Raw genomic sequence first — 144,179 nt, forward strand, 5'->3', positions numbered from 1 at the left:
TGAAAGCTGAATAAATAAAGCTTTTCATTGATGTATGGTTTGCAGTGATGTGATAATACTTTGTTACAGTACTTAAGTATTTTTTCGGGAGTGTCTGTACTTTATTTGAGTATTTATATTTTCATATTTCAGCCAACTTTCACTTTTACTCCACTACATTTCAAGGCATTCTAATTTGTAGATGTTAAAAATGCTTCTGTATGCTTTTTATATTTATATAATTTAATATAGTTAACTTAATCTACATCACACAAAGAGTGCCATTTTTTCCAGATATTAGAATGATAACAAATGTAATAATCATTTTATACAGGTTTAATAAAGCTAGAAATGAGTGACTTATATTTTAGACACAATATTGCCTGTTTTTGCCCAATTTTGCCAACGAAAATAGTTCCAAACAAAGATCACAACACTGTTTTGCGTCTCTGAGCAAACAATAGATGATGTTTACTTATTGAATGAATCAGCTTTCTAACGAATCAGCTGAATAAATGAGTCAGTGATTCACTCATTAACACAGTCAAATGCTATGTTCCTGAATGAATCAGCCGATTGAATGAATCGGTTGAATCTCAGTGACTCACTCACTTACTGTCACCTACTGGCGGTTTTAATTTCACATTGACAATTTTATCATGTTTTAAATCATTTAAAATATCAGTATTCAGCGTTTTATGTTTAAAACCCAACATTATTTATGCATCTGTAAGTGCAGGTTAAATGCATCCATGTCCCCTCTGAGATGCATTAAACTGTAAATTCATCTAAATGCCATTTCAGATACAGATTCCAGAAATATTTTCTTATGTTGTAATGAAAGAGATTAACTGCTATCAGACGAAGTGCTTCTTATTCTTACCCAAAGATACAAAATGGAAGAGTTAAAACTGAAAACAATCTTGCTACTCAAGCTGTGTATGAACATATACATATGTCACGGTGCACACAGCAAGGATGAACGAGGAGGATACAGGAACACGCAGACGAGGAGTAAACGCAAATAACAGTCTTTAATAAATCCAAACAAGGCAGGACAAGACAAGGCAAGGCTGACATCGACAGGAACACCAGGGAGTAACGAGTAGACCAGACCAAATCAAACTGAATAGACAGGACTATAAATACACAGGATCATTATAGATAACGAGACAAACACAGCTGGACAATAATTAACTAATAATCACACTAGACAAGGACAGGAAACAAACCAAATAAACAAACTAAATATATTTTCAGTTGCTCCTTTTCCATTTTGCATTTACTTGTACTTTTACTTTCAATACTTAAGTACGTTTAATATTTAAAAAATACTTTTCATACTTATCACATACTTCAAGATTTTTACTAAAGTAACATTCTAAACGGTAACTTCAACTTCTACCAAAGTCATTTTCTGGTAAGATATCTATACTTTTACTTGAGTATGGCTTGGCTTTCTGGTACTTTATGCACCACTTATGGTTCGTTAGGATAGGATACAACTATTTGAAAATTTGAAAATCTGGAATCTGAGGGTGCAAAACATCTAAATATTGAGAAAATCGCCTTTAAAGTTGTCCAAATGAAGTTCTTAGCAATGCATATTAGTAATCAAAAATTAAGCTTTGATACATTTACAGTAGGAAATTTACAAAACATCTTCATAGAACATGATCTTTACTTAATATCCTAATGATTTTTGGCATAAAAGAGAAATGTATAATTTTGACCCATAATGTATTGTTGGCTATTGCTACAAATATACCTGTGCTACTGATGACTGCTTTTGTGCTCCAGGGTTGCATTTGTATTTTTCATAACAGGCCGTATTTGCCACAGATCAAATGTCTGAGTGCAACTCGCTCACACTGTGATGAATTTTTGATCAGTGGGCATAACCTGTGAGAGGCCTTTAAATTGGCCAAGGCACATGAAATATGAAGTTGGCAGCATTGGAAATGTCTAAAAAGTGTTGAAAACAGGAAATATTCCACTGGGCTTCTTTTATTTTCCTCCCGGTTGAAAGACACTCATTGATGCTTTAGGAAATTGCTCCTCTGAGGAACGAGAAACTTTATTATTAGAGTATTTCAAGGGGACGCCTGTAAAGTCAACAGCCGTTGCCGTCGTACATGATGGTTTTTGTAATAATCCTGCTTTTATTAGTGGGAGTAGCGAGGGCCGGGCGCTCTGTAGTCATAATTGCACAATTCATGTTCGCACAAAAGCCGAACTGTACTCAGTGATACTGTACTGTCTGTTTCTGACTGCCTGGAAAAGTGGCTGTGGTTCTGTAATGTGTGTGTGTGTGTGTGTGTGTGTGTGTGTGTGTGTGTGTGTGTGTGTGTGTGTGTGTGTGTGTGTGTCTGTGTGTGTTTCTGTGTGTTCAGTCAGCAGAGCAGCATATGTGCTTATATGAGTTGGGGGGTCTTTATGACCTGCTGGTGTTTAAACAACTTATTCACAGTTGATCTGGAGTTTGTGTTTGGATTTTTCCACAGTTGAGAAAATAAAAACTCTCATAGAAAGTATATTGTGATTTAGCCAAGTATCCACAGATCAGAGTTTAGGGTTAGGGTTGGGCTGGTACATTAACATTCATATTGACCTGTTATTTTCTCTAATTTTAAGTATATTTAATACAACTGATATTTTATTTATTATTTTAATGTGTATATTTTTAATATAGTTTTAATATGTTATATGATAAATTAATGTATTATGATATTAATATTATACAATTCAGATTTAATCTTATATTTCTTAATATTTTATTTATTAATATTGCTTGTTTACTCCATTGTAAGGGCCATACATTTATTGCAGTTTATCATAATAAAATAGTGAGATGATATAATATAAATGACTATATTCTTATGTATTTATTGTCTTGGATCAGCCTATAAGATTTTAGGCTTGAATTGGTGCTTAAACAACATTTGAATAACTTAATATTTAATTTAATTTAATTTAATTTAATTTAATTTAATTTAATTTAATTTAATTTAATTTAATTTAATTTAATTTCTACAATTAACATTTTATTTAATTTTATTGCATATTGTTATAATAAAATAATATAATGTAATATACCGTAATTCTAATAAAATCTATTTTATTTTATATTTGCTAATAATTTATTTCTTAATATTGCTCGCTTACTGCTTTTTGGGGCCATCGGTATAAATCGTTTATTAAGTGTGATTAATGTTTGCTTTCTTGGATCAATCCATCTGGTTAAGGTTAAACTTGAGTTCTTGAACAGCATTTGTAATAACTTGTTGTTTCCACCTAATTTTAGTTTTTGGTTATGGTTGGAGTTGGTTTATTTTGGGTTTGACTTCTAATAGCCATAAATAATAACTTCTTAGTATTGCTTTGATAGGAAGAAGAACCAAAAAATGTTGATCCAGGAACATGTCTGGCAAAATCACATCATGCAGGCACTCAAAATGCACACAAAGCCAAACAGATTCTAATCCAACTAGTTAACCAGTGAGGTTTATTGCAAATAGCCTGGCTGTATTGAAGATGGAGGTCCACTCCACCATATGAATATCAATTACTCTTTTAATTCCAGCAGGTCAGCGGAGATTCCTTTGACTTGCCGAGGTGGACGTTTAAAGGCACACAAATCTAAAGCTAAAAAGCACATGTGGGAGGATTAATAAATGAAAATGAATCTTTAAGAAGAACACCATACGATGAAATTAAAATAAATGTTTGCTTCTCTTCTCAGATGAAATGAAAGGGCCGCTCCGAAACCATCGCCTCTCTAAATGACGTTTGCCAGCAGCGGAGGCCAGAAATGACTCTCAGGCCAATAGGTATTTAGCAGACAGACGAATACTGGCTGAACTTTTCTGAAATGAATAATTTGCCCTTTAGGACGACATGCATGCCTGTGGACTCCAGCGGACCCTGAATGCACAGCAGAACAGAGTGGTATTGATATGAAAGGGCAATGGTGGGCATTGACGATCTTGGTGGGGTTATCAAAGGCCAGGGCCACACCAACAAAAAAAATGCTTTTTCAAGAAGCGGCATGCATGTTTTTGAACAACTGGTGCTGTATGAAAGACTGGCATCTGCTGGGATCCTTTAAATACATTTGTTGCATTGTGTTTGCTCTGAGCACATGATATCAGTTGCCTTAAAAGCCACAAGTGTGTCTGGGGCAACAGATATGAGGCGGGTAATTGATTAAATCGCATTAAGGCGGACGCGTTATGAGAGTGCACCGTGATTTTGATTAAATTAGCGGATTCTGAACAGTGGGTGGGGTGGCAATTGTTTAAGTGCGTGTTGCCAGCTGATCTAAACCAGGGTGATTGTGCAAAAACAGTGTTTGCAATATCTCAGACCAGTAAAATACTGTACAATATATGATCCTCATGTACTGTAAAACACCAAAGCTGAAGAAAAGCTATTTATAAAGCCCCTTTTTAAATTTGCACCTCCCTTTCTGCAAATCGAGAGTGCTTGTTTCATCATCTCTAAAAATGTTCTTGGAAAATGTCAGTTGCTTGGGCTTTTGCACCTACACAATATATGCATTTCTCAGATCTAACTTTAGAGGCGAGAGTAATTTGTTCCTATCAGTCCTGTTACTAAGCAATGTGCAATGAAGTCAGACCTCTGTATTTTTCATAGTGGGGACCAGAGGCAAATGTCAGCATAATTTGGATGTCTAACCAGGCCAGCATTTGATCAGGAAAAAAAGAAGAAGAAAAAAACGTACTGTATGCTGCAAGATTAATTCACCCTAAAATAAAACTTCTGACTTACTTTCTGATCTGAACACGAAAGCAGAACTGTTCAATACACTAGTCGCTCATTTCCATGCAATTATAATGAATGGTGCATGGAGCTTTCAAGCTTAAAAAAAAACCAAAAGTATCATAAAAGCTTTTTGGCTTGTGCACTATAATCCAAGTCTTCTCAAGCCATGTATGATGAATAAGCCATGTATAATCAATCCGGATCATTGCATCAATGAGCCGAACTTTAGAAGCAGATCATTTTGATTCATGAATAAACCATTCAGACCAGTTTTGTGAACTGGATCAACTGATTCACTGAAAAGATCCAACTCCAAAGAACAATGGATCCATCCTAAGTTGCATACTTCCCTACAGTATAATAGGAGATAAACATATACTGTATGTAAAAAACACTTTAGAATACCGTTCCTTCGTTAATGAATAACAACACAGGAACAAGTGACTAATGCACTATAAACACTGTAGTAACTACCATTACTGTTACAGATCTGCCAGGTTCTGCTACCCAATCACAGCGCTCACCCTCACCAGAATACTGATCACGCACACCTGCCACTCATTCCCTTCTCATTACCCACGCAGCATAAAGACACACACCGCCCAACACCAGTCGTCCAGTCTCGTTTGTACGAAGAGGACTAACTCACTACGCTCAGTCATAGTGCAGTACCTACCTAAGAAACTTACCTGTTGATTACTTACCTGTTCTGCTCGCTCCTAGGCAATCTCCAGACCCAGCTCCAGTGACATTTGTTCCGAGATCGTTTCCGGATAAGCCCTAAGTCTGCGGTGTGTGTCTGTCACAGCTTCCTCATCCCTCTCTTCTCCTGCAAGAAGGAAAACCTAGATCATCAGCCTGTTCGTTCAGCGACCCCAGATTCTGTCATTCACTTACCTGATACCATTACCACTGTTGATCATTAAACCTACCTTCACTTGTGATTCTGTCGTCCTGCCCTCTCATTATAACAGAAGACTGGACCCTTACATCAACGATCAACAACATGAGCAATCCAGACGCATTCCAGGACCTGGTTGACATCTTAAAGCAAACACTCACTCCAGCAGCGGTCTCTCCCAGCCCAGGTACTTCCGCAATCTCTTCTTCGCTGCCCACGAACCACTCGACAGTCCGACCAGCGCCCTACGCTGGTTCGGCGGAAGATTGCAATGGTTTCCTGCTACAATGCAACCTGGCGTTTGAGATGCAGCCCCACTTGTTTTCCACTGAGAAGGCCAAGATCGCGTTCATTATCCAGCATCTCCAGGGTAAAGCGCTGCAGTGGGCTAGCACCATATGGACACAAGGAGGCAGTGTTACCCAATCCTCCCAAGCCTTCGTCCAACACTTCAGAGATGTGTTCGGTAAACCTGCTTATGATTCCTCTGTCTGCGATCAACTTTATCAGTTACGCCAAGGCAAGAACGATATCCAAGATTACTCCCTACAGTTCAGAACCCTAGCCGCGGCCAGCGGATGGAACGAGCGAGCCCTGTTAACCGCCTACCGGCAAGGTTTGGCACCTCACCTCCGTCTACAACTTGCCGCCTTTGATGATGCCCTGGGGTTGGAGGGCTTAATTCAACACTCCATCCGATGTGCCACACGCATGAAGACGTGTCTGTCTGAAGTCAACCCGGGTCATAGCTCCTATCTCCCTGTCATACCGAACCCACCAGAATCCATCCCTGAGCCGATGAATGTTGATAATTCTCGTCTCTCCTCCCAAGAAAGGACACGCCGATATGCCCAAGGACTCTGCCTGTACTGTGGAGAGAAGGGGCACCTCCGAGTCACCTGCCCAGTAAGACCAACTCGCCTTTTGGTGAGTGCCTTGAATTCCGAGATCCCTAATCTCAAGCCTTTAACCACTGAGGCACTTCTTATGGGTCCCACGTTCTCCGTTCCAGTCGTTGCCCTCCTCGACTCAGGTTCGGCGGGGAACTTCATTTCGGGCAGTCTCTGCAGACAACTCGGCCTCACAACCTCCATCACCCCAAGGAACTACCAGATCCAATCGGTGACGGGCAAGGCGGTAAGCCGTAAGTTAGTTAACAGATGGTCTACTCCCGTATGCCTTAAATTAGGTTTACTCCATGTAGAAGATATAAGATTATTGGTGCTCGAAGATGCTACTACGGACATCATCTTAGGGCGACCCTGGCTAGTTCAGCACAATCCCATCATTTCATGGAGAACGGGCGAGATCATTAAGTGGGGTGAGTCATGTTTTCCCGAGTGTTTTCCACACCTACCTAGACCAACAAGACCAGCCGCAGAGATCCTGAAGCTACTTACCACCTCCGTAGAGAGTCCCCCAGAGAAACTATCCACCGAAATTCCTCCTGGTTATGATGAATTCAAGGATGTCTTCTGTCCCCAGAAAGCCGCACAGTTACCACCTCACCGACCCTGGGATTGCGCCATTGACCTCCTGCCGGGTGAACCAGTGCCTCGTGGTAAAATATATCCTCTATCCATCCCAGAGCAGAAGGCCATGGAGGAGTACATCGGGGAAGCCTTGAAGCAGGGATACATTCGCCCTTCCACCTCTCCTGCCTCCTCCAGTTTCTTCTTTGTCGCAAAGAAGGATGGAGGACTCAGACCTTGTATTGATTACCGAGCCTTGAACCGTATCACTGTCAAGTTCAGATATCCGCTTCCCCTCGTCCCAGCTGCTCTGGAACATCTGCGAGGTGCCACCGTGTTCACTAAGTTAGACCTCCGCAGCGCCTACAATCTTGTCAGAATACGTGAGGGGGACGAATGGAAGACCGCCTTCGTCACGCCCACAGGCCACTATGAATATCTTGTTATGCCCTATGGGCTCGTCAACGCCCCCTCCGTATTCCAAGATTTCATGCACGAGGTGCTCCGGGAGTTTCTCCATAAGTTTGTACTAGTGTACATTGATGATATTCTGATTTACTCCCGGAGTATGGCCGAACATCGTTGCCACGTTGCGGAGGTCCTACAACGCCTGAGGGAATTCAACCTGTTCCTTAAGGCGGAGAAGTGTCTGTTCCATCGACCCTCAGTGCAATTCCTCGGCTATAACATCAGCCACGGTGGTATTCAGATGGACGAGGGGAAGGTTACGGCAATCCGGGAATGGCCCACTCCTGACACGGTAAAGAGACTTCAACGCTTTCTAGGCTTCGCCAATTTCTATCGCCGGTTTATCCACAATTACAGTTCCATAGCCAGTCCCCTAACCAACCTGTTGAAGGGAAAGCCCAAATCCCTCTCCTGGACAGTAGCCGCTACCAAAGCCTTCCAAGAGTTGAAGGATGCTTTCACCCGAGCTCCCATCCTCGTACATCCAGACCCCGAGAAACAGTTTGTGGTTGAAGTCGATGCCTCCACGTCAGGAGTGGGCGCCATATTGTCCCAGAGACAGGGGACACCACCACGACTCCATCCATGTGCCTTCTTTTCCCGTAAACTCAGCCCGGCGGAGAGGAACTATGATGTTGGCAACCGAGAACTTCTAGCCATCAAGCTCGCTTTGGAGGAGTGGAGACATTGGTTGGAGGGAGCCCAACATCCGTTCCTAGTCCTCACCGATCATAAAAACCTCCAATATCTCAGAGAAGCCAAAAGATTAAACCCCCGGCAAGCCAGATGGGCTCTGTTTTTCACCCGTTTCAACTTTTCCATTTCCTATAGACCCGGTTCCAAGAATACAGCGGCAGACGCTCTTTCCCGACAATTCGAATCCCATGAAGAATACGATGAAGTTCCAGAATCAGTCCTCCCAGAATCCCTTTTTGTCTGTCCCATCCAGTGGACCTCGCCTAGCTTTACCTCCTCCAATGTCTCCTCCAACATTCCGCCGGGCTGCCCACCAGGTATACAATTTATTCCCAGAAACCAACGCTCACAGATCATTCAGTCAGTTCACTCCTCCCTTGGCACTGGTCACCCAGGGACCAACAACACCCTCTCGCTGCTACGAGAGCGCTTCTGGTGGCCCAACATGGCCAAGGATGTGAGTAGATTCGTCCAAGGATGTAAGGAATGTGCCATGTCCAAATCTCCCCGACATCTGCCAGCCGGTAAGCTACTTCCTCTGCCCGTTCCCAACCGACCGTGGTCACACCTAGGAGTTGACTTTGTCACGGACTTACCACCATCGGACGGGAACACCTGTATCCTGGTGATTGTAGACCGGTTCTCTAAGGCTTGTCGCTTACTCCCACTTAAGGCCCTTCCGACAGCCATGGAAACGGCAGAACTAATGTTTAATCATGTGTTCAGATATTTTGGAATCCCGGAAGATATAGTCTCAGACAGAGGTCCACAGTTCGTGTCCCGTGTATGGAGGACTTTCTTCAAGCTCCTGGGTGTGACCATCAGTCTGTCTTCCGGTTACCATCCACAGACGAACGGGCAGACAGAGAGGAAGATCCAGGAAGTAGCCCGGTTCCTCCGAACCTTCTGCCATGGCCACCAGAACTCCTGGAACCAGTTCATCGGTTGGGCTGAGTATGCCCAGAATTCCCTGCGCCAGCCTACTACAGGTATAACCCCATTTCAGTGCATACTTGGTTTCCAACCTCCCATGTTTCCCTGGTCAGGTGAACCTTCAGACTTACCTGCCGTGGATCACTGGTTCCGGGAGAGCGAGAGGGTCTGGGACAACGCTCATCACCACCTCCAGCGCGCAGTGAGTAGACGTAAGTTGACAGCCGACCTCCGCCGCTCCAAGGCTCCCGTGTATCATCCAGGGCAGAAGGTCTGGCTGTCAACTAGGGACATCAGGTTGCGTCTACCCTGCAAGAAACTCAGTCCCAGATTTGTTGGTCCCTTCCCCATAATCAGACAAATCAATCCAGTCACTTACCAGCTCCAGCTCCCCTCACAATATAGAATTCACCCCGTCTTCCACGTATCACTGCTAAAACCGTTTCACCCTCCTGTTTCTCCCCCTGCAGAACCTGGTCCCGAGGAAGAACCCCCTCTCCCGCTGGTATTGGAGGATGGAACGGTCTATCAGATCAAGGAGATCTTGAACTCCCGACGCCGAGGCGGCAGGTTAGAGTACCTCATAGACTGGGAAGGATATGGTCCTGAGGAGAGGTCCTGGATCCCCAGGGATGATGTGCTGGACCCAGTGCTACTCGAAGAGTTCCACTCTAACCACCCAGATCGCCCTGCCCCTAGGGGAAGAGGCAGACCGCCACGGCGTCGGGGTTTTCGGCCCTCGGGAGCGGGCCGTGGAGAGGGGGGTAATGTTACAGATCTGCCAGGTTCTGCTACCCAATCACAGCGCTCACCCTCACCAGAATACTGATCACGCACACCTGCCACTCATTCCCTTCTCATTACCCACGCAGCATAAAGACACACACCGCCCAACACCAGTCGTCCAGTCTCGTTTGTACGAAGAGGACTAACTCACTACGCTCAGTCATAGTGCAGTACCTACCTAAGAAACTTACCTGTTGATTACTTACCTGTTCTGCTCGCTCCTAGGCAATCTCCAGACCCAGCTCCAGTGACATCTGTTCCGAGATCGTTTCCGGATAAGCCCTAAGTCTTCGGTGTGTGTCTGTCACAGCTTCCTCATCCCTCTCTTCTCCTGCAAGAAGGAAAACCTAGATCATCAGCCTGTTCGTTCAGCGACCCCAGATTCTGTCATTCACTTACCTGATACCATTACCACTGTTGATCATTAAACCTACCTTCACTTGTGATTCTGTCGTCCTGCCCTCTCATTATAACAATTACCTAAAAAGAAACTCTGATTAATGATTTAGTAAGTAGTAGCGTTCAGTTGACAGTTCACTATTAGCTAATCAAAAACTACAATTTTTTTATATATATCCTGGAGACCTACTAAGAACTATTGTATACAGGTTCATAATTCATGTGAATTGTGCATAATGTGTAATTAATTCTAAAATGAAATCATGATAACTCAAGAATTACCAAATCCTTCTAAAGGAACCACTAATTACTTGGATCAGTATTCTGAAGTGAAAAGCATCATAACTCTCTAATATTGACTGATGTCCTTGTAAGCTTTTGAGATATATGTAAGGTTTTGGATAGCAATGACTCGTGTGTTACTTCATCCTTATGAAGAAATTATTAATTATTTGATCAGTATTCTGAAGTGAAAAGCATCATAACTCTCTAATATTGACTGATGTACTTTTGAGATATATGTAAGGTTTTGGATAGCAATGACTCGTGTGTTACTTCATCCTTATGAAGAAATTATTAATTATTTGATCAGTATTCTAAAGTGAAGGTCACGGTAATTAAATAGTAATGATTTAAGGGCCCCACTTTATATTCAATTTATATTTAAATTTGCAGAACAAAGACATTCATACAAGTTTGGAACTACTTGGGGGTGAGTGAATGATGACAGAATTGTCATTTTTGGGTGAACTATCCCTTTAAGTATAGAGAATAGCAAATGCAAGAATAACAAATGAATTTGAAATAGGCTATTGTATGGCTTCAGAAGACTTAGAATTAAGTGACAGACCACTTTTACATTGCCCCAGTCTTCATTCATGTTCATTTATATTGAAACGACTGACTATAGGATATTGTTCAGAAATGTTTCCTTTTATGATTTACTGAAGAAATATTGTCACACAGGTGACTGAATTTGCATTTTCATTTCCAGGTTCACAGGTGAGATTTCATCTCGTATGACATCAATGGTCCCCTCTATCTCAGAACACGGCGAGACTTCTGGAAAAGAACATTTCCTCTTTGAAGTTCTAATAGAACTTATGTGTTTAGCTGAATTCTAATGGATTGTGTTATCATCAGAGTGCTCTGTGATGTGAGGCAACTGTTCGTGTGTGTATGTGCGCGTTCATTAAAGTGAGCAGACAGGCTAGGGAGGAACAGAGAGCCGGTATAGTCCCTTGAGTCTAGCCAACATGCCTCCCTCAGCACTTTTCACTGTGCTGCACAATGGAGCAGCCAGAGGGGATTCAACCCAGTAAGTCTCGAACACTGTCCAAATGTGCTCACAACTTTCCTAGTTACGTCCCACTAGACGCATTTGCATACCGTGATGCACAAATGTGAATGTTGCCCTTGGTTGTTGTCAAAAACACGAATTGTGTGATACGTCTCATCATTTTCCGTGATGAGCTAATAATCCATCCCAAGCGACTCCAAAGAATGAGAAATGGCACGGATTTATGTTTTTATCTGAAAATGACTGACTGCACCCCTGTACAATATTTAACAGCGTCCCTGCATATTCAAATCTAATTAAACATTATCAGATGGAATTAACACGCTCTCATCAATTTGTAATTGTGCAAATGAATTCTAAACACATTCTTCCCCTTTGAGCCTCTTAATTCTAGGCTTTCTTCTCTGAATCGTCCCGGAGCGGCCACCCAGCTGCGCATTTGTATGTTTATTTAAAAATTTCTGCAGCGAAAGTGGCTTTAAAGTGAAAATGTCCTCTCTTTTTTTTAAAAAAAAGCACCCGATGGATGTGCCACTCACGAGAAATCGTGTAGCGCCGGCATGTAATTTCCTGCTAGAGCCACAGAGAAGTGTGTAACTCATCTCCTTCTGACATCTTTTAATGCCTTTCTCAGATGTTAATGAGTTTTGGTACTTTCTGCCAATATTGAAAAATACCACCCATGTCTCAAATATGTCAGGCCCCCTTCCTGCGTACCCGCATGCAAAAATCACTACACTTTAACTGGTTATGTAATGCCAAGTGACAGCTCGTCATTTTAGGAGACCTGGGTTCCTGTCAGACAGCCAATGTAGCGATAAAAACTCTCAGACGAGCGTGAAGATGCAACTTCAAACTTCACCATTTCATTTCACTGCTCATAACTTCTCACACGGTTCATTGGCGATGCTATAACTGTTAATTACATATTCTAAACGTGCTGTAGATTGAACGTTTCTTTTGTGTTTTATTAATTGCGAGCTCTGATGGAGTGTGAGTCTGGTGTTTCGGTGCATAAATGAGTGATGAACTAATCCAAAATGACACTTCAAAATGCTGCTGCAAAAACAGAGAGTAAATTGGACACCTGTGAAATGCTACAGAGCCATTCATCAAGATGTCTCACACGGGTTAATGAGAAAGGGCAGGAAGGAACAAAATAAATAAATAAACCTTTTATTTATCTCCTTGTTACGTCTCTTCAAAGATTCACCCAGGGTGTCTCCTGCATCAGATGACCTATTCACAGGTGCTGCATGTCAGGATGACAGGAGAGAGAGGTTAGATCTGTTACACAGAACCATTACTAATCCGGTTGGGGTTCAACATTTCCTTTCAGACTTTCATAACATGCCTACAACCTTTGGGGCACCAGGTGTGACTTGACTAAGTTTGTGCACTGACATGAATTGTGGTGTTTTATAACATAATGTCATTTTAATGCATTTTGTACACAGAAAAGCAAAAGCCAATTGGAATTCGTCAACAGAAGTGTAAAGTCAGCACTATATGTGGCCCTGGACCACAAAACCAGTCTTAAGTGTCAATTTTTTTAAATTGAGATGTATGCATCATCTGAAAGCTGAATAAATAATCTTTCCATTGATGTATGGTTTGTTATGATAGGACAATATTTGTCTGAGATACAACTATTTGAAAATCTGGAATCTGAGGGTGCAAAATAATCTAAATATTGAGAAAATCTCCTTTAAAGTTGTTCAAATGAAGTTCTTAGCAATGCATATTACTAATCAAAAATTAAGTTTTTGATATATTTATAGTAAGAAATGTACATAATATCTTCATGGAACATGATCTTTACTTAATATCCTAATGATTTTTGGCATAATTTTGACCCAAACAATGTATTGTTGGCTATTGCTACAAATATACCCCTGCAGCGACTTAAGACTGGTTTTGTGGTCCAGGGTTTATTTGCAAGAAAACAGATGACTTTCAAAAATTATGTTTTTTATTATGTTATGTTTTTATTGTGTACTTTTTAGTTATTTTTTAGCCTAATCAAAATAATCCAAATGCAGATTAATTGAAAAGCACAATGAAAAAACAAGATTTTTGAAAATGTCAAAATTATCTGTTTTTGCAAATGAACTCTTCATACGTTCTCCACAGAATGTACATTTTGTAACCGAAATGCGTTTACAGTACATAAAATGAAGTGCTGAGTTTACATTTTTGTTGATGAAATACAAATGGCTTTGTAGCGTTTCGTGTCATACACTGTAATTATAATTTTTTTTTCTCATTCAAAAGTTTGGGCTCAGCAAGACCTTTTAAGAAATTAATACTGTTATTCAGCAAGACTGCATTAAATTGATCAAAAGTGACAGTTAAGAAATTAATAATATTACAAAAGAAAATGCTCTTGTTTTGAACTGTTTATTCATTAAATTATTGTTAATTTAACACATTAAACACATTAAAATATTGTGGTTTCCGCAAAAATATTCAACATTGATTTTTTTACTTAAGCGCCAAATCAGCATATTCAAATTATTTCTAAAGGATCATATGAAGACTGAAAATTCAGCTTTGCCATCACAGCAATAAATTACACTATATATTATATTAAAATAGAAAACATTTTATTTATTTATTTATTTTTGTTTATTGTCAAATATTATTACAGTCTTTACTGTATTGTTGATCATATAAATGCAACCTTGGAGAGTATAATAGACTTCTTTCAAAAGCATTTAAAAAAATCTCAAACTTTTAAACGCTACTATATGTTTTAGCATTTTTCTTTTTTTTAGATAGAACAGTTTTAAGAAGAGGAGGAACAAGATCAGGACAGGACCATGAGACGGGCCGCTGTTGCGTAATTTGTCAAAGCGCTGTGCACAAGAATATGATCAACCCACAAAATTAGTTAGGGTTACACTTGATAACAAGAAACAAATGTGACCCTGGAGCACAAAAGCAGTCATAAGAAGCACAGGTATATTTGTAGCAATATCCAGCAATATATTGTATGGGTCAAAATGATAAATTTCTATTTTATGCCAAAAATCATTACGATATTAAGTAAAGATCATCTTCCATGAAGATATTTTGTTAATCTACCGTAAATATATCAAAACTTAATTTTGGTCCCACTTTATATTATGGCCCTAATACCTGTGTACTTACATAGTAACTAGATGTGTATGTAGTATGTAACCACAGTGTAAATACACATTGGTACATAGTATCTACAGCTGTAATATTTCTGTAAGTCACAACACTCAGAATGCTATGTGTAAGTACAAATGTGTAACAGGACATTGGTAACAACACTTTTTTTCACTTCACTAAATACTCGTGTAACAGGAATTATATAACTACATTTTGTAACAACAATATGTATAAGAGATTGGAACAATTTGATCCAGGGGGTGGAAACGGGTAGGTTTAGGGATATGTAAAGTGGCAGGAGTTGGATCTGGAGTTGGTGCACCACAGTAATACCAGTGTACTTACATTGTAACTCCTCAGGAACTGTCCACTTAATATAAAGTGTAACATTCTGGACACCAACCACAATTTATATGTAAAGCCTAACTTACTGGCCACTGCTGTGTAACATCAGAGTAATTACATGCTAAATCCATAGGAATTGTTTGCTTAATATAAAATGTAACACTTTCTTTACCAAAAAGTGCTGTTAGTCCTGTTACACATTTGTTCTTGCACATACCATTCAGTGCGTTGTTACATATGTGTAGTTACACAAACATTAGCGCTGTAGATATGTACCTATGTGTATTTACACTGTGGTTACATACTACATACACATCTAGTTACTATGTAAGCACACAGGTATTAAGGCCACTTAATATAAATTGGGACCTGAATTTTTTATTAATACTATGCATTGCTAAGAACTTCAATTGGACAACTTTAAATGTGATTTTCTCAATATTTTGTATTTATTTTTATTTTTTTGCACCCTCAGATTAATGATGTTCAAATAGTTGTATCTCAGCCAAATATTGTCCTATCATAACAAACCATACATCAATGGAAAGCTTATTTATTCAGATGTATAAATCTCAATTAAAAAAGAAAATTGACCCTTATGACTGGATTGGTTGTCACGAATGTCACCTCCTTGTAAATCTAAACTAGCACAGGTCGCCCTTTAACTATTGTTTTAAAATCCATCTCAGTAAATGTTTTGTTCTTTAGTAGTCTACTCACTGTCTTAGATGTTATTGCTGTCTGATCGACTATAGGTGATGTGTGTTCTGGATATTAAAATGCTTTGTCCTATCCCAGCTTAATATGCAGCGACAAGTATAAGCAATAAAGAGTAAACACTGAGGCGCTATCAAAATGTTGATGTGTTTGTTTTAGCATCCTGATGAGATTGGCGCGGGTTTGAGCTAAAACAATTGCGGGAGTGTCTGTTCGGGAGTGTCTGTTCGGAGATTGCGGGAGTGTCTGTTCGACCAACCAATGGCAGATGGTGGGAAATGAACCCGTCACTATTTTTGCAGTTCACTTTGCTAATGCCTGTGCCAAAAAAATGAGTCATTTCACCTTTAAGAGCTAAGATTGAGTAGTTTGTCCTTATTTGATCCAAGGACCTCATTAAAGGGTTTCGTAGCTCGGACATGATTAGATGCTGTTGGCTGGCGACTGTAGATGCTTTGCAATCCATCAAGTTATTTTTTCTGCACTCCTAACATCGCAGCAGCTCAGAGGAGGAGAAAAGAAGATGGCATATCGGATGGCATCTTGGGATATTAGCCCTTAGCTTCAGCTTTCAGTAAAAAGGCTTTTTTACGGGTGTTTTTAAGGTGTTAACTCAAATTTTTTCTTTTCTGTCACCCATGGAGTTTTGGTTCCTTGGGGACACTTCATTTCCAGCGATATCGTCGACTTGATTGCACAGATACTATTTAAACTGAACTGAGCTGGATGATTCAATTCAATGCAAGTTTATTTGTATAGCGCTTTTCACGATACAAATTGTTGCAAAGCAGCTTTACAGAAAATGTTAAGTTTCTACATTATATTTAGGAGTAAGTTATTAGTGGTGACAATGACATAAATGTACAGTAAAAATCATGCAGTTTGTTACAAATTGCATGTAATCAAACTGCATGAATACTATAAACAAACTGCATGAATACTATAAACTGCAATGATTATATGTTGCGATTAAACATGATAACATCGCTGAATTCAATGATGAACTGCCTTTAACTGAAAATTGAGTGTTTACTATTGTTAAAAGCGCTATATAAATAAAGACTTGACTTGAGAACAAGCTGTTATTGTGAAACAGAATCTGTCCTCTCCCTTCTGTTGTCATTGTCGATTATCATTTGTTGAAGGTGTTTGAGGTTATTTGAACTCTCTCTTGTTCTGCTATCGCGCTTGATTTTAAATTACCCTTCTGAACGGCCGTATCTCAGCATGGGGTGTGGAGATTTGTCTTTCTTGGAAAGCCCTCACAGCGTTCTCCGTCCCGAGATTACGGACGAAGTTGTGCCAGTGCACTTTGTGCATGAATCTTCAAAAGTTGGGCAGGGTTCCACACGAACTGAAAGATCTGAGCTGGTTTTCGGCGCAGGATGAAAAGTTGCCAGAACTTCTAAGGCGGTTCCTTTCATATCTGAACTTATTCAAGCATTCAATGAATTCATCCCCGCTTTGGCAGCAAGTTTAGTGCCAGACAGAAGGAATTATTACCACAGCTGTCCAAAGCATCCGTATCCTGTGAAACCTCCCGGCTTTCAGATGATGCATTAGTGATAGCGAAATTCTCTTTGCAACTCGCTCTGTCTTAGATGCTTTGCATGCGAAATGAGTGGCTTGGTGATTTCAGCGTTGGCCACAGTTGTGTGAATAAGCAAGGCTTAATTAGGCCTCTACATGCTGTGCCAGATACTTGCTGTTTACCTAAACCCGACGACTAAAACAAGTTCTCATCAGCATTCATTCCCTTTGAAAGTGTCTCTCTGCATCAGTAAGATGCCAAAAATCTGCAGCAACCCTTCAGCGACGGTACCATACTGTATTAAAGCCACGATAGGATTCAGCTTCCTTCTATCCTGCAGTGGTGTGTGGTGCTTGATCTTCTTGTGTTTCCTCATTTCCATTTAATTCTGCAGCACTGAGCAACTATATATATATATTGAAGCTGGCTTGTGTGTTATTTTCTCATTGTTTTCATTTAATTGCTCTAGATTATCTTATAGCAAGGCTTGCAATAGCTCTGCTATCATCTTCCCGCTGTGCACTAGTGCAAGTCAATTCCAGGCCTGTCATCCAGAACTGAGCATGTTGGCTCTCTCCCTGAACTGTAGCTGAACCTGGCAGCGTTTCACTTTGGGCTGCAGGTAAATAGAGTTAGACGACAGACACGGCTAGCCTATCCACATCACTCCTGGGAGTCAGGCTGCTATGGAAATGCTCTAGTCGCTCTTGATTTATTTGGCTGTTGGGATCAAGTTAAGACTTGAAGTAAAAAAATACACTTTTAAGGTAATGTGCATCCACGATAAATGATGGTGATGCATTTATGATGAATGCAGACATATGGGACTTTTGGTAGATTGCAATAGATGATAAATCAATTATTTACATTTTTTTAATGCTATGGCTGAAAAACCCATATGAGGTTGATAATATAAATGTACAATGTTTTTATTTATTTATTTATTAAATTTTTATAAGCCTATAAGCCTTTTATAAGCCTGTAATAAACCTCGATTTTTTTAAAGCCCTATTCTACATTTTATTATTATTATTAAAATTTTAATTCATAACTCACAGACTACTACAAACCTACTTGACATCTCTTGGTATAAAAAACATATATGTGTCAAAAGTAACTGATATTAAGCTACTTTACCTCACATTAGAGTGCACCTCATTACAAAAAAACTATGTTTTTACATTTATATGGTACTAATTCTATTAGATGTCAGGAATAATATGTTTTTAAAGTCTAAAGACTAAATGGGACTTATGATATTTGAAAATGTTTTTGCTAAAATATATTGATTAGTGGATGTATTGAACACAGCACTTGATTAGATACATTGATTAAATAATGCTGATGTATATTAAATGAAATCTAAATTAAGTTTTAATTTTTCTATTGCCATAGAGTCTATTTTTATTTTTTGTTTTAATGCTACATTTGCCTATAGTTTTATAGCCAAGGCAAAACTTGCATTATTTTTGATCTGATGTATATTGTAATATTATATTTTTGGATAATTGTTTTTTTTTTTTTTAATCCTAATCCTAAATCTATCTACAAAGATTCTATTTTTCTGTAAATGTTTTTACTGTAGAATTTTTAGAACAAAGTGTAACTCAAGGTTCTTCATTGATTCATAGATCTTAGTATTGATTTTGCATATGCATATTTATAAGCATTCATCAAAAGAATGAGTAACCTTGTTAGTGCAGTCATACAGTATTTTCACTATCATGACTGTGCATGTTTTCGACACTGTGTTTTGGGCTTAAATTAGAGCACACGAGCAGTAGTAATATATCTATACTTGTAGCTTTGGGGATTGGACCTCTGGACCCCATCCTAATGAGTGTACACCTTACCTCTTTGTCCTGGCCTAGTTTCCACATTTGTCTGCTTTGTGTGCTATATTCCAAGCTGTGCTTGTTCCACATGACTAATACAACCTTGCTGAAGCAGGAACTGTGAATAGAGACAAAGTCGACTCTCACTCAAAAAGTGATTCTGCATTTCAGTGGAGTGCTGCAAGGTGTTTCACTCAAAAGGCAGCATCTGCTCAAGGTTCAGCATGTATCAATAAGACTCACCCTCTTCCATGTCTTCATCTGAATTGAGAATAACCCCTGATAAACCTTCCATCAAGGGCAGGATCTTAACAAATAAAACCAGGCAAGGTTTATAAATGATGCAAGCAACAAGGTTGTTTTTTCTATAGTATGTCATGTTAAATGCTATTTATTTAATCATTTAATAAAAAGAGTGCAGCACTATAGCAATCAGAGGATATTTTTCCCATATTCCTTTTTTTTCTGGATTTTATGTGTGTTTTCTGTTTTGTTAGAATTTTCCTGGATTCTGTTTTCAGAATCAGAATCAGAAAGAGCTTTATTGCCAAGTATGTTTGCACATACAAGGAATTAGTTTTAGTGTCACAAGCTTCCAGTACACAGAGAAAACACACAAAGACAATAAAAAATAGGATGAGTGTAAAAATACACACACATGTAAATAAAAATAGAAAAAAAATAATTAGAAAAATAAAATAAATTGTATGTACAGTTGTGCTATAGATGAGGGAATAGAGTGTGAATGGTTAAATTAAATTTTAGAGATTATAAATTTGTAATTTATACAAATTTATAATTTATAATACCCCCCCAATTCCATGTTTAACACTTTTTAAACAATTTAACTTATTGCAATTGTTATAATAGCAGGGCCTTTTAAAAAAATTTATATTTAGGATATACTGTGTTGTCTTCTAATATTTCTGGATTTATGATTCGGTGGCAATCAAACGAAGACATAAAACATTAACAATTTGTCATTTTAAGAACATGCAGACTTCATATTTCAATAGCAGTTTGTTTGTGCTTTAATATTCACAGGCATTATTCCATGTTGCAATTTGATAAAAAGTACAGCCCTACTTTTGATTTCCAAAATTGTCAAAATTCAGTGATTATGTCCTGCTCTTCAACATCGTGGCAATCATAGGGCTCTACTACTGGTACACTATCTCCATAAATACTCAGTATTCCCAGCCAATAATCGATTGAAACATGTCACAGTGCAGAAATGCAAATCGAAACCTTCTTATTGAGTCAAATTAACCTTTAAAATGCCATGGCAGTTGTATGTTTCACCATGCAGCTTGGCATGATGGAGATTGTTTTTGTTATGATGTGAAAGGTTTTGTAGATTCGTCTCTATGTGGTCTCCTGGGTCCCACTGTGGACTGGTGTCCATTATCCATTTGATTCGCCTCCCAGAGTAAATCCTCATCCAAACAGATTCTAAATGATATCTATGCTTCCTCCGTTCCCAGCGCCCGCACTTAAGGCTTTTATTCGTGAATCTGAGGGGCCTCTGGGGCAAGAGGCTTTTATTTAAGTAGCCTGTGCCACTCAGAAATATAATGAAGATTTCCATTATGATTACACTAGAGGAACACTGCCCATAACTGAGTGTCACAACTGCAGTTATACATGTTTAGTTTGAGAGGTATGAAAGGCTCCTTGACTATTCCATAAGCACCACCAGTACTGTTTAAAATGAAGGATAGTTGCTTATTCTAAAGAAATATGAAGAAAAGAGATGCCACAAAAAGGTTTAGATACACTTTGAAATACCCTTTTCTTTTAATTTAGGTTAATCCTTTGGCAAGATGCTTATGTCTAAATAGTACTGTATATATTACGTGATTGAGTGTTTTAAGCTGAGGATGCAGACAGAGAGATTCATTCAAGTGTTAAAATGCAGAGACGGCCGTAATCCATTGAATCTACTGAAATCAGAATATACAGGATTATCTGGTCGTTGTTTTGCTTCCTGCTGCTTCAACTCTACTGTTTTAATCATAACCCCAGGCACACATATCCATCCATCCATCCATCCATCAGGCATTTTAGTGCATGCAAATTTCAATGCATAACTTTATATTTCTTAATAAACCACTTATTTTACATACATTTCAACTGATAGCAAAAATGAAAAGAAATTATTTAAATAAAATTATTTATTATTATTATTATATATGTCACCATTTTAAGTATGTTTCAGTTCATAACTTTTTCATAAACTTTTTTCTGGGGTTTTTCTTCATTAACCCTTTATTTCACATATAAAACCGTGTATTTTAACTGATAACAGAAAAGAAACAAACATGTTATGTATTACCATTATGTGATGCTGATACAATATTTTACTTATAAATTATTGATTTTTCTTTTATGCCAAAAATCATTAGGATATTAAGCAAAGATTGTGCTCCATGAAGATATTTTGTCAATTTCCTACCGTAAATATATTAAAACTTAATTTTTGATTAGTAATATGCATTGCTAAGAACTTCATTTGAACAACTTTAAAGGTGATTTTCTCAATATTTTGATTTTTTTTGTACCCTATATATATATAATTTGTTTTTAGTTTTTGTTTTTCACATTAACTGTGCAACAGCCTTTATGACTGGTAACAGCCTGGGTGCTCTGTGTCATACACTTTAATACTGTAAAGTGTTAGAAAAAGTCATTACAATAATGTAGGTGTCTACAGCACAGAAGTCCATTAGAGAATGACAAACGCTTCACTCCGTCTGATTATGATGATGTTCCGGTGTTCCGGCCCCGTTCCCGTACAGGACAGGGGTGTTTGGGGCGGAGACCTGTGTTTGTACTGCTTTTGTGAGCCACCGACCCGCCTCATCGCTTTAGTGATACCCATCAGGAGGCAGTATATCTCCGGCGCAGTGTGTGTGGCGAGTCGGAGCTGCGCAGAACACCTTTGTCTCTCTCGCAGAGCTTCGCTTTAACAGGGCGCGGGGTTCAAGTTGTTGAGACGGAGGGGACCCGCTTTGAAGAAGTGGATCTGGACGGGTTTAATACACCCTCCCTCTCTAGAACTACTACAAAGGGAGTGAACGGAGAGAGTTCCGCTGCGTAAACCGACACCGACCATCGCGCCGCTCGCTCTCCTAGGCGTCAAGAAAGAAAGCATGCGGGAAAACACAAGGAGCCGAGTCTTTCTTTGGAAAATGTGGGATTTGTTGGCCTCGTTTTGAAATGGTGCTCTTGTAAGACCAAGCGCTGTGTGCGTTTGCATGCGTTTTTGGACGCGCTGACCGCCGCGAGCGTTACGCACTGACTAGCCAGAGGTAAGTTTGACGCCTCCAATACAAATGCATCTGGATTATTGCGGTGTGTTGTGTTATTGCTGTGTTTTGTTCTGTTATAAATTGACGTCACAACTTAACATATTTTGTGTGTTTTTTAAAAAAAAAGAAATGCGTTTATTGTAAAAGCGTTGGGGGTGGAAAGGATATTTGATACCGTAATTAAGTCAGTCAGTCTTTCAGTCGGCGGAGCTCCAACTGTTGCCGTATTGTTTAGATAAGTTTAAAATCCGAACAAAAGAGGATTGGCATTAATATCGATGGCAGTTTGTGTCACTTTGGCGAATGTAACTCGCACACACATCGCGACGCGCAAACAAATAAAACACTAAAATCTTCAAGCGCCAGATTGAGTGAGTGAAGAACGCGGACGCTTTATTGTGTATGTAATGCGATTTATATATTTGAAGCACAACATCAGCACTTTTTTTCTTAGTGCAATTGCATCGTTCCTGCCACGTTCACAGGACAATAAAACGATTATCTCTGAGGGAATATTGACTGAAAATAAATGTCTTTATAGTGACACAGGCACTATGTGATGCGCTATTGAAATTATACGTGAGAGTGATGTTGAAAATCAGACGATCATGCTGGAGATTGACCAGCAGCAGATGTTTTTGTGCTGAGACCAGCGCGTTTTCCTCATTTTCTTGTGACTGTTCGTCTATAATAAAATAAGTGCGCGCTGTATACTGGAGATTACAGTAATTACAGCATGGAGTGGACACTGGTGTTTATAGGCTGGGCGCTCAGAGAAATGGTCAAAGGGACTGTCAACCTAAGAATAAAAAAATACTGTATTTTCTTCGCACCTTCATGATCCAAGCACTTAAGGTTTACTTTCCACTGTGGAACACAAACGAGACATTTTAGAGAATGCCCTGATTACTGGTTTCCATGTAGTTACAATAAATAGTGATTTCCATGCAATAAATAGTGACAAATCCAAAGTATGATCTAAAGTTGCCTAAAAATGGTACGATATCTTAAGTTTTAGCAGTTCTGTGAATAGAGATAGAAATTTAAGTTGTCATTCAGTGATCTTCCACTCTATTGATCTGATAACAGCAAGTTAAGTGGAGAATCAGACATAGATTAGCTTTCTTGTACTTGTACTTGAGCACCAGGATGGATGTAAGAACTTTTTTAAACTTAAAATGTGGCCTGTTGGTCAGATAAAGCTTCTGGTTTGTTCAGAGGACTTTGAAAGGACAATTTCTGTGATACTTTTTGGATGCCTGACCCTTTCATTTACCATTCATTGTTATTGCATGGACCAATCATTTGTAGAGGTTTGGACTGATGGTGAGTAAATGACTGCTCGGGTGAATTTTTTGAGTTCTGAAGCACCAGGGGCCCCCTTCCTCTCAAAGATGATTTAATTTCAATTTCATTTTTGATTTTGGCCAGTGGTTATGAAAACATAATGCTCCTTTAATGCAGTGCGCTGTTGCCCTTTCTACATAACATCCAAATCAGTCAAATCATGTAACATCGTATACAGTCTCCATGCCGTTTTTGCTCGATACTAAACAAAAACACGTTAAAAGCGCACCGAGCTGTGGTTTCTTGGGGGCTTAGGGCCCCCAGAAGTCTGCACTAAATATACACTCTAAAAAAAATGGTGCTATATAGCACTATAAGTGGTTCGTTGGCTCGTAATCATAGGGGAACCACTTTTGGTGCTGTATAGCACCAAATATTGGTGCTTCAGTGGTTCTTCACCGGTTCTTTGGCATGACTAAGGGGCTATATAGCACCACTACCATATACAGAACCTGTTAAGCCCCTTTAAAGGTTCTTTACGAGCCAAAGAACCACTGTTGGTGCTGTTTAGCACCGTTTTTGTTGAAGAAATTCAATGCAATATAGCACCTCTTATGGTTCTACATATACACCATTTGACAAAGGTGCTGTATAGATATGATGCTATATAGCACCAAAAGTGGTTCCCCTATGATTACGACCCAAGAAACACTTTTAGGGCTATATAGCACCTTCTTTTCCAAATCCTGTCTTAATGAAAACCCTAAAATGACAAAAAATCATATATACAGGTTGAAAACAGTGTATGTGAATGGGATTTTAAAGCTTGTGTATGTGAAATAGTAAGTGCAGTATGTATCATCATATCCAAGAACAATCGATTGTCCATTATAATGTAGAGATTCATGCAGTGTCTGTAAGCATAGAGGAGACTGGAAGCCTCTAACAAAGCTCTTTATTATTGGGACGTGGGGCTGTCATACGCTCTCGTCATTGTCTGTTAATGAACAGTGGAGGGAGAAGAGAGCGGTAACTGTATAATTGTGCTCCATTCATGTTTGTTTCCAGCCTGTCCTGGACAGTGTTCCCGTATTAAATGCACTTGGCAGGGAATAGCTTGCTGGGGGCCCATACACTGTCACCCCTTCAGCCCAGATGTTCCTCAAACCTATTGAGAGTCAAATTGGGCTCCTGGAGGGAAGGTCTTCTCATTGTTGTCCCACAATGGACTCGCATCCTTCTTCAGTCAATAGTACCTAAAACTCAATCACACACACACACACACACACACACAGATTCCCATACAAGGTTTAGTATATCACCATGAGGGATTCATAAAGCTGTTGATAGTCTGATCATCCAGTGTTTAAGCTGAAATGTTGAAAACAAACTCTTGAAATCAGGATTCTTTAAAGAGAGATCACTGAACGTAAAAATGTTCTTTGTGGGGTAACAAATTAACTTGTTTGATTCAGTTCAAAGAAACTGGATAAAAACGCTGGTTACTCAAATGTAAGAATTTAAAGGCTCAAATCAGGTAGAAAAATGTCTTTTCAGCTTCATATGTTCAATTTTATAGTGTTTTATTCCAAAATAAGTGCTGTCCTTGAGCTTAAAAATCTGTTTGACTAGATCCAAGCTGCAATTTGACCTTTTATGCAACTGTAAATATACATTCATGATAAAAAAGTCAGGTATAAACCATCCGTATTAATTGGATCATTGAAACCACGCTCATAATTCCCAATTCATGCACTATAAAATGCACTATAATGTCAACAACATGTGCACAGAGCAATCAGAAATACCTGTACGGAATTCGAAAGCTGTCACTATCAACCTCTGCAGGAGCTCATATCACATGAATGAATTATTGGATTACATCCCTGACATCACGAAGCAAATGTTCTGGCCTTGGGTCTTGCTATGATCGTGTGGTTTTGTGGATACTGTCGTGCAATTAGCGCATGCATCTGACCAACGTGATGCATCCCTGAACTGCTTTTACGCCAAATTAATAGAAATCAATTGGTGAGCGCAATGCCTCGCCTTGCGTAACACCTTCCGTCCTCTGGCTTATTGTAAAGTTGTTCCCTATTCAAGCCTGTACAAGAGTTGTTTGTCCCTCTTTCTCTGCTGTGTGTATTGACAGTGACCCCTTCGACTAGAACCCTCATTATTCTCTATCAGCGTGCGCTCCTATATGCCATTTCCTCTCTGTCTCTAGTTAGACTCTCTGTTTCCACCTGTATTAGTAATGAGCGCAATGGTACTCCAAGAGTGTGTAAAAGTGGAGGGAGGTCATGCAGTCAAGGCAAGTCCGTGATCTGGAGTGGACGCAAGCGGACGGCTCGTCTGCTGAGACGGGTGAGTAAAAACAGCAGGGGCCAGGGATGGACATGGGTGATGTTTAGAAAAGGGGATGGGGAAGAGTGTTTTAAGAGCAGCGCTGCAAATAGAGAAGAGATTGCATGTGTGTGTGGATGGAAGGGCAGCTTGTGTGCATTTGCGTTAAGGGTAGTGCTTTTTTCTACCATCCCCCAGTGTGTTTACACATATTGGAATGATGTGATGCCGCTTGAGAGTGTGTGTGCGTGTGTGTGTGTGTGTGTGTGTGTGTGTGTGTGTGTGTGTGTGAGTGTGTGTGTGTGTGCAATAATGAAATGCCTTTAACTGAAAATATATATCTTTTTTTTAATCTTTTCATTTACATTTTTGACACACTATTTTTATTTTATGATATTGTGCAGTTGCTTTGACACAATTTACATTGTTAAAAGCGCTATATAAATAAAGGTGGCTTGACTTGACTTGTGTCTGCGTGTGTGTGTGTGTGTGCGTGTGTGTATGTGTATGTGTGTGCGTGTGTGTGTGCATTTGTCTGTGTGTGCGCAGCTGTGAAGAAACCCGTCCACACAGACCCGTAAAAATGATACAGACTTGAAAAATCAAGTTTCGAAAGACATTTAAAGGGATAGTTCAGCCAAAAATTTAAATTCTATTTAATATCATTAATATCTATTAAAATATCAAATTAATACTTTAGTACTTTACATATTTTATTTTTATATTTTCAGTTTTCTTTTCAATTTTTGTTTTAGTCATTTTTAGTCATTTTTATAATTTAAGTATTTCTATATCTTTAATTTCTTTTCTTTTTTATTACACTTTTCGTTTTCTACTTTTTAGTATTTCAACTTATTTTATTTTATTTTAGTTGCCAAGGCAAAATTTCAAATTTTCTTTTTATTTCAGCTTTATTTCAATTGCCGCAAACAACTTTTAATAGTTTTAGTTTTAGTTATCAAAACTGCTGCAGACCAGAAAATAAGTGTTTTGTATCCATACAATGAAAGATATTTGAAAGACCGTTGTCTGTACAATGAAAGTCAATGGGGTGCAAAACAACACTGGACAGACAACACTTTCAGTTATCTTGTTAAGTCTTCATACAGGTTTGGACTGATATTTGAATGAGTAAATAATGACAGAATTTTTTTTTTTTGTCAACTGTCCCTTTAAAATTCATTCAGTGTAGCTCATTAGACCATGAATGCCGTTTTCAGTAGCGTTCCCTCACCTCGTTTTGCTACCTCCGCCCCGGGGCTCGTTTTCCCGGTGCTGAGGTGGATCCATCAGGCCAGTTTTGCATGTCTTTTACGAGCTGCATATGGAGACCTCGCAGAGGGGAAAGGTGGAGAGCGTAGGCCCTCTCGTTTGCTAGCAAATGACCAGTATCGACCATCTGCTATTTTAGTGTCCTTCCCCACAGGCTCTGCCAGTGATTTTTTCAAGCTGTGCATTTGTTGTATATGTATGAGTGCAACTATATGCATTTGCGTTTGCATGACTTTTCTTCTAGTCCACTCTAAAATTAGGATCAGACTTTTGTTTTTCGCCATTCAAAGCTTGGCAGCCACAGGTAGGAGCTGGATTGCATCAATGAGTTCCTTTTGTGCGAGCCATTTCCAAATGTCCTTTTGGAAATTGTGTTTACAGAAATGTTATTTAGAAGCATCACATGTCTGTGCTTTTGCTTTGAGCAAGTGCAGCTTTTCTTCTCCCTCGCTCTCTTCTGCTCACGCGTTCCTAACAGATGTTTGCCCTAATGCATCTCGGGCTCAGGTTGTTTACTGAGCTCACATCTGGTTTGGGTGCCTCATGTCCCCCTTTGCCTGGAATTAATGGGTGTTTTTTCTCCCCAAAAGCCAAATGTATTTGCTTAAGTGTATTGTTGCACACAATGGAGTTGGAACGGTGAAATCTCAGGCCTATTTGAGGGAGTGTTTGGCGCTGAATTCAGCTCAGGCTGTAATGTGAACGTTGCCATGTTTAAAGCCCATCTGCACTGATAAGCGGTTGAGGAGTGTTCAAGCTTTAGGGTTTGTATTATGAGTGATTCTAGGATTTGAACAAACCTGTAAGCCTAAGAATTAAACGCAAGTGTCTAATTTGTTCCACAACATTTGTGCGGATATTAGGGCTGCATGATTAATCAATATAAAACCAACCAAAATCGTGATACGGCTTAGTGCGACTATCAAAGCGGAGGCTGTGATTATAAAATATATGTGCTGAGTCTTACACAAGCAGCTCATTATCCGCCGGTGTTTGCAGCATCTCAGAGTGGCTCGATATGCAGTAAATGCTGCTCCACACAAACTCCATCTCTGAGTTTGAGTCGCTTAAACATTGTTTTTGGTCCCATTTTAAATCACAGTCGCAATTCTAATCTTAAAAATTGCATTTTGATTTTTCCTCCATATTGTGTAGCTCTAATAGACATGAATGATGTGCCTTGTTGAGATGTGCATTACTTTGTAAAGGGATAGTTTCTCAAAAAAATGATTATTTACTCACCCTAATGTCATTCAGTGACATATGTGACCCTGGAGCACAAAAGCAGTCATAAGTTATATTTGTAGCAATATCCAACAATACATTGTATGGGTCAAACACCCTAGCAACCTATCAGAACGTCTTAGCAATTGCAACCTTCATCCACACACACAAACAATGCATGTTGCATCGCAGATAATGTTTTGGGCAAGGGACACTTGCTTTCGTGAATTAGTGGCGTAATAACTCATTTTGGCATTGCTTTGCCTTTTAACGTAATTCCTTCCCGTGTGACTTAAAGATTGAACCGTTTAGCAGCAGGAAACACCAGAGGAACAAACACTCAAGCGCTCCAGCTTTCACACACACAATAAAAGTGGCTGTGTGTTGCCGTCGGGGCAGAAACACAGCCAGAGAAACGGCTCCACAGCTGGGCTCAGCCCTCTTCCCTTAACCATCCCCTCTTCCCTTGGGAGAAACGTCCACAAAAAACCTCAGCGCACAGGCCCAGACCACCCCAACACCGCTGCCTCCTGGTGCAAGGCAGGTTTCTGTGCCAATTTCTACAGCTTGATCCCCAAAGCAGATCCCCCCAGATGTGCAAGACCCACAGGACGGAGAAACAATTGCTCTTATAATACAGACATTTCTATAAACTATGAAAAGATAGAGATAGCTACAGAGTTTAATTATCTTGGTTTAAAACGGGAAAAATATAAAAAAATATAACTTGGTAAACTTCAGACAAATTAGACAATGTCTTCCTTCTGATGTAGCTAAGACTTTCATGCATGCTGCAATCCTTTTTACCTGGTTATCAAACCTCTAAAATCTTTATATAGACAGACTTTAACATCCAACTAACATCACCACTGTTGAGTTTTCATCATTTTAGACTTTATTTCAAATTTGTGTATGGTATATCAAATTTTAAATGGTTTGGCCCCTTACATTTACGTGTCCCTTTTCAAATAAATTGTAATAAATAAATAATAGCGAGGCTGTTGAAGCATTAGACCGTGGTGTGCAAACGCTTAGCCCCTCACCCTCCCTCATCTTCTGCTGAATGACCTTTAACCCTGGTTTGCTACACGCTGCACACCTCCTGCTGCTCTGTCGCTCAGAAGAGAGAGACTAGTGCAGATAGAGAGGGCAGAGAGCTGACAGAAAATGGCAACAAAGAGAGAGATCAAATGCAAATGCTACTGGGGGAGGATAGTTATGCATCTGCAAAATTCATATTTCAGCCGCACTCCCTCAGAAACCACTTCGATCATCATATTCAAGTTGTCTGTGCAGTGGAGGACTCTTAAAGCAGTAGTTCAGCCAGAAATGAACAAAATCTGTCATTATTTATTCACCCTGTCAAATCTGTATGACTTTATTCTTCCATGGAACGGGGTACTTTTATGGTGCTTTCTGTCATTTTGGATTTTGACAGCCCTAGTCCTTATTCACAGTCACTGTATGGAAAAGAGTGGCCTGGATATTCCTCATAAAGTCATATGTTGTGTTTGGAATGACATGAGGGTGTGTAAATAATGACAGAATTATCTTTTCTTTTTTTGCGTGAACTGTTCCTTTATTATGAGTCCATTCTGTCTTTCTTTATTTTTTGTTTTATTTTATTTTAATCTTATTTTAATATTTTATTATTTGTCTAATATTATTTTATTATTCTAACTTTTCTCCGTCTTTTTTATATTCATGCTTTGGCAATATACTATGTAAAGTACTTTCAATTTTATTTTATTTTTTTATGTTTATTGTGTCATCCTAAATGTTCTCTATGATGCTTTAGAAATATAGTATGTAAAGTACTTTTTTTAATGTTTTATTTTATTATTATAATTTGGCTCCCTCTTTTTCATGTTGATGTTTGGCAATATGTAAAATATTTAAAATGTTATTGTATTTTTTAATTTATATTTATTTTTTGGTGGACTATTCATATAATGTTCACTTAGTCTTTCTTTATTTATTTTTGTTTATTTAAATGTAATTTATGAATATTTTATTAAATATTTCTAATGTTTTACTTTATTCAAATTTTCTCCCTCTTTTTCAAATTGATGCTTTGACAATATAGTATGTAAAATATTTTAAATTTTATTGTATTTTTTATCAGAATTTATATTTTTAGGTGAACTATTCATATAATGTTCACTTAGTCTTTCTTTATTTCTTTTTGTTTATTTAAATTTAATACATTTTTTGAATGTTTCATTTAGTATTTTCTCTATTTTATTTTAATGTTTTATTTTATTAAAATTTTTCTCCCTCTTTTTCAAATTGATGCTTTGGCAATATAGTATGTAAAGTACTTTAAATGGAAATTGAGAAAGAGAGTGAATTTCTTTCCAGAAGAGGCAAGAAAGAGTGGAAGATAGAGGAGCAAAGCATGGGAGCACCCATAAACGCCGGACCTGAGAAACAGAGATAACGGCGAACCAGCAGACAGCAAATACAGCATCAATCTCCTCAGCCTCTCCTTCTCTTTCTGCTCCTCTCTCCATCTCTTTTCCCTCCAGTGAGTCTTTTTTCTCCTGGATCCTCATGCCGAGTGCTTCTGTGTGTTTGTAATAGACCCTATCCACGTGCTGCCTTCTCTCTTTTCCTTTGCCTTGCTCTCTCTCTCACACCTCTCCAGCACACATGGAACAGTTTATCTAGGAGCTTATTTTTTGCGCCTATTAAGCAAAGTTCCTTCTCACCAAAAAAAAAAAAACCGGCAGCCGTAGAGAGAAAAACTCTTTTTATTATGATTGTATAGCAGCACTGTGAAACAGACGGGGAGCTCGAGGGAGGCAAAGAGAGACAGAGAAAACCCCCTGGTAAGCTGTGGCTCTACCACGTATGAGAAAATCAATAAAGCATCGCTTTAAAAGAGGTTGACGGATAATGGAGAAAGACGGGTGGGAGAAACAGACCTGGTCCCACGGATACCTTTCTGCCCTTTCTCTTTTCCCTCTATCCCACAAATACACCAGCCACGTTGTGAACGAGCAACAAAACTGCATCGCTGCCATTGCTACATCACAAATGCATGTTTGCGGAGCAGGTTCTCTTGTTAATCATAATGGGAGCAATATAGCTGCAGTGTCACAACACTATGAGCGGTGTCAAGAACATCTGTAATTCCTGGAGAGACCTATCCGTTCCCATTCATCTCAATAGCAGTTGCTCACCTGGTATCCGACCGGAAACTTGGCAGGATGTCTAAATGATGCTGTGAGAATTGGAATGAATGAATACATGTAGATTTTTTTTTTTTTTACTTTTAAGGAACCTTATTGGCCAGAATGTAAATCCTTCATCTGAATCTACGATTATTACGATTTCCACTTTTTGTAATTTTTCCTACTCCTGACCATTTGACCAATTCACTTGAAATTTGGCCTACAAACTGACCTGGTCAAAGCTATATAAAAACAATGACAGCACTACCTAAAATACTTTTCGATGTTGTAAATAAAACATTATTAATAAGATATTGAAGTACGTTTTACAAAAAAATACTATTTCAGTTATTCTACTTCAAAATGTCATGTTTCATTCAATATGCTGCTTGCCATTTCATTTTAATTATTCATTTTACAAAATACACAAAATTGGTTATTTATATACAGTATATATATATATATATATATATATATATATAGTATGTATACATACAGTGGCAACAAATTACTAATTCATTCCCATGACTTATTTAATAAATATTGTTTATAGACAATTTTTTTTTATTGTACATTATAATGGTGTGATGCTGAAATTTACTGGCTTTTAACAAAAGATTGATTTTAGTTTCTTTGTAATTTGGTTTTAATTTAATCAACCCTCAGATGCCGTATAGATTGCTTTAATTATAATGGATGCAGTCTAGTTTTGTTGCATTGCTTAGCTTGCTTGACTGCGTCATTTATTATAATGCAGTCTAGTTTTCCCCACTCACTTGAATATAATATGATCTAGTTTGGTTGCGTTGCATCATGCCACACGCTTAAAGAGTGCAGCGCGACATTACCTCTCTGTCTCTCTCTCTCTCTGTCTGTCTGCCTATCCAGCTTTCTGATGCCGTTATTGAATGTGTGCCGATTAAATTCACACGATCCACACACCCCCTCCTCTCCCTCCGGGAGCTTTTATTTAATTAATAACGCAGGCTTACCATTAAAACACTTGCTGTGTATGTAGGTGTTTGTCTGACAGAGTGAGTCTCATGGCTGTTGTGCTTGTATTGTTGTGCTAGTGGGGTTCCCCTCCCAGCATTAACAAAGCAGTATTGTGTGTGTGGTTATTATGGTGGGCTAAGCTGTGCTCAGGGCTGTCATGGTTAATCTGGAGCGCTGCACTCCATTAGTCTGAACCTGGAGATTCAGGTATGGTTTACGCACCGGTGCTGGATTGTATATCACATATCTGATGTGCATTGATTGAATAGATCATGTGTCCTGGAGTATTGATGGAAGGGAACTGCCACTGTTTCTGTAGAAATGCTGCTATTTTTAGGGATGCACAATATATCGGTTAACCTATTGATGTTGGTCGATATCTGTGTAGCGAGTGAGAGATACTGTTGCATGCGAATCTTGCCGAATCTGTGAAAATGTTAATAATTTTAAAAAAATAAGAGAGATCATGCCAAATGCATGTTATTTTTTATGTAGTAATGTCCTAAGTAAGATATTTTACATAAAAGATGTTTACATATAGTCCACAAGACAAAACAAAATAGCTGAAATTATTAAAATAACCCCATTGAAAAGTGATTCTTAATACTGTGTGTGGTTACCTGGATGATCTACGACTGTGTTTTTGTTTTGTGATGGTTGTTCATGAGTCCCTTGTTTGTTCTGAACAGTTCAACTGAACTGTTCTTCAGAAAAATCCTCCAGGTCCTGCAGATTCTTCAGTTTTCCAGCATCTTTTGCATATTTGAACCCTTTCCAGCAGTGACTGATTGATTTTGAGATCCATCTTTTCACGCTGAGGATGATTGAGGGACTCAAACACAACAATTAAAAAAGGTTCAAACATTCACTGATGCTCCAGAAGGAAACACGATGCATTAAGAGCCTTGGGGGGTGAAAACTTTTGAACAGGATGAAGATATCAAAATCTTTCTTATTTTGGTGAATTATCTTTTTTTTTTTTATCATTTAGTACTTCCCTTTGGAAGCAACAGAAGACACTTGCATGTTTCCCAGAAGACAAATTAAGAACAATTTACCTTAATCTTCAAGTTTTCACCCCTCAGCATCAGTGAATAAGCTTCTGGTCAGAAGTTTCTTATGCTCATCAAGGCTGCATTAATTTGATCAAAAATACAGTAATATTGTGGGATATTAAAATATCTTAATAATAGGCTAAATATATATACAGTATATATTTGTTTTGCAGAAACCGTGATACATTTCTTTAAAATAGAATTTTATTGTAACATTATAAATGTATTTCCTGTCATTTCTGATCAGTTTAATGTGTCTTTGCTGAAGTGAAGTATCCAGTTCTTTCAAACATAACTATTACATTGGGTTATTTGTGTTATGTTGTTTTAAATGGTTAATGTTTCTAATAATGGCTGGCTGATTGTTATCTCATTAATAAAATGTGCATTGATTTAAATATGTAAAATTTTATTTGTTATATGAAAATAAACAGATTGTGGACAGCTTTGTACACTATAAAACATGATTTTTCATTCATGATCATTGGAGTATGTTGTCTAAGAAAATACAATTTCTATTCTACTTAAAAATTTAATTAATTGATGTTACTTGACATAACACATTGAATTTTTTAAATGACTTTTTTTTTTTAGTGTAGGAAATTGGTATCCTGGGACAAATTTGAAGTTTACAGCTAAATATACAGTATATACAGTATTCTATATACAGTTGAACCTTGAACATCCATGGAACCTTTCAAATGCAGAAAAGGTTGAAAATAGTTGAAAAAGGTTCTTTAGATGTTTAAAATGGTTCTATTAGGAACTGTTTACTGAAAGGTTCTTTTGGTTCTTCTATGGCATCGCTGTGAAAACACCCTTTTGGAACCTTTATTTTTAAGAGTGTTCAGGTAGAATATTTGATGACAACTAGTCAGAATTGACCATTTCCAGAGTTCTGGAATAATAATAATACACATTTTTCATCATCAGTTTGAGAATGACTCATTTGGATTGGTATCAGAGTGTTGTTTGACTCAGAGCTTGTGTGTGAGTTTCTGGTTTCCCGTATTTCCCGTATTAATCTAGGATGCTACACAGGTGGCCTGATCCTCTCAGAAGGAGACCTGAAGGGCTCTCCACCTCTCTGCTGCTTTTTCCATTTCTCTTGTTATTCACTACAAGGCACTGACCCCAGGCCAGCCCGGTGGTGTACTCTTCCCCATCTTTCCTTTCTCTCTCATCTCTCTTTGTGTCTTCATGCCTGTCTGAAATTTTATTTTCATTTCGCCTCTTAACGGAAAACATATTCTCATTTGAAAGGTCTGACTCACCTGCAACCGAATCACTTCGGACCCTGAACATATCAATTTAAAGAGACGTGAGCGAGCTGCACTGAAAGATTTCACAGTCATTGATTGGCTCTGGGTCCGAGGTGGATTTTAATAGGGCTTTTAAACTTAGCAACATTTACCAGCAGTTTATTAGCTGGCCGTTGACCGAAAGTAGTTCTAAATGAATTTAGACCGAGGCCGGAGAGGGTTTGAGAGCGTCTGTATGGGATCCGCTGATTAAAACAGGAACGGGGTTTCTGCTTCCTCTTTCTCAGCTCTTTACCTATTAGAGATCCATTACCACAGAGAAGGCAGGACCAGCGGCCCTATAGAACAGAGAGATAGAGTTTCAATCCTTATCTACTGAGAGTCTCTTGAAAAGAATGAGAGAGTGAGACACAGCTTTAGCTGTAGGTTATTTTGGTTTAGTGGTCAGTCTGATGACTTTGAGCAGCTCAACTTGAAATGACTTGCTGGAAATCTGGTGTACTTTTGGTTGTAATGATACCAAAATTTCGGTACTAGAGAAAGTACACTTTGCATGGACATTGTGTTCTTGTGGACTTCATGCACACATTAGCCAAGTCAAGTCACCTTTATTTATATAGCGCTTTTAACAATACAGAGTGTGTCAAAGCAGCTTTACAGTGTTAAATAGGAAAATAGTGTGTCGATAATGCAAAAGCACAATAATAAACACTTATCAAATGTACTGTTCTGGACAGAGCCATTAGTGATTTTTGAGCTGTGATGTAAAATCTGTAATTGCAAATGATAATAAAATAATACTGGACAAAAGTATAATAGAATATATTTTATTTATTCATTGTATGCAAAAAAGTAATTTCACTTCATTAAATAATTATGTATTTTACATTAAGTTCCAACATTACATCATACAACATTAAATGGCCCAAATATATTGCTAATATAGATGTTAAAATATATTTGCATTAATATATTTTCAATAAGTTTTAGCTATTTGATTTATAATTCCACATATGTTTTTTAAATGCATGGTTTATCTTATTCAGCTTCAGTTTGTATTATTGGCCAAAACAAATTTCCCTTGAAAGGGACAATAAAGTATCATCATCGTTTGTACATATTATATTTTATTTACAATTTTGAGTTATTTAATTATGGAAATACATTTCTCAAATTGAAGGTGTACTTACATATTTTGTAATGGGCAAAATATAGGCCTATTACTAAATGTACTTAAAGAGGCAACAAAAATGTTTTTTTAAAATATTTACTGGGCAATAGTTTTAATATTTTGTGCAATATATTGTTTTTGTTGCCCCCTTGAATAACATTTTGTAATATATTGGGGCCTTTCGAGGTTTGAACAAAATAAAATGCATGCTGTTTACAGTAAATACTTCATACTGTATATATTTAAAAACAATATTCCCCAGCTCCAACTGTATAGAGCTGCTATGGGTCATTTTATGTACTGTATGTTATATGTGCTGCAGTATGTACTATATATGCATATATATGTGCTATATATATATATATATTAACACACAAATATATGTGATATGGGTCGAGTGATTTCCCAGAGTGTGCATGCAAGTGAATATTTGAAATCGTTATGTGGTAAAAAGTGATGTTTTGTTTTATTTTAGTATCGACTTTGTACTGAAGAACCGTTACAGTACTTTTGACATCTTTAATCACAGCAGTAAAATGTGCAGTTGGCAGTAAGACCGCAGTATATGAGTTACTCTCTCTCTCTCTGTCTCTCTCTCTCTGTTTCTGTTAGCTTTTGACAGATGTGCCTCTAATCCATCCAAGCTCCCAACCACCACCACGGCCCTGAGTAACCTCTATTTTTCTGTGTCTCTCTCTCTCTGTCTTTCTTTCGTTCTGTTCTCTATGCAGTGTTCTCTGACACATCAGCCCTGCTGAGTTATAGCAGGGCCAACGTGTCCTACTAAACAAACTTCGACACACACACAGAGGAACATAGTCACGCACACACATGCTTGCATGTGCATATTGTCCCATTAAAATCCCCGTCCCAGTCTGTTCACACTTCGTCCTGCCTTTTTGTATTAGTAAGGGTGTTATTAATAAATATGACCTCATCTGTGTCCACAGAGAACTTCCTCTCCCTTTGTGGACTTAATTTGCTTTCGTTGCACTGTTTACAACCTTCTCTCTCTCTCTTTCACTCTCTTTCAATGCAATACATCTTTCTGAGTCTCTTGTATATCTTGCCTTCCCCTCACCCTCTGTCTCTCACCTTTTCTCTGTCTTGTTCTGTTTTCTCTGCTGTTTTTTTCAGTGTGTCATCCATCTGCCCTCCCTCTGTTTTTTCTTTACTCTAGTAGTCTGTCTGTCTTTCATGTCTGCTCCTTGTCACTCTCTGGCTCTCACATCCTCAGCTGTACTCTTATATTCTCTGTGTGTGTGTGTGTGTGTGTGTGTGTGTGTGTGTGTGTGTGTGTGTGTGTGTGTGTGTGTGTGTGTGTGTGTTTATGTGTGTTTATGTGTGTATATATATATATATATATATATTTGAATAGTTTGAATAAGTAACTATTTGAATAGTTTTAGTATTATAATTTTATTTATATAATTATTTAGTAATATATTTAGTTATATATTTATATAGATTAATTTTGTGAGATTCACTCACCATCATTGTCAGCCTATAAATCTTTTATCCACATGAATGATTCGCTCTGCTTGTTTAGTTATGTTTTTGGGTTTTTGACAATTCCAGCTGCGTATCTGCATGAACGTTTCAGATCGAGATGCATCCTAATTAACCTTAAGATAGCATGTACCTCATTTATTTTAACGATAAACAACTGGCAGCTGGTTTACTGTAAATTAACATTCACTGAATGCATTAACTAATTTATGCTGACAGACTGCCATCAAACTATTTACCTGATGTTTAAATAGAAACATTGATTCATTGTAGAGCACCAGCCATATGTGAGAATCACTGCAATTAGAACCAGCATGCGAGGCTTATCCCAAAGGCTTGATGTCATCACGTCGTAATTAGAGCCAATGATGTTTCTTTTATGATGTGATGTTTTATACAGTGTGAAAAGGTGTATTAGGATGCATTAGAGACTGCAGTAATCAGCTGGATACCATAGTATTTCCTCATTATAAGGTGTAGCAGCTCTGCTGTTTTCCTTTGGGATGGAGTCTGGGGTAAACATATGAGCTCACCTCAACCTTACCTCACCTCTGTGCGTGCATGTGCTCAAAGGTGAGCCATCGTAATCTTAACAGTCAATAAAGCATGTCAGAATGCACTTATTTGAAATTGATATGTGCATTTTTCTAGTATTAATATCTCATGAATAAATCTCAGCTAAAATATTCTGGCTTCTCCAGTCTCGTGGAACACAGCTGCGATATCAGTAACCTTTGGAAAACTGACCCACACGTTCTCCTTTCTCGCCCCGAATGGACTCACAAACACTTGCTGTTGAAAACTGAAGCATCATTAAGAGATTGTTATTTATTCTACTGTCAAAAACAGAAAAAAAGATGAGCGAGCAGATTGTTTTATAGCAGAGCTGAACTAATGCAGAAAGCAAGACCAGCTGATTTTTAAACAATTGAAAAGAAACCAAATGATCAAATGTTGTTTTCCATGCACCATACAAAGTCACCATCTGTCGCTTTCCTTCTCTTTGCGTTATGCAGCACAATATAATTACGGTTATTGTGAGAAAGGTCTTTTAGAATAATGTGGTAATTTTGAGTGGCAAAGTTTATCCCCGTGAATTGTCCACTTACGAGACAACTAGTTTTATATTGTGATAATACAATATTTGCTTCATCCTCAGCAGAACGAGATGCACTTAATTCTATACCCAGTAGACATAAAAAAGCAAGAAAGTTTGTTTGGTGGGGGCAGGTTTGAATCCAGGGCTTGAGAGCATCGGTTTATATCAGTGGGCGTCTCCTAACATGGGATTTGTTTGGTTTGTAATTTTTATGAGAAAATTTTCAGATAAATCTGACACAGCCCTGGGGTTTGTTGTGAAAAGGCTTGAAATGAAGCCAGAGCATTACTTTGTGATCCTCCCACTTATATAAACACAACACACACACTAAGCAAAGGCACCCAAAATCTCTCTACCCACTCTCATATACCACACAGATCCTACTTTATAAAGTAGCAGCATCAATTATAAAGACACTAAACACTTATTGGTGTATACAGTTTGATTAAAACACACTCCATAAAATATTTCAGTGCTGTCAAATGATTAATCGCGATCCAAAATAAAAAATAAAAGTTTTTGTTTACATAATATATGAGTGTATTTATTATGTATATATGTATTATATGTATTTGCATTTATATATTTATATTCACATAATGTATATTATATATAAATATATGTAAAATATAAACATAACTTATTTTTCTTAAATATATACATGCATATGTGTATTTATATATACACACACACACACACACACATATTATGTAAACAATTTTAACTTTTATTTTGGATGCGTTTGGATTAATTGTTTAACAGCACTAAAATATTTTAAAATATATATTTTATGTATTAACCTAATTGTTTTTAGAGATATATATATAAAAAAAATATTTCTAAGCATATATTGCTAATAAAATAAAAATATTTTCTATATTATTATATTTTATGTAATGGTATTATAATTTTAATTTAAATTTTTCATTTTATATTTTGTTAAATACATTTTAAATCTAAATATATTTACATTGTCCAAAATATTTTCTATAAAGAAATATATTAAAATAAATATTATATTTAAAATATTATATATGTATGTATTAGTGCTGTCAAACAATTAATCGCGATTAATCGCATCCAAAAAAAACAAAAAATATTTGTTTACATAATATAGTATGTGTACTGTGTATATTTATTATGTGTATATATAAATACACACACATGCATAAATATATTTAAGAAAATATGTTGTTTATATTTTAAATATATTTATATAGAATATATAGATGCATAAATTAATAAATATGCAAATATTTAAAAAAAATATACTTAATGTATGTGTGTGTGTGTGTGTGTGTGTGTGTGTGTGTTTATATACACATAATAAATAAACACAGTACACATACATATATTATGTAAACAAAAACTTATATTTTGGATGTGATTAATTGTTTGACAGCACTAATATGTATATATATATATATATACATATATATATATATACACACACACACACACACATATAATTATTATTTAATTGAATTTAATTTATTTATTTTTTTACATTGTTTTCAGCACACGCGTAAAACATATTTTGGACATATATATTTTTATATTTTTATTTTTCTCCACATGGGATACTGTTTAGGCTGTTTAAAGCTTGAATAAAACACATTTGCACCAAACACTATGTGCTTCAGTGAACTTATTAGACAGTTCACTATCTCGGGACAGAAAAGTTGCACAAGTTCTTCCAAGGTCATGGAGCTCTTAAAAGGTGCCGCATGAGTGAAACTATTTTAGCACAGAAGATTCTCTAGACTGTTTCTCAACCGTCTCAGAAAGGCTGTCCTCCCACGCACTGTCTAGTCATAGAGTGTGTGTGTGTGTGTGTGCGCGTGTGTGTGTGTGTGTGTGTGTGTGTGTGTGTGTTTGAGCGTCTCCACGCTGGCCTTGTTGGCAGGTTGCTAATTTCTTGCCAGGCCCAGCAGCAGGTGGAGGGTATTACATGGTTATTTCCCCACACATGGGCATAGTTTAAGAAATAACAAAAGCAACCTACGGCATTTTCTCAGACAAGCTTTTATCGGCTCAAACACACCACAGCAAAAGCCCACTCTAATGAATGCGACTCTAGCTGTGTGACTCTGCCACTAAATATTCATATTTGTCACAACCACTGCTTCTTTCCTTCTTTTTCTTCCTTTCTTCCTATTTTTAGTGGACAGAGGGTGAGGGTCAGCGTGACAGCAGGCTAATTTAAAGCGAAGGTCGGCCATCATGACCCATGAATAATTGTCTTCAGAGGGTCAAAGGTCAATGGAAAAGTGCAGTTGCTCAACAAAGAGGGCACACACTTCTGCCTCACTGACCCACACTGCTCCTCTTATGTGTGGACAGACTTTAATGACCTGACGAATGACCTTGCAAATGGACACTGGTAGAAACGAAGGACACAATACGACACTTTGATCAATGCTGGTGCTTACATGCATGCTAATGTCTTGATGCTGTTTATATGATAAGCTAGTTTCACTAAATTCCACAAATGGTACTATCAAATGGTTGGGCAATAGGGCAAAAAATTACACAATTATACAGAGTATAACCAGCAGTGAAATGTAGGTCAGGTCCGCTCCAAGAACAGTGCAATTATAAAGTATACAAATATTAAGAAAAAGAAAAGTAGAAAAAATAAAATAATAAAATAAAAGATAAAAAATATAAATATAAATGTGCAGGTCAGTATGTTGTTGACTTAGTAATAAAGAGGAATGTGCAAAAAGAATGTGCAAAAAAGTTGTACAAGGTATTTAAATAGCAGCAATATGAGGTAGAGAAAATTATGAATAGCTTATTGATATGGTGATATTTACATGGAGTCAAGTGATGTTATGACACAGAGTTAGAGTTTAGGAGCCTGATGGCCTGGGGGAAGAAGCTCCTCCTAAGTCTCTCAGTTTTTGCCATCAGGCTACGGAAGCGCTTACCAGATGGAAGCAAAGTGAATAGACGGTTACCAGGGTGATTAGAGTCCTTGATGATTTTAACAGCTCTATTTTTGCAGCGTTTGAGGTAGATGTCCTGCAGAGAGGGGAGAGCAGACCCTGAGATGCGCTCAGCTAAGCGCACAACTCTCTGTAGAGCTTTGCAGTCCTGATTGGAGCTGTTTCCATACCACACTGAGATGCACTGAGTCAATACACTTTCTATGGTCCCTGAATAGAAAGTTTTCAGGATTGCTGGTGAGACCCTGAATTTCCTCAGCTGTCGCAGATGGTACAGTCTTTGCCTGGCTTTCTTAACCTGTGTTTGGATGTGTGTAGTCCAAGTCAGGTTCTCAGAGATGTTTACACTGAGGTACTTGAAGCTACTCACCCTCTCCACAGGGGTCCCACTGATCATAAGAGGAGTGTGGGGCTGCTGCTGTCTCTTCCTAAAGTCCATGATCAGCTCTTTAGTTTTGCTCACGTTCAGAGAGAGACAGTTGTCCTGGCACCATGATGTGAGTCTCTACACCTCGTCCAAGTATGCGGTCTCATCGTTGTTGGAAATGAGGCCCAGAACCACAGTATCATCAGCGAATTTGATAATAGATGTGGAGCTGTGAGAGGACAGAGCAGGGGACTCAGGACACAGCCCTGTGGGGCTCCTACGTTCAGAGTGATGGAGTTTGAGGTGAACTGGCCAACTTTCAGCACTTGAGGTCTGCCGGTGAGGAAGTCTTGAATCCAGTCACAGAGTGAGGAGTTTAGGCCGAGGTCTGTGAGTTTAGAAGCCAGCTTGATAGGGACTATAGTGTTGAAAGCTGAGCTATAGTCAATGAATAGCAGCCTTACATAATTCCCATTGTTGCTGTCCATGTGTGTGAGGGAAGAGTGGAGGACGTGAGAGATGGCATCGTCCGTAGATCTGTTTGGGCGATAGGCAAACTGAAGAGGGTCCAAAGTGCGAACGGCCGTTCGTAAAGCGTAGAGATCGAGGTTTCCCTGGTAACGCTGTACATAAAGCAGAGCTCCGCTCACAAACGCTACTTTATCAGACATTACATGCAAGATGAAATGAAAATGACAAAATAAAGTGATATAAAAACACCCGCACCGGGTTTTGATTTTGAAACGTACAGTGCTCAACCAAGCGTTCTCCCCACCCGCCAACCACTTGAATTTCCGTAGCCGGGATGTATTTTAATGATACTCTAATGGGCCGCTTTGTGATATCACAAACACCGGAAAACAGCGCTGTAGTCCAAATGAGCCGTTCGTTGTAGTTCTTGAAATGGGATTTTTTTTTTTAAACTAAATATCTACCTTTGGGGTGGACTTTGAGATTTATAACTTTGCAGATATTTTTATGCCCAAACATACACACTACATACTGACTTAAATTCAAAAAGTGAAAAAGCATAATAGGACCCCTTTAAGAGCAGCATTTTTCCTGCATGACTTAGTAACCACAAACAACCTGGATTTTATGTTTCTAAATGAAACATGGCTAGAAGACAGCTGCAATGGAACAGTCCTCAATGAAACAGCCCCTCCTAACTAATAGGACCCCTTTACTTAATCTTTGTACTTTTAGCATCATATCCCTCTCAGTTTTGGCCGTATGTTGCTATACAATGCATACTTCGCACAGCATTTGCGAGATTCTGTCTTCTGTTTCGCACAGGATTTTGGGCAAGTGCACCATTCAGAGACTTTTTCAACATGGAACGATTTGAGACATGCTAATTAGGACTATGCAAATTGGGACACAAAACAAGACTTTTACACCTAGATGAGTGTTCCAGTGAAGCCGAAGCCAGAACCACAGTTGCACGAATGACGTCCAATACCAAACGAATGCAGTAAACGCTAAGCCAATACTCTCGCAATTAGCACTGCTAGCACCAGCGTCTTCACCAAACCCAAGCCAAAAGCGTCCTCAGATAAGCATCACAGAGCATGTGACTCAGCAGTGTCTCCTTTCCGCTCTGCATGGCTGTGATTAGTGTACGCAACGAACGTCAGCTAATGAATCATCTGTATTATGCCGCTGTCACGCTTGATTTCAGAGTTTAATAAAGGGATGTTTTAATTTAGCTCTCTGTGCGTTTCTCCATAGGTGAGAAGGTGGTCAGATTGGTGTGAATTTATTCATGGCCAAGGCTTTTACACCAGCACTGTTTCAGAAACTCATTTACTGTGGCCCATGGTCGATTTGCTATTAACCGAGAGGTTTTAAACAGCGTGCTGGACTGCACATGTCTAATTCATGAGGGTGTTGAAAGGCTTTCTGAGTGACAGAATTTGCTGAAAATTGTTACGAGAAGTTAGCTGAGTTTAATCAACTGAGTGTTTTATCAAGGGAAAACTGGGTCATGAATAAAGTAAATATGTTTAGAGTTTTTAGTGGTAAAGTAACTTTATATCCAGCTGGCAGCTTTAGATGTTTGTGTGTTCTGAGAATCTTAAAACTCAGGAGTACAACATTAATGCAATAGTTTCAATAAGTTAAAGTTAGCTTTTAGTAATTAATAAACTTTGTATCAAGGTAGCATTAAGATAACATTTAGATGGCTGTAGAATGTAAATGCTTTTGTGTTTGAGAACCTTAAAACTCAGCAGTTCAATGTCAGATTAGATTCAATAAATTAAGATTAGTTTTAGTAGTTATCATTAACTTTGTATCAAGCTAGAATTTAGAAAGCTTCGGTATGTAAATGTTTTGTTTTTTGAGATGCTTGAAACTTGTAAAAGGAATACAACCTTTGGTGCAATAGTTAGATTAGTTTCAGTAAGTTTAGGTTAGTTTTTAATAGTTTATCTTTGTATCAAGCTAGTGTTAAGATAGCATTTAGATGTAAATGTTTGTGTGTTCTGAAAAGTTTGAAACTCACGAGTTTCAGTTTTAGTGCGCAGGTGTTTTTGAAATCCCACATTCTCCAGCAGAAATACACCACCGGATCCGTTTGAAGTGTTTATATCTTGAGCGCGCGCGCGCTTGTGTGTGTGTGTGTGTGTGTTGTAGCTCTTTCTACACAGGATAAGGTGAGGAAGCAATGGAAATTAAGTTTTTCTGATGGCCTGTTTATTTTGGAAAATCAACATTGAGCACGGTAGCAAATTGTGTCGGCAGACATTTAGTTCACTTGTGTGTCTGTGGATTTTCCATACACTTAACCACCATTCGTTTGACATTTCATTGCCTCTAAGACGTGTGCATTCGTTCCCGATGTGTCCTAGATTTTTCCAAACAGATCGTAAAGCCATTGGGATATATTTTTTTGACTGGTGCAGAAGGTTCAACTCCAAGCAGAGGGACTCTCCTTGAGGGGTTAAATGTTTTAACAGCCATGCTTCTGCAGAAACACACACACACAATAGGTCTCCCAGATGGGTCGTGCTTCTAATTATGGCCCAAATTGAGTTTGCAGGTCATTTGATTAAAGTAATCTGATATGAGATATTCGCAGAACTTAATTTTATGTGCGTGGGTGTGCAACTTTTAACGTACTCAAATGGACAGCGTCCCCTTTTTTCTTAGTGATTCAATGTGACTGTGCTTTATTATAGCATATGTAACTATATCTTTTAATCGATCGCAGGAGGAAAGGGTGAAGTCTTCAGAAACCTAATCTGTTTAAACATCCCCTCCTGTCTTCTTCGTTACTCCGTCTCTAATACGTCTCATCTTTTTGTGCTGTATTCTCATTACAGTATGGATTATTTCATGTGTTGTATGCATCTGTGTGACAGCTGACTGTCTATTCCATGAGAGAGTTGTTCAGACACACTGGCTTCATCTCTTCATCCCCTTTCATGGAGCTGTGTCTCTATCTCAGATAGAGAGAGAGAGAGAGAGAGAGAGATCACACTCTAGAGAAGGACATTAACCTGATTGAAAGCGCCCACCCCTCACCCCCTCGAGCGAGCGTGACCTTCAGTCACTTGTCTGTGTGTGTATCTTATGCTCCCATAGGAGCTTGAGTGAAAAAGGCTCCTCTGGTACTTCCAGTGAGAAACAGAAGAAAGACTCGAGATAAGGGAGAGCCAGAGAAAAGATGGCTGTGCATTTTGAGGCCAGCAGATGAGAGCAAGGGAGTGATCGTGAGAAGCAGGGGATGAACGGTATGATGATATACTCTATACTGTGTGATGCACCGTTGAGATTGTGCTATTCCTTTCCTTCCTTTTGCTATTCTGCAAACTGTTTCACAGGCACTTTGGACAGTGTTGTTGATTATAAAAAGAGTGGTTTAGATTTTGGTGCGTCTAGTCTTTTGTGCATTTGGAAGGCGCTTTTATCCAAAGTGCAATGCATTTAAGGTAATCATTTTTTTCAGTGGCTCGTGCATTTCCTGGGAATCGAACCCATGATCTTGCTGTTACTTGCGGCATGGCCTGTTGTTGTAGCTACAGGAATGCTACTTGCATCCAAATATTGTGTTTTGGTGCAAAGCCAACTTAATGCATTAATTTATTGTATAAACATTTATTGTATATTGGCTTTTACAATCATTTAACTCATGTTATATAATATATATAATATATGATTTTTGATGTTTTGATGTCAGACCTAATAATCTTTTATTTTCCAAAAAAGTCAATTAAATTAAATTAAATCCAAAAAAAAAAAAAAAAAAAAAAAATTTATATATATATATATATATATATATATATATATATATATACACAGTTATTAAATATTGAGGACCTTTAATCTATTAAAAGTAACTCATTTACCAAAAAATATGCATTATTCTTTGGTTATGTAATTTATGCATCATATTTATGCATTATCTTTGTTTTGAAATGAATAATCTTACATTTTAGTTTCCAATAAAGAAATAAAAAATAATCAATGAAATCCTATATAATATTAAATATATAGAGATCTTTAATGTATAAAATAAGTAACTCAGTTGTCACATTTGTAACATTTTTGGTTGAATTCTGTTAAAAATAATATCAATATATTTTTATTATATGTTGTTTTTTTAAATATTGATTATATATATATTGTAATATACACCCTCCAAAAGTTTGGAAACACCCCTGGCAAAGTGTGGGTTTGGACGATATCAGCATAAATCCTTATAATTTTTTGGTGCAAATACATTCAAGTAACTTGACATTATCATTGAAGACCAGCAATAAAACATAATAATGGCAATATATAGATGTCAAAGTCAGACATGCCCCTTTGCCAGCTGTGATGCCTGGTTACTGGTTTAAACTTGGCCCAGGTTTTTTGGGTCAGCACACCTTTATAGTTTCAACAATTGATTGCCAATTCAACGTCAATGTTTGAATAAACTGACAGCTCGGACGCCCAGATTATGCAGAGCTGTGATAGCTGCTAATGGGGGATATTTTGATGAATCGAAAATTTAAGTTTTTTCTATGTATAAACTGTTTATGTAATAAAATATGTTTTCATAGTTTGTGTTGTCGCTTGTCAGTGCAAAATTATTGCAAATCAAAAAGGATTCATGCCAATATTGTCCAAAACCCCACTTTTTTAGGGTATTTATTATAAATGCACTATAATTAGAGTTCATACATTTTTTTTTTTTTTTTAAAGAGACAGTTCACCCAGAAATGAAAATTCTGTGATCATTCAGTTCCAAACTGCATGACTTTCTTTCATCTGTGGCACACAAAAGAAGATATTTTGAGAAGGTTTTTTTGTCTGTACAATGGAAGTCAGTGTCACCAAAACTGTTTGGTTAGCAGCAGCCTTCAAAATATCTTGCTTTGTGTTCCACAGAAGAAAAAGTCATTCAGGTTTGGGACAACATAAGGCTGAGTAAAGGATTTTTTAATTGAACGATCCCTCTAATATTGATAAACAGTTTCTAATATTTGTGTGTGCTGTGCTTTTTAAACTTAGCAACATTATACTCCATTGGAATCTATTGTCTCCTGCTCACTTCACGTCTAGTTGCTGCCTGAAGAGTGTTTCAATTCAGTCATTTTTGAGATTGTTCTTTTCTTATATAGTTGCATGCTGCGTTAAATGGAGGAAGTACTGTACATTTGTAGTATTTGTGAGAGCTTTTGTTCTCTTGCTTCCATGTTTTTGAAATATAATCAGCATCATGTTGGAATTATGTTTTAAAAGACCCTTTGAAATACGCCATGGACATTGTTAAGACCGACAGCTGAATTTGATTGAACCTGTGGATTTTTGTCGAACAAACTGCATTAGGTAGTTTTCTGAAATGGCAATCATGAAAAAGGACTTTTATAGCTAGAAATCTAGCTAGATATTCCTTGAGTAAAATAAGATCTGAGAAGAAAGATGTGAATATAAGCATTTCAGAATAGAGCAGGGAGGGGGTCGCAAATGAGACGAAAATTACAGGCATTTGAGAAACTAGTCACAGAGAAGAAGTGATTTATTCCACAGATAGCTTCCTCTCTTCTGACCGCAGCATGGTGGTGAATCAAATAGGTCTGTGGGGCGAGGAACAAAACAGATAGATAGAGAGACGGAGGGATGATTTGGGTGAGATTGGGGTGTGCGGGGGAAATCAGAGACAAATTATTGTTGTGAGGCAATTGCTGCGATAGAATAAGCATTCAGTTAAATTGAAGACCTCAGACTTTTGCAAATTGCCTGAGATAAGTGTCGCGAAAACAAGGCGAGTCGTTTGTATTCCCACCGTCTCCCGAATTCACACACAAAAGAGGGGCTCGCACTCAATCAACAGAAAGAGTAAAAATAACCCCTCCTTTAACCCGTCTGTTTCTGCTTATCTCACCTTATCTCTCAAGCGCTCATTTGCGTACAGGAAGTGAATGGATTGAATCTGGCCATTGGTTGATTATCATAAATAGCTTTGTGCCGTCTAAATCCCCCTCTCTCGTGCTGGGAAGGAGGAGACCAGGGGAAGGAAGATGATAAAAGCAGGATGCTTTTAGGGAGGAGAGAAGAAGGGAAGCTGGACGATAAAGAGGGAAGTCTGAGGTGAAGTGGCTGGGGAGGGATTTGAAAAGAAGCGAAAATGCATATGTGACCTGTGCTGGCAAAATGAGTCAGATTTTCAAAAATTAGTTATTTTTGTTTTCACATTGTCCATTAAAAGCCCTTCAAAATGATGCATGATTTGTTGGAATCAAGTCAATAAGAGTCAGCCGTTTTCAACGCAAAATCACAGAGCAACGTTGCATCTTTGGTTACACATTACTTTGATAGTCCACTTTAGACATTTTACTAACTATAAGTAACTTTGTATGTCAGCTAATTCTCATTAATTTGCAACTACATGTCTACTAACTCTCCGAGTAGACTGTTAGGGTAGGTTAAGGTTTGTAGAGTAAGTTGACATATACTTGCAAAGTTTCTGATACTCAGTATGTTGTGAACCCATTAAAATAAAGTGTTAGAAGATATTAAGCACACAGTCTACTAATACTCTAATAACTGCTAGTTGACATGGAGTTGCAAAGTTACTTACTGTTAGTAGAATGTCTAAATAAGAACAGATGCAAAAAAACAGAACAGTAGAACAAATAGACCTATATGAAACAAATAATGCATTACGTTTTTCATTTTACATAAAAAAAAGAAAAACAAATAATCAAATGTAAAAAAAAAATCCCTTTAGTCTATTCATTACAATTAAATTGCTTATTAAAACTACAAAAGCAGTTCAATCAGTATGATCTAATGTACTGTTACTGTACTGTTTTTCCTCAACAGCTCCCCAAACATTCACATTCAGACATAACAGATCGTGTTTTTTGTGTGAATACTTAAATACTGTAAATCTGTGTATTGTCACGTGTTGGTTTCTTTTTAGTTCTGTTTTGCCCTTATTTGGTTTTTCCTGTCATTAGTTTAATCACTGTTCATTCAGTTCACCTGTGTTATATTAATTATCTTGTTTCCTCGTTTGGTTGGTCCCAATAAAAGTCCTGAGTTCTCCCCTAGTCTTTGTCTCAGCTTAATGTTGTCTAATGGTGTTAAAGCTTATTAAAAGAGTCCTGTTTAATTACGCCTTCGTCGAGCGCTCTTTGTCTACAACCACAGAACCGTAACATGTATGTGTATCAGGATTGTGCGCTGCCAGAAGCGTCTTTATGTGCGTGAGAAGCGAGCAGAGAAAAGTTACTCCTCTTAGAAAACATACAAATAAAGATCCTTTCAGATGTTTAACCCTTTCCCTGCCAGCATTTTGAAAAAATTTAACAGTCACCGCCAGTGTTTTTCCTGATTTTCACTAAAATTTCATGGCCCCCAGAATGTTTTGTTGTATGAATATCTGAACATGCTGTTGTGACGTGTCAGAGAGATTTGGATCCATTTGCAGCTATATTGAGAATAGTCAGGCAGTACAGGGTCAAACACCAGCGGGCAGAACAGCAGAGGCTAAACAGAGACAGAGTCGAGAATCAGGCGGGAGATCAGGGCAGGCGGCAAACAAACACAGTCCAGTGGAAACAATCCGGGTCGGGGCAGGCAGCAAAACAATCAGAGTAACAAGAGAACAGTCCAAGATCAAACCAAGAAAACAAACATGGGTAGACCGCTCAGAAATGACGGCCGGGGCAAATCAAGACTTCACAAAGAGTCTGAGTGAGTGTGTGGCTTATATTACTTTTACTTTACTTTACTTTTGTCATTTAGCAGACGCTTTTGTCCAAAGCGACTTACAAATAAGAAAAAGTAACTAAAACTAAAAAGTTACAACTCTATAAATACTATCTACCCACATATTTAAGAAAATAAAGAAATTAAATCAAATTAACACATGCATATAACAACAACATTTCAATAATAAACATATCAATGAAAAAATTAAATAAAAAGCTACTACTATCCCTTGCCGGTGTCCCTGCCCGGTGGAGTCGCACGGTAGAGTCGATGGTCTTTACACTCTTTACTTTTTTACTTTTGTCATTTAGCAGACGCTTTTGTCCAAAGCGACTTACAAATAAGAAAAAGTAACTAAAACTAAAAAGTTACAACTCTATAAATACTATCTACCCACATATTTAAGAAAATAAAGAAATTAAATCAAATTAACACATGCATATAACAACAACATTTCAATAATAAACATATCAATGAAAAAATTAAATAAAAAGCTACTACTATCCCTTGCCGGTGTCCCTGCCCGGTGGAGTCGCACGGTAGACTAATAATATATAATAATATCAAGACTGACTAATATTCGGGTGACGGTTCCGTCTGGTGGAGTGGAGGAGGTGGTACAGGAGCCTCCTCTGTAACACATGCAATGCATCAACATAAAATCAGACCCTTTACTTTCAAGCTAAAAAAATCTGTTTTAAACTAGCCTCGAGAATTGTTTTTTATCAACACTTGAATGTAGGTAGGTTTCATAAAAAAGCAACATTTTGAGCAGAATCACATTTTTTATCAAATACAACATCTGGATCATATTCAGTAATATTATCAAAGCAAAGAGCAGTAGATGGCTTCCATCAGTCCTCCCAAAGCTTGCACAGGCCTTGAACACTTTCTGGATCCACATTTCACTCTGTAACATGAAGTTTTCATTTATATGCGGTTAGTGTTGATGATCCCATTATTTTTCATGTGCATATGCTTACATATGGGATTGCTCATTTATGCGTCTTCCTGGTCTGTGTTTTTGATCGGCACTATCTAGACTCATTCAGGAGATGCGTAACAGCGCCCCCTAGCGTATAATAGCGAGAACATGGAAACCCAGAAAATTCTGTGTGAAAGAGTTAATTACTATTTGGAGCATTGGGATTACTAGAACAAATTTTTTGAGAAAACCTCAAATTCGACTAAAATCTGCATTTTTCACTCTTTTTGTCTGTAGCGCAAAATTAGCCCGTGCACATTCTGACTCATTTTCCCATCAGGGGACACATATCATGACAGTAAAGACATTTTAGAGTTTCAAAGCCTCAAACGCTACAGATATCCGGATACGAGTGCAGAGACGGATGGATTAGTGTGTTTCAGAATAGATGCCAAGGCGCCTTCTCAGCGCAATAAAAGAAAAACAAAACCAGCGATATGAAAAACCAAATTCGTCTCAACATGACATGCGAGTACATCACAGATACTTGCGAATCAGCATAAATACAACCCAGCGTTCCTACAGACGCACACTGGATGTTGATTAAACCCGATCTGTCCTCCTTCCGTCACTGAGATCCTTCCTGTTTACATCCCAGCAGATCTCCCATTGATCTGGCATCTTATCGTCTGCTAAAACGCTCTTCCTCTTGCTCTCTGTTTCTCTCTCTCGCTCAGTATTGAACAGAGGGATGTGTGTCATGTGGAATGAACAGTGCTAGGAAGGTTACTTTGGAAATGGTTACAGATTACAAGTTACACTATTTAAAATGTAGTAGTGTAACTGATTTAATTACTTTATTAAAGTAGTGTAACTGTATATACATAAACCCAAATAGGAAATAAAACAGTTATCAAATAAGCATGTGTCCTAAACTCCTGAAACATTGGTGTCTCATATTTTAAAGCAGTCAATGTAATTTTGGAAAGAAATCAATTAAATCCTTATGTGTGTGAAAATATTCAGATGTAACCCCCTTTGTAATCTTTAACATTTTCATAAGTACCTGTAATTTAACTACACCGTTTTTTTTTCTCAGTGACTGTAACAGATTACAGTTACATTTATTCTGTAATTAAATTTCGTAATTGCGTTACATGTAGCTAGTTACTCCCCAACACTGGGAATGAAGGTGTCAGTTTAGTATCAGACAGACAATTGCAGAGCACTGCATGACTTTCCATTAACTCTGCTAAAAGGAAACACCAGAGAGGAGTGCAGAGGTGCGTCGTGGACTTCTCTCTCGGCTTTCACTTATTCTAGCTGAAAGACGTAGACGTCAATGAGAGAGGACACAAATAGCCTCTCCACCTCTGCACACCTCTGGCCCCAGGAGCTCCGGCTGTCAGGAACTGCAGAATGGGTGGAGGCCTGCAGGACAATTAACCTCTGAGGGAGAGCAGTGGGCATCCTGCACTTACAGACTATTAGCATACAGAAGTGATCAAGCTGAGTAAAACACAGCTGTAGCAATGGACCCACACACACACACACACACAAACACACACACACAGATGTACAGATACACTCTAGACCAGCTTATTGATTTGCATCTATCTATCCACCATTTAAAAAATTGTTAAAATTGGCCAAAATACCGTAGTAAATCAGTATGACTTCTCTTCACGCTCACTAGTTGCGTTGTCATGTTTGCGGGTCGCGTTGTGACTAATGTGGTGGTGTGGATTTGTGCATATTTAAATATGTATAGAAATATTACAGCCCTGCACAATAACAGGAACTAATGCAAGTGTGTCCCTGTAAGATATTGTACACAAAATACTGAATTTTCCTTCCAGGCTCCCAGCCAGCTCTCCAAACATGCTACAGTTCTATGCTGAAATTATTATGCGCTCCAGCAGTCATTGCTGAAATCATAAAAGTAGAACATCACCATAACCGTTATTGCATAATGTTAAAGCCAATCCTGTCGCGTAGCTATTTCCTTTGCTGATCGCCGGTGTCTTTAAGAGAAATGCAGCAGCTTCTAAAGACCCCTGAGGGACAGTATGCACACAATGTGGTTACCCTTGCATTGTCTTAATTGCTGTTGTTCTGTTGTATCCAACCTATGGATGCACGCACACACACACACACACACACACACACACGTGAAAGCAGCTGGGTAATAAGGTTGTCGCAGTTGTTGTTAATGAAGCTGATTGAATTGGGAGCACATGCAGCATTAAGGACAGGTCAGAGAGGGTATCCCAGTATCCTCTTCTCCGGAGGGCATGGAGCAAAGCACAGGAGGCATGGAAACACGTGAGTGTTTGCCAATGTCTGTCTCTCCCTCACATACACCCCAAACACACACTCACTCAACAGTTTGTGCTTAAACCTCATCATTAGAGAAACTGACAGAGCAAGGTCAGAGAGAGATGGAGCGTATTCAAAGAGAGGTTTATAGAGAGATGATGAAAGAGAGAGAGAGATGGTGTTAAAGAGAGGAGAAAAGAGATGGTTTATAGTATATGGGTGTTTCTTCCATTATAGGCACTTTTGTCATGGTAGACTTTTTTTTAAAACACACTCCTTTAAGCAAACTCTATTTAATTTGTCTACTAAGAATGGCTTACAGTGTATATACTGTACAGACATAAGGATTATGTCAAGTCATGTACAGATTACATTTGTGTTTATTAGTATTCTGCACTGAAAATAATAGTTATGTACATTTTGCTTTATTAGGGGAATAATGCTGCCACAGCTATAATGTTACTGTCGTAATTTGTGTTTTAAAAAAACATGTATATAAATCATTTTCACACAGTAATATTGAAATCATTTTTCATAGACTACAATTGTAAATTCATATTTTTATGAGGTGTTTTTATAATTTAAGATTTAAGCACATCAGGGAAAAACACCCATGAATGAAAACAAAAAAGGTGAGATTTAGATAATTGTAGAAACAAATTGTGATAAAGTAAGAGAACACATGATGCTGAAGGGCATCTTAACACTCCTTCTTTCCGTTCTTCTCTTGGGTTGATAATTAAGCGGTTTAAACTGTAATTGAGCTGTAATTTTTCCAGATTCAAAGATGGCCTTGATCAAGGAGCTCTTGCTCTGTGGGCCGAGGGCCGTTGGGATCCCGGTGACAGGAAGGGATGGGAAGGGAACAGGAAGTGGGATGCGCCCGCAGCTGGTCAAACTCCATTTGATGATTAAGATTTCATCTATGGTCATTCACTAATGAAACATCACGTGGCTTGTTGATGTCCGAGAACAGACACACACGCTCAATCACTCAACACACACAGGAGCTGTCAGCCTCCCACTCGTTCACACACTCCCACTTCTAACATCATCAGTCACACTTACAGCACACATGCAGTCCGACCCAAACAACATTCACACTTTCTTCTACGAAAAAGCACACATAATGCATGAATGCCAGGCTGCAGGCGCCGTCTCGAAGGCATAAACAAAGAACAAACGGCATTGAACCTTCAGCCCAACACTTTCATCAGCACAAGACTGCAGTCTCTCTGAAGTCTTGAGACTCTTTCTGAAAGTCTGAGAGGGGAGTTCACTAAAGCGTCGCACCAGTTTTGCATTTTAGTGCAAAATGTCTTATTAATTTCACATATGCAGTACAATTTAACCAGGTGAAATGCAGTTGCTCTGCCGTGTTATTTAAATGAAGTCATTGTCATTCTTTTCAGTGCAAACACACCTCTCTTCTATGTAAATTATAGGCTTATTATAGATTGTGCCTAATTCACAAAACTCTTTGCCTGGCGCAATTAACATTGTGCTGTTATCACCTGCAGAAAGCAGACTGTGAATGGAAGTTCATTTAATAGAGGAGTTTGTTTCAAGGTGTTGTGCCACTCAGAATTGAATTTAGTGCCATTTGAGTTTGATATATGAATGTGTGTGTATGGGTATATACATACATCTACATTGCGTATGTAGTCAGTTGATTAGTTGAAAGTTAATTAGCTGATCACTTTGTATACTATACTCTCAAACGAAGGCTGTGTAAACCTACACTTACAACTGCAGTATATAATGTACAGGCTATTAATGGTCCCTGTTTGTTTAAAGCAGAAAAAAAAAAAGAGTTTTAACTAGAAAATCAGAAAAGTCATGTATACAGTCAGATAACAAAGCACTTACATTTTAGTCTTAAGATGTCAACTATATTTGAAGTGTTTTTATTGTATATCTATCAACCTTCGAGCCTTTTTATTTATTTATTTTAAAACATTCAGAAAAGTGTTTTTCAGGCAACATTTTAACTGTCTTTACTTGAGTGGGTTAACTATAAACTAGTCCTGCTTACGTATGCTTCACCTGATATTTTCTCTACATCATTGCCTGTAGTTTTGGAAAATAATACAAGGGAAAATGTATAGAGTAAACATCTCTCAGTGCCGCTGAGATGCTTCATGCCAGACTGAATGCGTCAAGCATAAACAAGTCTTAAGGGGCAGGACAGAGGCCTTGAGAGGCTTGCTGGCTCCTCTTGCCACCTACTGCCCTGCTTCTGTGGCTATAAGAGATCCGGTCTGTGACTCTGGGGGATGAAAGCATGCTGCCGTGTTTTGACTGGTGCCATCTGATCTTATACTGAAATAAATAGATCATATGCTGAAGGCAGATTTCCGTTCTGTTATGCTGTGTACTTTTAGAGACGGTCTGGGTGCTTTTCTGAGGATCTGTTGATAGTGTTGAGCAGCTGGTGTTGAGTGGTCAGTTTCTGGAAGAGTTGGTGTAAAGATAATGGCAGGATGTTGGGAAATCACCGGCCAGTGACATGCAAAGGCCTTTGTTTAACTTGCATTAAAGGAGAGTCGATGGGGGAACGAGGGATGGAAGGAAGCTCTTGACACTGGAAAGATGTGTTTATGTTGAGGGGTGGAGTTGTTTCGTTCACAGCCCACCTTCATCTCACGGTTGTGCTGTTGCCTTGACCTCTGCTGTCTCTCGGGGGTCAGGAGGTCAGAGTTCAAAGGGTCTTATTTTAGTTTAGATGATGAATATGGGGATTGGCTGTTAGTTCTGGAGAAGAGCTTATTATTGACAGGAAGACAAGAGCAGATTGGAAGGAGATGGGAAACGCTTTAGACACTCAACCTTTGGCCTTTTTCCGGGCAGGAATGAAAAACGGCGGAAAAAAAGCAGTTTGTTTTCTTTAAGGAGGAGTTCATTTCTAAACATACTCTTTGAGCATGCATTCATCTTCACATGGTTCACTTCCTTTGAACGACGGACACTATTTATTGCTTGATTAGTTTTACTTTGTTCTGTAATTTAAATTTCTTGTACTTTCATTATAATATTTTAAATAATAAATTTTTGGTAACACTTTACCATAAGGTGTCATTAAATGCATTAACTAACAAACAATGAATAATGCATTGATTACACTACTTATTAATCTTTGTTAATGTTAGTTAATGAAAATACATTTGTTCATTGTTTACTCATGTTAGTTCACAGTGCATTAACTAATGTTATTTTGTGATTTTTATAATGCATTAGTAAATGCTGAAATGAACATTAACTAAGATTAATAAATGCTGTAGAAGTAATGTTTTACATTTATGAAATGGTCCGCCAACAGCAATGCTCCTTCGCACATGACAAGTGAGATTTACTCTCTGTTCTTGGGGGTTGAAATGGTAGTTTTCCGGAGATTTAGCACAAGGTCTGCTTTGCTCCGCTGCTGTTGGAGCTCTACCCATAATCCCTCTGCAGGTCAAACATGATCATATGAGCCTTTAGTGTAACAGTCAGATATCTGTTAGTGAGCAGCAACACAGGGCTTATTATGTGGCAAAGGAATAATATTTATTACTATTAATTTTTACTATTTATTCTAAAATAAATATATCTAATTCAATAATTTAAAAAATGGCTACTAATTATGTGTGTGTGTATAGATATGCATCTCTTATGCTCATCAAGGCTGTATTTATTTGATCAAAAATACAGAAAAAACACTAATATTGTGAAATATTATTGCAATTTCTAATATTGGCTTCTTATTTCAATATAATTTAAAATATCATTTATTTCTGTGATCAAAGCTGCATTTTCAGCATCATTACTCCAGTCTTCAGTGTCACATGATCCTTCAGAAATCATAATAATATACTGATTTATTATGAGTGTGGAAACTGTTGTGTGTATATATATATATTATTATTTTTAATTTTAACGTGATACTTTTTCTTAGATTCTTTGATGAATAAAAAGTTAAAAAGAACATAATTTATTCAAAATATAAGTCTTTACTATTACTTTTTATCCATTTAACACATCCTTGTGGAATAAAAGTGTTAATTTCTTTAAAAAAAAAAAAAAAATTACTGACCTCAAACTTTTGAATAGTAGTGTATATTGTAACACTTTTTTTTTTTTTGGAATAAACACTGTTATTTTTTTAAGTTTTATTCATTAAAAAATCCTGAAATAAAAACATCACGGGTCCCAAAAAATAAATAAATAAAAATTAAGCAGCAAAAACTGTTTCCAACATTGATTATAAATCAGTATATAATTATGATTTCTGAAGGATCACGTGACTCTGAAAGCAGTAATGATGCTGAAAATACAGCGCTGCATCACAGAAATAAATTATATATTAAAATAGAAAACTGTTATTTTAAATTGCAATAATATTTCACAATTTTCTCTGTATTTTTGGATCAAATAAATACAGCCTTGATTAGCATAAGAGACTCCATTAAAAACCTTACAGATCCCAAACTTTTGAACGGGAGTAAAAAAGAGCATATATTTAGCTTGGAAGTGCCGTGCAAGAAAAAGTGCGGAGAACACAACCACCTGTTTTTATAAAGTCGAGCAGACAGCACCTGTCACAACAGTCTGACGCGCTCCAGTCCCTCCCCACAGCACAGATATAAGCAACGGTGCATCGATCCAATAAAACCTGCCATGCAAGTGGAGATGTGAGTCAGCGAATTGCTATATTGCAAGCCCTCTATTATGGACAACTCATTTGGAGCAAATCACCACCATCTCTGACTTCTCTTATCTGTCTCTCTCTCTCTCTGGCTCTCTCTTTCATGCTAATGAAAAAAGAAAAACAGAAATCAATGGTTGTGAGATTGGTCCGCATCTCAATCCAGCTCCTCCACGCTTGCTTATCATTGAGAACTTTTAAATTCACACAACCTTTTCAGACTGAATGATAAAACACGGGCAGGCAGAAAGAGGACTTTACATTGTTATCTGTGCCGCTAAACACTATTTGACATTTGACGCACATTTAAAAGTCAATGGGTTTGCTCTCAAATCAGCAAATATTATCAAGGCCCTAATTTCCCTTTTTAATGGAGAGAAACAGGTGCGAGTTGATGATTAGAGCAAATGTGTGAAAACTGCATTTACTGAACAGACTGGACCGTTCAGGCCTTTTTTTCCCCCTCCGCTCTTTCCCTTAAAACCTTGCATCATAATGCATTCACGAGAACGCAGACTCCAATTATAATTACAAACGCATCTCTCATTTGTCCATGCCTGTCAAAAACAGGCCTTCCTCCGCATATGACATGTTCTTCGTAAACGTTGTCGAGTTGTGTCGATGCTGTCAAGCTCTGACAAGCATCCGCAATTTGACTTTTGGTCTGCCAACACTATAAAACATTTTCCAGTTTACGAAACCTTTTGAAGCTCAAATACTAAAAAAGGCTATTTTCTTGAAACCACGTTTATAAAAACTCCTGCCAGACCAACAAAATTACCCTAAATGTTGTCCCAACTAGTCAAACACAGTTGTCTGAACAAAGAATTTTATATTTTTGAAATGTTAAGGCTTTGTGAGTTCCCAGCATGCATTGCAGCATGAATAAATGATGCAGTTACTGATATAGGATATATATACTGATATATACTGATATATTTTTGTTGTTGTTTTGTCATTATTGTTAGTTATTTGTTGTACTGTGATGTAAAGAGCTCATCTTTTTAACATTTGTTGAGGTTTGTGTCTAGTTTTGAGTGCTAGAGTTTATTCAACGGCTTTCCTGGATATCTTAGTCTTAAGTTGTTTTACAAACAAAGACAATGTTGTTTGCGTTATTAGACTAAGTTATCCATTAAGGTTTGTACGGAAGAGGATTAGGCCCAAGCAATATAAAAAATAAGAGATTAAAGTCATTGTAATACAAGATTAAACTCGTTCAATTTTAATAAAAATGTCTCAATAAAATGTTGAGACCAAAGTCATTAAATTTTGAGAAACGAGTCCTTAGATTTCAAAAAACAATTCGAGATAAAATGTTGAGGATAAACTCATTAAATTAAGAGGAAAAAGTCTAAATACATTTTTTTTTAATAGAATTTTTCTATTAGCAAAATAAGACAATCAGCATTGCATGAACAAATAAATGTACATTGGCTAAACAAAGAACTAAAAACTATTGTTGAAAGAACTCAAACGTCTTGCATCAAGTTGCTTTATTTTTTTTATGTTTTCGCAGCTATTTATGTTTTTACAGCGAAGATGCATTTATCATTGTACCTTCTGAAAGAGTGTGATTAAATTGTCCTGTGTTTTGTCACTCCATAAACAGTTACGGCTGTATTGGGATAGCGAGAGGAAGGCTTTCGGGACGTCTCCTAATCACTTTTGTTTATGTTTTTTGTTTTCCCTGACAGGAGCTGTTGTGTGCATCTGGAGCCTCGTTGTCCAATCAGAACCCTCGCTTCTCGTCCAATCAGAATCTGCGCTATAAAAGGAGTGTGAGCAGGGAAATGGGGTGTGCGAAAGTTTTTCTCGTGATGTTCGTGATCGGCTTTGAAAAGGGGATTTGCGTCAACTGGAACCCCGTCCCACGAAAGACCGTGAAATATAATGGTGAGTATCTAGTGACCAAACAAAACTCCCTTTTTTCTCACAGTTTTTATGGTACTCCTCCTTTCTTTATCTGTCCGTCTCTTTCTTCTTTTCTTTAGTCAACCCCTCCCTTCATTCTCCATGCAGATTTCAGATAATAGGTGTGATTTCTGCTTTGAATTTACTGAGATATCACATTACTGCGTGGTTTTATAGGTCTGTATGGTAAAGAGCTTTCATCCATATTAATTTGCACTCGCTCCATTTGTGTCCGTTCTTCCTTTCTCACGATGTTTTCGCTCTTTACTTCTCTTTTTCTCTTATGCTTTCTCTGAGGGGAATTCACTAAAGAACAAGTTGTGCAACAGTGCTGTTACTCTTCATCAGTATTTGTGTCTTTCCCAAGAAGCATCCATAAAAATGCATTTACTTGAGAAGCAAAATTGCTTAATATTATAAGACTTGTTTACAGATAACATCATTTGAATTTTGTGTACTTTCCTTTCCTCACTGGAAAAATATTTTTTAGCATGCATGTAACAACATTATTGAGGTTTATACTTAAAATAGGAGAAAAGCAATTTGACAGTTGGGTAAGAAAACTTTTGGACTTGCAGTAAAACACTCTGGTCTAAGATACTGATTCTTGTGGTGTATTTGCACTATAGTCAGGTTAATGATGCAAACACATTCTCAAAATTAACATTGATTGCAATTTGTACTCCAGTTGCAGGCCAGTTCAGAATAAAAGGTTGTTAAGAATGCAGCAGACTACCGTGATCTGGCATACTCTGCTGAGATTGTAAAACATCACTTCACTACTGTAGTCCAGACATCTGAATCGGCTCTTTAAGATGCAGAAAGTGCTCTAGTCTACACCACATGTCTGCATGCATGCCCTGTTATAACACTCTTCTCCATCATTTGATGAATTACTTCTGTAAAGATCAATAGAAAATGTACACATATATATATATATTTTTAATTTAGTTCAATTTATTGTACCAGGTAAATAGCAATAACTATTTACTATTTATTGACTATTTAAATAAGCATAATTCACACTGGGGTCTGTAAGATTTTGTAATGTTTTTGAAGTGTCTTGCATTAATTTGATAAAAAATACAATAAAAACAGTAATTTTATGAATTTATTTAAATTAACGATTTTCTATTTAAATATATTTTAAATTGTAATTTATTCTTGTCATTTTTTTAGGACATTTTAATGAATAAAAGTTCATTAAACAACGTTTCTAAAACTGTTAAGAACTAAAAATCTGTTGTAGCATTATACATGTCTTTACTGTCACTTTTGATCAATTTAATGTGTCCTTGTTGAATAAACATATCAATTTCTTTCAGATAAAAAATCTTACTGACCCTAAACTTTTGAACAGTAGTTTACATTTAAAGGAGATGCATAACATGAATTGCATGGCTTAGTTTTTTTCAACTGCTTACACACATTTTCTGACTCTTTTTTCAAAACTTTACACATAAATCCAAGAATTGCACACAAAATGCAAAATGTCTCACATCTCTTGCAAAACGAAGCAATGCACTCAAAATATCACAAACACATCTCAAAAGTAAACATTTGCCATAATATTAATTCCTGTTAGATTTTTGTGTCTTACATAAAGAATTGTGTGTTGTGTTTTGCAAAAAGTGTTTTATAAAATTGAAAACTGAGTCAAAGGCTGAGAGGTTTTGCAGATTTGGTGTGTGCTTCTGCTGTTTGAGTGTCAGCTTTCAGAAATTGTGTGACAAGGAAAGATTTTGTCTGTAAGCAGTTGAAAAAAAACTGTAAAATAAAGCTTAACGACTAGATTACTGGTGGTTAATGATAAGCTGCATGCAAAAGTGGCACAACTGTTTAGTAAATTTACCCCTAAGTCTTTTCCTGTTTTAATCCAAATCACAGCTGATAATCAAACAAACAACTACAGTAAACATCAAGCAGTAGGCATGATTTTATATGTACACACATGAACTGATAGCATCTCCTTTTAAGCCCTCAGTAGGGAGCACAGCGGCTGGGAACACAGCCTTAAATGGACAGGAAATGGCTTTAGAGAGAGAGAGAGAGAGAGAGAGAGAAAGACGTCAAAGAAAGTCCAGAAAGAACAGAAAAGTACACAGTGTGTGTTTAACTGTTTCAGGTCATGTGTGACTATGGTTGAACCCTAAACCATGAAAGCAGTAGGCCTGAGCGGCACACATGCACTTTTCAGGGAGGATGAAAGACTGAAAAGCAGGTAAAGCATCAGAGTGCAGTTTAAAGTTTAAGTGTGTGAGCGTGCAGACTGCTTAGACTGGCAGTCTGAGGGATTTAGAGTGTGTGTGTGTGTGTGTGTGTGTGTGTGTGTGTGGTTGGAGGAGGAGAGCTGGATCGCAGCAGAGATAATATTTACCCACTGCTTTCCACACCCACAGCCCCTAAAGACCCCTCCTCCACAATTATCTCCATCTTAAAGACACCGGGGATTCACAAGTAAACACGTGTCTTTCTTGCAACTAAATGTCTTTCATTCCCATTTCTCCCCCTCTGTTCATTATCAAAGTGCTGTGACTTATATTGGCAGACGTTATACTGTTGTCTTCACCCTGAAAATCAGCTCTGAGTTCAAAGGGGAGTCACAGGCCCCACCCGTAGCTTTCCACAGCAGAGCAATCGAGAAAGAGAACCAGAGCAGGTCAAACTGAACATTAAAGACTTGAGGAAACTCCTGCAGACTTAGTAGATGTATGCTATGAGTGCACAAACTAAAACTATTCAAAATCACTTTCAGTAATCGAAATATGGGGGGAGGAAAATAAAATGTAAATATAAGATGATAAACTTAACTTAAAAAACTTAAATTATAATTAACTGAACATACAACATGAACGAGCTAAATGTGAAATAAAAATAGTAACATTACTATAACAAAAACTAAATATAAATAAATGTAAGCTTAATAGAATTATTAAGCATGGGAAAAAATACCAAAACTTTTAACTAAAACTAAAATGAAGAATAAAAATATAAAGTGCAGATCAAACAGAAAATTAAAGCTGAATTTGATCAGAGGCCAAATGAAAGTTCAGCTGACTTAGAGGGTTTGTGCATTTATATGTGAATAAGTCCAATGCGCTGAGGATGGCAAAGCTACAGAGAGAGAGAGAAAGGGACTGCCTGCCTAGCACATCTCTCTACCCTCCAATTACTATAATGACGGCCTCCGCTGAAAAGGACAGGCCCACTGCGTGTGTATGTGTGCGTGTTTATATCAGTCTATCTGTGCCCGACTCCTCCTCTCACACAGATATACAGGACGGCTGTGATTTATCCTCTCTAACAGACTCTTACGTCTCATTGTCTGTAAAAGTGTGTTTCTTTTTTCATTCAATAAATCTGTCTCCTGTACCCTTTGTGGACCTGTTCGCTCCAGAAGGAGGCTGTTTGTTAAAGGGGACAGAATAAAGAAAGTCTTTCTATTTTTTGTGTGCTCTCCACTTTCACGAAAAGGTCAAACTCGGTACAAGCTGTGAGTTCAATTCTCGACTGCAGTCTCCCCCCCGGTCTGTCAAACGCCGGCATATTTCCAACAACCTTTCACACATCTCTCCCTTTTACTATCATCCTGTCTCTTCCGTTCTCTCTTTCATTCTCTTTCAATCTTGCACCCCCCCCCCCCCCCCCCCCCCCCCACACACACACACACACACACACACACACACACACACACATTTCCGCCTCGCTCTTTTACTCCTATACGGCTTCTGTCACTTTCTCAGCACCCACACCTTCTCACTCTCTCTTCATTCCCTCATTCGCTCTTGTTGGGCCCCGAGGACAGTTTCATTGCTCTGACGTTGCTGTTTCATAGCTCGGGAGACTTCAAGTCAACGTGAAATCAAAATTGACCATATTGACTTTCCTAGTGCATGTTTTTGGTCTTATTGCATGCATCTCTTTCATTAAAATGATCATAATCTAGCTCCACCTATGAAGTGACGTTCCTTTTTCATTTATAATCTGATGGCAGTGCATACATTCTGTGTTGTTTCCTCTGAAATACGTCACATGAACGCTTGTGAATGTCTGATGTTGATTTAATGTGTGAGATTTTATTAAATTAAGTTTTTTTAAAACTGTTTGAGATCTCTTCTGAAATTTTCCACGGTAGCTGTTTTGAAATAGCAACTGATTTCTTAGCTAGTCTGTTATTTTAGTATTATTTATATACTATCATATATATTATATAGCATATTTTTACCTTTACCAAAACTAACCATGGTTTTATTGTAGTAAAAGTGTGGTGACCATGGTTTTATGGCATTTTGTTTGTTTTGTAATGGTTTTATTATAAATACTATATGGTTTAACTATAGTACCCATGTTTTTGTGTTTTATTTGTAGTAAAGCCATGGTAAATGTTCACAAGTGCATGACTCATTAATAATTTGAATTAGCTTTTATTTATATATTTTCAATTTTAATTTTAGTTTTAATAAATGTGTATTTTTACACTTTTTTTTTATTTTTATTAGCTTTAATTTTTATTTCAGTTTTCGCTTTGGTAAACAGATTTAAGGCAACTTTCTTTAAGTTTTCATCTAATATTTATGTGATTTAAAAGCTTTTTTTTTTATTGATGGCTGTCAAACCCTCAGAGTGAGATATTACACATAATGTAGAACATGTTAGATATTATACATGCCAGATAACTGAGAGGTTTTACAGTACATAGTACTAAAATATCATTCCTGCTAGGTGTAACAAATAATGATATATGAAGCTTTTTCTCAGTAATAATAACTGCTAAATAACCATACAGAAACTAAAACTTGTCTTAAAAGACAACATGAAACATGATGTATTTCTGAGTGAAATAGGATGTTTAACAAGAAACAAAAGTAGGATGAGATGTGATTTTATTCATTACCAATGCATTGGACTGTAAAAAAAATTGTCTCCATATAGTTGAGTTTGTAGTAAACTGTGAAAATGCATCAAAGGGGCTTTGATTGTCTTCAGCCGTAAAGGAAAGTCATTTCAGAGGTACAAATTATAACATTTTGATCAAAGATTCCGAAAACAAACCTTTTTGTCTTTAGAATAACTTAAAAGCTATTTAACATAACATATAACAAACTGGCAAACGTCTAAACCGTCTTGGACCAGCAACAAACCAGGTAGAAGCTCGTCTTAATGTTGGGTTACAGTGGTTTCTGAAACATGTAGCTGGTGCCATTAACTAATGACCTGCTATTTTACAAAACCCAGCAACTAGCACAAGATTTTATAGAGAATACTCAGAAGAAAACAGACTTATGTGGCGCTGTGAGTCATTTCTCTTAGCTGTTTAGCTAACTCCCACCATTTTGCTAAATTCAACCACATGTCCTCCTCTCAAAGGCCCTCTAACACATGTTGGCAAGCCAGATGTCAGCAATCATGAACACGCACAATGAGTCACATGCAGAGAGCGTTCCTGATTGGCCGGTTTGGGGCTAGGCGTGGGCCGCTCCCCTGACTCTTTCCTGCTGTTCACACAGTCAGCGAGACAGGTAGGGCACGTATTCCAGTGACATCTGTCAGGAGCTTGAGATGTCTGTCAGAGATGTCTGTGTGGTATTCCACAGCACCTTTAAGCACCTCTGTTTGCTAACTAGAGAAAGAGTTGAGTGTGATTTTCCTCTGCAACAACATGATTATTTTGATAATCGATTAATCTAACGATTATGTGAATGATTAATCAGCTAATCAGAAGCACTTTTATATTATGTTGTGTTTATTATTGTCTTTGTTTGGTTTTCTTGAATGCATTGTACCTTTTTTAATTCATATGGATTAGAAACAAAATAAAGGTGATAAGACGTTTTATTTTTGGTTAAACTATTTTATTCACAACATAATCTCTCATAAGATACCTTATAGGGTTATGATAATCAAAACAGTCCCTAGCTAGACCAAGCTTTGATCTTTGAAAACCAAACTATCACTATAATGAAATAATACAATTTTTATTTTCCCCACTAATAAAAATATTTTATCGTTATCTAGCTCCACACTGGAGAGCTGCTCTATGACAGAAAATCAAGTTGTGATTCTAACTGAAAGCGTCACTGACTCTGGTTTTTCATGTTTAATACTGTAAAGATGTAAATCTATTGCATAAAGTACTATATAACTAAACATGACGTGACTGGACTTCACTAGAGTACTGAACTGCAGAGCTGGTGCAAATATACACATCGCTGTAATCAGATGCTTTCTTAACTGCTGCTTTCTCACCGCTGTCAGTTTTTGTCGTGTTTATTTCATTATTGAGAGGAAAGCAGGCAGCATATATTTACATATTCATCCAAACGCTGCTCAGCAGCTTCAGGTTGTGTCTTATTCTCATGAATTGCATCCAGGAGAGCTGAATTACAGACTTGTGCTACAGCGCCACACTGGTCAAACCGCATTATTGCAGGCACTTACATTCGCTCATATGAGATCAAACGACTAATCGACAACAAAAATATTTTTTTATTGTCGACAATTGTTTCAGCCCCACTGTGGAGAGAGAAATCTACCGTGAACAGTGTTGGCCAAAATGATTAGAACATTAGTATTTCCAGCAGCTAAAAAATGGTTTTAAGTCAGTTATTTCTATGTTTTGCTGTAGTGTGTCAGTAGGACATATCAGTTTACATTTCCAATCATTAATTTAGCCATTAATTGTAATAATCCAGTGAGATGTTAGAGATCTGATCTGATCATCATCAGTCTGTCTGGAGTGACATGAAGAAACAGAACAAACTGAGACTAAATCCAGAAGAACTGTGTCTCCAAGACGCTTCAAGAAACCTCCTGCAAAGCTACAGTACTGTTAAAAGATTTAGGCTCTTGTGTAAAAATGCTGTAAAATGAAGATGCTGTCAAAAATAGATTTTCTTTATAAATTAACTTCTATTAACTAAACTAAATTACATTTGCTGTGAGCATGCTTTGTGTTTAAAGCAGCTTTTGTCCTCGGTGCACTCGAGCAGAGTTTCTCAGGAGCTTTGCAGGAGGTTTCTTGAAGCTTGGAGACACAGTTCTTCTGGATTTAGTCTCAGTTTGTTCTGTTTCTTCATGTCATTCCAGACAGACTGATGATGATCAGATCACATCTCTGTGTGGAGCAGAGACAGGGTGTTTTTAATATGTAGCTCTGTCTAATAAAAGATGTTGTACTTCGCTTGCTATGTGAATGCCTGGATGTGGGTTTTTTGTTTTTCAGTGGAATCCACTTTTTGTTTTTGATATAGAATTTTCCATTTTTTATCTGGTGAAAATACTAATGTTGGCCACCATGTATATTCCCATACTGTGTCGTTTTCTCCACACCACACCTCTTTGCATTCCTGTCGCCGTTCCCTCGCTCGCTCTGTGCACTTTGTGGCATTTGAGAGTGTTTGGGCCTATTGTTGTGGTGCTCTGTTCGTTCTGACCGTTTCCTGAAGCTGAGCCGTGTTCTCCTCTCTTCTCTTCCCTTCAGCTAATCTACTGCAATTACAGCACTTCCCCTCGTCCCCCGCTCTCCAGCGCACCGCTTGTGTTCGTGTGTCAGCGTAAACACGCCACCTGCGTCTTTCTTAATGTGTTTCTTTCCCTCTCTTCTCTTTTAATTGTGCCGTTATGTGTCAGCCTCAGACGGTGGCTCCTCTCGTCTTTGTCCTAGCAAACGTGGGTGTGTTTTTATAGCCAGTATATGCGCTTTTCTCTTCCTAATTAGCGTGTGTGTGTCCATTTTTTGTGTTTCTAAGTCATTCTTTGGTATCCATGTCAAAGCTTCAAAGGCCTTAAAATAGGTCTTTAATAGCAGAGTGTGTGTTTGGAGCGCTGCGGTTATGAGCTATAAGCAGGGCAGGACTGTATTTATAGCAAAGCTGCTTTGTAAGGAGCCATGGAGGAACATCAGAAGAAAACAGCAGCCTTCAACTCGACTCGTTTCAGTTCTGCGGCTCGTTTCCCTCCACCGGAGATCACTGGCCTCTCGTTCGGCCCAGCTGAGAACTCATGAAGGACAAAGACACACACACAGAGAGTTCACCTCTGTTCCCTTTATGTTGCTCACATCTGGATTCCATTCAAAGTGACATCTATTTTTAGCTCGTTCCTTTTTTAGGCCCTACACTCCATCTCTCCCCATTAGATACACTCCTGTTGGTTTTGGACGACTTGTTCTTTGTGCATTCCTTGTTTTTGATCATCTTCTGTTTGCTTTTTTAATTAAATTCTGCTAGCCATCCAAAACCAAGTGGGAAAGTTTTGCAAGGTTAGCTTTGGCAGTCAGCCCCTGCTGGTAGATGCTGAAACTGCACCATCTGGCATCTTTCTCCACTGACAGCCATTCAAATGGATCCATGTATCTACTTTATTTTATTTATTTATTTATTTATTTATTTTAACCAGCATATGAAATGCAATAGCAGATGTTTTACCAGTGCGAAATTCGTTTTTGGAAGTATCACATTTTCAATGGAATGAACAATATTTACTACATAATTATTATATGAATATAAGACTTGTATAATTTTAACATTGTTTAATGCAATATTATAAATGTACATTATATTGCTGTGATGCCTACATATATTTTCCATGTGATGCACAATATTAATATTTATAAATTAGACTTAAGTCTTTGTATAAATTTCAAAACATTAATAAACTAATTACACTGTTAAATGTAATATTGTAAATATACATTATTATGTTGTGATGCCTACTTATATTTTCCATGGGATGCGCAATATTTATTGTATATTTGTTATGAATGTAAAACATTTAATATATATCAAAACACTAATCATAAACATTGTTAAATGTAATATTATAAATATATTCTATACATTTATACAGTTTGCATGGAATGCATAATATTTATTGAATAATTAGTATTGATTTGAGGCTTAATTCTGTTTAATTCTTTAAATAAAACTAAAATTCTATAACTGTTAAAATATAGATTGTCTTGCTTTTGTCAATTTCAATTTGAGTAAATTTAGTGTCAACACATGTAATATTGTTACAATGTTGCGATGCCTAAATTCACATGTAGCATTCAGAAGGATTGATTTTATTTTCAGTTTATTTAAGATACAGTAGTCAGCATTTGAAGTGGATCAAAACCTTTCATCAAAGTTGTCCTAAAAACCTAAAACCAAACATGCATTCTTGTCTTAGGACAACTTTGATGAGCTTTTCTCATCCACTTCGAATGTGTGCATTTTTAAGCTGCCATTTATCATTTTCAACCAAAACGTGAAAACAATTATCAGCTTATCAGAATTTTGACGTTGATTTATCCCTAACTTTTCTCCTGTCAGCTATTGTTCATGTCACAGCTCAGCACAGTTACTAGTGAAGGGTTTGGGACTAGATATTTTCTTTTCCCTGTACAAAACAGACAAAGAACCCCCTCAGTGGACAGTTTGCTCAGCATTGCCTCTGTCTGGTCAGGATCCGTAAGTGCGTCCTGCCCACGGCATCTCCTCAGAATAATAATTAGAAATGGCACTCTGTGCTCGGCTCAGCACAAAGCTCACTGAACTCAAAGCACTGTGACTGTCTGAGAGGCACTGAGTCATTATGCAGGTATTTAGAAGTGTGAGCATGTGTGTGAGCATCTCCCTGGCTGTTTGCAGCCCAGCAGATGTTCTCTGTCCTCTCTGGGGGAAGTCTGTTTCCCCTCTCCTCTTAGATCTTCCAGCCCTCTTATACGTTAACAAGCTGCCGCTCTCCAGCTAATAACCACACGCTCTCCTGACTTCCATCACCAGCACTCGCCGTGTCTCTCCAAGATGCCTTTTCTCCTCTCTTCTCCTGGAGCACTTGAATTAGCCAGTGCACTTGCTCCTGAAGCACTTGCTCATCATAACCTTCTCTCCTCTCTGCACTCATCTCCCATGGTAGCGTTAAATCAGATCAGGCATGGTGTTCTCGTGTGTTCAGGGATGCATGGATTCTGGTGTCCCCTCCTGGCTTCTTCACTGGCTTAAACCAAGATTGAAGATGTCGCCCTTTGTTTTAAGTCTGCGACAGATAACCCAAGATCACAGCCAACTTTTATATATATATATGTGTGTGTGTGTGTGTGTGTAGTGTTATGTTAATATATGTAGAAGTATATATTTTATGAAAAAAATGTGTGTATAATATAATTTTATTTGTAGATGGATGGTTATTTTTTGGTTTGTTTATATATAATTAAAACATACATGATTCTAAAATATGAACACAATATCTATGAATGTTAAAATACATTTACGTATAAATGTAATTTATATAACATTAACAAAGAACAATTTTTTTTATCTAGGTTTATGTTAAATCATAAATATATAATGATTTCATTCATGTCACTGACAATTATCTGATGCAAATTTAGCCAACTTCAAATGTTAAAACCTCCTTACTAAAAGCCAGCACTAACGAGCATAGACCGTCATGGATCACTCATATTTGCCTAAATTAATCTTTTTAACACATTGCCAACCGATTTAAGCAAAGGTTATGAGTATCCATGGAAATTCATGCTTGCCTAAGTTGGCATTTTCAGCAGAAGCGTCGGAGAAGATGATAAATGTGAGAGATTTCTTTTAAAGCCCAAGAGTCATATTGGATCAGTGACATTTGGATCACATTTAATACCGGCACAAAACCACACTTTTACTCTCTCTTTTCAGACGTGCAGGACAGTATGGCGAGGTTTCGTGCCGTTGGGGTGTGGAACTACACCATGTTGACCCTGGCGGAGCATGAGAGGGTTTTGTACGTTGGCGCCAGAGAGCACATCTTTGCCCTGGATCCCAACGACATCAGCAGACAGCTCCGACCACAGGTATGCCTTATATCTCAATCAGAAAACCCCTAATGCACCCAATAAATACTCATGCACAAGCCATCAAGCAAAAAGGGCATTAGCATTTTATCATTCAAAAATATCTGCATTTAAAAATGACTCACTCTTTCAATGCCACGGCCATTTGTAGTAAATTGCCAGTTGCGGCAGTCAATAGCGAATGCAGGTTTTACATGCAGAGTGCCATTTGCTCGTAAAAGTCACGTCTCTTTCTCTCTCAGATTGAGTGGTCTGCTCCGGTGGAAAAGAAAAGAGAGTGTGCAGCGAAGGGGAAGAATAACCAGGTAGCGGCTGATGTTGCATCCTTTATGTTTTAACAGCTTTACTTTGTCTGAAATGCATTCACTCGCCCTCCCTCTCACCTCTTTTCTCTTTGTGTCTTTCTCTCTGTCATCGCCGTCTTTGCAGACTGAGTGCTTCAACTACATTCGATTCCTGCAGAGCTACAACCACACACACCTGTACACATGCGGCACATACGCCTTCCAGCCCAAGTGCACCTATATCGTGAGTGTGTGCTTTTATCTTGGACCCAGAAATCCATCTGAGCCACGTGATCGAGCGATATGATGGAGGAACTACATTAGCTGAGGATTTTTTAAATAGTTTTCATGCTTTTATGATGAAAAACAGTAGATTGAAATATTCTTGAAATTTTTGAAAGAGTTTAAATTTGAGTATATCTTAAAAACTAATTTATTCCTATGATGGCAAATCTGAATTTTTTTAGCAGAGATTAATTACAGTTTTCAGTGTCACATTCAGTGCTTAGTTATTAGTAATCAATGTTGAGAACACTTTTTACAGCTTAATATTTTTGTAAAAACAGTGATGTTTTTTTCAAGATTCCTTGATGAATAGAAAGAACATCGAATGGAAATCATTTGTAACATTATGTATTAATAATAATCAGAAATGTTTGTTGAGCAGTAAATCAGTATATTATTATGATTTCTGAAGATCATGTGACACTGAAGACTGGAGTAATGATGATGAAAATACAGCTTTGTATCGCAGGAATAAATTTAATTTTAAAATATATTCAGATAGAAAACAGCTCTTTTAAATTGTAATAATATTTCTCAATGTTACTGTTTTGACTTACTTTTTTTTTCAAAATAAATACAGCCTCGGTGAGCATAAGAGACTTCTTTAAAAAACATTATTCCAATCTTTTGACCGGTAATGTGTGTGTGTGTATGTGTGTGTGTGTGTGTGTGTGTGTGTGTGTGTGTGTGTGTGTGTGTGACTCAGCGAGTGGCTTCCAGTGTGTCAAAGTGAAATATATCAAATGTAAATGAGGTTGTGTTATCACAATGTTGAGTGTGTATTGTCGTTGTGTGTGCGCACTTATTTGTTTGTGGGCAGGAGGACAAGAAGGCTCAGCTGCTGCTTACACTCTATTGGCAAACATGGCCGGTGGTGCAGTGTGTTCATCAGGTCGTGTGTGTGTGTGTGTTTGCGCTCGATCCATATCTGGCCATTTCTGTCTTTGATAGAATGCAGATCATTTCACTCTGGATAGCGCCGCCCTGGAGGACGGCAAGGGAAAGTGCCCTTACGACCCCGCCAAGGGTCACACAGGCCTCATTGTGGGTGAGTCACACATGCAAAATGCTGCATTATTATTCTTGTGTCTTGTGTGTGGGTGTCCTTTTGTGTTCGGTGCGGCCGGTGGATGCGTTTATGCTTCCTCTCTTCCTACACTCGGGAGAGCATGGAGTCCCTCTTTAATATCTCATAACCGTGAGGCTGTAGACAGAAGTGCGTGCGTGTGCTCCTGTTCCCGCTCTAAGCGTTCTTCTCCTTTCCTAGACAAAGAGTTGTACTCCGCCACCCTCAATAACTTTCTGGGCACAGAGCCCGTAATCCTGAGGAACCTGGGACAGCAGCATTACAGCATGAAGAGTGAATACCTGCCGGCGTGGCTCAACGGTAAGCCTCATAACACACGTACACAAAATATATATGTGACCCTGCAGCACAAAAGCAGTCATGAGTAACACAGGTATATTTGTAGCAATAGCCAACAATACATTGTATGGATCAAAATTATACATTTTTCTTTTATGACAAATATTTAGGATATTAAGTAAAGATCATGTTCCATGAAGATATTTTGTAAATTTGCTACCGTAAATATATCAAAACTTCATTTTTGTTTAGTAATATGCATTGCTAAGAACTTCATTTGAACAACTTTAAAGGAGATTTTCTCAATATTTAGATTTTTTTGCACCCTCAGATTCCAGATTTTCAAATAGTTGTATCTCAGACAAATATTGTCCGATCATAACAAACCATACATCAATGGAAAGATTATTTATTTAGCTTTCAGATTTCAAAACATTGACCCTTATGACTGGTTTTGTTGTCCAGGGTCACAAATATCATGCCTCTGCTGAACAGACAAGCTTATGTTGTTCTGGTAAACACGGATGATCAGTTTGACCAGCACCAGAACAGTCAATAAACCATGTTGCTTCTTCGGACATGGAGTTTTTTGGATTCAATTGTCGGCAACTTAAAGTGCCCCTATTATGGATTTTTGAAAATGATCTTTCATGCAGTGTGTAACACAGCTGTAAATGAATGAAAACATCCTGCAAAGTTTTAAATCTGAAAGTGCACCGTGTATAAAGTTATTGTCTCTCAAAAAAAAAAGAGTCGACTCTGAATCATTGAAACGAGTCGTTTTTAAAACGAATCCCAAGCCGTTTCATGTTGACGTCAACATGACACATTAGCATATTACCTGCCCACTTGACCTGGGAAAACTTTGCGTTGGTCTGAATGAAAATGCTAATTCATTCTTTGCCACTAGGTGTCGCTTTTGGAACGTTAAAAGCTCACAAACACTGCTTTAAATTAAATTGACCAATCACCGCAGATTAGCCTCACACAAAGGAGGGGTTTGGAAAAATTAATCGTTGAGCGAATCGTTTGGGAGTCGTTGAGCAAATAAGATAAAAATAAATGCATATTATAAGAAAATGAAAGTGTTTTTTGACCTTGCATGCATGTCAACTTGATGCTGGGGACCCCCTAAAACCAAAATATGAACCTTTCATAACTTTTCATAATAGGGGCACTTTAATACGATCCTACATTACTCTCGTAATCCTCATATTAGACACATAGATATTATACATAGATATAACATTTCTTGGATTTTATTTGCAGTTAAATGGCTGGTTTTAACAATTAATAATGAACAGTGTTTCAAAAATAATAACATATATATATATCATTTAACAATTGTTACATTTTTATAAAAAAAATGATGTTGCTTCTTTGAACATGGATTACTGAATTGTTTGGATTCAGCTGAAATTGAACATAATCCTACATTGCTCTCATAATATACATCATATTATACATATAAATATTAGACATGGTTTTGCCTTTCATTCTTAGTAAATGTCTGATTTTAACAATTAACATTTTTACAGCATTTAACACATTTAAAATACAGTATATATAAAAATATAAAAATATATTATTTAAAAAGTAACATTTTGCAGCATTTGTTAGCAGAAAATTTTTTATTACTATTATGGATTGTGTGTGTGTGTGTGTGTGTGTGTGTGTGTGTACACATTATTTAACAATTAACAAAAATATATAAAAAATATAATAATAATATAACAAATTAATAGCATTTATTAACTGAGAATAGACCTTGTTGCTTCTTCGGATATGGATTTGATACAATCCTGTATTGTTACATTCTCCAAAACTCATCTCAGAGTCGTTGTCATAGCAACAGGTCCATAAGCTCAGACCTGGTTTGTTTAATGGAAACTGGATTATATTTCGTCTGTTTAAGTCTGTCCCAGCCTCATTCCTGTCGGTCTTTGTGTTCTCATCAGCTCAGGAGAGGCTGTCTGTCGTGCCATTAGAGAAAAGTACCTGGTGTTCTTACATAATCAGGAATCATTTATGATTTTCGTTGTTTCCTGGATGCATTTCCGGCTTTTAAAAAAAGAGCTTTTATGCCATTAAGTGAATCTGTGTGCATTAGTAACTGGCATAGATAAAAAAACACATGAAACCTGTTGAAATGCAAGGGAATGGAAAATGTAAATATAATGTAATATGTAATGAATTAATTAAATATAATATTTACTCAGTTAAATTATCCAGCTCGTTCTCCTTGTAGTTGCCTCCGCAGTGTGTTGTTGCTCTTTAAAGTCAAGAAATTCCTGGTAAATGTTAAAAAATAATTGTTGCTTGGCAGAACAATTTGAAGAATTGCATTTTCAAGTAACATGTCTTTAATATAATATAATATAATGGTAACACTTGTCACAAATTCTCACTATTAACTAGTTGCTTATTATAATGCATATTACTAGCATATTGGTTGTTTATTAGTACTTATAAACCACGTATTAATACCTTATTCTGCATATTAATTCATAAACACCAAAGCAAAACTAACAACTACCTCACTAACTATTAAAAAAGAGAAAATTGGGAGTTTATTGAAGCAAAAGGTGTAGTTAATTGTGAGAATTGGACCCTAAACTAAAGTGTGACCAATATAATATAATATAACCCTATATACTAGCTACTCATCAAAAGTTTGGGGTCAGTAAGGAATATTTTAAAGAAATGACTAGCTACTCTTATTTAGGAAGAACACATTAAAATTGGTCAAAAGTGACAGCAAAGACGTTAGCATTGTTACAAAAGGTTTCTTTTTTAAATAAACAAAACAGCATCATGTTTCACACAAAAATATAAGCAGCTCAACTGTTTCAGCATAATAATAAATGCTTCTTGAGCATTAAATCAGTATATTAGAGTGATTTCTGAAGGATCATGTGACACTGAAGACTGCAGTAATGATGCTGATGAAGATTGAGCTTTGCATCATAACCATGTGTTTGAAGAACTGAATCAGCCAGAGAGGAATGATCACAATTAAAAGATCTGGTCTACAGCGTATTATCTCAGATGTATTATCTCAGGAGCTCTTCTAGCAGGGTTCATCCAATCGGCTCAATAAACAATGTCCCAAGGTGGAAACTTAAGATCTTTTATCTGTTCATCGAGTAACCACCAGCCACTTATCTGTGAAGCGCTGTGTCTAACACGTCCTTCCATATCTTTCCCTGCTGTCTGGTGCAGAGCCAAACTTTGTGGGTTCGGCGCTGGTCCGGGAGAGCCGCAGCAGTAAAGATGGAGACGACGATAAGATCTACTTCTTCTTTAGCGAGAGAGCAGTGGAGCTGGACTGCGACAGCGATCTGACTGTGGCGCGGGTGGCACGTGTGTGTAAGGTGAGAATAAAGCACACACACCTCAACTCTACGACCAGAAGTCTGAATATGGAAAAATATTCATGCTTTAAAATATACTTTTATACTTTTTAAAATGTGTTTGCTATTGCAGGACAATGTAAAATTAGTAAAAGGGACTTTGTCTCATTAATTGAGAGACTATATTATTATATTGTTATAAAATTATTTATATAAATATTTTGTAATAAAATATACATTTTTAAATATATTTTTATATTTTAAAAAAATGCATTTGTTATACGACTATATAAAATTACTAGTGAAGGCAAGTTTTATGATATCATGTTAACTGAAAGTTTACATGACTATTATTATAAAATATATTTTTATAATGCAATATATGTTATTTATTGTCACTTGTTTTTGCCACGGAATAATACAATAAAAAAGGGAACTCCATTTTTTTCCCCCACAGCTCTGCATTTAAAAATCACAATTTGGACTGTTTTTCAGACAGTTTGGATGATTCTGAATTGCGAGATGTTGACTGAGAAAAAAAAGTCAGAATTATGAGTTAAAATGACCAATTAGATTTTTTTATTTTTTCATCCTGTGGCAGAAACATACGGAAGCGTATTGCATTCACTTGAGGAAAAAAAAATCTACTCTGTTTTTCTGAATTAACGACTTAATTATCTCAGAATTACGAGATAATTTTTAAAGAAAAAAAAAGTTTTTGCTCTGTTTTTCTGAATTAATGACTTAATTATCTCGTCATTCTGAGATAATTAAGTCATTAATTCAGAAAAACAGAGCAAAACTTTTTTTTTCTTTAAAAATTATCTCGTAATTCTGAGATAATTAAGTCATTAATTCAGAAAAACAGAGCAAAACTTTTTTTTTCTTTAAAAATTATCTCGTAATTCTGAGATAATTAAGTCATTAATTCAGAAAAACAGAGCAAAACTTTTTTTTTCTTTAAAAATTATCTCGTAATTCTGAGATAATTAAGTCGTTAATTCAGAAAAACAGAGTAGATTTTTTTTTCCTCAAGTGAATGCAATACGCTTCCGTAGAAACAAGCTTCCATAATGACTAAATGTAAAAAAAAAAAAAAAAAAAAAAGTTTTATTATGTCATATTAATTGAGAGACTACATGAATATTCTTATAAAATATATATTTTTAATCAAATTATAAATTTTCTATATTTTTATATTGTTAAAAATAAGTGCGCTCACTCAGGGATTTGTTTAGTAATATTTTACCTTAAAAAGAGATTTTAGATTTTTTTATCATATGTTAATTTAAAAAACCTTGTATAATTTTATCTGCTTATCTTTTTGTATTTATCTGGTTTTATTTTGTGTTTGTAACTCTTGCCATGAAGATAGCCTTATGCTGACATAACAATAAAAATAAATAACTACTATATTTTTAAAGATGCATTTGTCATACCACATGACTGTTGAGAATTCCTGTTAAAGGCAAAAAAAAAATTCATGTTTACTGAAAGATTAGATGAATATTATTAACAAAAGTTGTTATCAATCAAATATATTATTAAATGTATTTGTTTTTCTACTCTTAGAAAAGTATAGGGATTGAGAAATCTGTTTCGCGTGTGATGAGATGAGCACATAACCTCTGAACTCATATTCTTTTCAGGGAGACCTGGGAGGCACACGGACCCTGCAGAAGAAGTGGACCACCTTCCAGAAAGCTCGGCTGATGTGTTCTTTCCCCGAGCGCCACATCACCTTCAATAACCTGCGTGCCGTCTTCACCTTGCCCGGGGCGGACTGGAGGAGCACCAGCTTCTACGGCATCTTCCACTCGCAGTGGTGAGCGAACCCTCCTGTCATACAGACGCTATACCGCCAAAAGTATTGGCACCCTCTTCTAATGAACAGGTTTGATTACTTTAGTCATTTCTATGAGTACAAATCTTAATGTATAAGCATATTTTAGGGAATTGTGTGCTTCTAATTTTATAGCAACAGTTTGGACAGGACCCTTTTCTATTCTAACATGACAGTGTCTCTGTGTATAAGACAAAGTCCTAAACCTAGCTGAAGACTTTGACATACTTTTAATTTTTTTTTTTTCATTTAAATGCTGATTTTTTTTTTTTTATCAAATAACCCAGAAAAAAAAAACGCATTACCGTTTCTACAAATAATAAGCAGCACAACTGTTTCCAACATGTATGATGAGAAGAAAAATGTATTGAGCTGCAAATCAGCAAATCAGAATAATTTCTGAAGGATCATGTGACACTGAAGAGTAATGATGCTGAAAATACAGCTTTGCTATTTCTTGAATAAATGATGTCTATAACTATATATTAAAAGAGAAAATAGTTATTTTAAACTGTAATCATATCTTACAATATGACTGTTTTTGCTGTATTTTTTATCAAATAAATGAAGCCTTGGTGAACAAGAGAAAAAAATCTTGTGATTGCTGTCAGGATGCTTTGTAGAATTTAAATGAATTGAAAATGAAAGGCAGAAATTTATGTTGCTTTTTTTTTTTACTGAATATATATATATATATATATATATATATATATATATATATACATAAAACTTTGCTTTTCTAGTTTATATATCTGATCACATTAACTTTTATGGACCAAGGTAGAAGAACGCTTAATTTCCTGTAATGCTTTCTTATTAGTCCAAGTCAAGCGGGGTGTATTTTAAATTGGCATGTCATTGCTCTTTTGTTGATTTTGATTGCCTCGATTGTCCACAAGTCGCTTTGGATAAAAGTGTTTGCAAAATGACGAAATGTAAATGTAAAGGTTCAGAAAGAAAGTCCTGATCCCAGCTGAACACCTCTGGTGTGACTTTATATGCAGACCTTGAGCCAGAAACTCATCACCAAACACCAACGACTTGTGCAGACACTATAAGGACAAACGTGTTGGGACACCCCCTTCTTTAGAACAGAATAAGGCACTTCCATAAAATAAAATCATGTTTTTAAAATTGTATTTCCATCTCTGTTGCAACAGTTTTGGACGTGTCTAAAATGACTGTACCCTTGTGACCCTGCAGCACAAAAGCAGTCATGAGTAACACAGGTATATCTGTAGCAATAGCCAACAATACATTGTATGGATCAAAATTATACATTTTTCTTTTATGCCAAAAATCATTAGGATATTAAGTAAAGATCATGTTCCATGAAGATATTTTGTAAATTTCCTTCCGTAAATATATCAAAACTTAATTTTCAATTAGTAATATGCATTGCTAAGAACTTCATTTGAACATCTTTAAAGGTGTTTTATTCCAGATTTTCAAATAGTTGTATCTCAGCCAAATGTTGTCCTATCATAACAAACCATATCCAAAATCAAAATCAATTGAAAGCTTATTTATTCAGTTTTCAAATGATGTATAAATCTAAATTTAAAAAAAAATTGACCCTTATGACTGGTTTTGTGATCCAGGATCACAAATGTACAAGTCGTTGGTGTTTGGTGATGAGTTTTTGGCTCAAGGTCTGCATATAAAGTCACACCAGAGGAGTTCAGCTGGGATCAGGACTTTCTTTCTGCAGACCAGTCAAGTTCTTCCACACTGACTCAATCAATCATGTCTTTTTGAACCGTGTCTTATACACAGAGACACTGTCATGTTAGAATAGAAAAGGCTCCTGTCCAAACTGTTGCTATAAAATTAGAAGCACACAATTCCCTAGAATATCATTATATGCTTAAACATTAAGATTTGTACTCATAGAAATTACTAAAGTAGTCAAACATGTTCATTAGAAGGGGGTGCGAATACTTTTGGCAATATAGTGTATTTCTCTGTAGTTGTGAAAGTCGCTCTGTCCTCTGCTTGTGTAAAAGTGTCACGGTGCCAAACATCCAGCCGTGTTCCTCGAGTGTAGAAAATGCTGCGCTGTCATTATGTTGACAGTAAGGCTATTACAGTAATAAAGCAGCCAATGTAGCGCAGTCGTTTAATTCAGACTGACTCTTTCTCTTCATCCTTTGCTCTCTCTCTCAGGGGGGATGTGGACGTGTCTGCTGTGTGTCAGTACCAGATCGGAGAGGTGAAAAACGTGTTCGACGGGCCGTATAAGGAATACAGGGAGTCGTCTCAGCGCTGGGGCCGATACACTGGCCCAGTTCCCAGCCCTCGACCCGGAGCGGTGAGCTCAGCAGACACCGGCCGTGACTAAGCAGTCGCCTAAAAATAGATTTCTGTGCATACAGTCATTTTTCAGCCAGTGAATCAGAACTTAATAAGTGTCCTGTTGGATTACAATGGTTAAAAAAGATTTTGAGTGAGAGTATGTCCAAAAAAAAGATCAGAAAAGGCGATTTGGAAAACCAGGTAATATAAATATAATATAAATATTTGAGATGAAGCAGAGGAGTATAGTGATGTTTAGCAGGGCCATTCAGAACTTAACTCAACAATACAAAACTACCACATTTTCTGTAAAGCTGCTTTGCAATGATTTGCATCGTGAAAAGCGCTATACAAATAAACTTGAATTTAAAAAAACTAAATACATTTAGTAATTTAGCAGATGCTTTTATCCAAAGCGACTTACAAATGAGGACAATAGAAGCAATCAAAACCAACAAAAGAGCAATGATATGCAAGTCTCAGTTAGCTTAACACACTACACAAGGACTTTTTATAACAGATCAAAAGAAAACAAGTAGATAGAATAAAAAAAGAATAAGGAATGCTAGTGTTAGAGGGTCTTTTTTAAATGAAAAGAAAACAAGTAGATAGGATAGAAATAGAATAGAGAGTGCTAGAAGGGTCAAGTGTTGTGTTTTATTATTATTAAAAAAGAAAACAAATAGATAAAAAAGAGTTAGAATGGAAGAGATGCTTCTTGAAGATGGATAAGACTCAGCTGCTATTTGTTCTTTGTTTGTTTTATTTTTATTTTATTCAGCAGGAACACATCAAATCAATCAAAAGAGAAAGTAAAGACTTTGACAGACCTTTACAAATATATATATATATATATATACAGTATGTTTTAGTATGATTTCTGAAGGATCATGTGGCACTGAAGACTGGAGTAATGATGCTGAAAATACAGCTTTGATATTACTTGAATAAATGGTATCTACATTGTAAAAAAAAAAAAAAAAGTTGAGCTAACTTAAAAGTTTAAGGCAACCAGCTTCAGCAGATTTTTGAGTTTTCTCAACTTATTTTTTATTTTTTTGTTGTTAAAAAATCTGCTGAAGCTGGTTGCCTTAAACTTTTAAGTTTGCCCAATTTTTTTTTTTTACAGTGTATAACTATACTGTATATTACAATAGAAACTGTTATTTTAAATTGTAATCACATCTTACAATATGACTGTTTTTGCTGTATTCTTGATCAAATAAATGAAACCTTGGTGAGCAAGAGAAAAAAAAATCTTGAGATTGCTGTCAGGATGCTTTGTAGAATTTAAATGAATTGAAAATGAAAGGCTTCGCTTTTCTAGTTTATATATCCGATTACATTAACTTTTATGGACCAAGTTAGAAGAACGCTTAATTTCCCGTAAATACCTTCTTCTTATTTCAATTCAAGTGGGGTGTATTTTAAATTGTATGAATGCTCATCATATATGACATACTAAATTAAGTTAAGTTAAAATCCCTTATCAAGTTAAAAGACATTCCTTTCTTGTTCTTTCCACAGTGCATCACAAACTTTGACAGGGACAACGGCTACAACAGTTCTCTGCAGCTGCCTGATGCCACGCTAAACTTTGCCAAGAAGCATCCGCTGATGGAGGACCGGGCAGAAGCTCGCCCCCTGCTGCTTACTAAAGGGATCAACTTCACCCGGCTAGCTGTGGACAGAGTGAGCTCGCTGGACCAGAGACCCTACAACATGCTCTTCATAGGCACAGGTATGCTGAAACACATAAATGGATTCATGTATGAAAAATGACAGCAGTATTTCTTTGTCTAGAGGGTTATTTGACAGTTTTCTGCATCGTCTTCATTGTTCCTTTGTCTTTTCTTGCACAAGTGTGAATAGAGCAGCCAAAGAAACCATTTTATTAGCCATAATATTGTATCTAAGTGGGAAAGTCACCTCCGCCAGTTAATTCCTGTCATGCGGGAAGGTCAGTCCTTCAAATAAAAATTGAAAAGATGTATTTGGCCGTGGCAATCTCACATAAACACACTCACACTCAAGGCTCAACCATGTGTGTGTGTCTCTTTAAAGCATCCAATGACTCCAGTTTTGCACCAAATGCACACAAAAGACAAATACAGTACAACTAGCCTTAACCTAGTTAGTTAACATAAGATTTTCAGAAAAGTAAGCTGTGTAACATTTTAAACAATTTTGCCTTTTTAAAATAATTATTACTCAGTTGTAATGAAACATTAAATTAAACATCATATTCATTAAGAGACTACATGAATGTTATTATAAAATATATTTTTATTATAAAATACACTGACCAAAATTATAAACTCCGAAAACCAGTCAGTATCTGGTGTAACCACCATTTTCCTCACGCAGTGCAACACATCTCCTTTGCATAGAGTTGATCAGGTTGGCCACTCCTCTTCAATGGCTGTGTGAAGTTGCTGGATATTGGCAGGAGCTGGAACACGCTGTCGTATACGCCGATCCAGAGCATCCCAAACATGCTCAATGGGTGACGTGTCCGGTGAGTGTGCTGGCCATGCAGGAACTGGGATGTTTCCGGGGATGGGATGTTTCCAACTGGGATGTTTCCAACATGGGGCCGTGCATTATCATGCTGCAACATGAGGTGATGGTCGTGGATGAATGGCACAACAATGGGCCTCAGGATCTCGTCACGGTATCTCTGTGCATTCAACATGCCATCAATAAAATGCACCTGTGTTCGTTGTCCATAACATACGCCTGCCCATACCATAACCCCACCGCCACCATGGGCCACTCGATCCACAACGTGTCTGCCATCTGCCCTGTACAGTGAAAACCGTGATTCATCCGTGAAGAGAACACCTCTCCAAAGTGCCAGACGCCATCGAATGTGAGCATTTGCCCACTCAAATCGGTTACGTCGACGAACTGCAGTCAGGTCGAGACCCCGATGAGGATGACGAGCATGCAGATGAGCTTCCCTGAGACGGTTTCTGACAGTTTGTGCAGAAATTCTTTGGTTATGCAAACCGATTGTTGCAGCAGCTGTCCGGGTGGCTGGTCTCAGACGATCTTGGAGGTGAAGATGCTGGATGTGGAGGTCCTGGACTGGTGTGGTTACACGTGGTCTGCGGTTATGAGGCCGGTTGGATGTACTGCCAAATTCTCTGGAACGCCTTTGGAGACGGCTTATGGTAGAGAAATGAACATTCAATTAACGGGCAACAGCTCTGGTGGACATTCCTGCAGTCAGCATGCCAATTGCACGCTCCCTCAAAACTTGCAACATCTGTGGCTTTGTGCTGTGTGATAAAACTGCACATTTTATAGTGGCCTTTTATTGTGGCCAGCCTAAGGCACACCTGTGCACTAATCATGCTGTCTAATCATCATCTTATGCCACACCTGTGAGGTGGATGGATTATCTCGGCAAAGGAGAAGTGCTCACTAACACAGATTTAGACAGATTTGTGAACAATATTTGAGAGAAATAGGCCTTTTGTGTACATAGAAAAAGTCTTAGATCTTTGAGTTCAGCTCATGAAAAATGGGGGCAAAAACAAAAGTGTTGTGTTTATAATTTTGGTCAGTGTATATGCTTTAAAATATATTTTTATACATAAAAAAAATATTTTTCATGTCTTAAGACTATTTAAAATTACTAGGGATGGCAACAAGGGTTTAATGACATGAATTTAGACACTGCATGAATATAATATACAACGTGTGTGTGTGTGTGTGTGTGTGTGTGTGTGTGTGTGTGTGTGTGTGTGTGTGGCGGAGAGAATCAGAGTCTTGGATTGAGGATTAAGAGTGAACATAGATAGTCTGACATGAGCAAAAGTAGCAGGGTGGATTTGTAAAGCACACCCTGTAGCTCTGCCGCTCTCCTCCGTTATCCCTTTTCCGCACTCTCCCTTTTTTCTCCTGACGGAGAGAGGGGTCAGTGGCACATTATCTGTGACAAGCACTGTGTGAGAGGACGGGATAAAGTACACACACACATACAGAGTTATGATAGGTCACGGCACCAGCTGGGGTGTATTCAATTTTCCTGCTGTAATCGGCGTAACCTTGTTCCTAAAATCCAATGACGGAGAAATATGCCATGTGTTGATGATGCATTAATGGCCTATTTGTCTCTCCTCTCTCGCCTTTTCTCCTCTCCTTCCCCATTCCGTTATTTCTCTCCCTATGAATATAATCTATCCCTATCTTTCCTCACTGTTTGTCGTTCAGCGGATGGATGGCTCCAGCGTGTGGTGATTCTGGGTTCAGAAGCTCATGTGATAGAAGAGATCCAGCTGTTTGATCGGCAGCAACCGGTGGACAGCCTCACCATCTCACACAGCAAAGTAATTTCTCATCTCTTTGAGCGCAGATCTCCCGCCTGACTTGCATGAACCGCTTTTGATCAAACTGAGTCGAAAAACAGGATGCACTGATAACTGAAAATAATTGACTTGCTTGTATTGTTTTACTTATTCATTCCCAGTGTTGGGGAGTAAGTAGTTACATGTAACGCAATTACATAATTTAATTACAAAACAAGGTTACACTTTATTTTAAGGTGTCCTTGTTACAGAGTAGTTATGCATTTAAGTACTGAGTAATATTAACTACATGTACTTACTATGTGGTTAGGGTTTGGCTTAGAGTTACTTGCATGTAATTATGCATGATTTATTGTTATTATAATAGTAAGTACATGTAACATGTGTAACAAGGACAGCTTAAAATAAAGTGTTACCCAAAATAAATGTAACTGTAATATGTTTTTTCTCAGTAGTTACTGAGAAAAAAATGTGTAATTAAATTACAGGCATTTATGAAAATGTTAATGAGTGCAAAGAGGGTTACATCTGAATATTTTCACACACATACAGATTTAATTGAGTTCTTTCCAAAATTACATTGACTGCTCTAAAATATGAGACACTAGTGTTTCAGGAGTTTAGGACACATGCTTATTTGATAACTGTTTTATTTCCTATTTGGGTTTATGTATATGCTTTATTTTTTAAGATTGACTGCTTTTTTCCAATGCATTGTTAGATGCCAGTGTTTCCTGTCATAGTTATGCAAAGATTGTATTTCAAAAACAGTTTCATAGCTAATAAACTATATCTTATTATTTTAAATCTGTATTTAACCTCAGAATGATCTCAAAGTGAAGAGAGCTGCTAAAAATTTGATTTTTATAATCTCGACTCAAATGATGAAGGATTCTGAAAGTCTGACAGAAATCAGTGTTGAGTTCTACTGTAAGGTTAACCCTGCTTGGATTAAATGTTTGAAAATGAATAATAGTTGAAAACATTCATTAGAAATTTTAAAAAGTAATGTCAAAGAAATCAAATGTAATCAGTTACATAATTGAAATGGTTACACTACTTATTACATTTTAAATAGTGTAATCTGTAACCTTTTACATTTCCACAGTAACCTTCCCAACACTGTTCAAATCTTCCCATTCGTTCTCCATAGAAGTATTTGTACATTGGCTCCCGCTCTGAGGTTCTTCAGCTGCCCTTGGCAAACTGCAGCCGCTACCATTCACAGCCAGACTGCCTTCTGTCCCGAGATCCATACTGCGCCTGGGACAGCGAGGGACGCGCCTGTGTCCGCATCGACCTCCACCGCGGGTACGTTCATCTATCTTTCAGTTGCTTCTGCATCCGCTAACATCCTTTCAGTGTTGGGGAGGAACTAGTTATATGTAAAATTTAAATACAAAATAAGGTAACACTTTGTCCTTGTTACACGTTACATGTACCGAATATAAGACGACCCCCCTTTTCAAGTAATTGAAATAGTTACACTACTTATTACATTTTAAATCGGGTAACTTGTAATCTGTAAGCAATTACATTTCCAAAGTAACCTTCCCAACACTGCATCCTTTCACCATCTTCTGTCCGCTGCTTTGCTCACGTCTGTTGTGCTCTGCTCTTTATTTTCCTTCTGTCTCTCTGCTGCTCGCTCCTCATCATTTTGCAAAGGCTTTCCCTTTCCACCCACTCTGTTCTCCTCCACAGGACCCTCTTTGTACTTTTAAGCTGCATCGCTATAGCAGTGTATCTAACAGCCTTCTGACACATCGTCAATATTTGTGCTCCCCCCCACAGCTCCACATCCACACTCTCACAGGACCTCATGCTGGAGAGGTTCAGCCGAGGAAAAGCCAAGTTTGACAAGCCTTTCTCCATCCCCAGTCCAGGTACGTCAGACTCACGCTGCCCCCTGCAGGCCGGTGCCCCTGTAGTGAGCTCTTTTCCATCAGAGGTCCCATACTCTTCACTGAGTCATCGAGATTACTGACAAACAGCAATAGTGTCCGATATATAGTGCTTAACACATTTATTAGACCACCTGTCATAAGAGAAAACACTAATATTTTAGGAATCTGTCTTGTCTAAAAATTTAAAATTGTATTGTCATTTATTTGTGTTTTAATACACAAATTTGAGCTGGCACATTTAACGTCTCTCAGATGTCAGATATTAATCAAGCGTAACATTCTACAATTAAATCTTATTTTTCTATTACAGTTTTTTTCAGCTGCTTACACACTTACTCATTACTTGTCACACAGTTTGTGAAAGCTGACGCTCAAACAGCAGAAGCACACACCAAATCTGCAAAACCAGACACTAATTCTCAGCCTTTGACTCAGTTTTCAATTTCATAAAACACTTTTTGCAACACACAATTCTCTATGTAACACAAAAATCTAACAGGAGTTAATATTATGGCAAAGGTGTTTGCAAATGTTTGCTTTTGAGATGTGTTTAGGATATTTTGAATGCAGGGCTTCATTTTGCAAGAGATGTGAGATATTTTGTATTTTGTGTGCAATTCTTGGATTTGTGTGTCAAATTTTGAAGAACAAAAAAGAGGCAAGTTTTGAAAATGTGTGCATGTAAGCAGTTGAAAAAAACTGTAAGGACTGCAGGTAAATAACTGTAATTTGGCATCTTAATAAAAAAATAATAAAGTGCTTTATTTTTTTCTGCCTTTCATGTAAAACAACAATAATGATAGTTTGGCATTGGAAATACTACTGTGGATACTGGTGGTCTAATACATTTAAGCACTGTATGAACCAACATATTTATATTGATATTAATGAAAATGAATTACATTTTAAAATGTACAATTTTACATTGTTGTTGTTTTGTTTGTTTTTTTTTGTAATGACAATGAAGGTGAGACATATATAACGTATATATAATTGTATTATTATTATTATTATTATTATTATTATTATTATTATTTAAAACTCATTTAATTTTAAAATTACCTTTAAGTTTTTTTTTTTATTAAAAAATATAACACAAAAAATAATACCAGACAAATATTAACAATGCAGAAAAAAGAACAAAGAAAAGAATCTAAAAAGAATATAATTTTGTTTCAATTTAATCATTGTTAATAGCTGAAGAGAAACAGTACATTTTTAGCAGAAACCATTACTAAAAATGCAAAATGTACAAAAATAAGGCCCTATTATTATATTTATTTAATTGTATTTATTTTTATTATTATTTAAAAAATTAAATATTATATATTAATGTTGTTGTTGTTTTTCTCCCCAGAACATTCTAATTTTTAGCAGAAACTGTTATTATAACAAAATGCAAAATGTAAAAAAATGAATAATAATAATAAGACTATATTATTAAATTTATTTAATTTTTTTTTTTTTTTTTATTATTAGTTAAAAAATAAAAAAAAACATATATTAATGTTGTTATTGTTTTTCTCCCCAGAACATTCTAATTTTAAGCAGAAACTGTTATTATAACAAAATGCAAAATGTAAAAAAAAAAGACTATATTATTACATTTATTTAATTGTATTTATTTGTGTTATTATTTAAAAAATAAAATATCATATATTAATGTTGTTTTTGTTTTTCTCCCCAGAACATTCTCAAATTTATCAGAAACTATTACTAAAACAAAATGCAAAATGTAAAAAAAAAAGACTATATTACTACATTTATTTAATTGTATTTATTTTTATTATTATTTAAAAAATAAAATATCTTATATTAATGTTGTTGTTGTTTTCCCCCAGATCATTCTAGGTTGCGAAATGTGACTGTGGTTGTTGGGTCGGATCTGGTTTTGCCCTGCCATCTGGTTTCCAACTTGGCCCAGCCTTTCTGGGAGCTCAACGAACGTGAGCTCGTCCTGGTGGACAGTGAGGCCCCGGGGCCCCGATTCGACCGAGCCCTCCGCGCTCTCGTCATTCCCCAAGCTGGGCCCCTTCAAGCGGGCCGCTACATCTGCTACTCTGAGGAGCAAGGCGTGAAGTTCCAGACGGAAAGGTACCAGGTGGCGGTGGTAGCCAGCGCACCTGTCTTCATGGAGGCCCGCGCTCCGGATGGAAGCATGGGTTTGTTCTGGGTCCTGGTGATCACTTTGGGAGCCGCTTGTCTGTTGCTGCTCATTGCATCTTTGTATCTTCGTAGAAGATTGAAGTTGGCGCTGGGAAAAGGTGCGGAAATGAAGCCGCTGGAGAGCACTTTGGTGTACCCCATTACTTTACCCAAAGAGCCTCCGAGTCGCCCGTCATTCGTGCCGAGCAAGATGGCAAACGACGAAGATCGCTTTTGGGAAACGGGTGCGAATTATTACTACTCAGACGGCTCCCTAAAAATCGTGCCTGGGCATGCATTGTGCTCCACCGGAAGCTCGGCATCCCCGAGTACGATTCCCGGTCAGCCTATTCACTCGCCGAGCAGGTTAAGCCTCACCAACATCCGGAGCTCAAGCGCCAACGGATACATCCGGCTCAATCTGAGCACGGCCGGAGACGAGAGATCCAGCATCCAGGGAATCGGGATGGGCGGCCGAGACAGCGACTACTCCAGTCCGTTCAAAGAGGAGCTCCGGAAAACTCTGCAGCAGAGGAGCGTGCTTCCCGACGCCAATCCCGAGGAGTCTTCTGTGTAAATCTCGCAGGAAGACCGCAGAAAACCTCACCTACCTCCCTCCTGCTTGGGGAACTCTCTTCATCCGCAAACTCTTTCTTCTCTGTCAGCACTTCCATCTCCCGTGCCGTAAGGCCACCGTGCTTCACGACATTCCCTTGGATTATTCTGGTTCTCGCACTACTAACACTTGACCGAGACGGAACAGAGCTTTTGTAAATGTCTGTATTTGAAGGACCGGAGTGACAGAGCCTCGTGTTGATCTTGGCTAAACTGCAGGTACATCTCTGAGAGGAACCCAACTAGCCAAATGTAGCTGTCAGTCTGATCTGCGCAGGGCAGGCGTCTGATAACAGATCCCTATCATTTGGCAAGAGGATGCAGTTTATTTTGGACGTCTTGAGGTTGCTCGCCTCAGGACACGTTTCTTTGCACCCTTTGAGAGAGGAGACGAGGACATAAACTCAAATCGCTTGATGACAATCACGCTCGAGGAAAGCAGAGGAGAAATCTGAGTGAGCTGTAAAACCGAAACAGGACTTGAATAATGAACAAATGCTTCGCCTTTCTTTCTTCGCAGCTCAATAACTTTTTTAAAACATTAGTAAGTCTTTTTTCTGAGAATGTGTTCTGAGACTAATATATTGTGAGGTTTTTCCATGTCTGTTTATTGCAAGGATTTCTTCTTCTACTTCTTCTTTTTTTACGATTGATAGTTTCATCTGAAATGTGAAAGGATTATCAGTGCTAGTAGCATGCAACAGAATGTTGTACTAAGACTGTGTTGGATGTGACAGCAAGTGCATTACTGTATATATTTGGCTTGAGCTGCCAAATGAAGTACAAGCCTACATGATAAAGCAGGTGAATGAAGCCACATAATGGAATGAAACCTTCCTTCTGGAATGGTGTAGAAGACTCCGCTCACGTTATGAAGCCGAATTGTTCTGCGTGAAAGGGATCCTTTACAGACTACAAGGAGCTGGACTTTTTGAAGAAGTCCAGAATGAATGGCAGAGGCTACGGCTGATCAAACACAGGTGAGACTACATCAAATCGTATATTTGGGGTGTTTACTTGATTTGAAATTATATGAAGGCATGAGACCTATATTTTACATTACCGTTCAAAAATTGGTACGATTTGTTTCATGTTTGTTCATTAGTCTCTTATGTTCACCAAGGCTGCATTTATTTGATCAAAAATGCAGTAAAACTGTAATATTGTCAAATATTATTACAATTTAACCGTTTTCTATTTGAATATATTTTAAAATATAATTTGTTGCTGCGATGCAAAGCTGTATTTTCAGCATCATTACTCCATTCTTTAGAGTCACATGATCTTCAGAAATCATTCTAATGTGACCCTGGAGCACAAAACCAGTCATAAGGGTACATTTTTCAAAATTGAGATTTATACATCATCTGAAACATCTCATAAATAATCTCTCCATTGATGTATGGTTTGTTATGATAGGACAATATTTGTCTGAGATACAACTATTTGAAAATCTGGAATCTGAGGGAGCAAAAAAATCTAAATATTGAGAAAATCTCCTTTAAAGTTGTTCAAATGAAGCTCTTAGCAATGCATATTACTAATCAAAAATTATGTTTTGGTATATTTACGGTAGGAAATTTACACAGTATCTTCATGGAACATGATATTAATATCCTAATGATTTTTGGCATAAAAGAAAAATGTATAATTTTGACCCATATAATGTATTGTTGGTTATTGCTACAAATATACCCCAGCGACTTAAGACTGGTTTTGTGCTCCAAGCTCACACATATGCAATATTTATTTGAGACTGAAATTATTTAAGTATTAATTTCTTTAAAGACCCCAAACCTTTGAACGGTGGCGTATAAAACCAACAAATTCTTGATATGTGAGACAGATTAAAACAATCCTGTGTTTAATAATATAACAACAACAACAACACTAATAATTATTATTATTATCATTATTGTTCATTTTGAATATTTAATCATTTGTATGTGTTTTGTTTAAAAAGACAACAAATTTATAGACATATTTAGACTTGATTTTGTCTGAATAAGCTATAAAAGCTATAACCTGCCTCTCTTTTGTCTTTCAGTGTGGGCTTTGCAACTCTTAAAGACTAAATACAAAAACAGGGTCAAAACCGAGAGTAGAGGATATTTCATTGCGTTGACTTTGATTGTGAAGACAAATGAAGGAGATTTTAGATTTTTTTCGTGACTCTGCGGGTGGAGAGGCACTACGATGCTCATCACGGATCCAGACTTTGTTGCATGATGTTCTGCAAAATATATTGTATCGGTTTCAACAACAAAACAATAGTCTCATGTATTTCAAAAAAACAAGTTTTCGTACCTGTGCCTCTTCACCTCGGGTGAAGCCAAAGCAGACTGCAGACATGTTTCTTCCGTTCCTTGTTTTTCGTTTTTTTATGTTCTGGAATCTGTCCATTGCACAGAACTCAAGTGTTGTCTGAAATCTTTGTTACTACTACTCTTGTTTTGGTGGAATGCTATTCTTTGTGGCATGAAAGCTTTACTATATTATCAAGCGACTTTCCATTCTGTCATTGGCTCTTTTCTAGTCTACAATCTAGTGTGCGCCGCACTGCAGAAGAGGGAAGTTTACACTTTATCAAAAAACATCTTTGTACTAAAAAGAGCATCAAGAAATGTCAGATTAACAAGGACCCAATCCTTTCTGCCAGGACTTCTCAGGGTGGGCTTCTGACTCTCTTGAAATTGTGAAATTCCACCGTTCTTAATTTCATTAATCGCTTTGATAAGCCTGTCTAATGACTTAAAGTCAGACATAATTTCACTGAGCGACCAGAAATGTTGCATATACTTGTTTGCGTCATGCATGGCTTTTTTGTACTGACCAGTATTTCCTGCTTGATTAGAAGAAATAAATAAAAATACGGTCATCTCAGTTCATTTCATCTCACATGGCTTTAAACCTGCTGTTACTTTGTGAGTTTTTGTATTACGAAATTCTCTTTTCTTGCAATTCAAGATATCTTTAAAAAATCTTGCTGTTATTTTATTTGTTTCTTCTTTTTTTTAGGTAATTATGTTAAGTAACTTATTTTGCTTGTACAAAAAGTGGATATTTATTACCATTGTACATATGCCCTTATTTTTTATATATGTATATATCAACAGAAAATAAAAGTAGAGATCAGTTCACAGCGAGTAGGTTGTGTTTGCTTATTCGTTCGGCTGACTTTAAAATGCCTTTCAAATGTCAAGTGTTACATTTGCTTAATGCAGAATGTCTATATAGTGCTTTTCATACTGCTTCTGCTAAAATATGTCCATTCAGTGTTTGCTTAACCTCATGGAGTCCAGACACGACACTTGGACAATAACCAAAAGTGCAGTCTCCGCTGCTTATACACTGAAAAAAAAAATGATTCATTGAATTTACTAACAATTTTAAGGTATGTGGTCGCAATCAAATTATTTAAGTTACATTTAAATAAACAAATTTAGTTGACTAACTTTCAATTTTCTTTTTTATTTGAATTTAGCTAAAATACATTTTTTGCAACCGCTTACCTTAAAAAAATTGAGTATAATTTTTTTCAGTGAAGCGTTCATGTTTTTCGCTGTAATACCGTGCATCTGAACAGGTACAGGTGAGACATACAGGTGCATCATCACTGTCTAATCAGCTGGGCCTATAATTCACAGCCGTCTATAAAAGGAGGAGAAGAAGAGAGAGGGCCATTATCTGCAGAATATTTGCTTTCTATATATATATATACTTGTGTTTTTTTTTTTTTTTTTGGCAGATTGGTGGCAAATTTGGTGGCATGAATTTGTATAATCTCATTCATAAGCATTTGTATGATATTTAAACATTTATTCATTTAGCTGTTTTCAAACAAAAAACACAACTAATGACCCCAGACTTGACCTTGAAGCAACATTAATTACTTCATCTGCCACCGTCTCTATCTGACTCTTCACGGACCCAGATGCTTATATTAGTAAACTCATTTAAAACCACATTTTTACAACTTTGCCGTATTGCCAAACTATGTTCCTGTGTCAGCTCAAAAGATGCTGAATTATTAGTACATGCATTTATTATCTAAACGGTCTGCTCATATCACCTGTGTCCTCTTGTATTCTTTACAAAATTCCTCTGCTTGCCTTTAAATCACTCTATGGTCTTGCTTCTTTCTATCTGTCTGACTTACTCTCTCCTTATATTCCCTCTCGACCGCTTCGATCATCTGGAGGTGAACTTCTTTGTGTCCTGAGATTTCGTCTATCGTCTTTGAAAGGCAGGTCTTTCTGTGTTATTATGGCTCCTAAGCTTTGGAACTCATTGCCCCTGTCTCTTAGGACAATAAACACACTGCATGAATTTAAGTCTAAACTCAAAACCTAGTCATTTAACCAAAACTACTTACAGTTTCACTTTGGTGCATTTCTTGATTCATCCTTTCCAAAGAAGTATGTGCATTTCTCAAAACTGTTTGCACAATGGATTACCTGCAAAAGCTTGTAACTTACTCAAAATCTTTAGTTCATCTCTCCAAAGTATGTCAATCAGAATAAACAGTCCTTGTTCACTTTTCACAAACAAGATAGCCGATGAAAATAGCAACTGATAATGTAGGAAACCTCAGACAAATATACATAATCAATTGTATAAATGTACATGCAATCTCAGCCACTGAGAAAAACTTAAACTGTTATGTTTCTCTGTTTGTATTTGATTCTTTGCACTATTATTGCGATATGCGGCTGCAGTTGCTCATATCTTGGACTTGGTCAAATGTTTACTGTCCATTTAAGTGATTATGTATGAAATTATTGTTTGTTTGCTACTATACTTGTGAAGCGTCGTTGAGCTTGGAAAATGAGCTCTATAAATTAAACATATATTAATTATATATATATATATAAATTAAACCCTATTATAATTATGTTTTTACTATTTTTCTCGAAACATTTCCATAGACCTCCTACAACCACAGAGGTTTCCGGACGCTATTTGGAAATCATAATCAGTTGTTAGTGCGCAGATTCAGACAAATTGTCAGCCAAAAATGTACTTTATAAAGCTCATAAAGACAAAATCTGATTTGGGGTGACCCCGTAAAGTCCTCTAACAACCTCCCCAGGCCCATTCTGGCCGTTACCTTGAATCATTTGATAGATTTCCAAGGTGTTTCCAGCCAAACTCTTGGCTCAGGCAGACTGACCTCACACCAGGTCAGTTTGCCAAGCTCTCTGCAGAAATGCATCGCTCCGGGGGGAGTGTAGGCCTGCTCTCCCACCACAATCATCATTGTTCCCCATTACACAGCTTCCAGTAACTACCACCAACTGCCACAAGACAAACAATGTTGATTTATAGGCCTAGATCTTGAGCTTACAGCATCTTATTGATGAGGATAACAATAGTGGTGATGATCTGGGCCCGTCACAAAACATCTACAGGCTAAAAGTAGCTCATAACTCACCGATTTAGGAGAAAATCTTAAAAATAATGGGCGTGTCGGTCATAAATTTAGGACTCCTAAATTTTAGCTTTCACAAAGCAGTTCAGCTTTAAAACTCCTTAATCTGTGAAACATTAAGAGTAGTGAAGAGGACTTCTAAAGCACTAAGACCAAACCACAAACTATCCTAAAATAGCTGTTGCTGCAATTTGCCTCGGAACGTAAATATTTTAGTAACACACTGCATTTATTTGCACACATAAGCATCTTTTTTGGTTTTGGAGGTTATTCCAACTCCTTTGATTATATCCTTGTTTTCATTAACCAGTTGGGAAAAAAGTAACAGATGTTCTTGCATCCAGTTTGGTTTTCTTTTACGTTTGCATGTCTTATTATCATCAGCCATGATTATCCTACTCTGTTAAGTAAAAGGCTGTTTATATGCATATTCACTAATTGATTACGCAAAGCACAAGTAAGAGGCTGACAATTAGCTGAACACATACTTGTTTAATTATCAACACTTAGCATGCATTTTAAAATCTTTATTTGAAAGTGATAACATTCTTATTTTTAAACCTTTATAGCAGATACAGCATTCAGACACCTCCAAAACTTCTACTGTTTTCAAGGACTCACAGCTAGCAAAAGCTTTCACCGAAGAGATGCATGGCATTTTAAAAACAACACTGCAAACATTTGTCATCAAATTAGTTGCAAAATTAACTTGCATGCTACATTACTGCAAAAGTCAAATCTAGAGATTTCTTTCATGCGTTAGTCAAAGGCTTACTCACAGCATGCGTGTTATTTGAGCTTACCTTATTGTTCATTACTTGGAATAATTGCAGAAACATATTCACATTCTCACACTTTGTTTTCACTTCAAGGTCTCCACAATCAAAGTGTTGTAAAGACTACTGAATAATTTTCTGTTTATATTGTTCATTTATTTTGGCGAAAAAGGCTTCAGTCAATGCCAGAATTAACATTAATTAGAAAAAATAAGAATAAAATATTCTCAGCATTTACTCACTAAATCCCTTTTGCCAAAACAGTCTCATTACAACTCTTTTATTTTGGTATATTGGTGGCAATCTTTGCATGAATTTGTACAATCTGTTCAAGCTCCACTGTTTTGGTTAAAGAAATGAACTGAAAATGATTGAATTATAAATATTCTTCACGCCAGAAGGACACTCAAAAGTCTTGAGATCCAGGAGACCTTGACGTGAAAGCAAAGATTGAAAATGTGAATATGTTCTTGCAATGATGCTAAATAAGGTAATGTATGAATGTATGAACATCAAAATGTTCAAATCCCTGCAAAATTCAAAATGTAGATTCAGCTTTTTTTTTTTTTTTTCCAAAACAATGTTATTGCAACTTGTGATTACTTTCACATTGTGGCAAATTGGTGGCAAATTCACATGAAGGATCAAAGGCTCAAATCATATGAAGGTCTCATGAGATTGACGTTTTGCATATAATGACAGAAAGTAACCACAGGCTGTCAAGCTCCAAAAAAGGACTGAGAAATTATATAGTTCATATGATTCAGAGGATATATTTCAAGTCCTCTGAAGTTATATGATTGCTTGTATGGCAATACATGCAGCAGTTTTTAATATGCACCTGCCATATGCATCTTTTCTTTTATATCTGTTTCTACTAATTAGGGCCCAAGCCAGTAAGGCGCAGGGCCCTATTGTTCTTCTAAGGATTATTATTTTTTTTTTTTTTTTTTTTTTTTTTTTTTTTTTTTTTTTTATTTCAATCATCCGGGCACTTTTGGGGGCCTTAACGTGCCCGAAAACTCTCGAAAATTGGCACGCACGTTGGAACCTGCGGCCATTAGGACGCCGCTGAGGCTGGGACCCGGGCGTGGCACAGGGGCTCTACGGCGCCCCCTGGAAAATTGTCAGAAAGCTTGATGTATAGCTCACACATACTTGCACGTATTCATATGAAACTCGGTACACATATAGAACTCATTGAGCCGAACAACTTCCGCGCAGCATGTCATAGGCTCCGCCCAACAGGAAGTCGGCTATTCAGGGCTGTTTAAAAAGCGCATGCTCTGGAATTTGATATACTCCTCTGAGGATTTCCATACGATTGCCACCAAACTCGGTGAACATGATCTCAGGACATTGGGGACGCTAAATTGCGAAGATATTTTTGATATGTCGAACGGTTTGCCCGTGGCGAGGCGATGAAGTTATGGCGAAAAATGAGACCCAGGAAATGCCTAATAACGTCCACATACATTGTATGATGTAGATCAAACTTCAGTGATTTGTTCTTTGTATGATGCCGATCGGATAGATGTGACTATTATGACTGAAAGTTATAGCGCCACCAACTGGCTGCAGGAAGTGTGTCGTTTTCAAAATGCTTTGAATTCAGCATCTTATTTTTACTCGATTTGCTTCAAACTTCACCAGAATAATGTCAAAACACGGCCGATGTAAAACTGTGAAGGGAATATTGATATCTAAAATTATGTTGCCATGGCAACGTGTCAAAGTTGAAAATTCGTTTCTGGTGATTTTGAGGCAGATAACATGTTTAGAATGTCATGAAACTCAACACACATATGAGTATTAATGATAGTTAGACACTGGAAAAAGCTCATATACGGGCGTGGAAGAGGCACTCTATAGCGCCACCTTTTGTCAAAAATGAGGGGGTTAGTTTTAGCTACAGACCCCAAACTCGGTACATAAATTGTTCTAATTAATCCGGACAACTTTCTAATTTACAGTCATTAGCTACGACCAACAGGAAGTCGGCTATATTTATTTTAATGTGGGTTTTTTTTAAAAACGGGCTGTAAACAAATTAATACTCCTCCAAGCAGAAACACGGAAATCACACCAAACATTTTTTATCATGATGCCAAAATACTGAAGATGCTAAATTGCGGACGGATTTAGGATATCTTGAACGATGATTTAATGGCAATTTATTAAAGTTACAGTAAAAAAGATCATTTCTTTTTTTTTTTTTATCTTTTAAGAGCAGCTTCCAAACACTTCATAAAAAATTACATACACAGAACAATACAGTCTGAGGATATGTGATTAATTTTATGAATTTACAATACACTATGCAGAGGAGAAAATTTGAAAACTATCAGAGAGTTAGACTTAGACTGCTTCTGAGTGAGAGATCCCTGTCAGCCTGCAGCTGAGTGAGGGGTGGGGGTGGGGGTGGGGTGTGAGTGACTGTGTGAGTGACTGTGTGGATTGAGCCAGTGGGTGAGAGAGAGAAAGAGAGAGAGAGGGTCTGTTTTTTTAAATCTTTAAAAAATGCTTATAAATCATTAAAGATTTTGATAACACTTTATAATAAGGTCTCAATTCTTAACATTAGGAAATGCATTAATTAACGTGAACTAACAATGAAAAATATATTTTTACAGCATGTTAATTCTTCCATGATAGTATGAACTAACAAAGAACAATTTTTTTAAAGCATTTATTAATCTTTTTAATGTTAGAAAATTAGTCATGTTCAAAAGATAAACTTTAAAATGTAATAATATATAAACACATTTTGGAATTAATATTGATCAACATTAAATGGTATATAATTATTAATGATTATATATATATATATATATATATATATATATATATATATATATATATATATATATATATATATATATAATGATAGCTACAGACACCAAACTCGGTACATAAATTGTTCTTATTAATCCGGACAACTTTCTAATTTACAGTCATTAGCTACGACCAACAGGAAATCGGCTATTTTTTTTTTTTATGTGTTTTTTTTTTTTTTAAACGGGCTGTAAACAAATTCATACTCCTTCAAGCAGAAACCAAAAATTCACACCAAACATTTTTTCACATGCTTCCAAGATACTGAAGATGCTACATTGCGGACTGATTTAGGATATCTTGAACGGTGATTTAATGGCAATTTATTAAAGTTACAGTAAAAAAGAACACTTTTTTTTTTATCTTTAAAGAGCAGCTTCCAAACACTTCATAAAAAATTACATACACAGAACAAGACAGTCTGAGATATGTGATTAATTTCATGAATTTACAATACACTATGGAGAGCAGAAAATTAAAACTATCAGAGTTCTCCTGTCTCTGTGCTTCTAATGTGTGCGGTGGGTGACTGGGTGGGTGACTGACTGTGTGAGTTCAGTGAGTGTGGAGGGAGAGAGAGAGAGAGAGAGAGAGAGAGAGAGAGGGTCTGTTTAAACTTCTCAATAAAATCCTTAAAAAATGCTTATAAAGCATTAAAGGTTTTGATAACACTTTATAATTAAGTCTCTTTTGTTAACAGTAGGGAATGCATTAATTAACATGAACTAACAATGAAAAATATATTTTTTACAGCATGTTAATTCTTCATTGATAGTATGAACTTACAATGAACTTACAATGAACAAAATATTTTTAATATTAGAAAAATAGTCATGTTCAAAAGATAAAACTTTAAAATGTAATAATATATTAACACATTTTGGAATTGATTTTGATAAACATTAAATGGTATATATTTATTAATGATGTAAATTAACAACAGTTAAATAATGTTGTTTTTAACATTGGTTAATTCACAAATAACATTAAATATTAACAATATATGTTTTACTTTATTCATTTGTGTTAGAATAAATTATTCATGTTAGTTAATGGAAAAATAAATCATTAAAAAATGCTTATAAATCATTAAAACCTTTGGTAACTATAATAATTTCTCATTTGTTAGCATTAGTAAATGCATTAACTAACATCAACTACCAATGAAAAATATATTTTCACAGAATTTAAAGTTTTATATGTTGTTCTGTGTGTGTGTGTTTCACAGAGTTGATGGTTTGGAATAACCCTTTAATTGCCGTATCCCTTAAAACCAAACTGCCAGAGGGTTACTGTGATGCTTGTGCTCGCTGGGCACCGTTTTATCGATGCCACCGGGATGGCGTATGCTGACGGCTTGGGCCCGTCATCGCTGCTCGCAGCTATATTTAGGGCCCAAGCCAGTAAGGCGCAGGGCCCTATTGTTCTTCTAAGGATTATTATTTTTTTTTTTTTTTTTATTTTTTATTTCAATCATCCGGGCACTTTTGGGGGCCTTAACGTGCCCGAAAACTCTCGAAAATTGGCACGCACATTGGAACCTGCGGCCATTAGGACGCCGCTGAGGCTGGGACCCGGGCGTGGCACAGGGGCTCTACGGCGCCCCCTGGAAAATTGTCAGAAAACTTGATGTATAGCTCACACATACTTGCACGTATTCATATGAAACTCGGTACACATATAGAACTCATTGAGCCGAACAACTTCCGCGCAGCATGTCTTAGGCTCCGCCCAACAGGAAGTCGGCTATTCAGGGCTGTTTAAAAAGCGCATGCTCTGGAATTTGATATACTCCTCTGAGGATTTCCATACGATTGCCACCAAACTCGGTGAACATGATCTCAAGACATTGGGGACGCTAAATTGCGAAGATATTTTTGATATGTCGAACGGTTTGCCCGTGGCGAGGCGATGAAGTTATGGCGAAAAATGAGACCCAGGAAATGCCTAATAACGTCCACATACATTGTATGATGTAGATCAAACTTCAGTGATTTGTTCGTTGTATGATGCCGATCGGATAGATGTGACTATTATGACTGAAAGTTATAGCGCCACCAACTGGCTGCAGGAAGTGTGTCATTTTCAAAATGCTTTGAATTCAGCATCTTATTTTTACTCGATTTGCTTCAAACTTCACCAGAATAATGTCAAAACACGGCCGATGTAAAACTGTGAAGGGAATATTGATATCTAAAAGTATGTTGCCATGGCAACGTGTCAAAGTTGAAAATTCGTTTCTGGTGATTTTGAGGCAGATAACATGTTTAGAATGTCATGAAACTCAACACACATATCCATTTTAATGATAGTTAGACACTGGAAAAAGCTCATAAACGGGCGTGGAAGAGGCACTCTATAGCGCCACCTTTTGTCAAAAATGGGGGGGTTAGTTTTAGCTACAGACACCAAACTCGGTACATAAATTGTTCTTATTAATCCGGACAACTTTCTAATTTACAGTCATTAGCTACGACCAACAGGAAGTCGGCTATATTTATTTTAATGTGGGTTTTTTTTAAAAACAGGCTGTAAACAAATTAATACTCCTCCAAGCAGAAACACGGAAATCACACCAAACATTTTTTCTCATGATGCCAAAATACTGAAGATGCTAAATTGCGGACGGATTTAGGATATCTTGAAAGATGATTTAATGGCAATTTATTAAAGTTACAGTAAAAAAGAGAATTATTATTTTTTTTTTTTCTTTTAAGAGCAGCTTCCAAACACTTCATAAAAAATTACATACACAGAACAATACAGTCTGAGGATATGTGATTAATTTCATGAATTTACAATGCACTATGCTTAGGAGAAAATTAAAAAACTATCAGAGAGCTGTTAAGACTGCTTCTGAGTGAGAGATCCCTGCCAGCCTGCATCTGAGTGAGGGGTGGGGGTGGGGTGGGGTGGGCTGTGAGTGACTGTGTGAGTGACTGTGTGGATTGAGGCAGTGGGTGAGAGAGAGAAAGAGAGAGAGGGTCTGTTTTTTAAAATCTTAAAAAAATGCTTATAAATCATTAAAGATTTTGATGACACTTTATAATAAGGTCTCATTTCTTAACATTAGGAAATGCATTATTTAACGTGAACTAACAATGAAAAATATATTTTTACAGCATGTTAATTCTTCCATGATAGTATGAACTAACAAAGAACATTTTTTTTAAAAGCATTTATTAATCTTTTTAATGTTAGAAAAATAGTCATGTTTAAAAGATAAACTTTAAAATTTAATAATATATTAACACATTTTGGAATTAATATTGAACAACATTAAATGGTATATAATTATTAATGATTATATATATATATATATAATGATAGCTACAGACACCAAACTCGGTACATAAATTGTTCTTATTAATCCGGACAACTTTCTAATTTACAGTCATTAGCTACGACCAACAGGAAGTCGGCTATATTTATTTTAATGTGGGTTTTTTGTTTTTTTAAACGGGCTGTAAACAAATTCATACTCCTCCAAACAGAAACACGGAAATCACACCAAACATTTTTTATCATGATGCCAAAATACTGAAGATGCTAAATTGCGGACGGATTTAGGATATCTTGAACGGTGTTTTAATGGCAATTTATTAAAGTTACAGAAAAAAGAGAAAACTTTTTTTTTTTTATCTTTTAAGAGCAGCTTCCAAACACTTCATAAAAAATTACATACACAGAACAATACAGTCTGAGGATATGTGATTAATTTCATGAATTTACAATACACTATGCTTAGGAGAAAATTTTAAAACTATCAGAAAGCTGTTAGACTGCTGAGTGAGAGCTCTTGCCAGCCTGCATCTGAGTGAGGGGTGGGGGTGGGGTGGGCTGTCAGTGACTGTGTGGATTGAGGCAGTGGGTGAGAGAGAGAAAGAGAGAGAGAGGGTCTGTTTTTTAAAATCTTAAAAAAATGCTTATAAATCATTAAAGATTTTTATAACACTTTATAATAAGGTCTCATTTCTTAACATTAGGAAATGCATTAATTAACTGAACTAACAATGAAAAATATATTTTTACAGCATGTTAATTCTTCCATGATAGTATGAACTAACAAAGAACTATTTTTTTTAAAGCATTTATTAATCTTTTTAATGTTAGAAAAATAGTCATGTTCAAAAGATAAACTTTAAAATTTAATAATATATTAACACATTTTGGAATTAATATTGATCAACATTAAATGGTATATAATTATTAATGTTTCTATATATATATATATATTGATAGCTACAGACACCAAACTCGGTACATAAATTGTTCTTATTAAGCCGGACAACTTTCTAATTTACAGTCATTAGCTACGACCAACAGGAAGTCGGCTATATTTATTTTAATGTGGTTTTTTTTTTAAACAGGCTGTAAACAAATTCATACTCCTTCAAGCAGAAACACAGAAATCACACCAAACATTTTTTCTCATGATGCCAAAATACTGAAGATGCTAAATTGTGGACGGATTTAGGATATCTTGAACGATGATTTAATGGCAATTTATTAAAGTTACAGAAAAAAGAGAACTTTTTTTTTTTTTATCTTTTAAGAGCAGCTTCCAAACACTTCATAAAAAATTACATACACAGAACAAGACAGTCTGAGATATGTGATTAATTTCATGAATTTACAATACACTATGCAGAGGAGAAAATTTAAAACTTATCAGAGATATCCTGTCACTGTGCTTCTAATGTGTGCGGTAGGTGACTGGGTGGGTGACTGACTGTGTGAGTTCAGTGAGTGTGGAGGGGGAGAGAGAGAGAGAGAGAGAGGGTCTGTTTAAACTTCTCAATAAAATCCTTAAAAAATGCTTATAAAGCATTAAAGGTTTTGATAACACTTTATAATTAAGTCTCATTTGTTAACAGTAGGGAATGCATTAATTAACATGAACTAACAATGAAAAATATATTTTTTACAGCATGTTAATTCTTCATTGATAGTATGAACTTACAATGAACTAACAATGAACAAAATATTTGTAATATTAGAAAAATAGTCATGTTCAAAAGATAAAACATTAAAATGTAATAATATATTAACACATTTTGGAATTGATTTTGATAAACATTAAATGGTATATATTTATTAATGATGTAAATTAACAACAGTTAAATAATGTTGTTTTTTAACATTGGTTAATTCACAAATAACATTAAATATTAACAATATATTTTTTACTTTATTCATTTGTGTTAGAAAAAATTATTCATGTTAGTTAATGGAAAAATAAATCATTAAAAAATGCTTATAAATCATTAAAAGCTTTGGTAACTATAATAATTTCTCATTTGTTAGCATTAGTAAATGCATTGACTAACATGAACTACCAATGAAAAATATATTTTCACAGAATTTAAAGTTTTATATGTTGTTCTGTGTGTGTGTGTGTTTCACAGAGTTGATGGTTTGGATTAACCCTTTAATTGCCGTATCCCTTAAAACCAAACTGCCAGAGGGTTACTGTGATGCGTTTGCTCGCTGGGCACCGTTTTATCGATGCCACCGGGGTGGCGTATGCTGACGGCTTGGGCCCGTCATCGCTGCTTGCAGCTATATTGAATAATAGTTCCCCTAAGAATTTTTTTTTTATTTCAACTATCCGGGGGGTTTTGGGGGCCTTAACGTGCCCGAAAACTCTTGAAAATTGGCACGCACGTTGGAACCTGCGGCCATTAGGACGCCGCTGAGGCTGGGACCCGGGCGTGGCACAGGGGCTCTACGGCGCCCCCTGGAAAATTGTCAGAAAGCTTGATTTATAGCTCACACATACTTGCACGTATTCATATGAAACTCGGTACACATATAGAACTCATTGAGCCGAACAACTTCCGCGCAGCATGTCATAGGCTCCGCCCAACAGGAAGTCGGCTATTCAGGGCTGTTTAAAAAGCACATGCTCTGGAATTTGATATACTCCTCTGAGGATTTCCATACGATTGCCACCAAACTCGGTGAACATGATCTCAAGACATTGGGGACGCTAAATTGCGAAGATATTTTTGATATGTCGAACGGTTTGCCCGTGGCGAGGCGATGAAGTTATGGCGAAAAATGAGACCCAGGAAATGCCTAATAACGTCCACATACATTGTATGATGTAGATACAACTTCAGTGATTTGTTCGTTGTATGATGCCGATCGGATAGATGTGACTATTATGACTGAAAGTTATAGCGCCACCAACTGGCTGCAGGAAGTGTGTCATTTTCAAAATGCTTTGAATTCAGCATCTTATTTTTACTCGATTTGCTTCAAACTTCACCAGAATAATGTCAAAACACGGCCGATGTAAAACTGTGAAGGGAATATTGATATCTAAAATTATGTTGCCATGGCAACGTGTCAAAGTTGAAAATTCCTTTCTGGTGATTTTGAGGCAGATAACATGTTTAGAATGTCATGAAACTCAACACACATATGAGTATTAGTGATAGTTAGACACTGGAAAAAGCTCATAAATGGGCGTGGAAGAGGCACTCTATAGCGCCACCTTTTGTCAAAAATGGGGGGGTTAGTTTTAGCTACAAACACCAAACTCGGGACATAAATTGTTCTTATTAATCCGGACAACTTTCTAATTAACAGTCATTAGCTACGACCAACAGGACGTCAGCTATATTTATTTTAATGTGTTTTTTTTTTTTAAACGGGCTGTAAACAAATTCATACTCCTCCAAACAGAAACACGTAAATCACACCAAACATTTTTTCTTATGATGCCAAAATACTGAAGATGCTAAATTGCGGACGGATTGAGGATATCTTGAACGATGATTTAATGTCAATTTATTAAAGTTACAGTAAAAAAGAGAATTTTTTTTTTTTCTATTAAGAGCAGCTTCCAAACACTTCATAAAAAATTACATACACAGAACAATACAGTCTGAGGATATGTGATTAATTTCATGAATTTACAATACACTATGCAGAGGAGAAAATTAAAAAACTATCAGAGCTGCTTCTGAGTGAGAGCTCCCTGTCACTGCAGCTGAGTGAGGGGTGGGGGTGGGGTGGGCTGTCAGTGACTGTGTGAGTTCAGTGTGGATTGAGCCAGTGGGTGAGAGAGAGAAAGAGAGAGAGGGTTTTTTTCTAAATCTTAAAAAATGCTTATAAATCATTAAAGATTTTGATAACACTTTATAATAAGGTCTCATTTCTTAACATTAGGAAATGCATTAATTAACGTGAACTAACAATGAAAAATATATTTTTACAGCATGTTAATTCTTCCATGATAGTATGAACTAACAAAGAACATTTTTTTTTAAAGCATTTATTAATCTTTTTAATGTTAGAAAAATAGTCATGTTCAAAAGATAAACTTTAAAATATAATATATTAACACATTTTGGAATTAATATTGATCAACATTAAATGGTATATAATTATTAATGATTATATATATATATAATGATAGCTACAGACACCAAACTCGGTACATAAATTGTTCTTATTAATCCGGACAACTTTCTAATTTGCAGTCATTAGCTACGACCAACAGGAAGTCGGCTATATTTATTTTAATGTGGGTTTTTTTTTAAAACGAGCTGTAAACAAATTCATACTCCTCCAAACAGAAACACGTAAATCACACCAAACATTTTTTCTTATGATGCCAAAATACTGAAGATGCTAAATTGTGGACGGATTTAGGATATCTTGAACGATGATTTAATGGCAATTTATTAAAGTTACAGAAAAAAGAGAAAACTTTTTTTTTTATCTTTTAAGAGCAGCTTCCAAACACTTCATAAAAAAATTACATACACAGAACAATACAGTCTGAGGATATGTGATTAATTTCATGAATTTACAATACACTATGCAGAGGAGAAAATTTTCAAACTTATCAGAGTTCTCCTGTCTCTGTGCTTCTAATGTGTGCGGTGGGTGACTGGGTGGGTGACTGACTGTGTGAGTTCAGTGAGTGTGGAGGGAGAGAGAGAGAGAGAGGGTCTGTTTAAACATCTCAATAAAATCCTTAAAAAATGCTTATAAAGCATTAAAGATTTTGATAACACTTTATAATTAAGTCTCATTTGTTAACAGTAGGGAATGCATTAATTAACATGAACTAACAATGAAAAATATATTTTTTACAGCATGTTAATTCTTCATTGATAGTATGAACTTACAATGAACAAAATATTTTTAATGTTAGAAAAATAGTCATGTTCAAAAGATAAAACTTTAAAATTTAATAATATATTAACACATTTTGGAATTGATTTTGATAAACATTAAATTGTATATATTTATTAATGATGTAAATTAACAACAGTTAAATAATGTTCTTTTTTAACATTGGTTAATTCACAAATAACATTAAATATTAACAATATATTTTTTACTTTATTCATTTGTGTTAGAAAAAATTATTCATGTTAGTTAAAGGAAAAATAAATCATTAAAAATGCTTATAAATCATTAAAATCTTTGGTAACTATAATAATTTCTCATTTGTTAGCATTAGTAAATGCACTAACATCAACTACCAATGAAAATATATTTTCACAGAATTTAAAGTTTTATATGTTGTTCTGTGTGTGTGTGTGTTTCACAGAGTTGAATTAACCCTAGGTTTGGATTAACCCTTTAATTGCCGTATCCCTTAAAACCAAACTGCCAGAGGGTTACTGTAATGCGTGTGCTTGCTGGGCACCGTTTTATCGATGCCACCGGGGTGGCGTATGCTGACGGCTTGGGCCCGTCATCGCTGCTTGCAGCTATATTTTACATTTACATTCATGCATTTGGCAGACATTGTCCAAAGCAACTTGCAGTTCATTGGAGCTATACAGTGTGTGTGTGTGGGGGGGGGGGGGGGGGGGGGGTATTTGATCCCCTGCTGATTTTGTATGTTTGCCCACTGACAAAGAAATGATCAGTCTATAATTTTAATGGTACTTTTATTTGAACAGTGAGAGACAGGATAACAACAACAAAATCCAGAAAAATGTTTTTCAAAAAAGTTATAAATTGAGTTGCATTTTAATGAGTTAAATAAGTATTTGATCCCCTATAAATCAGCAAGATTTCTGACTCCCAGGTGTCTTTTATACAGGTATGGAGCTGAGATTAGGAGCACTCTCTTAAAGGGCTTGTTACCTGTATAAAAGACACCTGTCCACAGAAGCAATCAATCAATCAGATTCCAAACTCTCCACCATGGCCAAGACCACAGAGCTGTCCAAGGATGTCAGGGTCAAGATTGTAGACCTACACAAGGCTGGCATGGGCTACAAGACCATCGTCAAGCAGCTTGGTGAGAAGGTGACAACAGTTGCTGCGATTATTCGCAAATGGAAGAAACATCTCCCTCAGACTGGGGCTCCATGCTAGATCTCACCTCGTGGAGTTTCAGTGATCATGAGAACGGTGAGGAATCAGCCCAGAACTACACGGGAGGATCTTGTCATTGATCTCCAAGAAAACAATTGGTAACACACCTACGCCGTGAAGGACTGAAATCCTGCAGCGCCTGCAAGGTCCCTCTGCTCAAGAAAGCACATGTACAGACCCGTCTGAATTTTGCCAATAATTCAGAGGAGAACTGGGTGAAAGTGTTGTGGTCAGATGAGATCAAAATCCAGCTCTTTGGCATCAACTCAACTCGCCGTGTTTGGAGGAGGAGGAATGCTGCCTATGACCCCAAGAACACCATCCTCACGTCAAACATGGAGGTGGAAACATTATGCTTTGGGGGTGTTTTTCTGCTAAGGGGACAGGACAACTGCACCGCATCAAAGGGATGATGGACAGGGCCAGGGGCCATGTACCGTCAGGGCCAGGGCATTGAAAATGGGTCGTAGATGGGTATTCCAGCATGACAATGACCCACAACACACGGCCAAGGCAACAAAGGAGTGGCTCAAGAAGAAGCACAGTAAGGTCCTGGAGTGGCCTAGCCAGTCTCCAGACCTTCATCCCAGAGAAAATCTGTGGAGGGAGCTGAAGGTTCGAGTTGCCAAACATCAGCCTCGAAACCTTAATGACTTGGAGAGGATCTGCAAAGAGGAGTGGGACAAAATCCCTCCTGAGATGTGTGCAAACCTGGTGGCCAACTACAAGAAACGTCTGACCTCTGTGATTGCCAACAAGGGTTTTGACACCAAGTACTAAGTCATGTTTTGCGAAGGGGTCAAATACTTATTTCACTCATTAAAATGCAAATCAATTTATAACTTTTTTGAAATGCGTTTTTCTGGATTTTGTTGTTGTTATTTTGTCTCTCACTGTTCAAATAAACCCACCATTAAAATTATAGACTGATCATTTCTTTGTCAGCGGGCAAACGTGCAAAATCAGCAGGGGATCAAATACTTTTTTTCCCCCACTATAAATGTTAATCAGTATATGAAACTGTCACCTTGATATTGTTAAAGTAGTCTCTTTGCAATTTTCAAACGGCCTGCCTACCTGCAAAAAGCACTGTACACCAGTCATTTAGCGTACTAAAATCTGTCAAAGCAAAGAAAGTTGACAATCGTAGGCAGCAAACATCAAAGATCAAAGAAGACACCAGACAGTTTCTTCAGACTTAGCTCAATCTCTCACGAAGAAACACCTCCAGTCAAACAGAGCGAGATATTTCAAGATCACACGATTTGTTTCCTTCGAGATGGAGGCTGTTTGCAGTGCCTGAATATCTTAAGGAATAAATTAAGACTGATCAGTTTCGTTTAAAGCAGGTTTTGATCTTGCACTTTGCAACCTATAAACTGTGTCGGTCTCTTTCACATAAACAGATACAAAATGCAAATTTACTGGTTTTAGAGTAACGTGGAAAACTATAATTACAAACTGTCTAAACTACAGAAGCGGGATATAATGTGATTATCGGATCAGCTGTAAAACCCTGCTAACAAGACAAAATTGAGATGTTTGTGTGTGTATTCTAAAGTTAGAGGCAAACTGCTAATAAGAAATCAAAGTGGTGTTCTGCAGCCCAGCTTAATGCTACCACAGGCATCAAAGAATTAATGTGAAAAAACACAAAATCTCAACAATGTTTGACAGAATTGGGGTGCGCGGCGAGAACACGTCAAAGAGATGGTGACTCAGCCATAACTGTCACTGGATCCAAATTAGTGGTTATCAGCGGTGCTTATACAGTGAAAGTCAATCCTAAACCAATTCTCTACTTTACATGATGTGTCAAGCCTTCCTGCAATGCCTGCTTTCACATCACTAACTCACAGACACATCATGTCAATCAGATGTTCTTTGGTACTTTTGGTTTACATTGGTAAGCTGTCGCTATTTTAGCAACTTGGTTGTAAGATTTTCTATGTTAGAGTACAACAAATTCCAACAGGCAATGGAGAACTGGGAGTACAACAAATAAAATAAAATAAAATAAAATAAAATAAAATAAAATAAAATAAAATAAAATAAAATAAAATAAAATAAAATAAAATAAAATAAAATAAAATTAAATTAAATTAAATTTAATTTAATTAAATTAAATGTACTGCTTGTACTGTGTACTGCTTTTACATTTAAGCATTAAAATGATGTGCTTAATTTAATGTAATTTAATTTAATTTAATTTAATTTTATTTAATTTTATTTAATTTTATTTAATTTTATTTAATTTTATTTAATTATTTAATTTAATTTAATTTAATTTAATTTAATTTAATTTTATTTTATTTTATTTTATTTTATTATTATTTTATTATTTTATTTAATTGAATTTTATTATTTAAATTAAATTAAATTAAATTAAATTAAATTAAATTAAATTAAATTAAATAATAAAATAAAATAAAATAAAATAAAATAAAATAAAATAAAATAAAATTAAATTAAATTAAATTAAATTAAATTAAGCACATCATTTTAATGCTTAAATGTGCATGACTTATTTTATTGCAAATTTATATTTTCATTCAAAATTAATTTATGAACTGGGAAATGGTGGGTAGTTGATGGAAAAATGTAAAAAAAATCATAATAAATAAACAAGCTACGAGAATACATTGAAGATAAAACGAGTTTTACCTCTACGATGAACCTTACAAAAAATACTGTGGTGGTACCACGGTACTGAATATTTACCACATCCATCTGGAACTCCAAGGCACTTAAAATAATAACATAGCATTACCATGGTATATATCCAAAAAAACATGGTATTGTGATAGTACAGTATTATGAACAAAAGCGGTATCGCCACAGTGCCAAATCCAGTACATGAATGCATTTCAGGGATCAAAATAATGCATTTGATTTTGTCTATGAAGGATTCATCTCATGCTGTTCTTAAATCTGTGTACTGCTTTTATGTCTCAAGTGACCTTTGCTTGTATTTGTTAATTCCACTTATTTTCAGCGTATTAGCTTTGTTTTTTATGCCACACAGATAATGATGCGGGCAGAGCATAACAAACAAAATCAAAAAGGTCAAATGAACATGAAACAAAAACGCATTTTCATTATTAATGGTATTCATCACTTCAAAAACTCATCAATATGAAATGTCAGTTTACGAGGAAGCATTTATCTGACTGTAGCCTGAAGCATCGTCCTCTATGTCCAGAAACACCTGGGCTCCTCTGGATCCTGTTTGTGGTTTTTCCATTCAGCACAATCAGACCACAGCATCTCCATGCCAAACGCCACTCCATCAGTCTTCCTGATAAACAGGTCAAACACCTCACATATCTGTGAGTCCTGCCAGACCTCAGGGCTTTCTGCTCACTAAATACTGCGCACCCTCCGGCAACTGCTAAAACATGCAGATCACATCACCTGAATAAACTGGAATCAGCAGCATCAATGATGTGTCCATCTACACGCTTAAAAATAAAGGTGCGTAAAGCTACTTCACACCGATGCCATAGAAGAACCATGTTTGGTTCCACAAAGAACCATTCAGTCAAAGAACCATCTCTTTCTACCAGCAGGGGCCAAAGCACACCATCCGAGCCCTTCTGCCCTGAAATATGCCTGCAGAGTTGAACATTGAACTGCTTGCATGTCAGAGAAACTAGAAAAGAGTCTTCATCTGAAAAGATGTTCAATAGCTAACTCTGCACTCTATGATTGGCACAAAGAGACAGCATGCAGAGAAAATTGCTGCTTAACGGGAAAAACATCACTTTAGACATTTCAGCTTGAAAATTGCAAACAGAGTTTTCATTTTGGGGTGAAATATCTTTTAAAAACCTGTATTTAACAGCCTAATATTGTACAGGTATTGTAACAATGTTTATTTATTTTGTTATTACAGTTACATACTGCCTATAACGTCTAGCATATTTACATTTTATTTAGAAATTGTTTCCAAAAAAATATTTTTGCGATATAAATAATTTTTTAAAACGTCTTCATTGACTACATATAATAACGTGATTCAAAGCGCAACAGGCACGTACGGTGAGCATGAATATGATTGGCCGTTTGGAAGCACATGATGCATTTCCTTAAACCCGATTGGCTGATTCATATGAAGAGGGGGTTGGACAGATAGATGCGTCAGAACTAGTGCTTTCTCATGTCCTGAAAGTACGTTACACATAGAAAAACACTTTTAAAATACATATATGTTTTAAAGATTAGTGGCTGTAAAAATAAGTAACGTTATATAATCCAGGAGATTTAGTGTTTTCTTCAGAGCGGAAGGATATTTGCGCCGTTTTAACTGCGGTAAGTTTGAACGCTTCACTAACTTACAATACAAACTATTCGTTTTGATATATTTAACGATGCTTTTCGATATTTAAACAAAGTTATAGTTGTGTTTTTAGTTACACTGCAGTGTAAAACAATTGAGATGTACTCTTTCTGTAAGTAGATGTTCCACATGGCTGTTTATGAAGTAAATCTGATTGTATTTATTTACTCAGATCTCATATCTTATGTACTGGACTCAAGAATGGAGGTCACTGAAGCCATGGACAGCAGAACACCATTGGCAGCCCTGTATTTCAGTGAAGATATCTCCAAACTTACTCCTTCACAGTTTGGTATATCAACAAACAGCTTCTTACCGTCCTCCAAGATTAAAGGTTAACAACAATAAACTGCTTTTACTAATGTTCTTCCTAAAGCATCACTGATTAGTCGTGTCATTCTGAGCTCTTACAATGTGAACATGAACACTTATTACTTATTAAATTGTGTTATTTAGCATGTTTTATTGTATTAAATGGATTTGAAATCAAACTGAAGAAGCTCTGTTAAAGGGATAGTTCACCCAAAATGAAAATTCTGTCATTAATTACTCTCCTCGTGTCGTTCCAAACCCGTAAAACCAATTAGAACACAAATTAAGATAATTCTGATGAATTCCGAGAGCTCTCTGATCACTCTCCCATAGACAGCAAGGATCTTTACACGATCCAGACGGTCCAAAAGATAGTCTATGTGACGTCAGTGGTTAAACTGTAATTTTACGAAGCTACGAGAATACTTTTTGTGTGCAAAGAAAACAAAAACAACTTTATTCAACAATTAATCTCCTCCGTGTCACCCTATAGTGCCATTTTGGAGAGTATCACATACATAAATTCATTATTTTTGTTTTCTTTGCGCACAAAAAGTATTCTTGTAGCTTCGTAAAATTAGAGTTGAACCACTGAAGTCACATGGATTATTTTACTGATCTCCTTGCTATGTTTCTGGACCTTGATCGTGGTGGTATCACTGCCGTCTATGAAGGGTCAGAGAGCTCTCAGAATTCATCAGAAATATCTTAACCTGTGTTCTGAAGATGAACAAAGGTCTTATGGGTTTGAAATGACATGAGGGTGAGTTATTAATGACAGAATTTTCATTTTTGGGTGAACTATCCCTTTAATACTGAGTTTTCTCCTCAGATAAATCCAGAGTTGCTCAACTGAAGGCCAGGAGGAGATCCACGATTGGGGTCCGGGGATCTCCAGAAACAAACTCTCTCATCTGCTTCAGAGCCAAACAAGCTGCAAAAACTCCTCCACGAACACCTCAGGTATGGATGCTGTAACACAGCTGATTTTGCTTTAGGACACAGATTTTTTACATTGGACATCAAGTGGTGACCCAAGAGTGTTTATCAAACAAAATGAATTGTAATGCATTTAAACATTAAAGGAAAAGTTCACCCAAAAATTAAAATTTACTCACCTGAGGCCATCCAAGAGAAAGATTAGGTTTTTTTCATCACTGGAAGAGATTTGGAGACATTTAGTGAATGGGTGCCCTGTAAACTAGAGTCCAAACAGCTGATAAAAAACATCACAATAATCTACAAGTAATCCAGACAATCAATTAACGTCTTGTGAAGTGACATTTAAATTTGCTTCAGGCCATAATATGCGTCCATTATCAATAATAATGCATCCTCCAGTGAAAAAGTCCATCCCCTGTTGTCCTCACACATCATATTTGTTTAGAACCCATTTCTTGTTAAGGGTTCTTGATCTGTGTATATTTCTCCTCTGCTTCAGACAAAGACAGCTTTTTGACTGGAGAAAGCAATATTATAGATAGAGGACTTATATTTTACCCTGAAGCAAAAGTTCAAAGTTAAAAATGGCTTAATTATGAATTTGCTTTTTACAAACATGCAGTTTTCCACACAAGATGTTAACTGATGGACTGGAGTGGTGTGGATTATTGTGATGTTTTTATCAGCTGTTTGGACTCTCATTCTGACGGCACCCATTCACTGCAGAGCATCCATTACTGAGACACTGATGCAGAGACACATTTCTACAAACCTGATGAAGAAATAAACTCATCCTAATCTTGGGTGGCCTGAGGGTCATTCTTAGGTTAACTGTCTGTTTAATATTGCTGTGAACTACACCCGAGTACACAATTATCTTCACGTTAATTTTGTGAATGCAAATATGATTTACCAGCCTAACCCATGGAAATTGTTCTAGTAAGCCATATTACCAAGTGACAGTAGATGCACAGCCTTTGATGTCAACATTTACAGATATGAGCCTATTTAATTTGCTCTCCAAAATGCATGATAAAATAGCTATTTGCATTTAGCATTGCTTTATGGTGATGATGAAGGCTGTTTGTATTTTTCAGTTGTGACTTTGTGCTCTGTCCTCATGAAGCTTTTGCAGGGGAGTCCATTTCTTTCACGCTGTGACTCTCTGAAGAAGAAGATGGCTGCTTTCCAGTGTCTGATGGAGGAGGACGAAGAGAAGGATGAACAGAAGAGTGATAAAAGCACTTTGGCTAAAGATTGTAAGAACGGTCAGTCTCTCCTCAAAATGCTGACTGCTGCCAGCACAAAAACAGAATGTCTTTTAGATGCAGTCTTGTAGGACCAGATGAAATTGAAGTAATTAAGAGAATGTCATACTGTCATTGCTTGCCATTTCCAGATAATAGAACTTATTCAGAATAAGCAGGCACCATAATAAATTTGACGCAGTTTGATTTCTTCCATTGATCCCAGTTAGAGCGCTGCAGGATGATGTGCAGAATAAATCAACTGATGATTATGAGTCTTAAAATAAACACGTTCACATTTCAGAGAGCTTTCAGTGTTAATGAAAAAGATTGAAAAAGCATATCCTTTCTTTCAGTTAGACTAATCTGTGATCATTTCAGGTTTTGACGTTATGAATATTTTAAGTGTAAACAAGACATTTGAGTGATGACAGCATAGTTATTTCAATACATCGCAAAAAAAATGAATTTGTACTAAAGAGGTGGCACAGAAGAACATAAAAGTGGCTTGTAGGTACATTTAATGAGGCTCAGAGGTGGCATGAGTGCAGTTAAATTCATGTTGAGATTAATGTTTTAAATATAAAATGTTGAATGTAAAATATTAAATGATTTAACTGAAATTATACTTTAAATATGAAACTAAAACCACCAGCAGGTGGCGGCATGTCACTGGTTTTATCACTGAATCATTCATTCAATTGATTTGTTGGAACGGCTGATTCATTCAGGAATGAAGCAAGTGACTGTTTATGAATGGGTAATCATGAATCACTGACTCACTACATTCATTTAAACACGGTTCATTCATGAATGAAACACCGCTGTTTGCGCTTTTAGAGATGTGTAGCAGCTCAGCTGTTACTTAATTTGGAACTATTTTCCTTGATGAAATGGCACAAAATACAGGTGCATCTCAGAAAATTTGAATATGGTGAAAAAGTTCATTTTTTCTTGTAACTTATTTCAAAAAGTGAAACTTTCATGTATTTTAGATTCATTACATGTAAAACATGTCAAAAGTTTTTATTTTTTTATTTTGATGATTAGAGCTTACAGCTCATGAAAGTCAAAAATCAGTATCTCAAAATATTATTTGAGTTTTAATTAATGACCATCTCTACAGTATAAATTCAGGGTATCTCTTGTTCTTTGAAACCACAATAATAGAGAAGACTGCTGACTTGGCAATGATCCAGAAGATGAACATTGACGCCCTCCACAAAGAGAGTAAGTCACAGAGGGTCATTACTGAAAGCTGTGGCTGTTTACAGAGTGCTGTATCAAAGCATATTAAATGCAAAGTTGACTGGAAGGTAGAATTTGGGGAGGAAAAGGTGCACAAGCAACAGGGATGACCGCAAGCTTGAGAATACTGTCAAGCAAAGCTGATTCAAACACTTGTGAGAGCTTCAGAAGGAGTGGACTGAAGCTGGAGTCAGTGCATCAAGAGTCTCCACGCTCAGACGTCTTCAGGAAAAGGGCTACCAAGCCACTTCTGAACCAGAGACAACGTCAGAAGCGTCTTACCTGGGCTGTGGAGAAAAAGAACTGGACTGTTGCTCAGTGCTCCAAAGTCCTCTTTTCAGATAAAAGTAAATTTTGCTTTTCATTTGGAAATCAAGGTCTGGAGGAAGACTGGAGAGGCACAGAATCCAAGCTGCTTGAAGTCCAGTGTGAAGTTTCCACAGTCAGTGATGATTTGGGCTGCATGTCATCTGCTGGTGTTGGTCCACTGTGTTTTATCCAAAGTCAATGCAGCCGTCTACCAGGAGATTTTGGAACACTTTATGCTTCCATCTGCTGACAAGCTTTATGGAGATGCTGATTTCCTTTTCCAGCAGGACTTTAGCACCTGCCCACACTGCCAAAACCACTTCCAAGTGCTTTGCTGACCATGATATTACTGTGCTTGATTGACCAGCCAACATGCCTGACCTGAACCCCATATGGAATCTATGGGATATTTTCAAGAGAAAAATGAGAAACAGTCGATCCGACAATACAGACGAGCTGAAGTCTCAATAGTGCCTCTGCAGCAGAGCCACAGGCTGATCTCATGCCATTCCTCACTGATGCTGGAGTTTGTGCTAAATGAGCACAAGTATTGAGTGCATAAATGAACATACTTTAAAGAACTTGAACTTTTCTGCTTTGCAAATCCTTTTTTTGATTGATCTCAGGAAATATTCTAATATTTTGAGATACTGATTACAGTAGTTATATTCAGACAACGTAAGTCACTTAATATTCACATCTTGTTTATTGAGTTGTTGTATTAAATCAATGTTATTCTCAGTTTATCGTGATCTGTGGGCTCACAGAAAATGCTCGCGCGAGTGAGATCTTTCGCTTTAAATGAGCAAGACTCAAAAGCATGTGCAAATGATGCATTGCGTCATCTGTCATCGTGGTATAAGCACAGAACCTTCGGGAATGAGTAGAATTATTATTAACAGCTGCAATTCAAGTCCTGCTCTGTGTTCTCTTCTAATTACTCGACTGTGAATAATGTGAGCGGCGTCACTGTCAGTGTTGCCAACTCATTTTCAGAGAAAGTTGCTAAAGGAAGGTCAATTTGTTGCTAAATGACGTTGTGATGTCATTGCATAATCACGATGCAAAATCTCAGCAAAAATATATATTTTACACTGCAAAAGATGATTTTCTTCCTTAGTATTTTTGACTAGTTTTTTATTATAAATATCTACAAATTCTGGAATTAAGATCCGTTTACTTGAAAAGTAAAATGATTTCTGTAAATGTTTTCTGAAATTTTGTTAGTTTTTGCTTTAAACAAGCTAAATATCTGCCAATGGTGTAAGAAATAATCTTGTTTACCCTTTGAATTAAGATCATTTTTCCTACCCCATTGGGAGATATTTTTGCTTGTTTTAAGCAAAAACTAACAAAATTGGGATAATATTTTCAGAAAACAAGACAAAATATCTTGCCATTTTACTGAAGTAAATGCATCCTGGTTCAAGAATTTTTAGATATTTATTAAGAAAATAATTTTTTGCCGTGTATTAATTTAGATTTGTTTGTAAAATAATATGCATATTATAATATAAATAACTATTTTTAAATTCATTGTATTAGTAAACACTAACACATTTATGAATTATTACAATTTAAGTTTTTTTAATAGCTACTAAACTAGTAATACTACACATTCTCAACAATTATGCTTTAAGCAGTGTATTAGTACTTAATTAGTAAGCTCTACACTGTAAAAGTCTGTAAAAATAGGGCACAATCTACTACGTTAATATGAAATAATTTTCCGTATTGGTGTTTTCAGGTTACAGGGTGATGGATAATGTCCTGAAAAATTACTAGTATCTTTTCCATTTTTCTTACAGAGTACTAACTGATCAACTATCGCAGGTGCAAGCTACTAACAGTAGTGTATCATAAATGAACAATTATTATTGTTATTAAATTGAACAATTGCAAATAGCAGCTAAATTAATTCACGTGATGCGTGTACTGCTAGGTATCTTTGGTTTCCTCTTTTTGTGTAATTTTGAAGGAAAATGTGTCACTTAATCAAAAGTTGCCAAATACATTTTTTAAATTGCTAAATTTGTTGCTAGCTGCTTTTGGAAGGAAAAAGTTGCTAGGGTAGTCTGAAAATTGCTAAATTTAGCAACAAAATTGCTGGTCACTGTGATGTTACAGAAGCTGCAACCATGGTGGGGATGATTTTTGGTGTGGCGGCCCGCCACGGCTGAATGAATGTAGCGGAAACACTGGTTAACCTTGAAGACTGGATGCTTTTTTTTTTTATATAGCACTGAAAGTCCCCTGAAATATGAACACATTTAAGTTTATGAGCAACTGTATTTCTTTTTGTATGTTAGATGTGGAGCTCTGTCTTTCATGTTGTGCTTTAACTAGGATAAATGATGGACTCAAATCATTAGAAGCAATCTTTAGTTCTGCAGAGTTTTCTCTGCATGGCTTTTATGTATTTTAGTCCGCTACTGTTGAGAACAATTAGCAATTGCTGATTCACTTCAGTTTTAAAATCAGCACAGATGAATTATGTACTTATGTAGCATGATCCATAATTTCTATAAGAGTCACAAGTCATCTCTTTCTGCTATTGTCTGTCTTGCAGGAAAGGAGAACACGCTGACTATGCATAGCCCACCCACTTCGATGACGCCTCCTCCGTCTAAGAAACGCTGCCGGGCCCCACTGAGGGAGTGTGAGGGCAAGATTACTGAGACGCTCCCCTACCCCACCTTCACAACACAACAGGAGCAAGGGGTAAACAAATCAGCTTTTAACGTGTGTCATGTTGGATATCTGTTTCTGTAGTTTATCATCTGCTAAATTGCTATTAACAGATAAAGTGGTACAGGCAAAGTGCAACCAATGGATAACATGCTAACTTTGTGGTCCACTTAAGTTGTCTGGTGGTGTTCTTGTAGTCAGCGTTGTTCTTTTGTTTTTATATGGTTATAGTTGAAATGCTTTGAGTCTCAAAGCCAGAGGCCTCTTTCAGAATTGGATTCGGATGCAAAGAATGAGCTTCTGTCTTTACCCATGCTGTCAAAACCAGACATTAAGCCGGCAGGTAAGGGAACTCTGAGTGCTTGAAAATGTTTTGAAATTTTAAAAGCCCATATCCTACTCAGGGCTTGCTAAATTTCTAAATCTCTGGTAGCCCTTCGGGCAGGTACTCTTCAGATTTTGGTAGCCCGAATATTAATTTAAACTAGCCCAAATAAAATAAAGACCATAAATGTCAATCAAAAACATTTTCAATACACAAATATCAAAGAAAGAGTTTTATTTGACTATTTACAAGGTATTTGCAGAATTCTTAAAAATCTATTTAAGGCAATTTGAAAAATTATTTGTTATACCATTTAACGTATTTAAGACTGTCTAAGGCCTTAAAAAGTCTTCAGTTTAGTTGGATCAAATTTAAGGACCTGTGGGAGCAATGTTCCTCTAATGTTTTTCTTTCTGAGCAAAACTTTTCTCTATTTTGTGGTCATTTCTGTCACCTGAGCAAAAGCATTCTTTACACCAGACCTGTACAGCACACACAAAACAGTGTGTAACTTTGAACTTTAATGAGCTATTTATATTTGATTTGACCCTTGATGTAACTAAATGATGTATATTTTATGTTATCTGAGAAAACCTGTTTACTGAACAATACTCTGCAGTTCAAAAGATTGGATCAATGATGTTTCTAAAGAAGTTTCTTACGCTCATCAAGGCTGTATCTATTTGATAAAACTGAATATTACTTCACAAAATAATATTGTGAAATATTATTGCAATTTCAAATAAATGTTTCTATTTTAATATACTTTAAAATGTAATTAATTCCTGTGAAGCAAAGCAGTATTTTCAGAGTCACGTGATCCTTTAGAAATCACTCTAATATACTGATTTATAATCAATGCTGGAAACACTTGTACTGCTTTTTTATTTTATTATACTGTATTTTTTGGGACCTGAGATATTTAAAAAAAAAAAAAAGTTAAAAAGAACAGTGTTTAGTCAAAATAGAGATTTTGTTTCAATATAAACTATTCAAAAGTTTGGGGTCAGAATTTTTGTTTTCTTTTTTAAAGATACTTTAAAAAAGTTTAAAGAAAGTTAAACTTTATTCAGCAAGGATGTGTTAAATAGGATCAAATTGATAGTAAAGACTTCTATTGTTAGAAAATATTTCTATTTTGAATAAATGCTGTTCTTTTAAACTTTAGATGTAGAAACATATATATATAATGTGTGTGTTATAGTGCTGTCAAACAATTAATCTCATCCAAAGTTTTTGTTTATAGCAGTGTTACTCATTGCGTGGCTCGCCAAGCTATATATTGTGGCTCGCATGGCAGTAAATAATAAGATGATATGATCATGCAGTCAATACAGATATTTCATAAAAACATTAAAAACAAGCAGGGCTATAACATAACCCATTAAAAAACTCACACCAGGTCTAAACCGGACGCGAGTTGCGTGATCCGACAAAAGACAACAGAACCCATCTGAAGCCCGTTGATGTTGTCTACACTGCACTTGGCTGGTTAGATAATAGATACATGATGGGGTAGTATAGAAAAAAAATAACTTAAGGCCTTCCCAACATTAAGGTAATCCTGCTTTTTTAAAATCATCTTGTCCTAGTTACAAATTTGACTGCTAAATGATCAAAAATGATAGCCCCTTTTGTATTGTATTGCATTACATATCAGGGATGACAGCTTGATAAAAAGACATGCTATTTATGACTGGATGTAACTTTTTATAGTTATATAACGTGTTAAGTGTCTCTCCGGTTGACTTTGCCCATGAAAAAATATAGTGAGGACCACTGGTTTATAGGATGTGTATAAAGAGACACACATGCAGTATATATTTGAAAGTATTTACATGTATATCTTTATATTCATATAATATGTATAATATATTTAATATATAAGCATAACATATTTTTCTTAACTATATATGTGTGTATTTATATGTACATAATATACACAGTACACACCCATTCTGTAAACAAAGACTTTTATTTTGGATGCAATTAATCGTTTGACAGCATTAAATATATATAAATATATATATATATATATATATATATATATATAAATCAAATATACATCTACTGTGGAGAGATTTTGGGTTCTGAAAGTTTGTTTCATAGCACATTAAACTCTTACTTAAGAAAGAGATTTGATGATAAAACATAAATGACCCTTTTAACCATTTGTTTATTAATGGTTGATTTTGTTTCAAGTCCTAAACTCATGAAATCTTTCTTCTTCTTCTAGATGAGAACGTGGTATCTTCTGTATGCAAGAAGCGTGTTCGTTTTGGGGCTCCGCTCTCTCCAGAGTTCTTTGACAAAACTCTCCCTCCCAGTACCCCACTACAGAGAGGAGGCACCCCAAAGTGTCCTCTGTCATCTACGGGCCCTAAACTCTCTCTGCTGAAGACCCCTCAACGCAATGATCCTCTTCCCCAACCTGACTTCAGTAGTCCTCAAAGCAATGGAGCTTCTCCTGTCCTGGTTATTGACAGGCACAATGCTGGACTGGTGTATAGTGATGAAGTATTTGAAGAGATCGAGAAGGTGTGACACTTACCAGCATCTACAAAAGAGCTTTCCATTGATGTATGGTTTGTTATGATAGGACAATATTTGTCTGAGATACAACTATTTGAAAATCTGGAATCTGAGGGAGCAAAAAAATCTAAATATTGAGAAAATCACCTTTAAAGTTGTTCAAATGAAGTTCTTAGCAATGCATATTACTAATCAAAAATTATGTTTTGATATTTTTTTTTTTGTTTGGTAGAAAATTTACTAAATATCTTCATAGTAGGGCTGGGCAATTTGGCAAAAATTAAACAATTTTTTTTTTTTTTTGAATTTTAACTAGTTAAAGTAAGAATAAGTAACTTTTTCTTTACTAACCCTCTAGTTAAAGAAAATTCTATTCCGAGTGCAGCACACATGAAGCTCTCAACATGATGTAATGTTAAACAAATCACTTGTTAAATATCTTTGCAGAAAAGATGCATGAACTACAACTATATATAGTACAAACTTGTCTTATACATATTATGTGTTCAGAAATAATACAAGGAAATGCTTTTATAAAATCTCAAAAGTCAAGGTAATTCAAATTCAGAATGACTGAAGATATAACACCAGTAGACGACTATTAACTATAAATGTTCGGTAAAAACAACAGCAGCTTTCAGCCGGCCACCATGATGCAAACATGAAATATCAGACATACAGCAGTAGTTCTTTACAGATTTGTTTTTTTATTATTCGATTGCACTGCTTTTCCTATTTTCTTCTGTGTAAACATGGAACACGCAGTGTTTTTAGAGTGATCTCATGGATGAGATGCCGTTCTAAAAGCACTGCGCTCAAGTTAAAAGAAGTACACATCGCATCTGTCAACACTAAAGTGCATTCTGTGTGAATGGCCTTGGCGCTATATTTATGGTGCTTCACAGAGCGGTTAATCACGTGCGGTTGGATCGCTCTTTTCTGTTATCACCGGCATATTGTCAAAGTGTCTAATTCTAACATTTGGTCATTTCTACTCAAAATCCTGATTCCTCGATTTCTAAAAAAAAAAAAAAAAAAATCGGCAAAACATTAAATTCAGCCCTACTTCATAGAACAGGATCTTTACTTATATCCTAAAAGAATATACCCGTGCTACTTATGACTGGTTTTGTGGTCCAGGGTCACATATCATTGTCTTGTGGTTTTAGTTTGTAATTACAGACTGCTCTATAAAGCTTTGTGTTGGTGGTGAGTTTTTGTGGCTTTCTTCTATCCATCTTCTCAGATCAGTTTTCCCAGTATGGAGGACGAGTCTCCCTCATACAGATCTTCTGAGGACTGCAAAGGTGAGTTGTGAAACAAGGAAAGGTTTTGGAGAAAGTTTCTCTTCTGTATTCTAATCGTGTATCTAAAACTGTAGATGCACTCTCTGCTGAGGACCCAGGGCAGCCCCAGGCTGAAGATGCTGAAGTTATGAACGCTGCTTTTCAACAGGAAGAGGATGTACCATTAAATTCACAGACGGAGGAAAAACTACCATGTCCCACTGGTGATCAGCCACTGGCTCTCTCCGGTGAGTTCAACTTTCTTCCACTTTTTGTAGCACTCTCTCTTTCTTGCTCTCAGTAAATCAGGTTTTATTTCTCTGCTGAAAGTTTTAAGCAAAATAGAATGAAGATTACAAGAGTTAAATGGAGAAAAATAAGTTAGTTCATTTAAATTTGCAACAAACTACTTTAAGCACCAAGGGCCTGTAAAATGGGAGTGGGGCTGGATGGAGGGTCAAGTACTTGTGCACTAGTGAGTTAAGTTTATCTATTTTTTATGTCTATTTTTTCTAGTGCTGTCAAACAATTAATCGCATCCAAAAGAAAAGTTTTTGTTTTCATAATATTTGTGTGTATACTGTGTATATTTATTATGTATATATAAATGCACACATGCATATTACATTTCTGAAACACCATGTTATGTTCATATATTAACTATTAATATATAATTATATGAATATAAATATCGACATGTAAATATTAAAAAAAATATATATATATACTGTATGTGTGTGTGTGTGTAATATATATACATATACACACACACATACATGCATACACACACACACACAATAAATATACACAGTAGGGTTGTCATGATACCATAAAAATGTCTTGCGATACTATACCAGCTGAAGTATCACGATAACATGCAGTATTGTGTTAGTTTATAATTCAATTCTACAAAATGAATCACTTTCATGAATAGATGTAAATGAAAACCCAATATTTTCTCTGAATATTTAATGTGATTTATACATTTAGACTGTATTTATAATTGCATAAATAATGTTATGAGATTAATGTTTTAAATACTAAATTCTGAATATAGAAATATGTTGGAATATAATGTAATATGCCTACTTTTAGATGAGAAAACGGCCAGCAAGTGGCAGAAGTTCATGATTGAATCACTGAGTCATTCAAACGATTCTTTCAAAACGTCTGAATCCTTCAGGAACGAATCAAATGACTGTTTTTATGAACGGCTCAGTGAATCAGTGATTCGTCCAAGCCAACGCGGATTTGGATTCGAACCCAAAAACGGCACTCTTGCTCGTGTCATATTGCCGAACTGTCAGGAGCAAGTTAGCAGCATGTATGTTAAAACATAACATTATAAATGAAAAAAAAAAAATATATATATATATATATATATATATATATATATATATATATATATATATATATATATGATTGATAAGAACCAAATGCAAAGCCGCTATGTTGATGAATGGAATTGCACTTGTGATCACAAAGATGCTTCCAGAAACAAACTATTATTCTAGAAGTGATCAAATGAATAAAACTGCGAGAATACTTTCTTGTAAGATATTATGATGTTGAATAAGTGATGCTTGAGCTGCTGTTTTTTTAAATGACATCAGACCCTTTCTTCTGATAAACTGCAGCATGAACAAGAGCAACTTCTCATTGCAAACTGAACTGAAGCGTCGGGAAACACTCCATATCATATAAAGCATATACACACTATACTACACAGAGCACAGCAGAAAGACATTTGGCAATCAACTTGTAATGTTTCTGCTGGCATGCATGTTCAAATGAACGTTTTAAACCGTGTTCCTGCCGTGCAAACAACTTATCTTACTAAACTACCGTATGGACGATACTACCGTTTTAAAAATGCAATGGCACCGTGGGTATTTTTAAGCTTTAGTATCACGAGAAACCCTAATACACAGTACAAACACTCATGTTATGTGCAAAAACCTTTATTTTGGATGCGATTAATCGTTTGACAGCACTCATTTTTTCCAGGTTTTGTTTTAGCAATTTCTTGAATATTTTTAGTGATGGTGCGTTACACAAACTGAAGTCAAAGACTCAACTCCTCAGAGGATTGTAGCACACTGTTAACATGGTAAAGTGTATTTGAGAAGTTGCATCTCTAGATTCACCCCCTTTAAATCACATCCATCAAAACACTGCTTTTATTACAAATCAGCCAGCTTCTTGTGTGGATTTTGATCCTTTTGTGCAATTAGATATTTGTCCTATAATAGTGTGTGTGTGTGTGTGTGTGTATTAAATGCATCTGATACATAGAAAACATAAGACCTGTTTTATATATAAAACAGGTCTTATGTTTTCTATATATCTGATGCATTTCATATTATGTATGAAATGCTTCTGATCAGTGCTTTGTGGACATGACCCAGTTTCTGCAGGTCTTAGAAAGTCTTAATTAGTCTTAATTAAAAGGGTCTTAAATCAGAACAAAGTCTTCATAATTCATGGCGTTAATATTGCATGCATTGCTGAAAAGTTAATTAGAAAAAAGCTATCCTCCTCAGTATTTTTCTTGTTTTCCAATACTAATTTCTAAACATCCTTAAATCGATATATTTACTTAAGATGCAAAATGAGGATAAGTCTTTCTAAAATTGTATCAAAATTAAGTGAATTTATGCTTAAAACGACAACATTGTGTGCACCCTGGAAATGTACATTTAGAGAACGTATTGTGTTTGATTTATTTTACATTTACTTTAGTTTTCTTTACTCTTCTAAAGCATTACCTTTATAAAACCTGCAGAAACCCTGTATGCAAGTCTTCATTAAGAGCAACTAGTTATTCAGACAGCCCACCTTCTAACTTGTATGAGTGTAAACGTTATAAAACAAGATGTGTACTTTGTTATTGTGTCTTGTGGAGTGCAAGTGAAAGTGCATTGTCAAATAGCTTCCTCAGGGCACTACTAAATTAGTTCATGGATAAATGAAGAGTTCAGATGCAAAAGCCTCTAAGTATGTCTGACGTTTTTCTTTCAAATGAGCATTTCTTTCTGGCTACTATGCATATGTTTCTATGTAAGTCCTGGTACTTCTGAATGTGTTGAGGGCGGCTGGGGTTGAGCACATTTGAAGTGAAAGTTCTTGATGAACATATACTATGTGTGGAGCGCATTCACTCAGTATCGTGTTATCATTTGTGACCAAGATGGCTTTTGCATTTGAACACTTAATTTATTTGTGTTCATAACATCCAGCTTAATGTTTCCTTGTCAGCAGTAGAGGATGACCAGGAGCCTTCTGCCAGCTCTGGACAGACACGTTCATGTAACTCCAGCACTGAACCAGCTCGCTCTCGCGGTAGGAAAAGAAAGGTGAGGACTCATATCTGCAAATCCCCTCTTTTAAACTTTATGATGGATCAGATCGAAGCACAGATTCAGCTATTACCCTTTTTTGGGGGTATTTTATCTCTCAGAGGAGTTTGTGACAGACCTGTGTTTTGTTTCAAAATATTTTTGTGCAAAAAAAATATATATTTTGTATGTTGATACATGCATTGTGTGTGTGTGTGTGAGTTATTTTATTATTTGTATTATGGGTCAAATATTTCATCTTTTATTATACTTTACTTTTTTACATTTTACCTAAAATGTAAGTCCTAAAACTTGATTTCTAGGTTAGAAATCCCAGATTTAAGTGTGCGTTCAGGCTTTTATTGAATAGCATCAAAAGACTGACAAAGATATAATTTCAGTCATCCGGCTCTGTTCTGTTCTTCTGTTTCAGCAACCAGGGGAGACTGAGCCCGAGAAGAGGAGAAGCTCGCGTACGGCTGCAACTTCAGGAAAGATGAAGGTGTGAAGCTTTGGAAGTGCATTTATGCTTTATACTTTAGAAGTCGAGCTGACGTGATGAGTTTTGGTGAACGGGGCTTTTTAAGCTCTGATTATTAACGCTGGCATCAAACTGACACTGAGCCTGAAATAAGAACACTAATGTGACTTGGACGTTTGATATATAAATAGCATGCTGCGTGATTTCATACGTCTAGAGCCTTTGAGCACATTTGTGTGAACTCTGTCCATGTTCCTCACTGCAGCTTGTTTTCTTGCTTTCAGAAACCGTCAGGAGTAAAAAGACGATTTGGTAACAAGGAGGTGGATCGTTCTCTGTATGGGAAAAGAGACTATGCCTCAAAAAACCCTCTTCTCAGCCCCATATTTGAGACGACGTCTACCAGTCTCAACAGCACGCCAACACTGGCTCAATCAGGAAAACAAATAGGTACCTTCTCCAAGCCTTTCATTAATGACTCACCCACTTGGCGAGTGATTTGTTTTTTATATATATATCTTATAGGTTTTAACTAAGTTGAAGCTCAAATTCTGCTTACAGAGTAAATGTTGAACACCATTCCTTATAAAGTATTTCTTTTTTTCTGAAGATCTGCCCACTGTGAGTCTGAATGGACTGATTAATGTAATGAGGTGATTTGGATGTAGTGATAAAAGACCTTCGTGTCTTTGGTATGACTTCTTTTTTTTTTTCTTGAAAACTTGATATTTTTTAACAGATTCTGCCTGATTTTTGCTATAGAATGAAAGAATATTGTGACAGGGGCTATTAAGCTCCAGAAAGCACTGTTATGCTATATTCCAAGGCATTATTTGCTCAAACAAATTGTCTCTAGGTTTGATATCATTGATGCCCAACACCTTTAGTTTTTTTAGTCACTTGATCATTCATATGTCACTACCTTTCAAAAGTTTAGGGCCAGTAAGATTTTTGTTATTTATTTTTCTTCCAAAGAAATTAATAACATTGTAAATGTCTTTACTGTCATTTTTGATCATTTTAATGCATCCTTGTTGAATAAGTTTACAAAATGCTGTTCATTAAACTTTCTAATCATTAAAGAATAATCAGTTTTCACAAAAAAAAATATTTTCAACACTGATAACAATTAGAAAAATAAGCATATTAAAACAATTTCTAGAGAATCATGTGTCACTGCAAGTTCAGCTTTGCCATCACAGGAATAAATGTCTTTTTCATCAAAGAATTGTTGCTTTAGTGAGAATAAGAGACTTCTTTTGAAATGATCAAATCTCCTTGACTCCAACCTTTTGAGCAGTATTGTGTGTATATATAGGAATGCTTTGAGTGAATAATGTTACACTTCTGACCATTCCTCCTACAAAGTCATCGTGTTGCATTAGTTTTGGAATATCGCACACTAGTTGCACCGTCTAATTTTACAGTGTTTCGTTGTTTTCGGTAACACTTTACAATAAGGTGTCATTAGTTAATGTATTAACTAATATGAACAATACATTTATTACACTATTTATTAATGTTAGTTAATAAAAATAGTTGTTCATTATTTGTTAGTTCACAGTGCATTAATGTTAACAAGCACAACTTGTGATTTTAATAATGCATTAGTAAATGCTGAAATTAACATTAAGATTAATAAATGCTGTAGAAGTATTGTTCATTCTTAACTAATGAACCTTATTGTAAAGCGTTGTCATGTTTTTTTTGTCCTTTTAGAAGCTTGAAAGCAGTGTTATATGCTTTCATTGTATGGAAAAAGTATCTTTCAAAATATTTCTATTTGTGTTGCATGGAAGAATGGGTCGTATGAATTTGGAATGACACGAGGGTAAAATAAATGAGGACCGAATTAAATGGATTTCATCAAGGTCTCTGAAACTGAGGTTCTGAATGCATTTGTGAACTTGGAGCACAAAACCAGCCACAAGCGCCCATTTTTTTTTTTTAAATTGAGTAAATTAATAAATAATATTTCCATTGATGTATGGTTTGTTATGATCGGACAATATACGTCTGAGATACAACTATCTGAAAATCTGGAATCTGAGGGAGCAAAAAAATCTAAATATTGAGAAAATCTCCTTTAAAGTTGTTCAAATGAAGTTCTTAGCAATGCATATTACTAATCAAAAATAAAGTTTTGATATATTTACGGTAGGAAATGTTCTAAATATCTTCATGGAACATGATCTTTACTTAATATCCTAATGATTTTTGGCATTAAAGAGAAATGTATAATTTTGTCCCATACAATGTATTGTTGGCTATTGCTACAAATATAGCTGTGCTACTGATGACTGCTTTTGTGCTGCAGGGTCACATATTGCAATCTAGAGTTGGTAACACAACTACATTATGCTGGTGTTTTAAACATTTAATGTAAAAGTATTACTCTTCCAACGCAGATGGAGAGCAAGACTGCATTCAGACTCCCAGCGTTCCCCATAGCATGACCATTCATCCCATGGTAAGTCTGGATGCTGCCTGTACACGGACCAATGAAAACCAGCAGACCTTGAGCTCCACTGTGGATGTGACTTGTGTGGAAGCCTCAGTTGGTGCTCAGGATCCTGCAGAAAGAGGAACTTCGGCGTCTAAGGCTTTCAAAGCCAAACGTGATTCAGGGAGACCCGTGCGCAAACGCCGTAGCTCAGGCGCAGCCAAAAGAAAAGCGCTTGGCGGTCCAGCTATTAGCTTCAAAACTGGGGAACAAGATCCTGAGAGCCAAAAGCCACCTGAATGTGCCTCGGTGAACCAAGACAGTCCTGATAGACCAGTGCATCATAAAACAGAGTGCTCTGAGAACCAAGAAACTGAGACTTTAATAAGCTGCATGGTGCCAAATAGAGACTCCTTGAACATTGAGAGCTTGAAGCAGAAGACGCCAAGTAATAAAAAACATGGACGGGTCCAAAAGGCACTGAAAAGCCCTCGTGGAAAGCTTAATGTTGTGGTAGAGGACGTAGTTGAGAGCGCTCAGTCAGAGCGAGTTACTGATGAGAGCAACACTGGACCCACAGAGCCTAGTTTGGCTCCCTGGCAGCAGGAGGATTTCAACATCGACGACATCCTGAAACCTGTGGCAAAGAGTCGAGGTTCTGTGCGACGCAGCCTGAGGAACCGGAGGAGCGTGGACCTCCAGGCTGTGGGTCTGGCTTGGGTGGATCACACCTCTCCGGAGCTGAGTAAAGCGAGCCGGAGGAAGACGCGGGGAAGACTCAGCGGAGTATCTGATCCACTTCTCTCTCAGGCCTCTGAGGAACCAGCTCCAAACTTCAGAGAGTAACTCATCTCAATCGTCTGTGTGTCAGTTAGCTGTTTATTTACTGTCAAAGGAGCTTCTGATAAAATACTGCTCTCTTCTTTTATGTAATGTTTTACATTTCCTTTTTTATAGCATCTTAGTGTTGGATGAAACCTGTTCTTAAGAAGATTGTATTATTGTTAATTACTTCTACTCATTAAATCTTCTCTTGGGTGAATGAATTGCTGTTTGCAGATGATTTTTCTGTGGTAATCTCATATTATTTGACATAAATGGCAATCCCAGTTTGCTTGGACAGTGGTTTTTGTTTTATTATTTTAAATTTGCCTACTTCTCAGTTCAGTGCTACAATACACTATTTGCATCCAAACCTTCAAGTTTTCCGTTGGCATTGTTTGTCATTCACTGTGCTTAGGCAAGAAATTATAGGGCCTGCTTGAAATATTTCATGGATGATTATCATATTTGAGCCCGTCTATATTTTGCATAGAAAATGTTTTTTTAGTGTATGCTGTGATTTATTTTGACCGTCAAGCACATTGTCTTGTTACCGTAATGCATCTAGTCAAACTGTTTGATTCTCATTATCCTCATTACTAATATACTGTAATTACTTGCATTAAAACAGTATTTAATGCATAAAAACAAGCAGTACAGTATAATTACTGACGTCATGTACGTTTCACAGCTGTTTATCTCATTTAAATATCTCATTTCTTAATTAGTCATTTATAAAGAAAATATTTATGAATTACTATATAAATTATTTGATGTATGTGTATATATTATATATATATATTAGTGCTGTCAAATGATTAATCGCATACAAAAAGTGTGTTCTGTGTATATTTATTATGTATATATAAATACACACTCATACAGTATATATTATGAAAATATTAACATGTCTATATATATATATAATTTATATTAGAAATAAATGCATTTAATATATACAAATAACATATTTCTCTGAAATATATACTGTATGGATGTGTGTTTACATATGCATCATAACGTGAACAAACTTTATTTTTTGGATGCGATTAATTGTTTGACAGCACTAATATATATACATGTGTGTGTGTATATATATATATATATGTACACAAACAAACAGACTCTAATGCTTTTTATAGAAAATAGTGTTTTTATTAATTTCTCAACTTTATGAATTATAATGAAATATGTTTATGTATTTATATTTTGGCTAGGTAATATGTTCCAGACATGCTGTTGTCAGGTTTCTGAAGTCACTCGCAGGAATCACATACTCTTGCTGTAATTGCAGTCAGTCGTTACTCTCGTTTTGGAGTAAGAGCAACATCCTGAAATGCAAGTGAAATTCTCTCGGTAGTTTAATCTGCCACTCTTCACAGTTGTGCATTGCACCTGTAATTGCTGCGAAAGAGCCGACTGTGTTTAAAGCTAATGGAAAATTCAAAGAGGAAATGTCTACAGAATGGAGCACAATAGGAGTTCAAAAGAACTATTTATTTACAATTATATTTACTCTACGATTTCAGTGTCCCACAAAACTGTCAATACGTATAAACGACCTGGAAATAATTACTCCAGCCATCTGCACCAGTCTCCATTCAGCACATTATGTTTTATGTGAATCAATCCTCAGCAGAGCTGCTGTAGTGCATCCATGGGAGAAATAGCACTGCAACAGCCTTTAAATATTTATGTCCTGTAGTCAGTCTGCAATTTCAGTTTCACAGATCCAGAGGCATTATTTCAACATGGACTTACACCTGTGCTGTACCTGATCAGTGGTTTATGACCAATTGTTCTTCTCCCAATGCAGCTTAAGATTTGTTTTTTTATTGATATTTAGTTGGAAGGCCCTAAAATGACATTTCATGCTGGCTCTGGCTAGACAGTTTTATTATAGAAATAACACTGCCATCTAGTGGAAGTAGGCCTTCACATGCTCAAACAGACCTTACACACTTTATTGTATTCATCTACCAGACGAAAAAACAACAAAAGGTTGCGTGTTTTGATGGCTGAATATAATTTTTCCCAAATTGAGAATAAGGAGCTTCACTTTATATGAGTGACCACTCCAAGAGTTTGATTTATTACTTGCCTCAAGTTGTTCCAAACCTTTATGAATTTCTTCTGTAGAGCAGAAAATAAGATGTTTTGAAGAATGTAGGTAACCAAACAGTTAGTGTCCATTGACTTCCATAGTATATTTCCCTATATTATGGACGCCGCTGGCTACCAGCAACTTTTTGGTTGCCAACATTCTTCTGTGGAACATAAAGATATTTTTAAGAAAGTAAGTCATATGAGTAAATGACAGAATATTTAATCTCTTGCGACTACAATAAATAAATTAATTGATTGTGATTAGACAACTAATGCATTATTATATACTCATTTTGGCACTGTGTAAAAAAAAAAAAAAAAAAGTTGAGCAAACATAAAAGGCAACCAGCTTCAGCAGATTTTTGAGTTCTCAACTCATTTTTTAGTCAATTTCTGAGTTTTCTCAACTTTTTGCTGTATAAACTTAAAACAAGAAGTTGATAAAACTCAAAAATCTGCTGAAGCTGGTTGTCTTAAACTTTTTAAGTTTGCTTAACTTTTTATTTATTCTTTTTTTTAACAGCGCTGTAAAAAAAAATCTAAAGTTGAGCAAACTTCAATGTTTAAGGCAACCAGCTTCAGCAGATTTTTGAGTTTTATCAACTTCTTGTTTTAAGTTTACACAAAAAAAAGTTGAGAAAACTCAAAAATCCGCTGAAGCTGGTTGCCTTAAACACTTAAGTTTGCCAAACTTTCTTTCTTTTTTAATCCAGTGGTTATAACGTTCCCTGACATGAAGCGCTGTTGCAGTGTTTGCATGCCTGCCGCCGATGGAGTTAAAATAATTGTGTGAAGTGGAAATATGCCTAGTTGTGGGGAAAGAACTTTATGAGATGAGGGTTTGATTGTTGAACAAAGATAAATTCGTGAGTAAAACAGAGATTCCTTGGAAATCACAACTTGGGGTTTATGAGAATTGTAAACCTGAATGGAGAATATTGTATAAACCACCACTGACCAAAATTACTGGAGACTTGCGATGGAAATTATTGGAATCATTGCTTTGAATGCGTTTATAAATATTATTAATCAGCCAGTTGAAAGTAAGTGCCCTGTCTGTGAAAATATATAACCAATATTTAATGTTTTTTTGTATTTTAATTGAATTTTGAAGGCTTTTAAGAATCTGTAGGTTTCAAGCTTGTATTTTCTAATGTTGGTTTTATTTATGGTTTTAAATATTGGAAAGAAAGTAGAAAAAGGGGCGTTTATTAAATTGTATTGTTGGCCAAGCAAAGACAGCAGTTCTTCTAAATAGAAGGAAAAAAGTAGAAGGGAAGGAAATTATGTTGTTGATACTTTCAGAAGTCTAGTTAAAGCAAGAATAAGACATGCATTTATGTTTTATAAGTTAATAAATAACATAGAAGGTTTTAAAGATGTATAGATGATCATTTATTTTTCTCAAGTTGTATCGAATAATATATTTGGTGGTTTGAGTGGATCTGAATTAAGATGGATTGTATGTTTCTTAAATGAAGTTGCTTTCAAATTCAACTACAATAAATCAATGAATGGATTGTGATTAGACAACTAATGCATTATTATATACTCATTTTGACCTTGTAGGTTAACACGTTCCCTGACATGAAGCGCTCATGGTGTTGCTCTGTGTTGGGGTTATAATGATTGTGCGAGGTGATTTTTCTGTGGCGTGTGAAGGAGGGAAACCCCTCTCCCCCATCCTGCAGACCCAAGGCAGCTTAGCACCAGAACAATGGGGTCCTTTGACCAAACTGAGGCCCTTAAGACATGTGGCCCCCTGTCACCGTGGCAACACCCCCCAACCCCACGAGACAGAGTGCAAGCTGACAGCTGGAGAGAGAGAGACAAACAAAAATGGAGTCCGTCCCATTGAGCTTCAGAACTCTCCACTTTGTTCTGCCCCATTATTTTCTCGCCTACGCCCGTGCTGAGCGTTCAGCGCCTGTCCCCATCTTCTATATTTGTTAATAATGCATACACTTCAGATCCCTTATCTCCCATCATCTAGTCCATCCCGAGTGATGCTTAACTAGATCCTTAACAGAAAGACTCATGCAAAATTAATGATAAGTGTCTCATACCACGATTAGATTAAAGTGGTCTGAGGTCAAACGCATGCTGTTGATGGGAGTGTTTGCGTTCTCCAAGTGTCGTCTGCTGCATCGCTCAATTATTCACAGTGTGTGAAGTCTGCTTCTGGTCTGTTACAATGTACACAACTGTGACTTTCAGCGCAGCGTTCATTCTCAGTGTCGCCACAAGAGGGATATAGAGGGATTCGTGTAATAGGCCTTATGTAGCTCCTCCCCTTCTCGGTTCTGCTCTCCTTGTGTATTTTCAGCCCGCTCTCATGGCAATTCGTACATATTTTACGAGTTGCACAATTCGTATGAATTTGTACGAATGACCTACACCTAAACCTACCCATCACTGGGGTTTAGACAAATCGTACGAGTGAGGTCATACGAATTATCCACCTCGTAAAATGCGTATGAATTGGTCGTAAGATAGCGTTTGTATTTTACGAAGTTATGAATGAACTGTCCGTTTTGAAGAAATCAAATTTGCCTTGATATTTTGGCATATAAGAGCTCTTTGTACCATTAAAACATCCTGCAAGTTTCATAGCTTAAAACGTCCTCCTTGATATAAACAAAGCATTTATTTAATTAAACTCCAACAAAAATGGCTCGTTTTGGATCTGAGGTACAAGGTGATGTCATAAGGGCACACACATTTGCATAAACATGCCTCCAGAGCAAGATATCGACGAATAGTCATCTTCTCACCGTAGGCCCCGCCCACTGGCGTTCACTTGACTGGATTAGGCTAAATGTGAGTGTCACGTCAAAAGCAAATAGAAATGACTATCACTGCCACTATCTGGATACAGTATACAGATATGAGTCAAATGTGTCTGTACAGATATCAGAAGGATCCCAGCGTAAGGAACCAGTGCATAGTTTATTTTTGTCGGAGGATTGTGTTTTGTAAACGAGGCACAGTGTCATGGAGAGTCACAAAGAAACATTTGTAAAAGAACGATGAAGCGGTACTAGATCTGACTGCAGCTGCATCACAAACTGTAAGTAAATGATGTCATAATGCTCTGTCTGAAAACGACACGCCCCTTAAAGCAGGTGGTTTTAGAGAGAGAGAGGGTCAGAATGAGGGTTGAAAATAGTCATTTTCCCACACATTTAGTAGTTGTTGTTTTTGTGTGTGTAAAAAAACTTTATTAGCATAAGTAAACCTCAAGGAACATATTAAAATAATAATTTTAAAAAATCCATGTCATGACCCCTTTAAAATGTTTATAACATCCGCTTCAAATGTTACAATTCTCATGATAACGTGCCTTAACTCTACAGTAAATAAATACATTTCACCAGCTAATTACTCATTACTCAAAATAAACAGCGATGCCTTAGAAATATATTGAGCTGCTACAAAACCGGAAGTTCAGAGACAGCATTCTACAGATGACTGCGCTTGTTTCTCTGACTCGTACGGTCTATAATGTCTGCTGAGATCTATTTCTCCTTCAGTTTTGCTGCTGTGGTGAATGAGCAACAGTTTTGAGAACATGTTCCAGAGCAAGTTAAAGTTGGTCAAACTGTCAGAATGTTTCTAGCTGAGTTATATCAAGGGCTTGCTATAGCAAACAGTTATATTTTCTTCAGAGTATCGTGACACTGCGCTGTGTTTCCAGCCTGAGGAATACACACACGTCAAATCTGACAAGGTGGAGAAGAATTGTTGAATAAAGTCATTATTTTATTTTCTTGGCGCACAAAAAGTATTCTCGTAGCTTTGTAAAATTACGGTTTAACCGCTGATGTCACATGGACTGTTTCATCGATGTCCTTACTAGTTTTCTGGGCCTTGAATATTTCAGTTGTGTTGCCGTCTGTGGAGGGTCAGAAGGCTCTCGGATTCCAGCAAACATATTTTAATTTGTGTTCAGCAGATGAACGAAGGTCTTACGGGTTTGGATCGACATGAGGGTAATTAATGACGGAATTTTCATTTTTGGGTGAACTATCCCTTCAAGATTGTATTTATATATATATATATATATATATATATATATATATATATAATTTTTTTCTTTTTTTGGTTCAAATTCTTTTAGATGTCAGGCATGGTATGCATTCAAAAAGCAAAAATCTATTTCTAAAGTGGTAATAGATTTTAATATTTTAATATTTAGTATGTTAGTTTATTTACACACACACATTTAATTTTAATATAGTATTTAAATATATTTTACTCGAACACAATAATCAGCTAATGAGTTAAGAACAGTCTTTAACCAAACTTTAATGAAATGGTACAAGATAGACACATTAAGAAAATAATTCATATAAAACTAATCATTTAAAATGTATAGTTTTATGTTTAAATATGTTCATTTTCTAACAGAAAAGTATGCAAACACGGTGCTTACACTGGGCCGTTACATTGTGTTTTAATTGCCCCTGATGTTGCAGCCATGATAAATCTCATTCTAGCTGGCCATACCTATATTAACATAGGTTGGTCATGTTCATTTTTGATCAATAACTTAGAAATAAAATGTGTTGGTTTGAATTCACAATCATCTGAACTTTAGACTGCAGAAGAATAATACTGTACATCCAAAAAGTAACTTTTGTACCTCAAAATGAGTATTTTGTTAAAAGCTTCTGCTGAGGTGAAATGATTGCAGAGAGAATGGAGCAGGTGCAGATTAGGTGACATCACTCCAGCTTGCTTCTGATTGGAGGAATTGAGTGTGCTACAATTGTCGCGGGTCTCCCTACACTACTGTAAGAGCTTTTCAACTTTTCATCCGTACAATAAGAGTCAATGGGGTCCAAAACAGTACTGGACCTTATTGACTGTCATTTTATATATATATATATAAAGAGAGACCATTTTCAAAATGTATTCTTCACAGAAGAAATTATGTCATATATATTTGTAATCATTCAAAGATTTGTTGTCTCTAACCGGCAGACTTTACCAAATGTGATTAGTCCCTCAATTCTCAAAAGTGCTCCTTGTATCAACTCTAACCGTTCATTTTTATTTATTTATTTAGTTGTTTATTTAACAGGGACAATGCAGAATAACATTACAGATGCTGTACATACAGGCTTGGTTCGGCTTTTGAAGTACAATAAATAAAAAAATAGCAAGTACAGTAAACGTAACACAAATCTAAGGCTATGTACAACCATCAATGTTCACAAACCCGTTTTTGTTTGAAACAATTTTTAATATTTCTCAGAAATATTTTCAACTGGCAAACCGCGTCCTTTTAACTGAAAACACAGATTGAGCAAATTTAGTTTTTCTCTTAGGCACTACATTTACATTTATGCATTTAGAAGACGCTTTTATCCAAAGCGACTTACACTGCATTCAAGTTACAGGTTTTTTTTTTATCAGCTCTTGCTTTCCTTGGGAATCGAACCCATGACCTTGGCGTTGCTAGCGCCATGCTCTACTATTTGAGCTACAGGAAAGCCCGTATAGCCTACACTATACAGTTCAGTGTTGTTAGAGATCCCTCTACTACTCTATTTTACTATTAATTGGCATATAATATCTGGAGCAAGCTTACTGACACATTTAAAACCATTTTAATAAGAGACAAATTCATAAAATTGTCAAAACTAAGCAAACTGTATTTTTGTAAAATGTTATGATGCCATCTGATTGATTTCTTGTCTAAAATGTTGACAAGGTTTGTTTATATAGGGATCTAACAGGCTTAATAGCCAATTGAGAGACCTGACTCCAGATAATCAGGCAATAAGACATGTGTGAGAAGACCATTGCATGCATATATAACTTAGCATTTCCAGATGGACTGATAAAAAAAGGCACCTTTACTCCTAGAAATCTGCATCACTCCTGATTAATCAGACGTTTAGTGCACTATCACCACAGTAAAGCAAGAACACACCACTTGCAATGCATTGGCAAAATACTAATGTTTGCATACTTGCATCAAGTATTCCTGGCCTTTTACCTGGAGCCAGTCCTTCAGAGCAGAATATGAGGTTAATTGTCTTGCTAGAGACCACAGTGCTGCTATAACAAGAGAACAACATCTGAACAGCTCTCCAAGTGATGGAGAACCCCCGCTTTGGAAAGGAACCTACAAAGTTAGCGTTTGCAGCCCAGATCCGGATCATTAGTTTCCCAGCAGCCCAAAGGATCCAAACAGCAGGGCTGCCAGTCTGTGCTCTGTTTATCTCTTTGAAATGTGCTCTCTTTATGTCAACTCATATTCCTTGGCCTGTGAGCGAATACCTGAGACGTGAGAGGGAGGATGTGCTTGCCGCATCTCCATTGGGACGGACTTCAGTAGAGGGATGTGGAACCCATGCCTGCTGCTCCATTATTAATGAACTGTTGAGTCCTCCGCACACTCTCTGTCTGCTGCGAAACATGACAATGTGAGAAGTGTGAGCTCTACAGCTGCTGCATCCATGCATATGAGTGGCTTGTGTGTGAGTGCCTGTTGCCTGCTGGATGGTTTTTGGGAGGGAATTTGTCACTTTATAGATGAGGAATATTATCAGGGAGAGACCTGGAGAGGAATGATGTTGGCGGCATTGCATTGCATATAACAGTTACTTTTTCTAAAGTAACAAGTAAACAAATAAATTTTTAATTTTAATTCACAAGTGTTTAAATAAGTAACAGGAGCTACTCTTCTATTTAGATCATTTATTCAACACAAGGATGACTAAATAATGACAGAATTTTCATTTTTTGGGTCAATCTATTTATATTAAGGAATTTTATGGATTCACTACATATTAGTTGAAATTAATGAGTAAACAAGTTAATTTTTCATTTGCATTTTTTTATTTCAAGCATTTAAATAAGTAACGAGAGTTGCTCTTCCTTTTATTAAATTTATTCAACACAAGAGTATCTCATTTTTTGGGGTTGAACTATTTCTTTTAAGGAATATTCCACATTCACTACGAGTTGAGATTCATTGAAAGTAATGAGAATTTTTTAATTTACAAGTTTGTAAACTCACCATACTCTTACTGTCTAACAAGTGTAATAAATTACACTTTTATTTATTTCATTTATTCAAAACAACAGTACTAAATATTTTTGGGGGGTTGAACCTACACTGACCAAAATTATAAACACAACACTTTTGTTTTTGCCCCCATTTTTCATGAGCTGAACTCAAAGATCTAAGACTTTTTCTATGTACACAAAAGGCCTATTTCTCTCAAATATTGTTCACAAATCTGTCTAAATCTGTGTTAGTGAGCACTTCTCCTTTGCTGAGATAATCCATCCACCTCACAGGTGTGGCATAAGATGCTGATTAGACAGCATGATTAGTGCACAGGTGTGCCTTAGGCTGGCCACAATAAAAGGCCACTCACTTTCCTAAGATTATGGTGAGTTTACATGATTTTTGTGTGAAAAAGCTCTTACTAGCATTTTCCTATACCCAATTTTACAACTTTGTTGCCATAAACCCTAAAATGACAACAACAACAAAAAAAAGATTTAAACAGCTTTACAGTTCAAACAACACACGAGTTATAACACATGAATTAATATAAGTGCTCTTATAAAATTATAAGCTTTACATTCTTTTTTTTTTAAGGGTCAGCATTATTTTTTGCATGGATCAACACAAATACAGTTGATTGAAATTAACTTGCATTCAACCCGGATTATTCCTTTAAGAAACCTTAAGCATCTGGTTTATTGCTTTAGGATGGATTCTATTCCAGAAGCTCGGCTGTAATGAGGTCACTTAAGAGTATTGGTGTTTTTTGTTGTTGGTTTTTGTGTCTCTAGTCGAGCACACACTGGAGTAAATGAATCAGGGTTAAGCAGTGATGTCATGAGTTTGCGATGGGCAGAGGCAGACTGATGTATTAGATTAGTGATTGTCAGAGGTCAGGGGTCACGCGGCCCCAGGCCCGAGTGTCTGTTCAGTGAGGACACCCAGAGATTAACTATCAAAACACAAGCCAGAATGTACAGCCCGCCCACAGACTGCATGCTGATTATGACAATGAAAACATTGCATTGTGACAAGAATGCCAGTGTTATTAGAGACAGATTGTTGTGTAAATTAGATATCTCTATGAATAATAAAAAAAAGTGCAATGGTGAATGACAATTTATTAAGAGAGTTCAGAGAAGAGGAGAGCTGTCTCTGCGTGTCCTGGACACTGGACATAATCCAATAACAGTCATTTATTTTCCATGTACTGTTGAAGCTGATTTTATTTAATTTGAGACATTGCCCTTGTATTTTACAGCTTTTTTGTTTACTCACAGAGCAGGAATGACAAATAACTACAATCAGCCAGCCGTTATAATGCATTTCAGCTATTTTTGTCAGGATCTAATCATATTTGGATTTGTACTATTGAATTAAAGACACTTCTCACTGACTCTTAACTTCAATTTCATGGCGATTAGTCTCATTAGACTGACAGGCTCTTATATCAGAGTGCCAGAGCTGATATAATGAGAGGCATAAAGCAGTATTGGGGGTAACATGAATCTGTCTGCTATACTTAAACTTACAAAAAATGGCAGAAATCAATTTGTTTTACGCTCGTCCTGGAGGAACATGGACACGACCTTTCAAAACAGATCCAAAACACAAAACATTCAATCAGAATTTTAAATCAAGTAAATATAAATCATGCTGGTCCATGTAAGAGTGATAGACTTGTTTGTTGTAGGTGATTGTTAGGGTGTTGCTAGGGTGTTCTTAGTGGTTGCTAGGTGAATGCTTACTGGCCCAAAAAGGTCCACTTATATATATGTGTGTTTGTGTGTGTGTGTATATATATATATATATATATATGAATGCTTACTGGCCCAAAAAGGCCCATTTATATTTATTTAGTTATATATATTATATTTATATATATTCAGCAATATATATAGTTTTAGTTTTTTTGAATAACACTCCATTGGTGAGCAGGTGATGTAATGCTAAATTTCTCCAAAACTGTTCCGAAGAAACAAACTCTACGTCTTGGATGGCCAGAGGGTGAGTAAACTTTCAGCACATTTTCATTTTTGGGTGAACTATTCCTTAAGAAAATAAACATAATTTTAGTTTTTATCTTTGGTTTTAAGAAAATAGAACTGAAATGTTAAATCATTTGGACATGCGTGGCTTTGAAATTACACATGAAATCAATGGAACAATAACGATGCAAACTCATTTCACATTCAGGTTGGAGTGCATTAAGTTTTGGCGTGTGTTTTGGGGATACAGCCTGACATCACGTGACCTCAGAGTTCAAAATCGGCATCATTTCTACTGAAAAACAGAAGACATATGCACGCTGATGAGCTCTTAAGGGGAACATATAGTGGGAGCTCCAACTCTGGAGGCCCATGTGAAGGGTGTGAGTGTGGGCAGAAAGGAGCAGGAGGAGGGGGCGTCCTCAAATCACTCCCAAAACAGGAGAGAGAGAGGGATGGAAAATGAGAGAGGCACACATTGTCTGCTAGACTCAAAAGAAGAAATACCCGCCAACAGCCCCTGCTGGAATGCATGAAGGTCTAAGGTTGTATTGTTGTCTGCAGTGTATCCTGCCCTGTAAATATATACTGCACTGTGTCACATGACCCTGTGAAGAACATGTAGTTTATGTCTCTGTTTCCATCCTCCTATTGTAATTATAATGCAGACTCTGAGTAAAGAGCTATCTTTTTCAGAATTATTTTTTTCTTTTAAGAATCTGACGGTGGGCTGCCAGAGGGCCACATGCTTCACGACTTCTTTTCCTTGCTCTGACTGCCCTGTGAAACCTGAGATATTGCCCCTTTGAGAATATCCACCGATGGCTGGGGAAGAAAGACACACTTTACTCTATGATCAACTCTTTTTATTTAAAAAATAAAATAAATAAAAACAAATGTATAGGACAACCAAAATAAAAAAAAACACTGAATAACTTTGAACTCAGAATAACTGCAAAGTGAGTTTAAAATAAAACATTTTTAATGAGGTTTATCAAGACTTTATCAAATATATCACAACAAACTTTTAATGTTGGCTTGACAAAGCCATGTTTAAAAGTACTGAAAAACATTTAAAGAGGGATGGATGGATGGATGGATGGATGGATAGAACAGACAGACAGATAGATAGATAGATAGATAGATAGATAGATAGACAGACAGACAGACAGACAGACAGACAGACAGACAGACAGACAGACAGACAGACAGACAGACAGACAGACAGACAGATAGATAGATAGATAGATAGATAGATAGATAGATAGATAGATAGATAGATAGATAGATAGATAGATAGATAGATAGATAGGGGAGCAGTAACATTCAAGTCTGGATCCAATAAATTCCAGATGGAAAAAAAACATCACCGTATGTAACCCCTTTTCCCCATTAAATGTGTTTTTAGGCTCAATGTACTTGGAAATATGTCACATTCCAAAAGGAAAATAAATAAGTTGGAAGCACGACTTAATGTTGAGTTTAAGACCTCACTGTAAACCTCCAGAATTTTCAAGCGTTTCCTCAACAAGCGGACATGAACACCACCAGGCCGGCAGAAGTACACTTCACCTAGAAAGAGGAGTGCTCTTCATGTACTTGAGGGATTGAGAAGGAAAAGCAGAACTGAAGTATAGTGTCAGAGAGATCCTGCTGAAGTTGCTCTCTGCTTACAGGCTTTGGGCTCAAACCCGTCTGTAGTGGTTTGGATGAGGTAGAGGTGTTTCAATTGAGTTGTTATTGAGGTGCAGGAGGAGGATAGGGTCTCTCAAACAGGCCAAACTTCAGTTTCAAGAGCGCTAGTTTGAACTGGGCCGTTTCAGTTCACATTTAACTTCCATAACGTGACATTTTTACTGAAATAAAATACTGAATGAGAAAACATCTAGAGTGCAACTTGATATTTTCATATATTGGCCTTTTTCTTTTTGTCCCAGGAATCGGGCCATTTATTTATTTGAGCTTCTGCCCTCCGGGAACCAAGATGGTGTTTGAGACTTGGAGGCAAGTTCAGCATCTCAGCATTTCCCAGTGGTAAATATATAATTAGTTGCTAATAATGCTGTAACCTTTATTTCATTTATGTTTCATTTGTGCAACATGACTCAGAGGTACTATAACTCAACCACACTGTAAAAATAATGGAGTGGATTTACTTGAAAAAAGCTTGGAAACTATTTTCACTCAGAAAAGGCTTTAATTTACAAAAAACTGACAAGTAAAAGCCTAAACATATTATTAGTAGCTTTAAATGTAAAGTTTATTTGAGAATTCCTAGTAACTTTTATTGACTCTTTGTTTGTAAATTTGACTTAAGTAACGCTTATCACTGTAAACAATTGTGCTGTTAAACAGTCATTTAAGCAGCAATCTGACCAGATTTTAAGCCTCAGTATTTGTTAACTTTGGTTTCTTGCTTGGCTTTATGTTTAAAGGGTTCTCTAAGGTATAGTTCACCCAAAAATGAAAACTCTTCTGAATCAGTAAAGAAATCTGCACAGATCAGGCAATGCATACAAGTGAAAACATTCTCAAGATTCAAGATTTTTTTTATTCGTCACATACACAATTATGCAGAGTATAACCAGCAGTGAAATGTAAGTTAACAGGGTTTAGATCTCAAACAGATCTAAACCAATATGCTGGTGGATTCTGATGTAAGAGGACAACAGGGGATAGACTTTTTCACTGGAGGAAGCGCTATTATGGAATATGTAGTGATATTTTGGCCAGAGACGATTTGGGT

At 36.6% G+C, this 144,179-nt stretch overlaps 2 protein-coding genes across 6 annotated transcripts; both read left to right on the top strand.

Annotated features, from left to right (window-relative positions):
- Positions 1-22,185: 22,185 nt before the first annotated feature.
- Positions 22,186-92,746, top strand: LOC306870923 (semaphorin-4C-like). Its single transcript, XM_079418511.1, has 16 exons — positions 22,186-22,596; positions 60,148-60,346; positions 71,038-71,192; positions 71,435-71,497; positions 71,622-71,720; positions 72,713-72,809; positions 73,029-73,148; positions 76,350-76,501; positions 78,130-78,305; positions 80,490-80,634; positions 82,146-82,359; positions 84,840-84,955; positions 86,088-86,245; positions 86,729-86,820; positions 88,683-90,581; positions 91,649-92,746. The coding sequence occupies exons 2-15, from the start codon at positions 60,244-60,246 to the stop codon at positions 89,561-89,563; spliced, it is 2,571 nt and encodes an 856-aa protein (XP_079274637.1). The 5' UTR covers positions 22,186-22,596; positions 60,148-60,243; the 3' UTR covers positions 89,564-90,581; positions 91,649-92,746.
- A 19,360-nt stretch (positions 92,747-112,106) lies between these two features.
- On the top strand, positions 112,107-131,031 carry LOC306870962 (cell division cycle-associated protein 2-like). Of its 5 annotated transcripts, none has more exons than XM_079418582.1 (13): positions 112,107-112,308; positions 112,509-112,670; positions 113,481-113,611; positions 114,717-114,858; positions 118,964-119,115; positions 119,314-119,425; positions 121,644-121,945; positions 123,186-123,246; positions 123,321-123,473; positions 126,487-126,581; positions 126,997-127,065; positions 127,329-127,494; positions 129,453-131,031. In XM_079418582.1, exons 2-13 carry the CDS (start codon positions 112,538-112,540, stop codon positions 130,331-130,333), a joined length of 2,397 nt encoding a protein of 798 aa, XP_079274708.1. In that variant the 5' UTR covers positions 112,107-112,308; positions 112,509-112,537; the 3' UTR covers positions 130,334-131,031. The 5 variants fall into 5 exon arrangements, with proteins under 5 accessions (XP_079274708.1, XP_079274707.1, XP_079274710.1 ...); XM_079418581.1 differs by having other exon boundaries at positions 126,484-126,581; positions 129,453-130,944; XM_079418584.1 differs by having other exon boundaries at positions 114,717-114,849; positions 126,484-126,581; positions 129,453-130,944.
- Positions 131,032-144,179: the final 13,148 nt, after the last annotated feature.

This window comes from Barbus barbus (assembly GCF_936440315.1).
Source record: "Barbus barbus genome assembly, chromosome: 6".
Lineage (NCBI taxonomy): Eukaryota > Metazoa > Chordata > Actinopteri > Cypriniformes > Cyprinidae > Barbus > Barbus barbus.

Bases quoted from the DNA above. Each gene is read 5' to 3' on its own strand.
- LOC306870923 (XM_079418511.1), top strand. From the start codon at position 60,244: ATGGGGTGTGCGAAAGTTTTTCTCGTGATGTTCGTGATCGGCTTTGAA. The intron at 72,810-73,028 runs GTGAGTCACACA...CTCCTTTCCTAG, and splicing joins TCACACAGGCCTCATTGTGG to ACAAAGAGTTGTACTCCGCC. The intron at 78,306-80,489 runs GTGAGCGAACCC...TCTCTCTCTCAG, and splicing joins GGCATCTTCCACTCGCAGTG to GGGGGATGTGGACGTGTCTG.
- LOC306870962 (XM_079418581.1), top strand. From the start codon at position 112,538: ATGGAGGTCACTGAAGCCATGGACAGCAGAACACCATTGGCAGCCCTG. The intron at 113,612-114,716 runs GTATGGATGCTG...GTCCTCATGAAG, and splicing joins CTCCTCCACGAACACCTCAG to CTTTTGCAGGGGAGTCCATT. The intron at 119,116-119,313 runs GTAAACAAATCA...ATATGGTTATAG, and splicing joins CAACACAACAGGAGCAAGGG to TTGAAATGCTTTGAGTCTCA.